Source organism: Macaca mulatta, chromosome 12, assembly GCF_049350105.2.
Source record: "Macaca mulatta isolate MMU2019108-1 chromosome 12, T2T-MMU8v2.0, whole genome shotgun sequence".
Classification (NCBI taxonomy): Eukaryota; Metazoa; Chordata; class Mammalia; order Primates; family Cercopithecidae; genus Macaca; species Macaca mulatta.
Window position 1 is genome coordinate 6,309,866 of NC_133417.1, and position 131,620 is coordinate 6,441,485.

At 49.7% G+C, this 131,620-nt stretch overlaps 5 protein-coding genes and 1 long non-coding RNA gene across 20 annotated transcripts; 3 read left to right on the plus strand and 3 right to left on the minus strand.

Annotated features, from left to right (window-relative positions):
* The first annotated feature begins 18,303 nt into the window (after window positions 1-18,303).
* On the plus strand, window positions 18,304-32,748 carry LOC100426235 (uncharacterized). 6 transcript variants are annotated; one of them, XM_077956695.1, is made up of 5 exons: window positions 18,429-18,526; window positions 24,561-24,691; window positions 28,755-28,819; window positions 29,265-29,668; window positions 30,859-32,748. In XM_077956695.1, the coding sequence occupies exons 2-5, from the start codon at window positions 24,619-24,621 to the stop codon at window positions 31,094-31,096; spliced, it is 780 nt and encodes a 259-aa protein (XP_077812821.1). In that variant the 5' UTR covers window positions 18,429-18,526; window positions 24,561-24,618; the 3' UTR covers window positions 31,097-32,748. The 6 variants fall into 6 exon arrangements, with proteins under 6 accessions (XP_077812822.1, XP_028686420.2, XP_077812821.1 ...); XM_077956696.1 differs by lacking the exon at window positions 24,561-24,691 and having other exon boundaries at window positions 18,304-18,526; XM_077956693.1 differs by lacking the exon at window positions 30,859-32,748 and having other exon boundaries at window positions 29,265-30,136.
* Window positions 32,624-39,615, minus strand: CCDC74B (coiled-coil domain containing 74B). The gene is given in 9 exon segments (XM_015109799.3): window positions 32,624-33,019; window positions 33,268-33,324; window positions 33,400-33,479; window positions 33,560-33,755; window positions 34,494-34,632; window positions 35,467-35,534; window positions 35,536-35,713; window positions 36,605-36,649; window positions 39,260-39,615. Coding segments are annotated over 9 exon segments (1,149 nt in total). The 5' UTR covers window positions 39,510-39,615; the 3' UTR covers window positions 32,624-32,883.
* Window positions 39,616-46,792: 7,177 nt separating this feature from the next.
* Window positions 46,793-77,603, minus strand: SMPD4 (sphingomyelin phosphodiesterase 4). Of its 8 annotated transcripts, none has more exons than XM_015109795.3 (20): window positions 77,530-77,603; window positions 72,857-72,940; window positions 71,149-71,235; window positions 69,774-69,916; window positions 69,542-69,617; window positions 69,053-69,161; window positions 68,894-68,946; window positions 68,628-68,779; window positions 63,530-63,662; window positions 60,022-60,093; window positions 56,840-56,926; window positions 52,922-53,067; window positions 52,259-52,349; window positions 51,701-51,801; window positions 50,772-50,935; window positions 49,962-50,167; window positions 49,368-49,601; window positions 48,985-49,116; window positions 48,709-48,837; window positions 46,793-48,551 (listed from the first exon to the last, which is right to left on the minus strand). In XM_015109795.3, the coding sequence occupies exons 2-20, from the start codon at window positions 72,893-72,895 to the stop codon at window positions 48,222-48,224; spliced, it is 2,484 nt and encodes an 827-aa protein (XP_014965281.1). In that variant the 5' UTR covers window positions 72,896-72,940; window positions 77,530-77,603; the 3' UTR covers window positions 46,793-48,221. The 8 variants fall into 8 exon arrangements, with proteins under 8 accessions (XP_014965281.1, XP_014965283.1, XP_014965282.1 ...); XM_015109797.3 differs by having other exon boundaries at window positions 77,296-77,603; XM_015109796.3 differs by lacking the exon at window positions 56,840-56,926.
* A 664-nt stretch (window positions 77,604-78,267) lies between these two features.
* Window positions 78,268-87,023, plus strand: MZT2B (mitotic spindle organizing protein 2B). Of its 3 annotated transcripts, XM_015109790.3 has the most exons (4): window positions 78,273-78,463; window positions 78,645-78,793; window positions 79,813-79,992; window positions 86,762-87,006. In XM_015109790.3, the coding sequence occupies exons 1-4, from the start codon at window positions 78,294-78,296 to the stop codon at window positions 86,917-86,919; spliced, it is 657 nt and encodes a 218-aa protein (XP_014965276.1). In that variant the 5' UTR covers window positions 78,273-78,293; the 3' UTR covers window positions 86,920-87,006. The 3 variants fall into 3 exon arrangements, with proteins under 3 accessions (NP_001180873.1, XP_014965276.1, XP_014965277.1); NM_001193944.2 differs by lacking the exon at window positions 79,813-79,992 and having other exon boundaries at window positions 78,268-78,463; window positions 86,762-87,023; XM_015109791.3 differs by lacking the exons at window positions 78,645-78,793; window positions 79,813-79,992.
* A 1,032-nt stretch (window positions 87,024-88,055) lies between these two features.
* TUBA3E (tubulin alpha 3e) lies at window positions 88,056-95,428 on the minus strand. The gene is made up of 5 exons (XM_001110230.5): window positions 95,110-95,428; window positions 92,601-92,823; window positions 91,531-91,679; window positions 90,231-90,911; window positions 88,056-88,438 (listed from the first exon to the last, which is right to left on the minus strand). The coding sequence occupies exons 1-5, from the start codon at window positions 95,365-95,367 to the stop codon at window positions 88,142-88,144; spliced, it is 1,608 nt and encodes a 535-aa protein (XP_001110230.3). The 5' UTR covers window positions 95,368-95,428; the 3' UTR covers window positions 88,056-88,141.
* A 1,514-nt stretch (window positions 95,429-96,942) lies between these two features.
* Window positions 96,943-101,718, plus strand: LOC114671282 (uncharacterized). The gene is made up of 2 exons (XR_003721176.2): window positions 96,943-98,921; window positions 101,134-101,718. It is a non-coding gene; the product is annotated as an uncharacterized LOC114671282 (long non-coding RNA).
* Window positions 101,719-131,620: the final 29,902 nt, after the last annotated feature.

The following is a 131,620-nucleotide window of genomic DNA, read 5'->3' on the forward strand; positions in this document are numbered from 1 at the left end:
AGATAAGGGCAGTGTAGATTTACTGACAGAGGAACTCTTACATACTACTAGTGAGAATGCAAATTCTTATACTCACTGGGAGAGACAGCTGGAGGTTTCTGAACCACCACCACAACTACCAGTTCCTCTAGCCATCCCAAGACTGGCTACACCCGCAAAGCCAAGGAAACCTACCTTAAGGAGGGCTCTCCCTCCCCGTGTTTCATGAAGTACTCTGGACAATAATCAAGGTGTAGAATCAACCCACTTGTCTTTCCACAGCTGAAAAAATGCAGGAATTGAAGGATTTATGCACAAGTATACTCTTCAGCCACCAAAATTCCGGACATCAGTTCACTACCAGCAAGATGGAGAAACCTGGAGAACATTAAATTTAAAAAATGAGAGAGGGACAGGAAGACAAACACAAATACTGCATAATCTCACGCACATGGAATCTAACAAAGTGAATCTCATAGAACAACAGTGTCAACAGTGGGTACCAGAGGCTGAGGGGAGAATTGGAAATGGCTACAAAGGGATGCTCAGATGACATGCAGGTAACTCTGGTGTTCTACGGCACAGCAGGGTGACTAGGCTTAACAATATGGAAGCGTAATATTCAATATTGCTGAAAAGGATTCAGAATGCTCTCTCCATCAAGAAATCCTCACTGTAGCATGAAACAGAGATGCTAGGTCCTGCAGTTTCATTGATTCATGTAAAAAGGTCCCTTGCACCCTTTACGTAAAAACACAGACCATGTGATATTTTTGTTTTCCAAACAGGATCACAACACACTACTAAAAATCCCGTAGGACAATGAAGTGTCACGCATTCCCAAAGCAGTTCCTACACATACAAAGTCTAGAGTAGAGTCACACTCTTCCATTTTAAATTACTTCCCAAAGCTTTAGTTACCCAAGCAATTCGTGATAGGCATTAAGAGAGAAACACAGGCCAATGAACACAAGGAGGATGCCCAGCAGCAAACTCAAAAGAAGGTCTCAGTTAATTTAGAAAGTTTATTTTGCCAAGATTGAGGACACACTCGTGACCCAGTCTCAGGGTCATGACAACATGTGCCCAAGGCGGTCAGGGCACAGCTTGGTTTTACACATTTTAGGAAGACATGAGACATCAATCAATACATGTAAGAAGTACATTGATTTGGTCTAGAAAGGTGTGACCACTTGAAGCAAACACAGGAAGACTGGAAGCAGGGAGGGAGCTTCCAGGTCACAGATCAGTGATACACAAATGATTACATTCTTTTGAGTTTCTGATGATTCTCCAAAGGAGCCAATCAGACACACATATATCTCAGTGAGCAGAGGGGTGACTTTGAAGAGAATGGGAGACAGGCTGGCCCTAAATAGTTTCCAGCCTGAGTTTTCCTTTGTGATTTTAGGGGCCCAAGATATTTTCCTTTCACAATTTCCCCCTTTTCTTGTTAAAAAAAATCTTTTGGAAAAGGTATTTTACAAGAAAATGAGTCTCTGGTCTCGGGTTTCATCTGATCTCTCATGGCTAGGAGGGTTTATTCCTAGAAAGCTCCCAAAAGCTCATTTTTAGCAGGTTGTGAAGTCTCACATCCTGTGAAGCTAAAATAGGCTGGAGGAAGGGAGAAAAAACAACAAACAAAAGAACAATCCTGGAAAAATAAACATAAGCCACATTACTGTGCAGTCCATACATCAGTAGGCAAGTATGAAAGTGGCTTATGTATGTAAACAAGTTGCTGTTATTTTCTTCTGAAGTTTAAGTTGTTTGGCTTCAGTTCTCAGGGTTTTAAGAAAGCACAGCTTAGTTTAGGACTAATTGAAAAAAAAAAAATTGAAAACACTATTTTAAAGACTTGTAGCCAAGAAAACTTAGAATTCGGTCCAAGCTGTAGAAAATAATAAAAGTTGAAAAAAAAAGTAGGCAAGACTAGAATCTAAAAACAGGTCTACTGTAGTTTTGAAACATAATTTTTTTCCCTCCAGTTTTCCATTTTTACTAAAGATAAATCATGTTAGAATTGATTTGCTTTATTATACTTGGCCTAATAATTTGCATACAGTGCAATAATAATTATTTTTTACCTGGGCTTTTAAATTGGCTTTGACAGAACTTTGCTCCATAGGAGGAATCTTAGATAAGACTTTTTTAAAGCCAAGCCCAACCACGCCATCAAATACCTATGATTTCAGTGAATTTCCTCTTCTCTTGAGGTTCCAAGATAAACCGGGGCTTCTGCACCTGTCACAGCAAGTGACATTATTTACCACAGATCAAAACCCTATACAGGGACTGTGCACACAAAATATGAGGCCAGCTTTTCGAAGGGCTTTATTGGCTTCGTAAGTCTGATTCCTTAAAGGAAAGCACACCATTTCAGTCCAACCCTTGATAAAATAACCAAATTCTCCAACTGTGTCTTACTGCAAAATAAAACAGATTTTTATTGTACTTATGCAAATAACTATATTGCCATAAATTTACAATACTCACGGTCTCCAAATTCTGGAGAAATTAGGTAGAGAACAACAAATACGCTCCAAATTTTGTGCACAGGAATATACAATAATTTATTGTTAAAACCTGTAAATAACTTTAAAAGTTTCTTAACTCTGAAAAACTAAAAGTATCAGCAATGTTTCAAGCGAAAAGTCAAAAAAATTACTTCAGTGTTCTATTGACTCAGTTATTTCAGTTAACTCCTGTTCTGTATGATAGTCATGAACATTTCAGCTCTCCATGAGAGTTTTGAAATTTTTTGCCTTATTCCAATATAACAATTTCCAAAATTATCAGAAAACCTGAACTTAAGTGCACCTATTAGAGTCCTATAGCTGATTATAAACCCACCTTACAAAGAGGGTTTAAAACAAGACAACTATCTGTGGATGAAAAAAAAGTTAAGGCAGCCATAGTTAAAAGACACAACTGACAAGTGAATTTGTTACCTCTGAGGCACACAATAATTTTAACATAACAATTATGATTATTACAAACAATGTACACTAAGTTATATCAGAATTACAGGAGTTTCCCATCATTTTGGAAACATACCAATAACATATTTATACAAATGGATCCGAAAGAAAGCCAAACACCATCTCATATTTGACAATGTTTCCTGTATAAATTTTATACCAGATAAGCCAAATTATGCTATTTTCAGACTTTAGAGAACCTAATGTCTTAAAGAATTATTCAGGATAGAAAAAGACATAATAGGCCGGGCGCGGTGGCTCAAGCCTGTAATCCCAGCACTTTGGGAGGCCGAGACGGGCGGATCACGAGGTCAGGAGATCAAGACCATCCTGGCTAACACAGTGAAACCCCGTCTCTACTAAAAATACAAAAACTTAGCCGGGCGAGGTGGCAGGCGCCTGTAGTCCCAGCTACTCGGGAGGCTGAGGCAGGAGAATGGCGTAAACCCGGGAGGCGGAGCTTGCAGTGAGCTGAGATCCGGCCACTGCACTCCAGCCTGGGTGACAGAGCGAGACTCCGTCTCAAAAAAAAAAAAAGAAAAAGACATAATATATCATTTGATTTTGGAAAGTCTGTCAAATATAAAATATTTAAAACACTTGATATTAAAAAATAGGATTACAGGTCATTGTAAAGTCATTTATTTAACCAAAGTGATAATTCAAGAATTTTTTAAAAAGTGAAAACCTTCATTTTTTGAGACAGGAGACTTAATTTTCTAAACAACAGGCCATAATAAAAACAGCATAAAGTCAATTACATTTGGTTTTAAAATTTTTGTAAACAATCTATAAAATGTAATCCTGATTATAAAATATAACTTCCATAAGCCTTTTATAACCTGTAATAAGGAGCTGGTTAATGCTTCAAGAAGACCTTGTTCATCTGACACAGGGGTCCGTGTACTGGTTTTGCATCAGTGTGCCTTTGACATTAGTAATTAATGTACAGAGAAACTGAACTTACCTTACCTTTCAAAATCGGCCCTTACAATCTTACGCTCCTACCTCTTTCACTGGTCTCTGGGTCTCGAGGAGTTGAATAGCTTTCATCATTTCTTGCCCTGTATTCTCAGGAAGGCAGCAGTTTATTTAAATCGGCATCTTCTATGGGTCCTGAAAATGAGGCTTTAATTGCTGTGAGTGTTTAAAATTTAGCAGGACTTAGTGTCATTTTTAGACCTAGGAGGTAAATGCCTGTAACTCAATGTTGCAAGGATTTTGAAAGCATATACAGGAAGATACACAGACGTAATAACCTAGATTTTTAAAAATCTCAGTTTTTCCTAAGCAAACCAAAACTTAATATGACAACTTTATTATATAAAAATTTTTGGGTTTTTTAAATACATAAATCCTTGTTGTGGCTTTACACTGACTGTTCATGACATGGTCAGACTTTCTAATGTGTTCTGAACATCCTTTCTTTTTAAACAACAAGTTATTTTATTTTAGGACTAAACTTACTATACAGGAATCTTTCTTATATAATAGTATCTCTCTTTAAGCTCTTTTTACTCAAAAACAATCTCTTGACAACTTTCTTTACATCTGTTTTTTATTCCCTGGTTCATTTTACCTTGTTTTATATATAATGTAAGGTTTGAATTAGACAAAACTTGTTGATCTTTTCTTTTTTCTTCTTCTTTTTAGAAAAGACACACTTCTTTTGGCAAGAATGTTTTCCTACAAGATATGTGTATTGGAAAATACCCAAATACTGAAATATCTATTATTTAATTTAACTTTATATTCTAAATCATGACCAGTTTGTCTACAAGTATTTATCCCATTATATTTACCTGTTTACCTAGATTTATGAAATCTGTGATAGTCGTGATTTAAAGTTATAAAACCACCAATGCAAAATTATAACAGACAGTGAAAAAAAGATTTTACCTAACTGGCTCCATCTTGCTCATAATCTCCAAGCTGTCCTTGTCCATTCCTGGCCATAGGCTGAACTAACACTGGGAGGAACCTGGTTTCTAATTGAGCTTTGAAACAAAGGCAGTAGCAGTCCTTTCCTTATTGTCTGTGGACTAGACAACCAAAAGCCACAGGACTAGAAGTGCTAGTCATCTTACTAAATTCAACATGCAGCTATTTTTATTAAACCCATATCAACATCTTATTAAAAATTACTGAAGTAAAGATCATTCTGTTTTGGGCTGGGTTTATAGTTTTGAAACCCCAATGCCAAATTTTGACACCTTATAGTATTTGGCAGGAATACGTTTGAAATTGGTTTATTACTAAACGTAAACAAAAATGTATGCTGCCAATTCTTAAGACATTTCTAATATTATTTTACCAATAATTTTAAAGCTAGCTTATTTATTAAAGATTTTACTTAAGTTACATAAAGTTGAAAAAGCATTGGACTAGTCTTTTTTAGTATCTAACTTAAGCGCTTTTATTTTTCTTTAAGCCAATTAGAGCTCTTTTATGTATTTTTAGTAGTGGAACATTCTGTACACAACACACAAATACATATAAAAATCTATTAGGCACATTGATGGAAGTACTGAAACCGCCTTTACAAAATTATAATTAAGGAAATTATGACAGTGAAAGAAATCAGAGATAACCAACTCTCTATCTTGCTTCTAACCCGTAAGCTGTCCTTGTTCACTCCTTGGTGTAAGCTGAACTAACTTTGGGAAGGAATTTAGTTTACAGTTTGACTCTGAAAGCAAATTGGTAACAGCTCTTTCCTGAAAAGAACCCCTTCTTGCCTGGGGAGCAGTCTGCCTTTGTGGGACTAACGTATTAGCTTCAAGATTAGCATTTACAGTTTAGGGGTCATGCAGTCTCCGGCTCCAAAAGTCTGAACCTCCCCAAATTGCTCCTGCGGGTAACATCACATCACTATTGTAAAACCTAAGATCAGGGCTTGATATGTGTTGCAGACCCTGCCTAGGCCCGTAATCTGGTCCAACCAGTTGTGCCATCACACCTATAAATGGAAGACAGCAAGAAAACCCAACTTCAACCCCCTATGATTCCATCTCCAACCTGACTCATCAGCACTCCCCATGTCCCAAGCCCCTACCCACCTAGTTATCTTTAAAAACTCTGATCCCCGAATGCTCAGGGAGACCGAGTTGCGTAAGTTTTGGTGTGCCACACAGCCAGCTCTGCGTGAATTACTCTTTCTCCACTGCAATTCCTCTTGATAAATCGGTTCTGTCTAGGCAGCAGGCAAGGTAAACCCATTGGGCTGTTACAGTACATTTTATAGATTTAAAGACTCCCCCCCCCCTTTTTTTTTCTGTCTTAGACTTTCAGATTCTTGATAACTTGTTTCACAACCCTAGGCAGTTGTCAACTAATAGCCTGAAATGTGAACATTAAAGGAAACAACTCAGGTGAAAATCAAATAGCCAAATTTACTTCATAAAGTACAGAAAGAAAAAGTCTAGTGGTGCTAGAGGGAGACACTAATATTTTTCTCTGAGTCAAATTAAACATAAACTTAAACTACATTCTTCCTTAAAAACCCAAGAGTGGTCTCTGTTGCAATAACTATTTCAGTCAAAAAAAAAATCAGGTGAAAACAAAATTCAGTCAACTGACAAGACAAAAATAAATACGTTTGCTCAACAACAAAAAAAAGACAAGGTCTTAGGAGAATGAAACAAACAGAAAAACCAAAAACATGAAGGCCTTTCAAATACACACTTGCACACACATCTGGATGTTACCCTTTTAATTAAGGTGACTTCTACACAATTGTGTTCCTTTAAACAAAACTCTTTTAATCTTATCACCATATTTCAGCTAGGACAAAATGCTGCTAAACTGCCAATGGTCACACAAATTATGGTACCTGAGCACTCTAAGGGTAAGCAGAAATTAACACCGGCTGGTTGTTAAATGTTAACTTTATTCTTTAAAAGGAATATGCAAGACAGAATCCAAAACCAGTTTCTTACTTAGTAATGGGTCACAGGCTGTAAACTGCTCTCTACCATCCTAGAAGCAGGAGAAAAAAAAAATTGCCTATTAGAAGAAGTGAGCTCCAACTCCACAAAGGAGAAAAAACACTTGCCTATTAGAAGAAGTGAGCTCCAACCCCACAAAGGAGGCACCTGTCTTCCAACATCATGGAGGTATGAAAACTTGTCTTCTTGATGGACGCAAGCAAAATTCCAAAAAAAAAAAAAGAAAAAAAAAAAAAAAAGGAGTTGTACAGCAAAATAAACTTTTTAGATCTTGACCAAATTTTGGGAGATGAGGAATTCTCTGGAGGGGGTGCTCTCAGACCTCAGCAAATTGTCCTATTGGTTTGGGTCATAAAGTGAGCTCACGCTGGTCCCAAAGCACTGACAGGAGACTTGCCAAAGGTCAGGAGAATCTCCACTCAGAATCCCCCCGTGGTTACCAAAAAGTGAACCCAGAAAATCTGAAACAGGTCTCAGTTAATTTTAGAAAGTTTATTTTGCCAAGGTTGAGGACACATTCGTGACAAAGCATCAGAAAGTCATGACAACATGTGCCCAACGTGGCCAGGGCAGTTTCATTTTATACATTTTAGAGAGACATGAGACATCAATCAATATACGTTAAGAAGTACATAGGTTCGTTCTGGAAAGGCTGAACAACTTTAAGCAAAGACAGGAAGACTGGAAGCAGGGAGGGAGCTTCAAGGTCACAGATCAGTGATACACAAATAATTACATTACTTAGAGTTTTTGGTTAGCTTCTCCAAAGGAGGCAATCAGATATGCGTCTATCTCAGTGAGCAGAGGAGTGACTTTGAATAGAATGGGAGGCAAGATGGCCCTAAGCAGTTTCCAGCCTGAGTCTTCCTTAGTGATTTTGAGGGACCAAGATATCTTCCTTTCACAACATAGAATAAGCACATGTTTGAAAAGAACCACAAAAGTCACCCTGGAAAGGGAGAGTCTGCCCAACACAGCGTTTGGGGAACTGGATATCCCTACGCAAGTAACAACATAGGGTCCTTATTGTGCAAAATTCACAGTAATTCATTCAACACGAATGAAAGACCTACACCCAGAACTTGAAAAAGTCACTCTCTAGGAAGAAAGCATATAGTGTGCAGATACCAGGGTGAACCTGGATCTGTGCTCATGGTTTACAAAAAGGAAAATAACAAAAAAAAAAAATAAAGACACAAAAGAATACAAACCACCAACAACCAAAACTCACTGGCAACAGATTGACATGCTAGTGAATTTCTTTAACTTCATCAGTCACCAGTGTTAAGGGAAAACCAGAACGCTGCACGCACCTGAAACTGCACCAGACCACGTGGCTTCTGGGCAAGAAAGAATGAAAAATACGAATAAAAAGAAAGAAACATACGAAGGATGATAAGAAGGGTTCGGAGAAAAACACTGTCGATGAGGCATTTCTTGGAAAAGGCGTAAGTAACATTACTAACTAGCCAAAACCACCGGAAAACAGAAATTAATTACCAAACCAAAACTGGACAGAGAGACTTTTCTGCAAAGAACATATAAAACTGAAAACAAGTCTGTTTGTGAACGCCTGGTTAACATCATTAATCATGGCAAAAATGAAAATCAGAACAAGACTCTGATACTGCTTGTGTCCCTCTCGGTGGAAGGAGTATTACAAAGCCCTTCACGTATCTCCAAAGAAGGGAAACCACAAATGCTGCTGTCAATTTCCAGAGAACAGAGAGCTCTCTTATCCACAGCTGTTAACAGGTAAATTAGTACTCACACTACAGAGCACTTGGAGGCTCCTCGGAAAACTAAAAATACAACGACCATTTCTCACTGAGCTGTGCTGCTACTAGAATCATACAAAACCAGTACACGGAAGACGTATCTGCCTTCCCACGCTGACTGTGGCACCAGTCACAATAGCCAAGATAAGGAATCAACCTACCTGTCCACCCACAGAGAATGGGATTCAGAAACTGCAGCATCTAGTCACAACCGGATCCTCTTCACCCAGACACGGGTACCACAATCAGGTCATCCGCACCAACATGGTGGAACCTGGAAGACATCGTGGTAAATGAAAACACCCTAGGCAGGGACAGACAAACCTCGCATCACCTGCCTCGTGAAGCATCTAGGAAACTTTATCTCACACAGACCTACAAAGCACCACAGGGCCTGCCAGGGTTGGAACAGAAGGCTGGGCATGGGTGGGCATAGGAAACAGGTACAAAGTGACACGTTGCATTAAGAGGAATGAAACTTGCTATTCTGTTCCTCAGCAGGATGATCAGGGAAAACTTTACCAGAGGGTAGTTTTCAAGACAGCCAGAAAGGAGCGTTCTCGCTCTCCTCACTCAAATATATGAAAACTCGACAAGGCAAAAAATGACACTAAATACCCTGATTTCATCCCTATATGATGCATGCGCGGCCCCAAATGTCCCACTCTGCCCTCTAGTTGTACATCTTTAGGACAGAGCTAATCTTGTTTCTTGAAAGCAACATAGAGAAACAATGCTAAAATTCCCATGGGACCACAAAATGCCCTGAAACTCCAAAGCTCAGACAGACAAAAGGCTCACTCTGCAATGAAGGGCACTGGGCTAGGTGCCTAGCCACATGCAGATGAGTAACACTGAAGCCCTAACTCTCGTCAGATGCAAAAACCAACCCAAGGTGAATAAAAGATTTCAGTAGAAGATCTCAAACTATGAAAGTCCCTACAAGGAAACCTTGGACATATCTTTCTCAATACAGGCTTTGGAAAGCATTTAGACAAAATGCAACAGCAAGAAAAACCAAAAGGACAAGTTGGGCCTAAGAAACTGTAACACTGCCAGATAGCAAAATAAATCACCAGCACAGTAAACACACAGCCTACAGGATGGGAGAAAATGTTCCCAAACTATGCTTCTCAGCAAGGTCTAATAGCCAGACTCTAACATGACCTTAAAAAAAATCAAGAGGCAGAAAAACAAATAAACCATTCAAGCAATGGGTAAAGAACATGAACAAACACCTCGACATCACTCATCATCAGAGAAATGTAACTCACACACACACGGAGATACCGTCTCACGTCGGTCAGAATGGCCACTTGTCCTAAGTTCAAACATTTACATGGTAGCAAAGCAGCAGAGGAAAGCAGACGCTGCTACTCTCGTGGTGGGAATAAAAACTAGTTCTCACGCTATGAGAAGTGGTTTAGAGGTTCCTCAAAGAACTTAGAACTACCATCCAAATGAGCAATTGCATAACTGGGTATCTACACATAAAGAATTAATCATAAATCCTTCTTTCAAAATGACACAGGCATGGGTATGTTCTTGGAAGTGCTATTCACATGGAAATATAAAATAACATCCATCTATGTTCCCCCTTAACAGTTGATTAGATGTTTTAAAAGTGCTGTACATAGATACTACAACATCCTACATAGTTTAAAAAAATTCATGTCCTTGACAGCAACAAGGATGGACCTGCAGGTCACTATGATAAGCAAACTAAGGAAAGAACAGAAAACCAAACACCACATGGTCTCACTTATGGGGAAAATACCTATAGACAATACAATGACTTTATGATCTCTTTTTTTCCTCTCTGATTGGACACAGAAATCCCTGCTGACAAAAGCAAATATAAACCTGAGAGACAAACATTTTAGAGCTTCTGCACTGGGAAGAAAACAATGAACCCAAAGAGAAAGCATCTTACCTTGGTGGAAAGAATGATTGGGTTAAAATTGTGGGAAATTGTAATTTTGGAAGGGGTTGTTATTTAACATATTCAAGCACTAAGGCTACCGAGTGGGGAAAAGAGTAATACACAAGCTAAAAACATGCAAACGACCTGCACAACCACTTCTGCAAATGACACGAAACTGATCCACAGGTGAAACTAAAGATTTTCCACATCACTAATCACTCCAAACATGTAAGTCAGAATCACACCCCGATATCAGTTACCATCAAATTCCACTGAGAATGAATATCACCAAAAACAGCAATAGCATTTTTGGAAGGTAGCAGCCAGTGCAGACTTACAGAAAGGAAAACTCTGATACGCTATTGATGCCAATGTGAATTAGTGAATACGCTGTGAAAAAGTTGGGGTATTCCTCACACTGCATATGCATCTAAAGCCAAGGAAACCAGTACCTTAAGAAGTTACCTGCCCTCCCATGTTTCATGACACTATTTACAATACAGAAGGTATGGAATCAACCTACCTTTCCATCCACAGATGAAGGGATGAAGAAACTGCAGTATATCTGCACAACGCAATACTGTTCATCCACAACAACGTAATTTTCATTTGGAGCCATACAGATGAACCTGGAAAATATGTTAAATAAAATAAGCCAGGCATAGAAAAACAAGCAGAGATTCATCTCAGTTATATGGAATCCAGAAAACTCTGCCTCCGATAAGTAGAAGGCACAGTAGTGGTTTTCTGAGGAGAGGGAAAGGAGGGAATGGGAGGATTGGTTATGGAAACAAAGTTGCAGTTAGTTGGGACAGATACATTCTTGTTCTCTATACCACAGCTCGCAGCTCGGTAATTGTGGTTAACAAAATACTGTATTTTTCAAAAAAGCTAGAATGGAGCAATTCCAATGTTCTCACAAAAGAAGAATACCTGTGTGAGAGAACAGATGTGGCAAGTACCCTGATTTGATCATTAGTAAAAATATACATGAATCAAAATATCCCAGAGGAACAACAGTCCCAGCATACTCTCTAATTATATACTTTATTATGCACAGAAATTTAAGAAATGTGAATACACAATGCTAATGGTCATATAGAACCACAAATGGCCCAGAATGTCTAAGGAATCCTGAGAAACAGAAACTAAGTTGGAGGACTCACAATCCCTGATATGCCGCTGTGCTCCAGCCTAAAGAGTATGAGACCATCTCAAAAACTTGTTAGAAAATCGGAGGGAATCATAGAAGTGATAACTACAGTGACTCTGTCACTTAGGCTGGAGTGCGGTGGCATGATCATGGCTCACTGCAGCCTTGACCTCCCCGGCACAAGTGATCCTCCCACCTCTGCCTCCTGAATAGCAGGAATTACAGGCACACACCACCACGCCTGGCTAATTTTTTTGTATTTTTTGTAGAAATGAAATTTTGCCACGTTGCCTAGGCTGGTCTCAAATTCTTTGGCTCCAGTGATCCCACCTTAGCCTTGCAAAGTGCTTGGATTATAGGCATGAACCTTCATGCCTGGCCACAAGAAAACATGCATGGCTATATCAAAGTGAGAAGTTTTTGCAAGGAAAAGGAAGCAATGAGCCCAAAGAGAAAGGCTGGGAGAACGTTTTGAGGAATCACATATTGGCTAACGGGGGTTGTTACAGAAAATATGCAACACATTAACAGTACTAAGTAGCAACAACAACAAAAAAAAAGTGATTCACCCAAAACAGAGCAGAGACCCTGAATAGACATTTCTGCAAAGAGGACATTAAACCACATGCAAGGTCCCTTCCCCCGGTCAGGTGGCCATGACTAGAGGGACAGAGTTAGGCAGGCACTGCAGGGAGTGGAGAAAAGTGACCCCTATGTCCCAACAGCAGGGACACAGATTTTAAAATTCAGCAGACCGGGCGCAGTAGTTAATGCCTGTAATCCCAGCATTTGGGCAAGTTGCTTTGAGCTCAGAAGTTTGAGACAAGCCTGGGCAACATGGCGAAACCCCGTCTCTACCAAAACTACAAAAAAAAAAAAAAAAATAGCTGGGCATGGGGCATAGGCCCAGATACTGGAGAGGCTGAGGCTGGAGAATCCCTTGAGCCCAGTAAATGGAGGTTGCAGTGAGCTGAGATCCACCACTGCACTCCAGCCTGGGCGACAAGGCAAGATCGTATCTCCAAAAAAATAAAAATAATTAAAATATCAGCAAACCCTGGAGTTTAACTTGGATCCTTTCCTTCCACCTGAGGCTTGAAAGCGAGGCAGCCAAACTGCGGCCTGGCCCCAACACGCCATCTGGGCCGGGCTCCCCCTTCCTCCCACAGCCAGAGCCTTCCTCTCTCTCCATCTACATGGGGAATCTCCCTCAAAAACAGCCCTAAAGCCTCCTACACATTCCAACCTCGAAAGCCCTCAGGGAATAAGTACTACTGTAAAATTAATGCTAAGGTATCAAGAGAGAAAAGAGGAGAATCTAGCAGAGATACACAGAACATTCCAGAAAACGAAAGCTTCTGCACTCACCATGAAAGAAAAACACCCTAAAGAAGCTGGGCCACGGAGAAGCCACACCGAACTGCTATCCTCAAGCAGTCAGCGACACGGACAGGAGGTGTTTCTTTCCCAGGATGTGCCCTCAAGTTATCCTGAAGCTGCCGCAGCACCCAGTGGCTCCTGATTATTATAAAATTCATATGGAATCAAAAAAGAGACCACATAGCCAAAGCAAGACTAAGCAGAAAGAACAAACCTGGAGGCATTGCATTACCTGGCTTCAATCTACTACAAGGCCATAGTCAGCAAAACAGCATGGTACTGGTCTAAAAATAAGCACATAGACCAATTGAACAGAATAGAGAACTCAGAAATCCAAATACTTACAGCCAACTGGTCTTTAACAAAGCAAACAAAAACAAAAGTGGGGAAAGGACACCCTATTCAACATATGGTGCTTGGATAATTGGCAAGCCACATGCCAAGAAATGAAACTGGGTCCCCATCTCGAACGTTATACGAAAGTCAACTTAAATCTGAGACCTGAAACCATAAAAATTCTAGAAGATAACATTGGAAAACCCTTCTACACATTGGCTTAGGCAGAGACTTCATGACCAAGAACCCAAAAGCAAGCGCAACAACAACAAAATGAAGATAAATAGGTAAGAAACCAACAAGTTTCGGCACAGCAAAAGAAACAATTAGCAGAGTATATAGACAACCCACAGAAAGGGAGAAAATGTTCACTATCTATACATCTGAGAAAGGACTAATATCCAGAATCTACAAGGTACTCAAATTAGCAGGAAAAAAACCAATCCCTTCAAGTAAGGAACTAAGGACTTGAATAGAAATTCTGAAAAGGAGATACAAAAAATGTCCAACCAACATGGAAAAGTGGTCATCATCACTAATGATCAGGGAAATGTAAATCAAAACCACAATGTCAGGCCGTGAGTGGTGGCTCACGCCTGAAATCCCAGCACTTTGGAACACTGAGACAGGTGGATCACGAGGTCAAGAGATCGAGACCACGCTGGCCAACATGGTGAAACCCCATCTGTACTAAAAATACAAAAATTAGCCGGGCATGGTGGCAGGCACCTTAGTCCCAGCTACTCGGGAGGCTGAGGCAGGAGAATCACTTGAACCTGGGAGGCGGAAGCTGCAGTAAGCCGAGGTTGCACCACTGCATTCCAGCCTGGCGACACAGCGGACTCCGTCTCAAAAAAAAAAAAAAAAAAAGGAAACCCACCATGCCATGCCACCTTACTCCTACGAGAATGGCCATAATCAAAACATCAAAAAATAAAAAATATTGATGGGCATTTGGTGAAAAGGGAACACTTTTATATTGCTAGTTGGAATGTAAACTAGTACAATCACCATGGTAAACAGTGTGGAGATTTCTTAAAGAACTAAAAGTAAAACTATCATTTAATTCAGCAATTCCATTACTGGGTATCTACCCAAAGGAGAAAAGAAAAGATGCTTGCACTCGCATGTTCGTAACAGCACAATTCACAATAGCAAAAGTATGTAACCAGCCCAAATGCCCATCAGGGAGTAGATTAAGAAATTGTGATATACATACATATACACATACATACATATGTATCTTACGGAATACTATTCAGCCATAGAAAGGGAAAATATAATGGCATTCACGGCAGCCTGGATGGGATCAGAGACTACCATTCTAAGTGAAGTAACGTTAAAAATGGAAAAGCAAACATCGTATGCTCTCGCTGGTAAATGGAAGCTAAGCTATGAGGATGCAAAGGCATTAGAATACTACAACGGACTTTGGGGACTTAGGAGAAAAAGTGGGAGGAGGGGAGGAATAAAAGACTACAAACTGTACACAGTGTATACAGTTGAATTTTTGCAAGAGTGAAAAATCAGACCTTGTCAACGACTTTCACCAGTAGGATGTAACTCCCTCATGCTTAGCATTCCAATAATGGAACACTAGGCATAAGGGGTTTAACACGATCATGAAAGCATAGCTATTCAAGTAACTAATTGTACAACTGATTTTTTTCCTCATCCCTAAAACACAGTAAGGGAGCAGTTACTTTAAAATACAACACAGTGACAATTTTGGCTTGTTTGTTAAGGCCATTGGGTTGGCATAAAGAAAACAAAAAGAGGCCGGGCGCGGTGGCTCAAGCCTGTAATCCCAGCACTTTGGGAGGCCGAGGCGGGTGGATCACGAGGTCAGGAGATCGAGACTATCCTGGCTAACACGGTGAAACCCCGTCTCTACTAAAAATACAAAAAACTAGCCGGGCGTGGTGGCGGGCGCCTGTAGTCTCAGCTACTCGGGAGGCTGAGGCGGGAGAATGGCACGAACCCGGGAGGCGGAGCTTGCAGTGAGCCGAGATCACGCCACTGCACTCCAGCCTGGGAGACACAGCGAGACTCCGTCTCAAAAAAAAAAAAAAAAAAAAAGAAAAAAAGAAAAACAATAGTAACATGAAATAGAAACAGCAGCAAGAGAAAATGAGGAACAAGATGAAAAGAAAAATATACAGACTAAAAAAAAGAAAAAAGAACAGGTGCAGCAATTAGAAGACATATGATACCTTTTATCTCCTCCCCAATTCATGACATCTGAAAAAGTTCAAGGCTCTCACAACAAAACACAAGGAAAAAAGGGCCGGGTGCGGTGGCTCACGCCTGTAATCCTAGCACTTTGGGAGACCACAGTGGACAGATCACGAGGTCAGGAGATCAAGACCACCCTGGCTAACACTGTGAAATCCGGTCCCTACTAAAAATACAAAAACAAAATTAGCCGGGCATGGTGGTGGACGCCTGTAGTCCCAACTACTCGGGAGGCTGAGGCAGGAGGATGGCATGAACCCAGGAGGCAGAGCTTGTGGTGAGCCAAGGTCTGCCACTGCACTCCAGCCTGGGCAACAGAGCAAGGCTCCGTCTCTAAACACACACACACACACACACACACACACACTCCCCTCCCTAAATTTTGTTAAGAATGAGACAATGCTGCCACTCACGTCTGGCTCACTCACCAGCAGGAGGAGGGCACCTTCCAGAGATTACAAGAGAAGGGGCAGAGAGAACTCCTTTCCCTAGATGTGCCTCCACCACTGCCACTGAGGCCCACAGTACAGCACATGTAGATTCCTCCTCACCTGAGGTTGGGCTGGGCCCCGTAGCGCTCCTACTCCCCCTTCCCAGCCCCCAGACATGCTGCCACCACCACCACTAGCACTGATGCCAACACAACTGCTGTTGCCCTCAATGCAGCACCCCGCCCTCAATGCAGCAGCCCACCCTACAAAGTTCCTACCACCTTGCCCCCGCAGGCACCTTCCTACCACTCCAGTCGAGCTGCAGTCTCCAGTCACCACCACCAATTGCATGAGACGAGCTGCAGAGTCACGCCATATGCAGGCTCTAGGTGTACCACACATGATTCCTCCTCCTCCTCCTCCAGTCTGGCTTGAAGCAGCTGGGCAGGCAAAACCAGAAAAGCCTAGAAAGGGACGCAGAGAGTGGTAGCGTTAGAGCCTCACCTTGTCACGCTGGCCAGAGTGGCAGGGACCAGTTTCAGCCAAGGCACTCACACCGACCCTCCAAAGCCCAGCCTCTGTTTCTGGCAAAAGCTGACCAGGAACTGGGGCCTAGAATGGGTGTGAGTCCCTTCGCTGAAACCACCGCCGGCCAGGTGCAGCCGGCCAGACACTGCTGGGCCCGCCAGGGCTGCACTCCTACGGCAGCAGGAGGAGGAGAAACTCAGACCCAGCCAGCCCTCCCCACCCAAGTGCTGGTTCCCGTTCCTGACACCTCCACCCACAATCCCCTGTGATGCCCACTAATCCCTACCCGTAGTCCCAGGCGGTCTACGGGTCCCACATAACATGGGGGTGCCGGCCGGAGAACCATGGTGGGTGTGGGGGCCCTGCCATGCTGAAGATTGCACAAGCAGGAGATTACGCTCTAGAGTCTGGAGTCTGAGAATGAAGAGAATCACCAGAATGGAAGGAGAGACCACAGCTGTGGCTACCACCTCCGCATCCCACCAATGCCAATAGCCTCCGAGAGCACCCCTAACCTGACCCCTGCCGCCTGCAGTGTAGCCCCCGGATAGCACACCCAACACACCCCGTACCAATTGCAGGCAGTGTAATCCCAATATCCCCCCAAACCACCCCCTCCACAGACAGTGTAGCACTCAATAGTGCCCACAACCTGACCCAACGACAGGTATTGCTGCACAAGATAGTGCCCCAAAATCACTCCCCCACACCCCGCCATGGGCAGTGATGCTCCTGATAGTGCACCGTAAGGACAGTGCAGCACCCGACAACACCCCTAAACCACCCCCCACTACCAGCATTTTACCTCCAGATAACCACCCAACCCACCCACTGCTCCGTGCAGTGCGGCAAAAAATAGCGCCCTTAACCCATCCCCCACCACCAGCAGTACACGTTAGCGCACACAACCTGCCTCCCCCCACCACCCCCACGATTGCAGGCAGTGTAGCCCCGATAGCCAGCCAACCCCCCTCTGCCAGCAATGCAACCCCGGAGAGTGCCCCCCATCCGGTCCCCAGCCACAAGCAGTGCAGCCTTGGGCAGTGAGCCCCAATAGGACACCCAACCCCTGCCCCCAGAGGCGGCCAGGGCAGCCCCGGAAAACTCACCTACCCCAGGACATTTCTACCACTCTGACCGAGCTGCAGTGTCTGATGTCACCACCAATCACAACGAGGCGAGCCGCGGGGGCGCAGGCTCCAGCCTCCAGCATGTGTCGATGCCTCTCCCGTCTACTCGTCCTCCTGCTGGGCAGGACAGGCTCCCGCTGCCAGTCGCCCTCCTACCGGTGGGTCGCCCTCACCAACCGCAACGGACCAGCGCCTGGCGTTCCAGGCGGAAACAGCTCGCAGCCGCTTTCCCTAGTTCCCCAACCCGGATACTGAGAGCCGACACCGAAGAGCCTGAACTGAGCCGATGCCGGCCTCAGCGTGCTTTATATACATGCAGTGCCTGGACTACATGTTCTGATTGGATGAGAGGAAAACCTCTAGGGCTACGCTGATTGGACTTTATCTTCATGCTGTGATTGGTTGTCTTAAGGCTCGCTCTCATCCAATCAGAGCATGATAATAAAGTGCAATCCGAGTAGGCCTGGAGGTTTTCTCTCATCCAATCAGAACACGCAGTTCAGGAATCCTCCTGTATATAAGCTCGGTGCATGAACGCTGCTGAAGGGAAGTCAGCGCCTTCCAGGTTCCCGTATTTTCCCGTAGAGCTGCTCGGTGCCTGCTTAGAGGACCCGGAATGGGTAATCACAGGCCTATGCTGGAGGCTGGACCCGCTGCCGCGCGGCTCGCCTCGCTGAGGTTGGTGGCGGCGGTGGCGACGGGAGACGGCAGCGCGGCTGGAGCGGTAAGACCAGGAAATAGTTTTGGGATAGATGGAGGGAGGTAAAGAGGGTGATTAGTGCTGAAGGGAAAAGAGGATAGCGAGCAGGAGAACGCGTTGCAAAAAGACAGTGGGGAAAAGGTGGTGGGAAAAAAAGTTTTTGGGTAGATGGAGGGGAAAACAGGGTGGGGAGCAGAGGGAGGGAAGGTTTTGCAGAAAGACGGTGGGGAAAAAGTTTATAGGTAGTCGGAGTTGGAAAAGAGGGTGGCAAGTGGGAGGAGGAAAGAGGGTGGTAGAGGGGGAAATGGGGGCGAGCGGTAGGGAGAGAAGGTTTTGTGAAAAGACAGTGGGGAGAAAAGTTTTTGGATAGATAGAGGGAGGGAAAGAGGGTAACAAGCGGGGGAAGGAAAAAGAGGGTAGCCAGCGGGAGGAAGACAAGGTTTTGCAAAATGATAGTGGGCAGCAAAGAAAGACGGTGGAGAAAGAAAAGACGGTGGGTAAAAAGTGTTTGGGTAGATGCGGGGGGAAAGAGGGTGACGAGGAGGAGGAAAGAGGGTGGCGAGAGGGAGCAGGGAAAGAGGGTTGGGAAAAAAATGGGAAAATAATTTGGGGTAGATGGAGGGCAGAAAAGAGAGTGGCAGGCAGGCTAGGGCAGAGAAGACGACGAGTGGGAAAGGGCGGAAGACTGTGAAAGACGGTGGGGAAAATTCTGGGGGGTAGATGGAGGGGGGAAAGAGGGAGGTGAGCGGAAGTGGGGAGACGGCTTTGCGAAAAGACTATGGGGAAATGTGTTCGGGTAAATGGGGAAGGGAAGGAGGGTGGCAAGGAGGAGCGGAGGAAAAGACGACGAGGAGAAGTTTTGGGTAGATGAAGGGGGGAAAAGACAATGGTGAGCAGCAGGATTGGGGAGAATGCTTTGGGAAAAGGTGGGGGAAAATGTTTTTGCTTAGATGAAGGAGCAAAAGAGGGTGATGACAGTGGGACGGGGAAAAAGAAGGTGGCCAGGGAGAAGGGGAAAAGACGGTGGGAAAAAACTGGGGAAAGTGTTTGGGAAGATGGATGGGGAAAAGGGTGGTGAGCGGGAGAGTAGAGAAGGCTTTACAAAATGGGGAAAAATGGTGGGGAAAATGTTTTGGGGTAGATGGAGGAAGAAAAAGGGTGGTGAGGGGGAGGGGGCAAAGACGGTCGAGAAAAGAAGGTGGGAAAATAGTGGTGGGGGACAAAGGTTTGGGGTAGATTTTTTAAATCAGATTATTTGTATTTTTGCTTTTGAGTAGTTTCAGTTAGTTATGTATTTTGTGTATTAACCCCTTGACTGATGCACAGTTTGCAAATACTTTTTCCGTTCTCTGAGGTGTTTCTTCATTCTACTGATTGCTTCCTCTGCTTTGCAGAAGCTTTTAAGTTTTACATAATTACGTCTTTGCTTTTGTTGCTTGTGCTTTTGAGAAGTTTAATATAATGACATCTTTGCTTTTGTTGCTTGTGCTTTTGATGTCTGTTTGAAAATTCCTTGTCCTCATCAATTTCATGAAGCATTTATTCTATGTTTTCTTCTCTAGTAGTTTCATAGTTTGAGGTCCTACATTTAAATCTTTATTTTGAGTAGATTTTTGTGTATGGTAAGATAACGGCCTAGATGTATTCTTGTATATGTGGGCGTTGGGTTATCCTAGCACAGTTTATTGAACAAATGTGTGCTCTTGATGCCTTTGTTAAAAATGAGTTGACCATAAATGCGTGAATTTATTTCTGATTTCTCTATTCTGTTTCACTTGTCTATGTCTGTCTGTCATTCCTTCGTTTCCCTGTTTCTCCCCCACCCCTTTTTTTGATAGTACCATGCTGTTTTGATAGTACCATGCTGTTTTGATAGTACCATGCTGTTTTGATGATAGTACCATGCTGTTTTGATAGTACCATGCTGTTTTGATGATAGTACCATGCTGTTTTGATAGTACCATGCTGTTTTGATGATAGTACCATGCTGTTTTGATAGTACCATGCTGTTTTGATAGTACCATGCTGTTTTGATGATAGTACCATGCTGTTTTGATAGTACCATGCTGTTTTGATGATAGTACCATGCTGTTTTGATAGTACCATGCTGTTTTGATGATAGTACCATGCTGTTTTGATAGTACCATGCTGTTTTGATGATAGTACCATGCTGTTTTGATAGTACCATGCTGTTTTGATGATAGTACCATGCTGTTTTGATGATAGTACCATGCTGTTTTGATGATAGTACCATGCTGTTTTGATAGTACCATGCTGTTTGTTTTGATAGTACCATGCTGTTTTGATAGTACCATGCTTACTATAGATTTGTAGTATGTTTTGAAGTTAGGTGTGATGCCTCCAGGTTTTCTTTTTATTCCAGATTCTTTTGTCTATCTGAGGTATTTTGCATTTCCATGTGAATTTTAGGATTTTTTTTTCTATTTCTATGAAGAATGTGTTTTGTAATTTAACACGCATTGCATTGATTCTGTAGATCACATTAGGTGATATAGATATTTTATGAATATTCTTCTAGTGCATGGGCACGGGATATCTTTCCATTTACTTGTGTCTGCTTTAATAGCTTTCATCTATGTTTTATAGTTTTCATTGTGGGATCTTTTGTTGTTGGTTAAGTTTATCCCTAAATATAATTTTTTTGGTAATGAAATAGCTTTCTTGATTTCTTTGTTAGGTATTTCACTATTGGTACATGGGTGTGCTACTCATTTTTATATGTTGATATTGTATCTTGCAACTTGACTAAATTATTTCTAGTAGGTGATTTTGTGGAATCTTTACGATTATATATATGTGTGTGTATATATATGTGCACATGATCATGTCACCTGCAAACAGAGACGGTTTGACTTCCTTTTTTCCAATTTGGATGCCTTTCGCTGCATTCTCCTGTCTAATTGCCCTACCTAGGACTTCCGGTACTGTGATGAATAAAAGTGGTGTAAAAGTAGCCACACTTGTTCCAGGCGTTAGAGGAAGAGCTTTTAACCTTTCCCCATGGATTACGATGTTAGCCGTGGGTTTGTCATATATGGCCTTTATTGCACCGAGATATGTTCCTTCTGTACTTACGTTGTTCGGGTTTTGTCATGAAGGAATGTTGATTTTTATTTTTTTCAGCATCTGCTGAAATGATTGTATGGTTTTAGCTCTTGATTCGCTGAATGTGATGTCGCACATTTAATTATATGTGTTTTATTGAATCATCCTTATATTCCTGGGATGAATCCCACTTGATCAGGGCAGATCATCTTTTTATTGTGTTGTCAAATGCAATTTTCAAGTATTTTGCTGAGGATTTTTTTGCATCTGTGTTCATCAGGGATATTTAAAATGCCTGTGGTTTTCTTTTTGTGTTATTTCCTGGTCCGGTTTTTGTACCAGGGTCATGCTGTCCTCATAGAACAAGTTTTGAAGACTTCCTTTCTCTTCAATTTTTTGGGGAATATTTTGAGTAAAATTGGTATTAGCTCTCTTTTAAAAATGCTTGGTAAAATTCAGCGGTAAAAACCATGATTGTGTTTTGTTTGACGGAAAACTTTTTATTGCTGCTTTAATTACATTACTCATTATTGGTCTGTTCAGGTTGTTTTTTGTTTGTTTGTTTGTTTGTTTGATATGGAGTCTTGCTCTGTCGCCCAGGCTGGAGGGCAGTGGCATGGTCTCAGCTCACTGCAAGCTCCGCCTCCTGGGTTCACACCATTCTCCTGCCTCAGTCTCCCAATTAGCTGCGACTACAGGTGCCCGCCACCACGCCCGGCTAATTTTTTGTATTTTTAGTAGAGACGGGGTTTCACCGTGTTAGCCAGGATGGTCTCAATCTCCTGACCTTGTGATTCACCCGCCTCAGCCTCCCAAAGTGCTGGGATTACAGGCATGAGCCACCGTGCCCAGCCTCAGGTTTTTTATTTATCATTCTATCTTGGGAATTTGTTATGTGTCCAGAAATTTATTCACTTCTCCTAGATTTTTCAACTTGTTTTTACATAGGTGTTTTTAGTCATCTCTTAGAATCCTTCATGTTTCTGTGTTATCAATTGTAATGTCTCCTTTTTCATCTATGATTTTGTTTTGTTTTTCTTTTCCTTAGACTAGTTAAAGCTTGTCAATTTTGATTTTTTTCTGAAAGATCCAGCTCTTTGTTCCATTGACTTTTTGTATTTTTTGTTTCTATTTTTAAAATTTCTTCTCTAATCTTTATGATATTCTTTCTACTAATTTTAGCATTTTATTTTTCTCGTTTTTCTCATTACTTGAGGTGTACTGTCAGGTTGGCTATTTGAGATCTTTCTACTTTTCTGATGTAGGCGTTTATAGCTATGCCCTTTTCCTCTTACAACTGCTTTTGCTGCATCCCACAGGATTTGTTATGTTGTGTTTCTATTCTTTTTTCAATACATTTTTTATTTATTGGTTGTTCATGAGCATGTGTTTTAATTTCCATATATTTGTAGAGTTTTTCCTCCTGCTACTGATTTCTAGTACTATTCCACTGTGGTCAGGAAAGATACTTGATATGATTTCAGTTTTTAAAAATGTGTTGTGACTTGTTTTTTGGCCTAACGCATAGTCTATCCTGGAGAATAATCCATATACTATTCAGTGGAATGTGCATTGTGCAGTTGCGGAGTGGAAAGCTGTGTAAATGTTAGGTCCATTTGGTATAGAGTACAGTTTAACTGATGACGTTTTGTTGTCTAGATGATCTGTCCATTGAGGATAGTGGGGTGTTGATTATAGTGGAGTGCTGAGGTATTCTATTACTGTATTGCCATCCATCTGTCCTTTAAGGTCTGTTAATATTTGCTTCTGTATTTAGTTGCTTGAGTGCGGGTTGCATATGCACTTACAATTGTTAGGCTGCTGTTTACTTCTTTTTCATTTTATAATTATCTCATTTTTTTCTTTTTTTGACGCAAGTATATATAATCTAAGTACAGCTACTTCTGCTTTTTTGGTTTCCACTGGTATGGGATATCTTATCATCTCTTCACTTTCAGTCTGTGTATGCCTGTAGGTGAACTGAGTTTCCTGTAGGCAGTATGTAATTGGGTCTTGTCTTTTAATCCATTCAGCCACTCTGTCTTAATTGGAGAATTTAATTCATTTATATTCAAAGTTATTACTAACAGGTAAAAACATACTACTGCCATTTTTTACTGGTTTTCTGGTTGTTTTGCTGCTCTCTCTTTTTTCTTTTGTTCTTTCTCCCTTCCTCTTTTCTCTCAGATCTCTCTTGCTCTCTTTCTTTCTTTTCTTTCCTCCTTCCCTTCCTTCCTGTCTTTGTTTGTAGTGAGGTAATTTTTTCTGGTAGTGTGTTTTAATTCCTTACTTTAAATTTTAGGGTGTCTGTTATTGATTTTTGTTTTCTGATTACCATGAGGCTAAACAACGTGATTATAACAAGTTGCTTTAAACTGAAGAAAACTTAGCTTTGATTTGTCCCAGCTACCCAGGAGGCTCAGGCGGGAGGATTGCTTGACCCTTGGAGGCCGAGGTTACAGTGGGTTGAGCTCGCGCGACTGCACTCTCCAGCCTGGGTGACAGAGTGAGACCTTGTCTCACAAAACAGATAAATAAATAAACAAACAATAGCTTATAATGAATTCTGATTGTAAATTTTGAGCGGATGATTGATAAGGTATAAAGAAGACAGTGAAAATCATTCATAATCTCATTACCCAAATATAACTACTCCTAATGTTTTGGTACATATGCTTCCTAATTCATAACCCTCCCTCCCTCTCTCTCTCCCTCTCTCTCTCTCTCTCTCTCTCTCTCTCTCACACACACACACATACACACAAAATAGATACATTTTACACACAGATACAATTTTATTGTAACATTTTAAGAAAAATGGCTTTGTAATTTTTTGTTTAAAAATATGGTGAATATCTTTTGTGAATAATACTCATATAAAATATTATACATCTTAGTTTTAAGATTGTGGTTCCTGCTCTTTGGGGTGGCAGGTACACTTCTTGCTAAAACAAATCATCTCGGTGTCTTTGATTTTCCTTCTGTCCCTTAGGCTATTGCTTTTAGAAGTAGGGCCTGGATCTCCCTTCTGTTTGCTTGGGGGTAAACACATGGTATCATGGGGTTATGAACACATGTTGCCTGTGCCAGATAGCAACACTGCCTCCAGTCTTGAAAATAAAGGTAATGTAAGAGTTTTTGCCCTCTGATTAATACTAAGATGTAAATAAAGTGGGTTTAGATCATTGTAGCAAATGATTTAGATATAACTCTGTGTGTTCCTTTTAATTAAGAGCTCAAGATTTCTATAGAGTATGTGTATTGTGGGCTTTATCAGTAAAAATATAAAAGCTGATACTGGGTGAGGTAAGAAAATGAATAGGTTTTACTATCACCAGGAAAAAGGTATCATCCATACACTCTTGCCAAGGAGACATGAATTACTTAAATTGACTTCTGGATATTTGAGTTTGAGAATGATAATGTTAAGTTGAATTTTTTTTGGCTGCTAATAGAATGTGAGGTTTTACTGCTTGATAATATTTCTTTTAGTAATTGATTGTGTGTGTTAATGAACCTTCCTGTCAAAAGCAAAAAACTAAAGAGGTTCAAGGGAGCATGAATTATTAACATCTCCTTTAAACAAATAGGCTAGATTTTTTAAAAATTTTCTTTTTGAGACAGAGTATTACTCTGCTGCCCAGGCTGGAGTGCAGTGGCAACATCTCTGCTAACTGCAACCTCTGCCTCCCAGTTTCAAGTGATTCTCCTGCCTCAGCCTCTTGAGTAGCTGGGATTACAGGTGCCTGCCACCACACCCAGCTGATTATTGTATTTTTAGTGGAGATGGGGTTTCACCATGTTTGCCAGGCTGGACTCAAACTCCTGACCTCAGGTGATCTGCCCTCCTCGGCTTCCCAAAGTGCTGGGATTACAGGCATGAGCCACCGCGCCTGCCCATCACCTTCTTACTTGGAGTCTTGTGTGAAACACGCCACGGAATTCACATTTACTTACAGCTGGGGGAAGCTGCCCACCTTGTGTGATAAGGTTGGAGCCTGTCTGCCACACCTCCCTGTGTGTCTCCACGTGTCCTCAGGCCTGCTGGGGGGCTCCCTTGCCCTGGTGTCTCATGCAGAGGAAGGACGTGGTGTGTGTGGACAGCCAGCCTGGCGGTGGTGCGTAGTGACTGCCCAGCCAGTGGAAGCTGCTGCTCTTGCCTCTTCGGACTGTCCCTCCCCTGTCTAGGACGTCACTTCATCTAAACACTGCAGGTTGAGCCCAGTAGGAAAATGAGAACTGCTCTTTTTCTTTCTTTTTTTTTTTTTTTTTTTTTTTTTTTGAGACGGAGTCTTGCTCTGTAGCCCGGGCTGGAGTGCAGTGGCCGGATCTCAGCTCACTGCAAGCTCCGCCTCCCGGGTTTACGCCATTCTCCTGCCTCAGCCTCCTGAGTAGCTGGGACTACAGGCGCCCGCCACCTCGCCCGGCTAGTTTTTTTTTGTATTTTTAGTAGAGACGAGGTTTCACCGTGTTAGCCAGGATGGTCTCGATCTCCTGACCTCGTGATCCGCCCGTCTCGGCCTCCCAAAGTGCTGGGATTACAGGCTTGAGCCACCGCGCCCGGCCTGCTCTTTTTCTTTCTTTCTTTTTCTTTTTTTTTTTTTTTTTTAAATACAGAGTCTCACTCTGTTGCCTAGGCTGGAGTACAGTGGTATGATCTCGGCTCACTGCAATCTCCACCTCCAGGGCTCAAGAGATTCTCCTGCCATAGCCTCCCAAGTAGCTGGGACTACAGGCACGTGCCACTATGCCCAGCTAATTTTTCTTTTGTATTTTTAGTAGAGACAGGCCAACCTAGTCTTTAACTCTTCTTTTTTTTTTTTCTTTTTTTTTCTTCTGAGATGGAGTCTCACTCTGTCTCCCAGGCTGGAGTGCAGTGAGTGGCGTAATCTCGGCTCACTACAAGCTCCGCCTCCCGGGTTCACACCATTCTCCTGCGTCAGCCTCCCGAGTAGCTGGAACTACAGGCGCCCACCACCACGCCCGGCTAATTTTTTGTATTTTTAGTAGAGATGGGGTTTCACCGTGTTAGCCAGGATGGTCTTGATCTCCTGACCTTGTGATCTGCCCACCTCGGCCTCCCAAAGTGCTGAGATTTCAAGTGTGAGCCACCGCACTCAGCCTAGTCTTTAACCCTTGACCTCAACTGATCCATCTGCCTTGGCCTCCCAAAGTGCTGGGGTTACAAGAATGAGCCCCTGTGCCCGGCCGAACTTCCCTTTTCTTTCCTTTTCTTGGTATTTTGAAAGTGAACAGCCATGGAACAGCTTTTTCTTTTTCTTATTTTTTTTTTTTTGGTAGAGACAAGGTCTCCCTAGGTGGCCCAGGCTGGTCTCAAACTCCTGGACTCAGCAGCCGGTGTTTTCAGCTGGTGCGGATCCAGCTGGTATGCTCGTTAGGCTTCTAACTGAAGGAAGTGTCCACTGTAATCTCGCTGGCATCCCATCACCTTCCAGAAGCAGGGCGTCCGCCAGCTGTGTGTGCTCTTGGCCCCTGCTGAGCCTGTGCGCGGGGTGCTCGTCTTGCCTGTTTCCCAACCCCTTGTTTTGGGTGAGATCCCGCCCAGCTGGCACGGGAGGGAGGATGGGGAGTGGCCACCACTGTGGTTTGTTGCACAGTGAGTTCGGTGGCTGTCCTGCCTGGGCCGGGCACCCATATTTCTCCCGCTTGGCTGCAGCTCCAGCCCTTCTCCGTCCCCTGTAGCTTCCTGCCCAGTCCCACACCGCACAGAACTCCAGTGTCCCCTCCCCTAGACTTTTACACACACCTGGTAAGTCGGGCCCGGGACCCACAGCTCCATAATGTGAACTGTACACGGCCTGGCGGGTCGAGGTGCTAAGGTTGCCCCTCACCTTTACGAGACCTCAGCTTATACCGGGTGTGCAAGCTCTGGGGCCCTCAGAGCCCAAGCTCCCCGCCTGAGGGTCTAGGGCTGTGGCCTCACCTGCCCATAGTCCTGCAGTGACCTCTGTCATGAGTCCAGCCGGCTCGAGCCGGGCGAGGAGCAGCAGTACCTGGACACGCTGAAGCAGCTGTCCAAGCGCATCAGTCCCCGCACCGCGTGGTCAACAAGATCGACAAGAACGAAGGTGGGCTGCGGCCGGGGTGGGGGCCAGCGCCCTGGGGATGCCACTGGGCTCGTGTCTGAGTGTCCCCTCTGCTGTCCCAGACAGAAAAAAGGACCTGAGCAAGATGAAGAGCCATCTAGACATTGTGACAGGCCTCTCCAAGCTGTGAACTTTGCCCACAGCCCACGGACGGTCCCCAAGGGCAGGGGTGGCCCAGCTGTGGACGGGCACTTGGTAGTGATGTGGGTTTAGCAAAGGCACCAGGCAGCTCTTTGGGACCTGGACAGAGGCCTCCAAGGCTCCACTCGTGTGCTGGCCTTTGAGTCCAGGCTTCATCTTGGCCAGTGCCCAGCCTTTGCCCTACTCCTGACCACTGCTGTGGCCCTCACGCTGGCCATCACAGCCAGGCCTCATCCAGCCAGTAGCTGGGGGCCCAGCTTGCGGTGGCCTGACCATCAGCTGGCTGTGATGGGCCTGAACCTGACCTGGAGTTCTGCCCCTGACTTCCCAGTGACTGTGGGCAGGCAGCTGCATCTCAGTTACCCCATTTGCAGCCCATGTGTGCTGTCATGAAAATGAAACAAGACGGTGCTGGTGAGAAGCAGGTGGAAGGCAGGGTCACTGGCCACAGGCTGCTGTGAGCTCAGGCAGCACCTCAGAACTGCATGGGCATTGGCCTGTACCTCCCTCTCATCTAAACTCAGGCTGTCCCCGCACCCCCATCTAGAAGCATCTCTCTGTTCTGCTTGTCTGGATAGAGTGCCAGTCCTTATTGGGCAGTCCTCCGGGCCTTCCTGAGTTGATCCTTAGGGTTATAGGACTGGGTGGTACACGGATTGGCCTAGATGCGACTGAGGCCTTCCCAGCCTGGTCAGGGGCCTGGCCACTGTCCCTTCTCTTGACTCACTGCCAACAGGGATGGGCAGCTCCTGAGGGTGAGGGCCGCCTGCCTAGACTCTGGGTCTGGGAACAGCTGGTCAGCTGAAGGGAGCTCCTGCAGAGGTTTCTGAGGGCGGAGGTCCAGTGACGGTGGTTGGGATCCCAGATCCCAGCCTGAGACCAGCCATGTCTCCCAACCCTCCAGCACGGAGCTCAGCCTGAGTTCCCTCTCTCTGCAGGTCCCCTGAAGACCTTGCCAAAGTGTGACATCACCCTGGAGAAACTCAAGAATGACATGGCAGTGGTGAGTGGGATGCTGGGGACCCCTAGGGGAACTGGGGCTCCCCCAAGAGCTCCTGGGAGCACCACAGCAGGGTCCTTCCAGGTCAGGGCGGCTGGGTGGGGACTGGGCCTGACCTGAGACCCTGCCCACCAGGCCTCTTCCGGGCCAGGTTTGCTGTGCTGGGTGGGCACATGGGAGAAGTCACCCTCTGTCTACAGCCCCCATGGGTGCCTCTGCCACCCGGCCCAGAGGAGTCAGGGGCTGTGGGGGTGGGGATTACACCCAGGATCGGCCAGCATTGTCTGCACAAGGGTGGAGGCTGAGAGAGAGGCGTTGGGAATCAGGCTGTGAGTGAGGACGGGCCTGGGGTGGGAAGGCCCCCCAAATGAAGAACCCTCGGGTCCTGGGCTGCTGACCGTGCCCATCTTGCCTCCAACCCACTGCCCCGGTGCCGCTGACCAAACAGCAGCACCTGTGCCAGCAGCTCCTGGATGCCATCCTGGCCAACATCTGCTCACCTGTCTTCAGCCATTCCCTGCGCATTTGCTTCAGCCATGACTGTCAGCCACGGCCCACTCATCACGTACATCCAGCTGGGCTGGGCTTTGTGGAGGGCAGCTGGCCAGCCCTGGGCCATATGTACCCAGTGTGGTCACCATGCTGCCTTCTCAAGGCCCCGGTGGTATGCACCCAGAAGCATAGGCTTGAGGATGACCAGCGGCAGAGCACCCCCAGCGTGCTGCAAGGCGAGGTGGCCAGGCTGGACCCCAAGTGCATGATAAACCTGGACCCTTCTCACTGCAGCTACAATGGCACCGTCCACTCGATCTGCAAGTTGGGCGAGTGTCCAGGAGCGTCAGGCTGGCGCTGGTTAGCAAACCTTGACCGCAGCCCCAGGCCTCTGCCGTTTGAGCCGGAGGGCACAGTGCCCGGACCCCGCCCTGTGTTCACGCTCTGCAGGCTGTCTGCCCTGTCTTCACATACACCGAGCTCAGGACAGACTCGCCATGTCTCTGCCCCCGCCGCCAGAGCCCACGCACCCTCGTCTCCCCAACACAGATGTGGCGCTGCTTGCCTGTGGCCCTGGGGAGGTGGTGGGCAGGACCTGTGGGTACCCATCCATGCAGGGCACTCCGGGCTTCAGGTTTGGAAATCCGAGAGTCAGAGAGACCTCCAGGCTTTGCCACAAGCCTCACCAGAACCTCCTCGGGTGTGAAGAGTCCTGTTCGGGAGCAGAGTTGTAAGGCAGGGCAGGCCGGGCCTTGTCCAGTCACAGGTACAGCCTTGTGTGTTGCAAACGACAAGGACCTCCCAAGTGTGCCACCACGTGCCCACCGACTGCCGTGCCCAGAGTCCGCGATGGATGGACCGACAGTGGCTGTACAGTGGGCAGACCCAGAGGAGCTGTGTGGGGGCTCAGGGCAGGCAGGGGTTGTTCGGAAAACCAGGCTCCCAGTGCAGTAGGGACAGCCTCTGTGCACTCCAGCCCCTCCCAGCTCAGGCCCTTCCATCCCCTTTCTGGCTCACCCTGTGCTGACAGGAGCGGGTTGTCCACCAGTGAGAGAGGGTCTCTGCTCTCCCCTGTGTCCTTTTGCCCCTTCATCTTGTGTCAGGTCAGCTGTCCAGGGTGGCTGTGTTCAGTGGCCGAGGGGTGAGAAAGCTGCGGCTTAAGGACAGACCCTGCTCTTCCAGAGCCCACTAGGGAGCTCAGCGCAGCTGACGTGTCCTACCAGTAGCTTGGGCACACAGGGCCCCATCTAGGTGACATGGCACCAGAGAGCCACGTTGACAGGGATCAGTCTCCCTGAGCCCAGAGCTGGCACACAGCAGAGCCAGGGCTAGGTCCCCAAGACTGTCAGAGGCAAAGCCCTGGGCTCCAAATTCCATTCAGATTCAGTTCTTCACTGATGATGAGGCTCTGGGAGGAGAGCCCTACAGCCAGGCAGGCAGCGTGCAGGGCTCCTTCTGGTGTTTCAGCCAATCCTGGTGTGCAGGGCGGGTGTGCAGGGCCTGGGTGCGGTGCCGACTGCCTCAGGCTCACGCCCACTGTTCTGTTGCAGGCACCAAGCCCTTCCTCAGGTCGGTGCACCACTGCGTGACCTCCAGGCTGCCACAGCTCCCGGACAAGCACTCGGTTACCACCTTGCTCAACACCTGTGCCCGGAGCATCCACCAGGCCTGCCTCCCGGCTGCCTAGCCAGGACTGCAGGGATGGCCCGCGACCTCATCGGGGCCAAGGACACACGCCTCCTGTCAGACACTTCTAGGTGTTGGCTTCCATGGAGAGCCTGGAGTTAGGTTAACTTTCCTCCTTTTCTCTTCTGCCTTGGGGATCTGCCAAGTGAAATCCCACACTTGCACAGACTGAGACGGGCGCAGTGGAGCAGGCTGCCTGCAGGGCAATGGCCGTCTTCTTGGAGAAGGTGTTCCATGTGACTTCCTCCACAAAGCCGGACACGGTCCCCAGCCACCGTCCTCGGGCTGCTCTCACCGCGGCCTGTCCAGGGTCCGGGTCTGTCTCAGCAGCATCAGGGTGCACTCAGGGTGTTAGAGCGTCTTGTGTGTGCTCGACACACCCCTGCTCCTTTCTATAGGAGAACACAGAGGACATAGGAAACTCTTCAAACGCACATGGGATTCTCTGCTCACAGTTTGGGGTTCAGGCTGCGCTGCTTTGGGCAAGTGGGGCACCCCCTGGAGAAGCCCCTGAGTCCAGGGCACAGGCTGCCTATCGGAGGGAGGGCTGGCCGATGGCTGCTGCCGGCTCCCTGCCACCCCCTGGGCTTCGGCCCTTGTGGCATTCCTGCTCAGCACTGTGGGGCCCCCAAGGAGCAGGGGCATCAGGGATCGTGCTGCCAGCACCCCTGTGCCACTTGTGTAAGGGCCGTGTCCATTGTGATGGATGAAGAGCGAGGCCCTCAGGACCCGCGTCCTCAGAACACCACATGCTGCACCACCCAGAGAGAGCCTGGCAGTGGGCGGGGCCCCCATGCAGTGAGTGCCTCCCTGTGTTGCCCGCTCACCTGGGCACCGGCCAGCAGCCCTTTGGTGATGAGGTCCTCCCTTTTTATGCGAACTACCCCATCATCTGTGATTGTTATAATCTTGTGACTCCTGTGTTTGTCAGGAGTTGTCACTGTGTCCCCCCTCCGTGAACCTGGGCCTGCTGTCCTGTCAGGATGCTGTCAGCCTTGGGGCCGGCACTGTTCACTCTGGCCCCGGGCCTCAGCTCTCCTTTTCTAACACACCATCCCATTCCTTGGCCTGGTTCATCCCCAGCTTCCTGGCAAAGTTTCTGCTCCCTGAAGCAGGGAGAGGTTGAGATTAATGCCAAGGAAGTGGGGCCATGGGCTTGGGAAGACTGTGGCTGGGTGAGGGTGGGCGCTAAGCTGGCCACCCCACCCCCGACTGGACATGTGCTGTGCTGTGGTGGAAGGGGTGGTGCGGGCATGTCCACACCGTTCTGGAGATGGCCCTCCAAGGAGGAGGCCCGCCTGGCTGGACCTCTTTGCGGTGCTGTCAGGGCAGGAGAGGACAGCCTCTCGCCCCCAGGAGCATGTAGTCTAGGCAGGAGACCAGAGTGATCATGTGTTTGGAACGCAGCTCCAGCCCAGCCAGGGGACCAGAAAAGCCCTCCTGCCTCCAGGGAGGATGTGCACGGCTCTGCCAATGCGCCTCTCCCAGGGCCACTGACAGGTCCTGGATGAGCAAGACTGGGCTGCCCAGGCAGGTCTCTGCAGACAGCAGGGGCTGGGCTAGGAGCCAGGGGCGGGGAATGGGAAGGGACACGACGCCTGATAGCCAGTGAGGAACCAGGCATACAACTTGGAAGTAAAGAAGCTTTATTTTCAGGTTCAACAGGTAAAGCGATACCTACTTCATCATGTGCTTTTTATGTAAATGCTAAATAGCAAAATAACAGAAAATAAATGGTTAGTTTAGAGATCAAGTACTTTATCTATTTCAAGTGTCATCTATCTTGGAATTCAGCCAGGCCTAAAGGTAGTGAAGTGTCAGGAAATGCTATAGAGAACCAGTCTCCAGCTGCAGGTTGGTGGGCCTGGCACTGACCAGATGTGGGAGGCTCAAAGCACTGAGCGGTGCAGGCGCCGTTTCTGCATTGCTTGCAGCCTCTTCTGCCTCTCGGCAAAGTTGTTCTTCGGGGTCTGCTTCAGGGCAGGCAGGACGGCACGCTGCGCCACAGGCGGGCTCAGAAGCAGGCTGGGGGCGGGTAGAGGGACTGTCACTGTGGGCATCCCTGGGAGTGGAGTGGTGTTGGAGTGGGGCCTGCGTGGCCCTCACCGGGACCTAGAGAGGCCTCCGCGTGCTCTGCTTCTGCACCGCGACCGTCCCTTCCCCACTCCCTCCCTTCCCCACTCCCTCCCTTCCCCATTTCTTCCCTTCCCCACTCCCTCCCTGGGGCCCAGGCTGCAGGGCTGCCCCACTGTCCCCATGCCCATGGGACTCACCATTTCTTCGAGAGGCCCTTAGTGGAGACCTTAGGAAAATGCATGGCTTCCTGGTCCCTGGGTGAAGGAAGAGTCAGCAGTGAGCTGTGGACAGGTGCCCAGGGATGGGGCAGGGGTGCACCAGGCACTCACCTGGGAGAGCTAGACCCAGCCTCCTCTGGGGCTGCCTGGGGCCTCTGGCTCCTTTCCAGGAGGGACCTGAGGTGCTGCAGCTGAAAGGCAGGGGCAGGGGTGTGGTGGGGCCTGTGGCGGCGCCAGACTGCGCAGGGCCAACCCTACCACCCAGCCTCACCTCCTGGGTCTGCAGGAGGTTGGTGTTCCACAGCTCGCGGATGAGCACTTCGCACTGCTTCAGCGTGGTGGGTTTTCGCAGGTGAAGGGGCAGGCTCATTGGGGGGTGTGCCCCCACCCCCATCATCTGCCTGCCCTGGTGCTGGCTGCTCCCCATACAGGCCGCGCCTGCGTTAGAGGCCTCTGCTTTCTCCTTTCTGAAACAGTCATTGCAGCAGCCAGAGGTGACCTGCCCAGGTGTGTCTAACCACTCCCCCAGCATACCTCCCCCGGCAGCGTCCAGGCCCATGTGGGGGAGGGCCTGGTTCCCTTCTCCCACTCGGCAGGGTGCTCTGGGCACCAGGTGGGGGTCTCTGGGACTGCGGCCTGTCCCTTTCTCCCCTCTGAAGGTGCCCTAAGGGTCAGATGGGCTTCAATGGGTAACCAGCTAGCTGCCAGGCTGCTCTTGGTCGTGACCCCACACCCAGTGGGGCCTCTTGCTCCAGGCCTGGTCTCGGGATGTGCAGAGATGCAGGAGCCTGTCCTGCTGGTTGCGCTGCTGCAAGTGTGCACTCTAGCATCCCAGGGCGGTCCCAGAAACTCAGGGATCGTCAGAACCTGGTCCTGCTCTGTCCTGCTGGCCTAGTGCCCTCCAAAGGCAGGCTGTGGCCAAGGGGCAGCAGGAGCGCAACTCACTGTTCTTGGTGAGAACATTACTTTTCTCTGAGAAAGTGGTTTGGCGGCTGCTACTGGCCCCCTTGTGGGCTCAGGTCAGCACAGGACCGCCGGGGGAGGGAGGAAGACAGCGCCCACCGATGGGTAGAGCGTGGCTGTCATCCGCTGTCATGAGTCCTGGGGACAGGCCCCTGGAGCTAGGGGCAGAGCAGCTGGCTGACTGCAGGGCGTGAGCCTCGTAAATATAGTCATGGGGCCCTTCGGGTGCAGGCAAGCCTTACCTGGCCTGCCCTTGCACCCCAGGAACCTTGTCTAGCTTGCTGTTGTGAAGTAGGGGCTCCTCTTCCAGGTCTGCCTTCTGGGGGGCATCAGCTTTCGAATCTTGCTTGTTGAAGGAGCCGGGCTGGGGCCTGGCCTTGCCTTGAGAGTTGGCTGCAAGTCAGACCCTACAAGGCCGGTCACTGCAGGCACCAACAGTCACTGCCCAAGTTTTCCAGGATCAGCTGTGTGTACCCAAGAAGCCCCTGCCCCTGCCTCAGTTTCCTCCTCTGTAAAGGGAGCCTGCCTTGGACGGTGCTGGGGGGAATCAATGAGCTTCTGAGGGTGAAGCCCATGGGTGGTGCCTGTGAACACTAGAACAAGATAGTGGAGGCTGGCCCCATTTTGGGTAAAATGAAACCGCACGAGAGGCTTGGGCCCAGCCTGCGTGGGTTTCCTCGGCAAGGACAAGGCCCATCTAGCGCCTGGGCCCATCCCAGGAACGGCGCGGCTTAGGGCTGGGCTGAGGAAAACGTCTGGCCTCCAGCGGAGGCACAGTGGGGAAAAGAGGCTCTCTGCTCCCGGCTCACTTTGCAGAAGGTGCCATGAACCCAGGGCTCTGTGGGCAGTGCCGTCCTTCCTGTGTCCTGCCTTCTTGTGGCAGGAATACGGCCAAGCAGGGCTCCTGCTGGGCAGCCAGGGTACATCCTCCCTGGAAGGCCACCCGGGGAAGCCCCTCCTGCCTGCCTGCTGCCTCGCCTGGGGCGCCTGCCGTGAGGCCTTACTGCCCTGTGTCTGGCCCCGGTCCTGCCCAACCCCCCTTAATCCCCTCCTGGTGGCTTCAACTTGCAGGGCTCTTTTCCGCTGCCCCTTCACCCCCAAATCCTTGAGCTTGGCCCAGCAGAGGGGGCCTGGGCAGCACCCCTAGTGGCCACCCAGGCTGGGGTCCCTGTGGGACACTCAGCCCTGTGAGCACGTGGACGCCAGCCTGCTCACCTGAGTTAGAGATGGACTTGACAGATGGGAAGCTGGACGTGGAGAGGCTGTCTGCAGGAGAGCGCAGCGTCGGTGCTGCCGCCTGCAAGACGCCCGTGCTTGCCTCCTGGCCTGTGTGTCCGTGAGGGGCCCTCCTTCAGCCTGGCAGGGCTGTGTCCTCCCGGCTCTACCCACACTCCGCGGACGCAGACCCAGCACGCACCCAAGGGAGCAGAGGCCCCGGAAAGGTGGTTTCCTGAGGGGCCGTCTGGAAAGCAGGAGGGCTTGGGACACATGGAACAGCAGGTCCCGAGGGAGAGCATGGCCTCTTGCTGTGTCCCCTTCCTGTGTCCCGTCAGGGCCCCCAGCACCACAGGGCTGGGGCTGCTGGCTGGGCCGCACTTTGCCCAGAACAGCTCACTGGAGTTGCTACAGCGGCTAGGGAAAGGCCCTCCCTCGACCCCATTCTCCGTGTCTGCCTGGGAAGGGGGAGCCCTAGGCACTGCCCCAGCTGTGATGTTCCCAGGCTGGTTCCATATACCAGTCAGATGTCCTGGTGTCATCCCCGGTCCCAAAAATAACCAGGAGTGAGCTCGAGACCACAACCCAGAATCCTGGGCTGGGTGGGCCCACTGTCGGGATGGGAAGTGCCTTGGACAAGTGGCAAGGAAACAGGACTCTGCTTCCTCCCTTTGTCCCCATGGTTGCTGCCCAGGCGGCAGGAAGGGATCCCTGGATGGAGTGTGTCCAGAGCCCCTCCCACAGGATGTCAGGACTCAGAGCCACAGGGCTGGAAATCCTGGGCCTGGCCACAGCAGCAATCTGAGCTAAAGACCTAGCAGGGCAAGGGCTGTCTCAGGGGTCCCTCCCATTTCAGCTCTGCTTGGAGGGAGGGAGGGTCTGGGGTGCACCCTGTGCCCACTCCCCACTGCGATGATCTCAGGCCCTGGGCTTACTGAGAGCAGCACGAGCTGTGCTTGGCTGCATAACATCGTCCAGCCACGGCTAGAGGTAGCGGCATCTGTCCAGGTGCCCCAAAACCTGTCCCCACTGGGTTGGCATACAGGGGCAAGTGCAGCCAGGTGGGCAAGGACAGTCTGCAGGCGCTTCCCTGGGTGGCAGGAGCATCCCCTCAGGCACTGAAGGGCCCAGTTCTCACCTTTCTTCTGTGATGTCTGATTCATTATGAGCTTGTAATGAAGATCTGGAAGCAAGCACAGGCTCTGCTCAGCGCTTGTGAAACCACAGCCGTTCTGAGAACAGCCTGGCCTCGCCGCTGCCGCGCCTGCAGACACTGGCTGGCTGGGCCCTGCCCCCTGGGTCCCACTCTCCACCACACCTTTGCCGTGGGCATCAGGCCAGGAATGCCCCTGCCTGTTCCCGGCAGAGTCCACCCGGCATACCCGCCTCATCCATCTGAGATGACTGGAGGGCATCAACATGGCAGGCAGGGCCTGGGCTTTAGGGGTACAGAAGTGAATTCCAGAACCCCTGGCCCTGGCGGGGTCATGATCCTGTGGGCATCAGGGACTGGGGGGGAAGCTCAAGAAGTCATGAGGAAGAGGGGTCCTCAGGCTCAAGAAGACATGGGGAAGGGTCCTGACAAAACAGACGGCTGGTGATGGGACACTCGGCACTCAGGTGAGGCAGCACTAGGGAGTGGAGCGGGAGAGGCAGCTGCAGGCACTACTGCCCTTGCTGGAGCCCTCCTGAAGCAGAAGCGAGGAGCGAAGCCACATCCTGGCAGACCCTCGTTCTGCTGGGGGAGTGGGGGGGGGTGGACGGGGGGGTGGTCCGTGGGGGTGAGGAGCTGCTAAGGGTGCAGCGGACAGTGTAGGCACAGGTGAAGCGGTGGGGGGCATGCCTGCTCCTGATCTGATGTGTTTAGCTGGAGGAAATTCACTGAGCTGCGCACTCACACTTGGGCACGTTTCCCAAGTTTTTGTTTGTTTTTGTTTTGTGTTTTGTTTTTTTGAGACAGAGTCTCGCTCTGTCGCCCAGGCTGGAGTGCAGTGGCGTGATCTCAGCTCACTGCAAGCTCCACCTCCCGGGTTCAGCCATTCTCCTGCCTCAGCCTCCCGAGTAGCTGGGACTACAGGCGCCGCCACCTCGCCCGGCTAATTTTTTGTATTTTTTTAGTAGAGACAGGGTTTCACCGTGTTTGCCAGGATGGTCTCGATCTCCTGACCTCGTGATCCAACCGCCTCGGCCTCCCAAAGTGCTGGGATTACAAGCCTGAGCCACCGCGCCCAGCCCCCTCTATAAAGTTTTTAACAGGTGGGTCTGACCCTGCCTGGAGAGAAGAGGACTGGCCGGGTCAGCAGCTGAAATGATGCTGCCCTAGGAGACAGGCGGACAGGGTCGGCATTGCCCAGGGCCACGCGGGTCTCCCTCTGGGAGAAGGGGACAGCTCGGCATGGCAGGACCCAGGGCGGACTTGCTGTCCTGTGATCCCCCAAGCCCGGGCATGTGCTGGGGTCTGTCCTGTGTCTCCCCGAGCCCGGGCGTGTGCTGGAGTCTGTCGTGTGTTCCCCCTGAGCCTGGGCGTGTGCTGGAGTCTGTCCTGTGTCCCCCCGAGACCGGGCATGTGCTAGAGTCTGTCCTGTGTCTCCCCAAGCCCGGGCGTGTGCTGGAGTCTGTCCTGTGTCCCCCCGAGCCCGGGCATGTGCTGGAGTCTGTCCTGTGTCCCCCCGAGCCCGGGCGTGTGCTGGAGTCTGTCCTGTGTCCCCCCGAGCCCGGGCATGTGCTGGAGTCTGTCCTGTGTCCCCCCGAGCCCGGGCGTGTGCTGGAGTCTGTCCTGTGTCCCCCCGAGCCCGGGCATGTGCTGGAGTCTGTCCTGTGTCCCCCCGAGCCCGGGCGTGTGCTGGAGTCTGTCCTGTGTCCCCGAGCCTGGGCGTGTGCTGGAGTCTGTCGTGTGTTCCCCCTGAGCCCGGGCGTGTGCTGGGGTCTGTCCTGTGTCCCCGAGCCCGGGCGTGTGCTGGAGTTCATGGCTGTGTACCCCCGAGCCCGGGCGTGTGCTGGAGTCTGTCCTGTGTCTCCCCGAGCCCGGGCATGTGCTGGAGTCTGTCCTGTGATCCCCCCGAGCCCGGGCGTGTGCTGGAGTCTGTCCTGTGATCCCCCCGAGCCCGGGCGTGTGCTGGGGTCTGTCCTGTGATCCCCCCGAGCCCGGGCGTGTGCTGGAGTCTGTCCTGTGATCCCCCCGAGCCCGGGCGTGTGCTGGGGTCTGTCCTGTGTCCCCCCGAGCCCGGGCGTGTGCTGGGGTCTGTCCTGTGATCCCCCCGAGCCCGGGCGTGTGCTGGGGTCTGTCCTGTGTCCCCGAGCCCGGGCGTGTGCTGGAGTCTGTCGTGTGTTCCCCCTGAGCCCGGGCGTGTGCTGGAGTCTGTCGTGTGTTCCCCCTGAGCCCGGGCGTGTGCTGGAGTCTGTCGTGTGTTCCCCCTGAGCCCGGGCGTGTGCTGGAGTCTGTCGTGTGTTCCCCCTGAGCCCGGGCGTGTGCTGGAGTCTGTCGTGTGTTCCCCCTGAGCCCGGGCGTGTGCTGGAGTCTGTCGTGTGTTCCCCCTGAGCCCGGGCGTGTGCTGGAGTCTGTCCTGTGTCCCCGAGCCCGGGCGTGTGCTGGAGTCTGTCCTGTGTCCCCCTGAGCCCGGACCTGTGCTGGAGTTCATGGCTGTGTCCCTGAGCCCGGACCTGTGCAGGAGTCTGTCCTGTGTCCCCCTGAGCCCGGGCGTGTGCTGGAGTTCATGGCTGTTCTGCGCTGCGGAAGCGGCGGCGTTAGGGGTGCTGGGGAGGAAGCGCTGGCCTGGGGTCCCTCCCGGCTCACCCTTGTTCTCCCGCTTCAGGTGCTCGATCTCCTCGTGGAGCTTGGCCAGCATCTCCGAGTGCTGCTGCTGCAGGAACTGCAGGCTCTTCTCCAGGTCCAGGTTCCGTTTCTGCGGGTCGCTGGGCCGGAGCTGCGGGCTCTGCGGCCCCCCGGGCTGGACGCCCACGGAGGGGCGCTGGCGCCGGCGCCGGGAGCCCGGGGTGGGCGAGCTGGGGGGGCGCGTCCCCGCCACCACCCCCGCAACGCTCATCTCGCCATCGCCGGGACCTTCCCGCGGCCGCTGCACCCGGCTCGGCCAGGCAGCCCCGCTGGGCGCCCGTCACCGTGGAAACCGCGCGGCGGCAGGCGAGGCGGTTGGCGTGGGCGGGGCCTTGGCTGCTCCTCCCGGCTGAGGAGCGACTTCCGCGGCGTCCGGGGCCCGGCGGGGGCGCGCCCGTGACCCCCGACCTTGGGGAGGCCGAGGCGGACGGATCACTTGAGGTCGGGAGTTCGTGACCAGCCTGACCAACATGGCGAAACCCCGACTCTACTAAACATACAAAATTTAGCCGGGGTGGAGGCGGCGCCAGCAATCCCAGCTGCTCGGGAGGCTGGGGCAAGAGAATCGCGTGCACCGGGAGGCAGAGGCTGCAGTGAGCGGAGATCGGCGCGCAGCCCTCCAACGTGGAAGCAGAGCGAGACTCTGTCTAAAAATAATTAAGCAAATAATAATAATAAAAGGCACCCAGGCATCCTTTCCAGCCTGGATGGAGAGTGAGACCCCGTCTCTGTAAAAATTAAAAGAAAAAAAAAACCGGGCATGGTGGCTGGCCCCTGTAGTCTCAACTACTCGGGAGGCTGAGGCGGGAGGATCGCTGGAACCCCGGAGGTGGAGGCTGCAGTGAGCTATGATGGCACCACTGAACTCCAGCCTAGGCGACAGAGTGAGATGCTGCCTAAAAATAAGAGGCCGGGCACGGTGACTCACGCCTGTAATCCCCGCTACTCGGGAGGCTGAGGCAGGAGAATCACTTGAACCCAGGAGGGGCAGGTTGCAGTGAGCCAAGATTGCTCCATTGCACTCCGGCCTGGGCGGCAGGGTGAGACTCTGTCTCAAAATAAATTAATTAATTAAAAAATAATAAAAATAAAAAGAAATACGCCTTTTTTTTTTTTTTTTTACAAGGCCTGCCCTCAAAAAAAAAAAAAAAAAAAAAAAAAAACACAGCCAGGCCAATCGTGATTTTACCAGATACCAACAAACCTGGAGGAAGAGAACATAACCTCACCCCAGCCTGCTCTGGCTCCCCTTTCCCACATCTTACTGCCACATCCACAGGGCTCCTGTATAATAACAGAGGATACAAGCGAAAGAACTGCTCATCTCAGAGCTTATTTGAGAAATCTCTAGGAAACCCTAAAGACAACAGGGAGACAAAAACTAAGACACCAGAGATTTAAGCCTCAGACACCTACAGTTAACAAACAACACACATGGCACAACCCCTAAACCAGACCAACATAAAACTTCACACAGAAAGTCCATTTACCTCTTCCTGGTTCAGCACCACCAGCCGTCAACAAAAACTTGTAAGGCATAATAAAAAACAAAAAACACAGTTTGAAGACACAGCAAACATCAGAGCCAGACTTAAATATGGCAGAGATGTTGGAATTATCAGACCAAGAAATGGAATACAACTATTATTAATATGCTAAGGGCTCTAATGGAAAAAAGTGGACAACATGAGATTACATACTGATAATGGGAACAGTAGAGGTAGACACTCTAAGAAATAATCTAAAGAAAATGTGAAGGCCAAGCATAGTGGCTCATGTCTGTATCCCAGCACTTTGGGAGGCCGAGTTGGGCAGATCATTTGAGGTCAGGAGGTCAAGACCAGCCTGGCCAACATGGTGAAACTCCATCTCTACTAAAAAATACACAAATTAGCTAGTGTAGTGGCATGCACCTGTAATTCCAGCTACTTGGGAGGCTGAGGCGGGAGGATCACTTGAACCCAGGAGGTGGAGGTTGCAGTGAGCCGAGATCATGCCACTGCCCTCAAGCTTGCGCAACAGAGTAAGACTCCATCTCAAAAAAAGAAAATAAAAGAAAGAAAATGCATAAAGTTGGCTGGGCACAATGGCTCACACCTCTAATCCCAACACTTTGGGAGGCCAAGGTGGGCAACTCACTTGAGGTCAGGAGTTCAAGACCAGCCTGGGCAACATGGTGAAAACCCATCTCTACTAAAAATACAAAAATTACTGGGAGGCCGAGGCGGGCGCATCACAAGGTCAGGAGATCGACATCATTCTGGCTAACATGGTGAAACCCATTCTCTACTAAAAACACAAAAAATTAGCCGGGCGTGGTGGTGGGCACCTGTAGTCCCAGTTACTTGGGAAACTGAGGCAGGAGAATGGCGTGAACCCGGGAGGCAGAGCTTGCAGTGAGCCGAGATCGTGCCACTGCACTCCAGCCTGGGCGACAGAGTGAGACTCCCGTTTAAAAAAAAAAAAAAATTAGCCAGGCATGGTGGTATATGTCTGTAATCCCAGCTACTCAGGAGGCCGAAGCCAAATAATTACTTGAACCCAGGAGGTGAAGCAAGCTGAGATCCTGCCACTACACTCCATCCCAAGCAACAGAGTGAGACACTGTCTCAATAAACAAAAAGAAAATGTAAGAAGTCAAAAACACAACAGAAATGAAGTCAGGTGCATGGCTCATGCCTGTAATCCCAGCACTTTAAGAGGCCAAAGCAGAAGGATCTCTTGAGCCTGAGAGTTGGAGACCAGCCTGGGCAATATAGCCAGACCCTGTCTCCACAAAAAACTAAAAAATTTGCCTGCATGGTGGTGCATGCCTGCAGTCCCACCTACTCAGAAGGCTGAGACTGCAGTGAGCCATGATTGCACCACTGCACTCCAGCTTGGGCAACAGAGAGACCCTGTCTCAAAAAAAGAAGGAAAATGATATAGGAAATTTGGATCTAAAGAAAGGGAAATGCATTAGAGAAGAAATAAATGAAGATAAAACATAATCTTGTTCTTATTTTTAACAGATGACAGGGTGTTCAAAATAATTATAGCAACATGTATTCAGTAATTATGGCTTATTGATAGTGGAATGAATGGCAGCAGTATTATTGCTGGGAGTGAGGATCTCCTGAGTGGAGAGAAAGTCATCCAGGCAGGAGTGCAGTGGCACGATTATAGCTCACTTGCAGCCTGGAACTCCTGGACTCAAGCCATCCTCCTGCCTCAGCTTCCCTAGTAACTGGGATTAAAGGCACACACCACCATGCCTGGCTAATTTTTTTTTTGTCTTGCTATGTTGCCCAGATTGGTCTCAAACTCCTGGGCTGAGGCAGTCTTCCTGCCTCAGCCTCCCAAAGTGTTGAAATTACAGGTATGAGCCACTGTGCCTGGTGTATGGTTGCTTTTGAATGTCTTAGTCCTAAACATCTGGTTCCCAAGGAGAAAAGAAAAATGAAGGCAGGAGGAGGTGCTGATCCATAAAAACCTCCTGGAAGGTGTGTCCCCAGGAAGGGGGTGAGGGTTGAGGAGGGAGGTTGCAAACATAGCCGTGGAGATTGCAGCAGTGGCTGCCTGCCTCTTTGTCTGCATTTTCTTTTTTTCTTTTTTTTTTTTTTTTTTTGAGACAGAGTCTCGCTCTGTCGCCCAAGCTGGAGTGCAGTGGCCAGATCTCAGCTCACTGCAAGCTCCGCCTCCTGGGTTCACACCATTCTCCTGCCTCAGCCTCCCGAGTAGCTGGGACTACAGGCGCCTGCCACAACGCCTGGCTAATTTTTTGTATTTTTAGTAGAGACGGGGTTTCACCGTGTTAGCCAGGATGGTCTCGATCTCCTGACCTCGTGATCCGCCCGTCTCGGCCTCCCAAAGTGCTGGGATTACAGGCTTGAGCCACCGCGCCCGGCCTTTGTCTGCATTTTCACAATCAAAAGCAACCATCATCAATCAGAGCACAGATCTCCAGGATTTGGAGGATGGGACTCTTATTGCCCGCTCTGGTTCCTGCAAGCTACAGGGAAGCTGCTCCAGAAATGCACGCATGGCTGCTTGCACCACCAAGTTAAATGCTAATTTCTTCTGAAAACACCCTTCCAGACCTGCCAGGAAATACTGTGTAACCAGATATGTGTGCATCCAGTGGCCCAGACAAGTTGACATACAGAATTAACCATCACAAGTCCACCCCTTGTCAACCTGGCACCCATACACATCTCCTTAAACCCTACTTACGCTCCAAATAAACACAGTAACCAAGTGTTATTGTGTTAGCAGTGGAAGGTGTCCGAGTTAATGGTGTTAGCAGTGGAAGGTGTCCAAGTTGCTGGCAGTGAATCCGATGGGTCTTCAGCAACGACAGTTCTTGGCTCCTCAGAAGAAGGAATTCGACTGAGGGGCATAAGGCAGAAAAAGAGACCGAAGCAAGTTTCAGAGCAGGAGTGGAAGTGTATTTTAAAAGTCTTTAAAACAGCAAAGAAAGGAAAGTACGCTTGGAAGAGACCTAAGTGGGCACATGAAGGTCAAGTGTTTAACCTTGATCCTAGGACCTTCTAGACTGGCCCCTTTCCCATGATCCTTCCCTTAGGGTGGGCTGTCCGTATGTATAGTGCCCTCCTTAACCCTGGGAGGTGGGTGCTCGCAGTGTGTTTAGGAAACTGTATGCATGCCATCTGAGGGTTTTGGGTAGGGTGCCCCCAGAAGGTCATACTCCACCACTTTGTCTCCTAATGCGCATGCCTGGGAAGTTGCTTCTCCCTCGAATCTGCATTCAATTAACCCTTTAGTGAAATAGGTGTGGCCCATCAGGAAGTGGCCTCTCCCTGGCACCAGCTGCCAATTATCACTTTTATTTTATTTTTTTATTTTTTTTATTTTTTGAGACGGAGTCTTGCTCTGTCGCCGGGCTGGAGTGCTGTGGCTGGACCTCAGCTCACTGCAAGCTCCGCCTCCCGGGTTCCCGCCATTCTCCTGCCTCAGCCTCCCGAGTAGCTGGGACTACAGGCGCCGCCACCTCGCCCGGCTAGCTTTTTGTATTTTTAGTAGAGACGGGGTTTCACCGTGTTAGCCAGGATGGTCTCGATCTCCTGACCTCGTGATCCGCCCGTCTCGGCCTCCCAAAGTGCTGGGATTACAGGCTTGAGCCACCGCGCCCGGCCCACTTTTATTTTTTATTTATTTTTTAGAAGGAGTCTCTGCCACCCAGGCTGGAGTACAGTGGTGTAATCTTGGCTCACTGCAACCTCTGCACCCCAGGTTCAAGCGATTCTCCTGCCTCAGCCTCCCAAGTAACTGAGATTAGAGGTATGCGCCACACTAGCTAATTTTTGTATTTTTAGTAGAGATGGGATTTCACCATGTTGGCCAGGCTGGTCTCGAACTCTTGACGTCAAGTGATCCTCCTGCCTCAGCCTCCTAAAGTGCTGGGATTACAGGCGTGAGCCACTGCACCTGGCCAAAAGTAGGAATTCTTGACTGGGAAATAATTTGGTATGTTTTGGCACCTTGTGACTTGAGAAAATTATGTTAGGAATTCTGGTTTGGGGAGTCAAGGGAAGCTAGCTTAGTTTTTACAGTGAAGGCTACATGAGAGTCCTCTCTCCAGTGTGGTGGCTCGCACCTGTAACCCCAGCACTTCAGGATGCAGAGGCGGTCCATCATTTGAGCCCAGGAGTTCAAGACCAGCCTGGCAACACAGTGAGACCCCGCCTCTACAAAAAAATTTAAAAATTAGCAGGGTGTGGTGGCGCATGCCTGTAGTCCTGGCTACTTAGGATGCTGAGGCAGGACTGCGTAAGCCCAGGAGTTACAGGCTGCAGTGAGCCGTGACGGTGCGGTGCACTCCAGCCTGGGCAATATAGCAAGACTTTGTCTCCAAAAGTTCTCGGCCGTGCGCGGTGGCTCACGCCTGCAATCCCAGCACTTTGGGAGGCCGAGGCGGGTGGATCACGAGGTCAGGAGATTGAGACCATCCTGGCTAACACAGTGAAGCCCCATCTCTACTAAAAATACAAAAAACTAGCCGGGCAAGGTGGCGGGCGCCTGTAGTCCCAGCTACTCGGGAGGCTGAGGCAGGAGAATGGCGTGAACCCGGGAGGCGGAGCTTGCAGTGAGCTGAGATCTGGCCACTGCACTCCAGCCTGGGTGACAGAGTGAGATACTCAGTTAAAAAAAAAAAAAAAAGAAGAGTTCTCCCTCATTTATATTGGAAATGTCAGGGTTATTGGTGAGAGCTGGCCTTTAGGGGATCTAACTTGCTCTTGGATGTCCAAGGGGAAAGGTATAGATTTCTCCTGACTGCACAGGGCCTCTGCGTGTGAGTTGCTTGCACAATCAGAATCTGACTTACCTCAGATCACAGGGGCGCTGGCATATCCTAGAGGTATAATGTGTTGGTCGTGCAAGGGAGTGGGCCATGAATGGGCTCCAGGGAACAGCACTGCCTCGGGGCAAGGAGGACAATGCGGATGTGCAGGGGGCAGGGGTGATGTCAGGACAGCCTGAAGCTGTGCCGCCAGAGGCTCCAGGCCACTTGGTCAGAGAAGCATCTGGATTTGGCCTGTTAGCAGAGGAGTGTGGCCCAATGGCAAAAAGTCCTAGAAGCTGAGGCGGCGGCGGCAGTGGCAGTTAGGGCAGACCACTCTGGAGGCATCCAGGGGTGGAGACGAGAATGTGCAGGCGCTCCTGCCTCCAGCCTGGCGTCCCTCCTCCTTGTGCCCCAGACAGAACTGCTTCCCAAGTTGCTCCAACTACAGGCCTTCCCTGGAAGTCCCCAAGTGCCTCCTGGCCGGGCCCCCCCAACTGCATTTTGCTTCTGCTCTCGTCCCACCAGTCCCATTTTCTCTAGAGTGAAAGCTCTCGGCAAAATTTAAATCCCAATTTATTGGCGAGGTCCCTACCCCATACCTGGAAGTGGCTGGAACCTAGTTGCCTGCTGCCGTCCTCGCTCCCCAGGCAGGAGCCACTGAGCACCAGCTGGCTTTGTGGCCATCACTGTCCAGGTCCCAGCCACCAAGACCCTGCCCCCTCTCAGCTTTGCTGTTCTTGGTTCTCAATACGTTTTTGTCTGCACCCCCACTCCTGGCCAGACAGTTCAGCCCCCAGCAACTCCCGCAATCCTCGGAGCTTCTGGAAGCCATAGACATGGCAGCACACGTTCCTGGAGGTCAGCTTTTGAGAACAGGGTCTCACTCCGTCACCCAGGCTGGAGGATAGTGGCGTGATGAAGGCTCACTGCAGCCTTCACCTCCTGGGTCCTGACGATCCTCCAAACTCGGTGTCCCGAGTAGCTGGGACCACACATGAGCCACCATGCCTAACTTTTTGAATCTTTTGTAAAGACGGGGCAAAGTCACTGTGCCTCTGAGAGAGGAAAGAACAGGAAGCCAGAGGCCCAGGCCTGTGGACACTGCAGGGAGGGGCCGACAGGGTGCCCAGCAGTTGTGTCTGCAGCCCCCGTGTGCTCAGGGACTCTGCACAGGTGAAGCTCCTGGAGACTGAGCCCAGGTGCCAGAAGACTCAGAAGCAAGGACAGGTTTATTCAGATCCATGGTCGAGTTACAAGCTTGATTTTTGGTCACAGGCCCTAAAATGCCATTATTCTCAGTTTACATCAAAATACAAAGCCCAACATTTACAATTTGAAAAACATTAAAGCAAACCCCCAAACTGCCACACCAAAAACAAAGGCTTGGTTTGGAAATCGCCACTGAGATGCTGTTGTCCCTGGCGTGTCATCTGTGGGGTAAAGGAAGGTGAAGAGCCCGTGCTGGTTTCTGTCAGAGAATCTGCAGTTGTCGTCATTTTGAATACTTAAGTACCACCAAACGGCTGCCATGTCTTTGAGCACTTGATGCTAGTGAAGTGACAATGCTTCTGACCATCTTTGGCTGCAGTGCAGAAACTGGCAGAATCCGACCCCATGGACCCAGCAGTATCTGCAACACCTGAGGACCAGCACCCATCTGTGACAAGGCACAGGGGTCCATGATGTTGGCCACTGCTCTGGGCGATGTGCTCGACGGCTTGGGGTCTGTGGTGAAGCACCTGGGCTCTGGGAGGGTCTTAGGCTCCTGAAACATGGAATTCTACGGCCCAGTCTTGGAACAGCTGGGAGAACATGAAGAATGCCCCTCACAGTGAAGAATCAGAGGAGAGCCACTCTCAATAGTTTTCTCACGACTCTAGAAACTTTGATTCTTCCCTGAAGTGGAGGCTGAGCCACCGTCCTGGTCCCATACAGGGAGAGGAGGTGCCACAACCCGCTCTGCCCACCTCAAGGCCAGCCAGTCGGGAGGCCAGGCCAGGCGGCTGTTGGCAGGCTGGCTCCCAAGCTTAGCGGCAGAGCACCCAAATGGGCGCTGGAAAAAGGCCCCAAGAGCTGGCTGGGCGGAGTCCTTGGCGGAGGGAGGGAGGGGCCGGCGCCGAGCTCTGCGCTGTCACAGAACGTGGTTGTTGAGGCCTGGTAGCCACTCCTTTGCTGGGCCCCGCCTGCCTTCCCTTCTTTTTTTTTTTTGAGACGGAGTCTGGCTCTGTGGCCCAGGCTGGAGTGCTGTGGCCCGATCTCAGCTCACTGCAAGCTCCGCCTCCCGGGTTCCCGCCATTCTCCTGCCTCAGCCTCCCGAGTAGCTGGGACTACAGGCACCCGCCACCTCGCCCGGCTAGTTTTTTGTGGCTAGTTTTTTGTATTTTTTAGTAGAGACGGGGTTTCACCGTGTTAGCCAGGATGGTCTTGATCTCCTGACCTCGTGATCCGCCCGTCTCGGCCTCCCCTGCCTTCCCTTCTTGGTTGCGTTTCCTCCAGATGCCTCTGCGGCTGCAGGAACCCTGCTCCAGAAGCCCGAGGATGACCGTGGTCCCTTCTGGAGGGGCTTCCCAGGTCCTCTCAGGCCCAAGGTGGGGCTGTGTGGCAAATCCCCCCAGCCTGCTCTGAAGGCAGCTGACACCCTCAGGGCTGGTGCAGCTTCCCCCGCTCGGTCAGCAGGGTCATGGCAGAGGCGTAGAGGACATAGCCCAGGGTGAGCAGCAGCGTGCATGGGAGGGGCCCGACGCAGAACAGAGAGGCCACCAAGAAGGCCAGCAGCAGCGAGACCAGCGTCCGGTAACTGCCCAGGAAGCGCAGGCTGAGCCTGGGGCCACGGGTGTAGCCAGCCACCTGCCTCCGCACCACGGGGCTCAGCAGGTGCCTGCTAGCCAGCCCAGGTTCTGTGAGGTGGTAGCGACAGAAGCTGCCGAGGAAGTCATCCCGGGAACACAGAGCCGCCATCTGTCCTGCAAACTGAAGCACAGACAGAGGCATGGGGTGTGGGGTGGTGGCACCACAGGCCTCAGGACAGCAGTGCCCCACCCCCACCAGCCAGCCCGGGACTGCACCCGGGGCAGGAGCATCCAGAACCCTCTCTGAAGAGGCCAGGCCGGTCCTCCTGCCCACTCACTCTGCGGTTGATGGCAGACGACAGCCTGAAGAGCGTGCGGACCAAGCTGGCGATCTCATAGCTGCGGATGGGCTGCAGCTCTGGGTCCCCCTGGTACTCAATTTCAAACCTTCGCAGCCCATTGATGATCTAGAAAGCCAGGCCATAGCGACGGGTCAGAAAACATAGCCCCACATACAACTCAGAGGAGCCTGATGGCCTCTGCTCACGAGGGAGGAGGGAGCTAGGGATGAGGCAGGGCCCAGTCCATGCTCCTCTGAGACACGGGCCTCTCACCTGGTACCGCCCCAGGGGCGTGAGGATGAGTCCGTCCTCACCCACAATGCAGTCGGGAAGCTGCTTTTTTCCATTCTCATCCTGGGTGGTGCCCAAGGCGAGCGTGAACTGCCTGAGCTGTGCTTCGCTGAGCTGCCAGAGAGAAGTGCCTCTGCCCTCAGCGTCAAGATGAAGGGAGGGGACCAGTCTTCACCCCACCAGCCTACAACAGTGCCAACAAGGGGACCCAGATATGATGCTCGAGGTGTGGGCCTGCCTCCCACAACACTGGGTCCGTATGTGTGGGGCCTGGGACTGGTACGTGGCTGAGCACAGGCTACGTGAAGTGGATCTTTCGGGGAAGGGGACCCTGATGGCCGTGGGGCAGGTCCCACAGGTCGTACCCGGAATATCTGGCGCAGGTACTCCAGGGCCTTCTCCAGATATTCATCTGTCTTCCGGACGCTGTCTTGCCCCATCTCGTCTAGATCGTTGGCTGGGTAGGAGCCGTTGGTGTCCATGGAGCTGAAGCCCAGCCATGAGAGGAAGGAGTGGCCAGCCGGGCTCTCCGCACACTGGTCTGAGATGGACTTGGCTGTGTGTTTGGCCTGTGTGATGAGCTGAGCAAGGCGTAAGACCTGCAAGGGAGGTGCGGGCAGGTCACCAGGTCACCAGCAGGACAGGCCTGTGCTGCCACCCAGACAGGCTGGCCGGGACCCCAAGAGCAATGCACAGCCAGACTGCTGAGCGTCGGGAGGAGCAGCTCCCGCCAGAGGACTTTTAAAGACTAAAGGATGATCATCTAAATTTGAAATTTCCCAACAAACACTGCCTTCGTTATCAGGAAAAACTGAGACTTTACTAAAACGGGGGAAGGAGATGTGGCGACAAATCTACACCCAGCCTCCCTCCTTCCTGCCGGATCACAGCCCTTCCCCGGCTCTGCTCAGCCCCATGGCTCCAGGGGCCCTGAGGACAGGCACCGCCGGCCCACTCACCAGGGTGCGGGCTTCGGGCCCAAACATCGGGGTGTACTTGCAGTCCTGGCCCTCCAGGCTGTAGACGTGGTTCTTCACCTTGAAGGAGGCATCAGTGACTGCTGGTGGCCAGGGTGACAGGAAGCTCCCAGTGAATGTGGGGGCCGTGAAGAGTCGGTGCTGGCGGTGGGAGATGACCAGCTCTGGCTCCAGGAATAGCTGCTCACCTAGAAGGCAGGAGACGGTCGAACCTGGCACCCACTTCCCGGAGGCAGTGTACCTGACTTAGAATTCTGGGGTGCCTCCGAGGTGTCTGGGGAGCCGTGACCCAGGGGTGTCCTCTGAGGCCCTGCCTGGCAGCATCTCCCACTCAGTAGGTGGCTGAGGAGGGCAGGTGGGGAAGCTGGTGGCTCACAGAGCCCCCAGCAGTGTCTGCAGGAGGGAAACAACAGCAGGAGGAACAGAAACCAATGCCCAACCCAGCCAGGATGAATGCACGGCAGAGTCCAGGCTCACCTCCTCAAGTGGCCACCACGAGTCGCCGGGGAGAAACGGCGGGGCCATGGGGCTGCAGCTTGGACCGTGCAGTCCCCCTCTGTGGGCACACCTGCCATCCTCCCCGCGAGTGCGTGGTGGCTGCAGGGCAGGCAGGATCCAGCCGGTTTCAGACTTCACCATACAGATGTGTCCCAGGAGTCTCCACAGCACCCTTTGCTAGGGCCCACTCTGGGCATGTGGGTCCCTCTCAAAGACCGGTCGCCTCCAGCTAAGGGCCTGGCCCTGGTCTGGCTTGGTCGACGTTTACCCGGCTGGCCCAGGCTGATGACTTACCTTTCTGAATCATCTCAGCCAGGTTGGGCTGGGCAAAGACTTTGGCCACTCGGAACACCATGAGCGCGTGCTTGGGGCTGACCAGGTCTGTGCGGAGTGCGCGGTTCAGGAAGCCCACAAACAACTTGGTGTACATCAGTAGGTTCTCCTGGACAAAGGGCGCCCTGGGGACCGAGGTGGCAGGTCAGGGCCAGTCTTCCAACTGGAGGCGGGGGCTGTGCTGATCTATGTCCTTAATGCCCTTGCTCACCCTTGGGCTTTCAGACTCTCCCTGGCCAAGGTGACAAGCTGTCACAGATGACAACTCGGGGGGCATGGGCAGGCAGGGAGGGCAGGACAGAGGCAGGTAAGACCCAGGCCCTCTGAGGACACGACATCCTTAGCAAGGCTGAGGCCCCTTTCCAAGTGAACGGAGGCCACCATGGCAGAGGCCGGCCCAAAGCCTGAGGGGGCTGAGGGAGGATCCCCCAGAGGGTCCAAAGGGGAAGGCCTTGGGTGAGGGGAGGGGTCAGTGGCCATGCGAGGTGCCACAGAAGCCTGGGGGTCTGCTGTAAGAATCAAGCAGGGGATGGGGGAAGGCGGCCTCCCTCATTCCCTGCTTGATCACCACTGCTCTGCTCTGTGCTGATGAGAGTCAAGGGATAGTTTGGGGATGGCTGAACACTCGTCTGGAACAGAAGGGAGAGGGGACAGGGCAGGATGGGTCACCCACCGCTTCCATGAGAAACCAATTCTAGGGCCTGGCAAAGTTGAGTCTAGGAAGGGCTGGTCTGTGCTCCAGTCGGCAGGGGCTGGAAGAGGACCGTAGGCGGCCACGGGGGCCAGGGCCAGGCTGACCCCAGCACAGGCCTCTGGCCTGGCCTCCACCCACCGGAGCCATATCCACCTGGGGGAGCCAGTGCATGTCTGTGAGAGGGGCTGAGGCTCACCATTTCTCCGACACACACCGGGGCTGGGAGTCGCTGCCCGGAGCCTGCTTGTCAGGTGCATACCGCCATGGCTGCAGGTAGCTCAGCCACATCTCTAGGACCTGTGGGGGAGGTGTGTGCTGAGGGCTCAGTAGCTGGGGGCCGAATCCTCTGGTGGCCTGGAGCCCAGGTCCCGGGCGGCAGCTGGGTGGGACTGGCTCTTCCCACGTCGCCCAGAGGGCGCAGGAGAGACGTACACAGCCCTGTGGGCTTTGGCTCTCTTGCTGGCCCTCCGGAAGCCAGGGTCGTAGGTGGGCTTTTCCCAGCACAGGGGGCACAGTGCTCCCTGGTCAGGTAAGGGTAGGAACCTGCCCTGCACCAGACAGGTGGGACAGGGCAGGGCTTTCCTGAGGGTTGGATTTGGAAACAAACAGAAAGAACAATGCGGCCCTCCAAGACCCCCTCCTTGCCAAGGCCTCTGTGAAAACACTTGCTCTCCTCCTTCAACTGCCCCAGAGGACCTCCCACCTCAGGGCACACAGAGGACACAGGCACATGTGTGACGGGGCCAACACTCACAGCTCTGAACGATGCGTCCAGGGGCCAGTGGCCAAAGCAATGCTGCAGGAAGAGGTAGAGTTTCTGCTGGACGAACCTCGGGACAGCGGCCCTGCAGGGGATTGGGAGGGTCACCTGCTGCTTGCCCAGTAAGGAGGCCCTGCTCACAGGTGAGCCCGCGGCTCCCATCAGTGAGGGTCGGCTCTGCCGGGGGAGAGCACTGGGTACCTCCAGGAGGTTCAGCCCCATTCTTCAGAGGAAGAAACCAAGGTTCAGAGAGTTTAGGGAACGTCCCAAGGACACACAGCACACAGGCGGCCAAGTCAGTGCCGCTCCTGCACACACCTCAGTCCCATACAAACAGCCCACTCTGCTGGCCCTGATGGGCCTGGCAGTCAGGGCTGCCCCAGCTCTTCTCCTGACAGGGTTGAAGAAGATTAGATGTAAGAGATGGAAGCACAATGGGGCCTCTCTGGCCAGTCTGGAGAGAGAGGCTCTGGGAGCCAACTAGGTGGGGAGAGAGGGCACCTGCCTAGGCCTGGAGAGACCTCACGTGCTCTGTGAGCGGAAAGGGACTCCCCTCACCCTGCCCTCCATGCCCTGGGGACAGGCTGCTGTGGGCGACACCTTAGGAGGGGAAAGCGGGGGAGACAGCAGTGGTGGGAAGCCGCAAGGGACATCTACCGTTTGAACTCCTCCAGGGGACTGGTGGCGTGGGAGTGGGCGGACGGCGAAGCCTGCTCTGGCTTCAGGCTGTTGGCAAAAGCGTGCAAGTGCTTCAGCAGCAGGCGCACCACCAACACATGCTCCTCAGTAGGCGTGAACGACTCCTAGGTGGAGAACGAGGGTGAGGGCCTGGGAAGGAGCGCGGAACCCACAGCACTAGGCCTCCAGGTCTGACCACATCCCGCCCTGAGCCGGCTGCTCTGCTTCCCCACAGGAGGCACGAGCCAGGCCGGGAGTGGGGCCACTCCCTGGGGCACCACTGTGCCTGGCACCCAGCAGACGTGCCTTACACTGCTTGGTCTGAACGCTGACCAGCTTGTGGTAGGGAAGTGCTTGGCCCAGCGCCCACAAAGCCCACCCTGGGGAGGCCTCACTAAGACAGACACATCTGCAGAGGGCCCCTCAGCCCTGCTTCTGCACCGCTGCAAGCCCGCAGTGGGTGGCACAGGCTGTGCCCTTGGGCACTGGTGCCTGTCTTGATCCTCAGGGCAGGAGAGAGCCAGCATCACCCCAAGCTCTGGATCCAGGGTCTCCCAACAGCCTCCCAAGTGTGTGCAGAAAGCACGTGGAACCCAGCTGTGGTGCCTCAGACCTGTAATTCCAGCACTTTGGGAGGCAGAGGCAGAAAGATCACTAAGAAGTTAGAGATTAGCCTAGACGACACAGGGAGACCAGGTCTCTACGAAAAATTTTAAAAAGTTAGCTGGGTGTGGTGGTGCACACCTATAGTCCTAATGACTCAGGAGGCTAGGGTGGGAGGATCACTTGAGCCCAGGGGTTTGAGGCTGCAGTGAGCTAGGATCGTGCCACTACACTCCAGCCTGGGTGACAGAGTAAGACCTTGTTCAAAAATAAGAACCCCATGGGTTCGCTTTCCTCCCCAAATCCTTCCACCTGCTCATCCTGGACACAGCCAGATGAGAACTCGGCCCAGCAGAAGCCCCGGGCGTCACTTCCTCTGTTGCCCAGGGACCTGTGGTCAGGAAAACCCTAAGACAAAAGCACAGTCAGGGATATTAGGCCAGACTTTTTTTTTCCTGAGACAAGGTCTCCCTCTGTCGCCCAGGCTGGAGCACAGCGGCACTATCTCGGCTCACTGAAACCTCCGCATCCAGGTTCAAGTGATTCTCCTGACTCAGCCTCCCGAGTAGCTGGGACTACAAGTGTGTGCCACCATGCCCAGCTAATTTTTACTTTTAGTAGAGACGGGATTTCACCATGTTGGCCAGACCTCAGGTCTCCCAAAGTGCTGGGATTACAGGCATGAGCCACTGTGCCCAGCCTAGGCCAAACTTTGATTTGTAACATACAAGCAGGATCCTGGAGATCTAGCTGGAGAGGAAATCTTTTTGGTGGCCATGTGCTTCCTCCGGTTGCTTAGCATTGGGAGGGCAGGTGGGAGCATCAAGAGTTGACGAGGGCAAGGGAGTTAGGGTGCCGAGGGCAGGGCCCTGAGTCCGAGTGGACATGCTCGCTTGTCCCCCAGCCCTTTGGGCCTTCATACATCTGTGCTGGTGCAGGGCCCAGCCTCCGGGTATATCCTGGGATGCTGCAGACCCTGCACGGGCCACTGCCCATATCGCTGCCCACTCAAGTCTCCCCGTCAGAAAACTGTCCCCACAGGTCCAGGTGACACGCCCCAGAGATCAGTGGCTGAGTCTGAAGATGGAGCTACAGGGTGGGAGGCATTTTCTGCTTTTTTTGAGACAGGGTCTCACTGTGTCACCCATGCTGGAGTGGAGTGTTGTGATCTCGGCTCACTGCAGCCTCTGCCTCCAGGACTCAAGGGATCCTCCCGCCTCAGCCTCCTGGGTAGCTGGGAACACAGGCACACACCACCACACCAGGCTAATTTTTGTGTTTCTTTGTAGAGACAGGGGTCTCGCCATGTTGCCCAGGCTGGTCTCAAACTCCTGAGTTCAAGCAATCAGCCTGCCTCAACCTCCCAAAGTGCTGGGATTACAAGTGTGAGCCATCGCGGCTGGCGATTTTCCTCTACTATCTGTATCGTTAAGTCTTTGGGCAATGAATTTGCATTGTTTTGGAAGAAAGGGCCAGGTGTAGTGACTCACGCCTGTAATCCCAACACTCTGGGAGGCCAAGGCAGGCAGATTACTTGAGGTCGGGAGTTTGAGACCAGCCTGGCCAACATGGTAGAACTATGTCTCTACTAAAAATACAAAAATTAGCCGGGTGGGTGGCACATGCCTGTAATCCCAGCTACTCAAGAGGCTGAGACAGGATAATTATTTGAATCTGGGAGGTGGAGATTGCAGTGAGTCAAGACCATGCCACTGCACTCCAGCCTGGGCAACAGAGCGAGACACCATCTCAAAAAGAAAAAAAAGACAAGACGGAAGGAGAAAAGTATGAGACATGATACCTGTACCTATACTGACAACTAGAAGAGCACCAGTGGGGTGGGACGTTAGACCAGGGTCTCTCTCCTCCTCCAATCTCAGCCCAGGGCCTCCCTCCAACCCTGGCCTAGGATCCTGAGCCCTAACATCCTCCCTGCGGCTCAGGGGAGGGGACGACCTCCACATGAGAACTGGAAAACTGCCTTCCACTGCTGGTGCACTTGCCCCACCTCACCCGGTCCTTCCGAAGGGTCGGAGGGCCCACTGTCCGCCCCTAACCCCCGGCAGTCACCTGGAACCCTCTCAGGCTATTTTCCCACAGGTGTGCTGAGCCAAACTCTTCCCGCAGCTCGGCACCCCTCCTGGGCCATGTTCCCACATGGAGTCCCTGGCCACAGTCACACCTGCTTGCTCCTTAGGGATGTGTTCCCCAAAGACCCACATTTCCCACTGGGCTGAGACTCACAGCACCTCAGCTCACCCCACCTAGGTCTTACTGGTCACCCCTCCCACCATGGGGTTTACCAGATGCTTTCTGGACACTGTCCTCCCTCCCTGGCCCAAGCCCTCTCAGGTCCCTCCGCTCCTCTGGAGTGGCTCCTGCGGTATGAGGTGCCCCCGTGTGCTGTGGCCACCAGCCAGCCCAACGGTGCTCGGGGGCCAACACGTTTTCTCATCTTGTGCTCTAATTCCTGTTCAGTCATGCGTGCTCCTTCCCAGGTGAGCGGGAGAGATCACTGGCTGTGAGCAAAGACTGTCTCCTCTGGCTCTCACTGATTCCTCTGTCATCCCTGAAGTCCCCTACAAGTCTGAACTCTGCTTCACTGACCTCAAATCCATCCACACACTTGTCATTTCTGCCTAGGCAGCTACAACCTCTATGAGGTCACCACCCACTTTAATCCGCCTCTAGAGGTGTGTATGAGTGGCCAGGGCTCCCCAGGTGACGGCCGGGTCCTGGCTGGACTGTCAAGGACGGACAGCTTCTGTGGGCTATAGGGTCAAGCCCTAGGTCCTTCCCACCCCCGCCTCACATGCAGGCTCTGGGTCGCAGCACCTCCAGGCTGGGTGACAGTTCTAAACAAGGCAGAACCCACACCACCCGTAAGTCCCAGGCCTCTGTGTCTGCAGCTCCTTCCTGAGCACCAGACCCTACAGAGTGCAGTGAACCAGGCCACTGCTGAGGCCTGAGGACTCCAGTGTTTCAAACCAGGGCCAAGCATGGGGCCTCCAACACCGGAGAGCTTGTGACACCTCCACTGGCTGGGAGCCTGGACAGCCAGGGCCACACGCCTTGTTCTGCCACACAGCCACCAGCCCCACCCCCAACCAAGCTAGACTACAAAGCCAGGGGCCAGGCCAGACTGGAGGCTGACCCCTGCCTCCCCCAGACACAGGGGCTTCGCTCTGCTTGGAACTAGCCTCTGAGTCACCAGCGGCCGGCCCCGGCGGCCCCTGGCTTTGCCAGGCATGGACATGCACTCTGGGCAGGGGAAGGGAACGAATGAGCCAGTACTTGGTAGGCGTGGAGGGCCTGGAGGCTGGGTTGGGCGGGGCTGTAGAGGGCGCTGGAGACACTGAGTCGGTAGTGCAGAACCTCCAGCTGAGACAAGGAACAGAGAGATGCCGGAAGAGGCAGAAGAGCAGAGGACAAGAGGAGGGGGTGGGGAAGGGGAGAGAGAGGACCAGACACGGGAGGGGGAAGCGGAGAGAGAAAGAAAGCAATGAGAACAAGCCCAGGAGTGAGGAGAAAAAAACAAAAACAAAAGCACGGTCAGTGACAATCCAAACAATTGCAGTCCCAGCAGCCGCGGGCCAGCGCAACACCCCCCTCCGAAGCCAGGCCAGGGTTGTGGCCACACTCTCCTCAGCTCTGGAGGCCCGGGCAGATGGACCCTCCAGGTCACCTGGTGGCCCCTCAATACTGCTGGGGCCTAAAGGCCTCTCTAGCTCATCGGAAGGGCCCAACTCATCCCTTCAGGATGGGACCCATTCTCCCCAGTGACTCTGAGGTCACTCTGTGTGGCACGTGCACACCAGAGCCCTCCAAGAGCCCAGGGCCCTCGCTGGGACATGCTGCCCGTCACTGAGACCTCAAGATCCCGAGGCTCAGAAAAACCAGCGGAGCATGTTCCAGGAGGAGGACTCTGCCCAGAAAAGACACGTGGAATTGACTGGGTTGTCTCAAGAAATTTACCAAATTGGTATAAGACATGATCAATTCCTATGTGTCTAAAACTCAATCAGTGTCCCCTCCATGTGGCTCTCTGAGAACTGAGGGCGAAGACAGTTCCCCAAGAGTAGTACAGAGACGAGGAGCACAGGCTCAGGCCACCAGGCCCTGCCCTCCTCCCCGACAGTACGGAGGTCAGCTAAGGGGGTGTGCACATCAGCTCTGACTCCTGGAGGCAGCCTCTCCTACCGCACCAGAAACTTCCACCCTCCAGACACAGTGGGTTCCCAAGGGTGGGAGCCCCCGAGGATCTGGCCACAGCCACACACACCCAGAGGCAGCAGGAACCTGAGGCTGAGCTGGTTCCTAGCCAGGACCCTCCAACCTACTGCGCCGCAGCACCACGGCCTGCCGAAGCACCCCTTCAGCCCAGTGCAGCCAGAGCCAGCCTGGTGCACATCCTGCCTCGCCAGCAGCATGCCTCCTGCCCAAGCAGCGCACCCACGGGGCCCCACAAAGGAGAGATCAGAACACTCGCCAGTCGCCATGACACGCAGAGCAGGGAGCGAAGGAGCAGGGCAGGGAGGTGTTGCCCTCCACAGCCTTCCCCTGTGCCAGACCTGGGGCTCAGGGAGGAATCAGACACACAGTTCCCCAGTGTGGCTCTGCCCTTGCTTGCAGGAACACAGTGGCCTGCAGCGCCATGGCCATCCTTACTGCCCACAGGGCCACTGGGGAGCAAGCACGCATCCTGGACTCAACCAGGGTGAGGAGGATGACCCCAGGAGCCTCACTTCCTGCATCTGAAAATAAGGGCTAGTGGGGACAGGCAGGGATTTCTGCACAGCAGTACGTGTAGCACAGGCCTGCGCAAGCGGCAAGAAGCCTTGGGGGACACAGACCTCCATAGCTGCCTTTCTCTGGCTCCCACCCACCAAGTTTTCTTGCGTTTTGTGTTTTGTCTGAACTGGAAGAGGGGAAGAGTGGAGCATCCCTGGGGACTTGGTCCGGCCACTGCAAGGTATTCTGAGCAGGGCCCACCCACCCCAAGGTCTGGCCCAGAGGAAGCGAAAGTGGGGAAGAAGGGAACTGCACCTCCTGCCCTCCACACGGACAGCCCCCTGCCCTTCCTCTGGCCCGTGAGGACACAGAATCCTCACAGGTGACAGCCCAGAAGAGTCTTTCTGGCTGACTCTTGAAAGTAGGTGTGCTTCCACTCCCTCAGAAGGCAGAAGGAGCAACCGGAACACAATACAGTGTGGTGGCCCCTGCCCCTGCCAGGCCACGCCATGCCACATGCACTAGTGCTAAGTGAGGGACCCAGAGCCCCACGGGAGGAGCAGGCCTGGGGAATAACCAGGCCCCCAGGCACCAGCCAGGGACATGCAGCAAGTCTGCTCTGGAAGCAGGAAGGGGACTGCAGGCTCTTTGTGACTCAGGAGGCCCAAGATGGGGTCCTCAGCTTTTCCCCATTCTCCACCCATGTGATTCTGAGGGTGAGGATTTGGGGGACCCTATGCTCTGCGAGAGCCTTCACATGGCAAAGCATGGGGCCCTGGAACTGGCTGTAGAGACTGTGGCAGAAGCAGACCCACAGCTCTTTGCCAGAACCCAAGGAAAAGTGACAGGATGCTCCTCTGAAGTTTAACTCCACCAGCCACATTCTGGAGGAAGCCCTCAGTTTAAATCTGTCAGCGACAAAGCCAGTTTCCCAAGCATACTGATGCACAGACGCCATGGGCACCAGACCACGTGGCTGATGCCACCTCGGGCAAGGGCCCGGATAGGCATGAGTCAAGCGGCTCCATGGGGGTGACTGACTGGAGACCTAAGGTTCACCTAGCTGCTTTCTCACTCTGACCAGTCCGGCGGGGGAGGGGGGTGCTAGCTCCAGGAACAGCAACAGCAACAGCAAGAGTGACCCAGGGCCTCCGCCACCTCCAGGCATCTGCAAGCCGCGTGTTGCCCCGAGAGAGAGCGGGGAGAGGAGAAAGGGAGGGAGAGGAGGCAAGCCAGGCTGCATGCACGGGGGCACCAGGTGCCACCCACCACGAGAAGGGCTGCTTGCTCATGCTCTGGAGGAGGTGGGGGAGTACAGGGAGCAGGCAAAGGAGGCTCCAAGCCACCCCTTCATGGGAAAGCACAAAGCCACTGCTGATAGTCGAGGAGACAGACGAGAACGTGGCTCCCAGAGCATCGAAGCTCCCCTGCCCTCAGAGCAAGAGCACCACAACCTCATCTGTTCCCGCTGCCAGGGAGGGGGCTCAGGAAGCTGCACAGGGTGGGCCCCGGAGAGGCCAGACCTCCAGTCCTCAAGTGTCTACACATCGGGGTGTGACACCCCCTGCCCGCCACCAGGAACTAGAGAACGACGCCCACTTCTTATTCGGCTTCTGAGTGACAAGCGGGTGGTGGGTTTCTGCTTCCCACCGTTCAGTCTGTGAAAACTCACTCAGAGGCAGGATAAGCAGCAGGTTGAGCAGGGTCAGAAGCAGGAGGCGGGAAGAAAAACTGTGGAAACATACCTTGGCGTGAGGGGACTGCATTTTTTGATACATCTCCAAGGAATAGTGATGAAGCCACATTTCAACAAAAACCTGCAAAAAAGCATTAGCTAGTCAACCATTCTCAACAATGGTGCCAGACTGTTCAGTGGGGAAAGGACAGTGCCTCCAACAAGCAGAGCTGGGAACACAGAATATCCACATGCAGAACAGTGAAGCTGGGCCCTTCCTTCACACCATCGCCAAAATATAACTCAAAGTGGGTAAGCGACCTGAGGACAAGAACTAAAACCATAAACTCTCAGAAGAAAACATGGGAGAAAACTTCAAAACACTAGATTTGGCAATGGTTAATTAGATATGACGCCCAAAGCACAGGCAACAAAAGGAAAAAAATAGACAGACTTCATCAAAATCAGCACTCTTGAGCATGAAAAGATACTATTGATAGAGTAAAAAGGCAATCAACAGGCACGGTGACTCAGCCCTGTCATCCCAGCACTTTGGGAGGCTGAGGTGGGTGGATTACCTGAGGCCAGGAGTTCAAGACCAGCCTGGCCAACATAGTGAAAATCTGTCTCTACAAAAAATACAAAAATCAGCTGGGTGTGTTGGGGCATCACACCTATAGTCCCAGCAACTTGGGAGTCTGAGGTGGGAGGACTGCTTGAGCCCAGTCTGAGGTGGGAGGATTGCTTGAGCCCAGGAGTTTGAGGCTGCAGTGAGCCAAGATTGCACCACTGCATTCTAGCCTGGCAACAAAGTTAGAACCTGTTAAAAACAAAACAAAAAGGGCTGGGCACAGTGGCTCACGCCTGTAATCCCAACACTTTGGGAGGCCAAGGCAGGTGGATCACCTGAGGTCAGGAGTTCGAGACCAGCCTGACCCAACATGGAGAAACCTCGTCTCTACTAAAAATACAAAACTAGCCGGGTGTGGTGGTGCATGCCTGTAATTCTAGCTCAACTCCTTGGGAGGCTGAGGCAGGAGAATCACTTGAACGTGGGAGGCAGAGGTTGCGGTAAGCCAAAATCGCGGCATTGCACTCCAGCCTGGGCAACAAGAGCAAAACTTGGTCTCTAAAAAAAAAAAGAAGCAACTCAAGTATCCATTGAGAGATAAATAAATAAACACAATGTGGTACATCCACACAATGGAACACTATTCAGTCTTAAAAAGCAAGGAAATTCTGATATATGCTATAACATGGATTAATCTTTAGTCCATTATGCTAAGTGAAGCATGCTAGTCACACACAAATAAGTATTATATGCTACAAATACTCTGGGTATGAGATCTAAGAGTCAAATCCACAGAAACAGAAAGCAGAATAGTGGTTGCCAGGTGCTGGGTGGGGAATTGTTTAATGGTTTGATTTGTTTTTCACTAAAAGAGATAGGGTCTCACTATGTTGGCCAGGCTGGTCTTGAACTCCTGGCCTTGAGCAATCCTTCCCTGCTTGGCCTCCCAAAGTGCTAAGATTAGAGGTGTGAGGCCCCTGCGCCCGGGCTGGTTCAGTTTCAGTTTTGCAAGAAGAAAAGCATTCTGGAGATCGGATGCACAATAACATGAATATATTTAACACTACTGACTGTACACTTGAAAATGGTTAAGACAATAAATTTTATGTTATGTATATCTTATAATTAAAATTATTTTCTTAATTAAAAAAACAAAAAGGGCTGGGCATGGTGGCTCACGCCTGTAATCCCAACACTTTGGGAGGCTGAGGTAAATGGATCACTTGTGGTCAGGAGTTCAAGACATGGTGAAACCCCATCTCTAGTAAAAATGCAAAAATTAGCTGAGCGTGGCAGCGGGCACCTGGAATCCTAGCTATTTGGGAGGCTGAGGCAGGAGAATCACTTGAACCTGAGAGGTGGAGGTTGCACTGAGCCAAGATTGTGCCACCACACTCCAGCCTGGACAACAGAGTGAGACTCCATCTCAAAAAAAAAAAAAAACAAAAAAAAAAAACAAAAAAAACCCACAAAGCTTTGGTCCAGAAAACAGCAGTACCTTCCAGTTCTGCCCTATAAGCCCTGTGTCACCATCTCCTGCCCTCTTCATGGCCAGCACAGCCCACAGTCCACACAGCCAAGAGTCAGCTGGGCATCACAGTCCCCTCTGTGAACAGGGGCAACGGCTCTTACCATTCCACCCTGCGAGGATGCTGTGAAATGGTGTGGAGGCTTCAAAAAGCACAGCACTCCAAATACTAGGAGTTATATAGAAGGTGGAAGATGGAATCCTATCTTATCTACAGGCCAGGCTGTCAACAGCAAGGCTGTGGCTACCAAGTCAGCCCCGGGATCCAGCGTCACAAGCAGCACCTGCTGAAGCTCTCTGATGTGTGCCTAGAAGACACAGCCAGGACCTGGGAGCTGGCCAGCACTCAGTGAGCAAGCCAGCCCATACCATCCTGACAGGCTGGAGCCCCTCTGGGCAGACAAGGAAATCTGTCACCTACTACTTGGATCCCCTGAATCAATGGAAGGTCTGTGAAGGCTGCACAGACCCCTCACCATTCAGTGTCATAAAAATGCTACTGGGGCAGGGCTTAATATCCACATAATGGTAATCACAGGAAACATCTCCAACAACACGGGAGGCGGAAACCAAAAGACTCTGCGACAATCATATCACCGCAGGCAAAACAAAACACTTCCATGAACAGGGGGTTCTGGGATGAAAAACACCATCAATGACATGTAAGTTAGAAGGGTGGGTAGATCTATTTTCATGTTTTCTAAATCGTCATAGCAGCAAAATACCAACAATTTAAAATCAGCCCCAGGCTGAGGGGCCATCTCTGGGACTCTGTCCCACACAGTGGAAGGTGGCTAAACAGTTTCTTTTTTCTCTTTTTTTTTTTTTTTTTTGAGATGGAGTCTAGTTCGGTCACCCAGGGTGGAGTGCAGTGGCCAGATCTCAGCTCACTGCAAGCTCTGCCTCCTGGGTTTACGCCATTCTCCTGCCTCAGCCTCCCGAGTAGCTGGGACTGCAGGCATGTGCCACCATGGCTGGCCAATTTTTGTATTTTTGTTGTTGTTGTTGTTGTTTTTTTGTTTTTTTTTTTTGTTTTTTGAGACGGAGTCTCGCTCTGTCGCCCAGGCTGGAGTGCAGTGGCGCGATCTCGGCTCACTGCAAGCTCCGCCTCCTGGGTTTACGCCATTCTCCTGCCTCAGCCTCCTGAGTAGCTGGGACTACAGGCGCCCGCCACCGCGCCCGGCTAATTTTTTGTATTTTTAGTAGAGACGGGGTTTCACCGTGGTCTCGATCTCCTGACCTTGTGATCCGCCCGCCTCGGCCTCCCAAAGTGCTGGGATTACAGGCGTGAGCCACCGCGCCCGGCCCAATTTTTGTATTTTTAGTAGAGACGTGGTTTCACCATGTTGACCAGGTTGTCTCAAACTCCTGACTTCAGGTGAACTGCCCACCTCGGCCTCCCAAAGTGCTGGGGATTATAGGCGTGAGCCACTGCGCCTGGCTGGCTGAACAGTTTCTTTTGACCAGCTCGACTCTCACCTGGAGCAGAGTTTCTGACCTCCAGATCTCGTGGGAGGCGGGGTCTGCATTCACAGACGTCTGATGAGAGATGTGTCGCTTCAGGAGGCTAGTGTGGTGGAGGCCATAGGAAGCAAAGGGCATGGCTGGTGTCCTGAGGGAGACACAGAAATAGGCCCGAGTTACAGGCTCCTGCTGGCCTAGCCAGGGGCAATCTGGATCTCAAAATCAAGGAGAGCAGGGACAGATTACAAGTTGCTCAATAGCACAATGCCCCTCCCCCAGCCCCGATCACACTGATATACCTGAATAAATCAATAGCACAGAGAGAAGTCCTCCTTACCACAGTGACCACTGACCCACTAATCAATGAAGGAGGGATGAAATTAGAGAACCACCATTTGGTAACTGCCCTATTAATAGCTAATTTGGTCAACCTCAACAGCGAGGTTGGGCATGGGGGCTCACACCGGTAATCCCAGCACCTTGGGAGACCAAGGCAGGAGGATTTCTTGAGGCCAGGCATTTGAGATCAGCCTGGGTAACAAAGTGAGAATCCATCTCCACAAAAACATTGAAACATAAAACAGCAGGGCCTGGTGGCAGGTGCCGGTAGTCCTAGCTACTTAGAAGGCTGAGGAGGAAGAATGGCCTGGGCCCACAAGTTGAGGCTATAGTGACAAATGATCATGCCAACTTCACGCCAGCCTGGGGTGACAGAGCAAGACCATGTTTCTAAAAAATTAAGAAATTTCCAGCCTGGGCAACATGGCAAAACCCTGTCTCCACAAAAAAACACAAAAATTAGCCAGGAGTGGTATGCCTGCCTGTAGTCCCAGACACTTGGGGGGTTGAGATGGGAGGATCACTTGAGCCCAGGAGGTTGAGGCTGCTGTGAGCAGAGATCGTACCACTGCCCTCCAGCCTGGGGTAAGAGAATAAGACCTTGTTTGCAAATAAAATCAATTTGAAAAAAGGGGAGAATCAAAAGTGGATGTTAATACTAGTGATAATTACATAGTCTCCATACATCTTTCTGGTAAATCCTCGTTATCAAATTTTTTTTTTTTGAGACAGGATCTTATCCTGTTGCCCAGGCTGGAGTGCAATGATGCAATCACAGCTCACTGCAACCTCAACCTCCTAGACTTAGGCCTCCCAAGTAGCTGGGACCAACACCACCATGCCTGGCTGGAGTGCAATGGCACGATCTCAGCTTACTGCAGCCTCCACCTCCTGGATTCAAGCGATTCTCCTGCCTCAGCCTCCCGAGTAGCCGGGACTGCAGGCATGTGCCACCATGGCTGGCCAATTTTTATATTTTTAGTAGAGATGTGGTTTCACCATATTGGCCAAGCTGGTCTCAAACTCCCGACCTCAGGTGATCTGCCCACCTCGGCCTCCCAAAGTGCTGCGGATTACAGGCGTGAGCCACTGTGTCCGGCTGGCTAAAACACTTTTGTGCTATGTTGCCCAGGCTCTCACTACTGATGTTTTTTTGTTTGTTTTTGAGATATGATCTCACTCTGTAGCCCAAGCTGGAGTATACGGGCATGATCTTGGCTCAATGCCACCTCCGCCTCCTGGGTACAAGCAATCCTCCCACCCCAGTCTCTCAAGTAGCTGAGATTATAAGCGCACGCCACCGCGCCTGGCTCATTTTTAAATTTTTGGTAGAAATGGGATTTTGCTACATTGCCTGGGCTGATTTCACACTCCTGAGCTCCAGTGATCCGCCCACCTCAGCCTCTCAAAGTGCGGGATTACAGGTATGAGCCACGGTGCTCAGCCTCATTCCTCTTTAATCTGGGCACAAAGTAATTATTTTACAGTGGAAAAACCTGACCGACACCTTTTTCACCCGCTGATAAAGGGCACTTGGCAAGGACCAGGTGTCCCACTACGGTGCTCCTGCCAACAAAGCCTGTGCTAGGCCTAGTCACCAGCAAATACCAGACAGCATAAGGGGTGGCTGCGTGCTCTGGAGGGGTCAAGGTCAGGAAAGACAGAAAGGCAAGGGACCATTCCTGACTGAAGGGGACTAGAAATATCACTGCATACAGTGGGTGAGCCTGTGAGGCATCACTGCACACAATGTGTGGCCTGGTGGCAATACTAACTTTCTGGTGTGGTTATAGGCACTGTGACTATATAGGATAATGCATTCGCTTCTAGCAAATACACTGAAATATTAAGAGGTCAAGCGGTGTCATATCCTTTAGCTTACTCATATTGGCTTAGAGAGAAAAACACATACAATAGAGGTCGAAAACAACAGATGCAGCACAGTGTTAACAATTTGGAAATCTGGGTGAAGGGTCTATGAAAGTTTCTTTTTTTTTTTTTCCGAGACAGGATCTTGTTCTGTTACCCCAGGCTAGAGTGCAGTGGCACACTCACAGCTCACAGCTTACTGCTCCTGGGCACAAGTGATCCTCCCACCTCAGGCTCCTGAGGTAGCCACCTGAGTAGCTAGGACCACAGCTGCACATCACCACACTTGGCTAATTTTATTTTTTGTAGAAATGAGGTCTCCCGACGTTGCCCACGCTGGTCTCGAATTCCTGGTCCCAAGCGATCCTCCCACGTTGGCCTCCCAAAGTGTTGGGATTACAGGCGTGAGCCACCGTGCTCGGCCTGCAAGTTATTTTTATCATGCATGGAAACTTTTCTGTAAGTCTGAAGTTATTCCAAAATAAAAACTTAGGTGTGGTGGCTTGCACCTGTAATTCCAGCTACTTGGGAAGCTGAGGCAGGAAGACCGCTAAAGCCAGGAGTTCAAGACCAGCCTGGGCAACACAGTGAGGCATCCTCATATCTCTGCAAGAAAAAAAATTTTTTTTAATTAGCTGGCTGTGGTGACGCGTGCTTGTAGTCACTGAGGTGACAGGCTGGCTTGAGTGATGATTGCGCCACCAAGTGATGACTGTGACACTGTACTCCAGCCTGTGTGACAGAGTAAGACCGTCTTTAAAAATACATAATGGCTAGGCCAGGAGTGGTGGCTCACACCTGTAATCCCAGCACTTTAGGGGGTAAAAGCAGGCAGATCACTTGTGGTCAGGAGTTCAAGACCAGCCAGGTCAATATGGTGAAACCCTGTCTCTACTAAAGATATAAAAATTAGCTGGGCGTGGTGACAGGCACCTGTAGTCCCAGCTACTCGGGAGGCTGAGCCAGGAGAATCACTAGAAGCAGAGACAGCACCACGGCACTCCAGCCTGGGCAACTAGAGCAAGACCCTGTCAAAAACAAAAACAAAAAAAACCCCACAATGGACCAGTGTGGTGGTTCATGCCTGTAATCCCTGAACTTTGGAAGGCTGAGGCAGGAAGATGGCTTGAGCCCAGGAGTTCTAGAGCAGCCTGGGCAACATAGCAAGACCCATCTTACAAAAATATAAAATAAAAGCTGGGTGTGGGGGTGCATGCTTACAGTACCAGCTACTTGGCAGGTTGAAGTGGGAGGATCACTTGAGCTCAGGAGGTCAACATTGCAGTGAGCTGTGATCACAACACTGCACTCCAGCTTGGACAACCAAGCCAGACACTGTCTCAAAAAAAATTAAATTAAATTAAATTAAATTTTAAAAAAGGCTGGGCACAGTAGCTCACACCTGTAATCCCAGCACTTTGTCTGAGGCCGAGGCAGACGGATTGCCTGAGGTCAGGAGTTTGAGGTCAGCCTGGCCAACAGGTGAAACTGTTTCCACAAAAAAATACAAAAAATAACAGGGCATGCTGACCTGTGCTTGTAATCCCAGCTACTCGTGAGGCTGAGGCGGGAGAATCGCTTGAACCCAGGAGGCGGAGGTTGCAGTGAGCCGAGATTGTGCCACTGCACCACTCCAACATGGACAACAGAGTGAGACTCCGTCTCCAAAGAAAAAAAACTCAAACCATACATATACTTTTTTTTTCTTTTTTGTGCAGTGGTGCGACCTCAGCTCACCATAACCTCCGTCTCCTGGGTTCAAGTGATTCTCCCGCCTCCGCCTCCCGAGTAGCTGGGATTACAGGCACCTGCCACCATGCCCAGCTAATTTTTGTACTTTTAGTAGAGACGAGGTTACACCGTATTGGCCAGGGAGGTCTCGAATTCCTGATCTTAGGCGATCCCTCCGCCTCGGCCTCCCAAAGTGCTGGGATTACAGGTGTGAGCCACCGCTCCCAGCCTACATATATAATTTCTAAAAGAAAAAATTAAATTAAAAAACCCAAAAAGTTAAAACAAGGCATGAAAAAGCGCTTGGCAGCTGGACTGTGCATCTGAGAGGGTGTGAATCTGCCTCGCCTCCAAGTCCTCCACAGGATCAGCAACATTTCAGGGTCACTGATCACTGCCGCCAACCGGGCAGCGTCTCCTCCCTGCCACTCTCTTTCTCCCCTCTACCCTCTGGGGAATCTGTCCACATGTGTGAATTGCAGGTAAAGGCCTGGCCTGCCTTGCATATGCCAGCAGATCTGGGGTGGGCCAGCATCTGCAGGAAGGGGCCTGCATGCAGCTTCCCAGGGAAGGCGACGGGCCAGTGAGATTAAGGAGGGTCAGAGGTGCATAGGCAGCTGCTTCAGGGGCAAGAGGGTCTCCTGGGGAGTCGGCCAAGAGGCCCTGCGTTAGGGCCCACTGAGGACCCAAGACAGCCAGGCATGAGAGCCCCTGGTTTACACTCCCTACCTGTGCAGGCGGGCATCAGGCTCAGCGTGTTTGGACTGGCACAACAGGCTCTTTGGCCCAGGGCCTCCCCTTCAACCTGCTCCTGGGGCCCGTAGAGATTTCCATGTTTTTTGCTCATAGGACAACCTTTCCACCCTGCTCCCCGGTTCAGACACTGCCTGTGGGGAGGGCTGCTCCACGCACAACACAACACATTCCCATGAAGGCCAGGGAGGCCTCCAGGGACCTGATAGCTTCAGTGATGGCCAAAGACACTGAAAACTAAGGACAGACTGCCCTCCACACACGCCCCCATCTGTGCTAAGACAGCTAGGGGTGGGGAATGAGGCATAAGAAAAATCGGGGAACCCTGGACAAAGGGTGACAACATAGTCCCCGTGGGCGATGCAACTGACCAGGCCACTCCGTTATGGAAGAGCCAGGTCTTAACAAAGGGCAGCCTTACCTGGGAGGTGGTGAGGGGCTGGTCCCGCCTGGGCTGGAGGAGAGTGGCGGGGGCACACTGCCTTCAGTGGGCAGGAACCACGACAGGTACCTGTCCACCAGGATGAAATAGGCACAGTCTGAAGTACGGACGTGGAGGGACACAGGGAGTGGCTGGAAAACCAAGCTAGTTGTTAGCATGGGCTCCGGATGCTGCCTGGCCAACAAGTGCAGGGAAGCCCTGGGCCATGGTCCCACCTCTCCCAGCTAAAGGCATCCCTTCCCTACCTTTTGAGTGATGAGGCTCAGGGCAAAGAAGAATATGTAATACTCGAACGGATCTGAGGGCAGCGTCAGGGGCAAACAAGCAGGGTTGATGAGCAACCCCCACAGTGTCAAGTGCTGGGCCACCCACAGCCTCCCTACCTCAGGGCCACCAAAGGATACTCAGGGCCAGGTTCAGGCCAAGGCCCCCAGTAGGGGTGAACTGGACCTTGTTGTGGTACAGGGGACTGTCAGGGAGGATGCACTCCTGGATGGACGCCTTCACAGGACCCTGCAGAGAGAGGCAGTGAGGCTTGTGGGCAGGTGCTGGTGCGCAGTGCCCGATACGCAGTGCCCCACATGCACAGCAGCACTTTGGGAAGGCCACTGGGGAAGAGACCCACACACAGAACCCATCTGTGGGGACAGTGCCCTGCCTCTCAGCAGTGCCTGAACAAGAGTCTTTGCTTAGAACTTCTCCTACCATCTCATAAAAAGCTACAGACAGCAAGGGTAGCAGCCATGCAATACCCATTTCCTTTGCCTCTCATACCCCAGGAACAAGCCACTCCTCAATTTGCCCTCAGAGGACTGGAGGAGATTGCCCATCACCACAGGGCTGTGCAAGGCCCACTGCCCCGAGCACCGCTCTCGCCACTGTGGTTTACTTACGGGCAGGTAGGAGACAGGAAAGTCAAACTTATAGTCTTCAGCTTGAAGCTTATAAACCAACTTCATCATCGGGCCACTGAACATGAAATTGAACAAACACACAAAAAAGCAAATGAGCTGCAAATTATCCTGCTTTGATTGCTTCTCAATTGTAAAAAATTCAGAGAGTGGTTTAAAGGTGGAATCACCATGAGGAATCACCCAGCCTCTCTCCAGTGACGAATCTACCTACCCAGGGTCAAGAAATTCCATCACGATGCTGTACTCCACAGGATTCACACGCCCTTGTAAGCAGCGGAGGTTCCAGCCAATGAGGACACCATCTAGGCTGCCAAAAATGCTCTCTACCAGCCATGGGAAGATGGTGTGCAGCTCCTGAAACAATGTGTGGTGAGGCTGCGGGCAGGACCAGCACCCACTCCTGCCACAGCTCTAGTCCTGCACTACCTGCTGCCTAGCTCCCCCTGAGGAGGCCACTCCCTGGCTGAGACCTATGGGATCAGTCCTGCACCCAAAGGAATCCTGGTGCCAACAACAAGAGCAGCTTTGGGTTCTTCCAGTGGGGTACGTGGCATACCAAGCAGCGCCGCTTTAGACTTGGGCCAGTTAAGTAAGTCAGCCTCCCATCAAAACACATTTTGTGTGTGTGATACAAGACTAAATTAAGAAAAAAGCAAAAAATGAACAGAAACAATGAAGAAAATTAAAAATAAAATAAAATAAATAAATAAAATACATATGTTTTGAGACAAGGTCTCACTCTGTTGCTCTGGCTTGAGTGCAGTGATGCAATCATGGCTCACTGCAGCCTTGACTTCCTGGGCTCCAGCAATCCTCCCACCTCAGTGTCCTGAGTAGGCACACACCACCACACTCAGCTAATTTTTAAATTTCTTGTAGAGATAGGTTCTCAGTATGTTCCTAGACTGGTTTTGAGCTCCTGGGCTTAAGTGATCCTCCCACCTCAGCCTACCAAAGTGTTGAGATTACAGGCATGAGTCACCACCCCAAAAGATTCTTTAGAAAGTGTTGGAAACTTCTGACTTGAAGGACGCTCTATCAGAAAGGAAAGCAACATCCTTCCCAGAGTGAAGCCCCTAAAACCAAACTGACCACCTATTGCCATTTGGTACGAACTCCTTGCCTAGGCCGGCTTCCTGGGCTTGACAATTCCAGGTGTGATTTAAATACCTATTTTTGCATTTACATCAGGGTTTCTCAACCTTGGTGCTATTGACATTTTGGGCTAGATACTTCTTTGCCGCAGGGAGCTGTCCTGTGCTTTGCAGGATGTTTCCAGCAACCCTGGCCTCTACTTCCTAGATGCCAGTAGCACACACTCCCCATCTACCTCCAGATGTGACAACCAAAATTTCTCTGACATTGCCAAGTGTCCCCTGAGGGACAGAGCACCTGTGGCTGAGAACCCCTGATCTATAAGTTCACATGTTTAAATGCGTCTATAACATAATGGTCATGATAAGGGCCAGCACTCTGTGCCAGGCAGTGCTTGGGGTTGGGGCAGGGAGGGAAATTAGGAATTATAATAAAGTTCTTCAAGGAATGTATAAGACATGCTCCAAAGAGAGACATTAGCAGAGCTGTACCTTTGCTGGAAAATCCTCAATGACTTTAACCAAGTCTTGGCATTGCTGTGCAAAGGGCTTATTTATAGAGTCAGCTTTCAGGCTAGCCTAGGAGATAGAACAAAGCAAAAAAATCACGAGGACATTCACTCTGCAGCTTTTCGTGATACTCTAGCTTGAGTCAAATAGAAATCCAAGCAATAGGTTGAGTCAGACACATAATCACTGGCCTGCTTCCCCAGCCTCTCATGTGCATCAGTGGCCCAAAGAGTCCTACTAGGAGAGGCCACAGTTCGATGCTCTCTGGACCCGGAACTGTCGGGCTTGTTTCCCAGTGCCCCTCAGAGGGCTGCACATGGTCAGAACAGGACTGCCTTCTGCCAATCCTTAAGCAGGGCTGGCCCCAGAGCCAGCCCCAGAGCCAGAAGAGGATCTTGATTGTGTAAGGGGACTGACTTCTGCCAATTCTTAAGCAGGGCTGGCCCCAGAGCCAGCCCCAGAGCCAGAAGAGGATCTTGATTGTGTAAGGGCACCCCTTACAAACCAGAGTACCACTGAGTTTGTACACATCAACTGGAAATTTCCAACCTGATGGACCACCATGACGACACCATTGTGATCACCAATAAGAACGCCCAGTAACATTAGGGATATGGCAGAAGCTCTCTTAAATGAGCTGTTCTTTATTCAGTAGACAGTAAATCCACTAAACTAATTATCTTAAAACACAGGGCAGACAAAAATTATAGATGGCTTCAGCCAAGTAGACACTAATCATGAAGGCAATGGAGAGACCAGAAAAGACTCAGGACAAGGACTAATGAAATCTACCTAGTCATGGGATGTGAGGAAAGCACCCTGACTACAAGGAGAAAAAGGGCATCTGTGCAAATAGATTAAGATCAGGAGAAACGGCTAGAATTTCAACCTAGAGAGCTCTGCCAAAGGACATCTAAGGCCTTGTCTACCTCCAAACGAGGGTGGATTTCACAGCACTTGAGAGAGACCTGAGCCATGGGCCAGACCTGCTGACTCTAGTGGGGTGCACTGAGGAAGAACGTCCTTCCACATAAATGTTTACAAAAACACCTCCGAAGAACTAAAATTAGGAACTTTCATCGCCAATACTTGCCTCATACCTAACTTCTCACTTCTCAGTATCATTTTTTTTTCTGTTCTTTTTCAGTCTACCATGTTGCCCACGCTGGTCTCAAACTCTTGGGCTCAAGTAATCTTCCTGCATCAGTCTCCTCAGTAGCTGGAACTCCAGGCATGAGCTACTGTAACCAGTTCTCAGCATCATGTTTAATACTTAAAGTGCAACCTAGCAGCCCCTAGCACAACAGTGTCTCCATTTTTCACTGGTGACTGTTATGACTGATTATTAGAATGCTTCGTATCTATTTAAGAATTTACAGGTCATGAACATTCTGATATGCATCCTTCTCACTTGCTCTTCCTCCTCCTCATACCCTTGGGAAGTAGAGAAAATAGAATTTGAATGAACTTGTCTTGTATGAGAAAACCCAGAGCACAGAGGGTGCGTAACCCCAAGGTCCTGTAGTAATAAGGAGGCACAGTCAAGCTTAAGGAGTCTGGCATTGTTTCCATCACATGCCCCTAAAAAACAACCACTACAGAGTTCTTCAAGTCAGTGGGAAGAACACTCAAGTCCCACAGCTACAGAACTATGGCCACACTGACACTCATGCAAGCAGTTGATACTTACCAGTAGAAAGCTGGGCTGCTGGAGGTGAGGGAACGCCATAGCAGCCTCCAGTGGAGAGTTGAAAACGGGCTTCTTAGCAAGCCACTGGGGAAAAACAAGGACAAAAATCTCAACATCTGCAACACAGCAGAATCTTTTTATATTAGTTTTTGAGAGACAGGGTCTCATTCTGTTGCCCAGGCTAGAATGCGGCAGCACAATCATAGCTGACTGCAACCTCAAACTCGCGGGTTCAAGCAATCCTCCCACCTCAGGCTTCTGAGTACAGGCACATGCCACTATGCCTGGCTAATTTTCTTCTTTTCTCTTTTTAGAGACAGGGTCTCACTATGTTGCCCAGGCTAGTTTGTCAGGCTATGATGCCCAGGATCCTGGCCTCCACTGATCCTCCTGCTTTGGCCTCCTAAGTGTTGGGGTTACAGGTGTGAGTCACTGCACCTGGCCCTAATAAAATATTACATAGTTTCACAATGCCCAGGAGAATATCTGTGTAACGCAACACACATTACATTACCAATTCTCATGTCTTATTTACTGATTAGAGACAGGGTCTTGCTTGGTCGCTCAGGCTGCAGTACAGTGGTGTGATCATAGCTCATTGCAACCTCAAATTCCTGAGCTCAAGTAATCCTCCTGCGTCAGCTTCCCGACTAGCAGGGACTGCAGGCAAACATCACCAAGCCCAGCTAATTTTTGTACTTTTTGTAAAGATGGGGGTTTCATCATGTTGCTCAGACTGCTCTTGAACTCCCAGACTCAAGTGATCTATCCACCTCAGCCTCCCAAAGCGCTGGGATTACAGGTGTGAGCCACCACGCCCGGCCAGCAATTCCCATCTTTTATGGAAACGCTGTTCTCAGCTGGGTGCAGTGGCTCCTGCCTGTAATCCTAGTACTTTGGGAGGCTGAGGCGGGAGGATCACCTGAGGTCAGGAGTTCAAGACCAGCCTGCCCAGCATGGTGAAACCCTGTCTCTACGAAAATACAAAAATTAGCCAGGCATGATGGCAGGTGCCTATAATCCCAGCTATTCAGGAGGCTGAGACCAGAGAATCACTTGAACCCGAGAGAAGGTGGTTGCAGTGAGCTGAGATCACACCACTGCACTCCAGCCTGGGAGGCTGAGCAAGACTCCGTCTCAAAAAAAAAAAAAAAAAGAAAGAAACACTGTTCTGCAGCCCACGGTGGCCAGCTTCAGAGCCAAGTTGTGGTGCTGAATTCTTGGTAATGCTCGTACAGCATTTGTCATATACCAGGACTCACTCTAAGTGCTCTCTCTATATCTCCTCATTTAATCCTCAGTGGTAAGCAAAATTCTAAAGATAGCAGCCCAAGATTCCTGACCCGTTTGTTCAATCAAATACTCATCTAGGTGCTGCTGTGACGGCATTTTGCACATACAATTAGAGTCTTAAGTTAGTGGACCTGAAGTTACAGAGTAGTCCCCAGCTGACAGCCAGCAAGGAAACAAAGACCCTAGTTCTACAACTCCAAAGAACTGGATTCTACCAGCAACCCAAATAAACCTGGAAGCAGCTTCTTCCCTAGAGTTTCCAGGTAAGAGCAAAGCTGCCAACACCTTGATTTTAGTCTTGTAATGCACAGCTGAGCCTGCCTGGACTTCTGCATACATAACTATGAGATAATAACGGGTGCTGGTTTAAGCTGCTAAGTTCGTCATACAAGAACAGAAAAACCACCCTCACAACAACCCTATGGGTACAGATGTACTATGACTGCAGGTCAGTACAGATGATGAAGGAGAGGCAGATATGGGATAACTCACTCACCCCCACCCAGCTACTAAGTGGCAGAACGAAGATTCCAATACAAAGACCGCCTCACAAAACTCTGAGACAGGGGCAAATCCCCTCCATATTACCTGTGCGCTATGCAATGAATGGAGGCTAAGAGCAAGCTCTGCCAAGGGAGCCTTTGAATAAACCATCAGAAAACTAGGATCAAAGGCTGGGCACCGTGGCTCATGCCTGTAATCCCAGCACTTTGGGAGGCCACGGTGGGCACATTACTTGAGGCCAGGAGCTCAAGACAAGTCTGGCCAACATGGCAAAACCCCATCTCTACTAAAAATACAAAAATTAGCCAGGTGTGGTGGTGGGCACCTGTAGTCCCAGCAACTCGGGAGGCTGAGGCATGAGAAATGCTTGAGACCAGGAGGCGGAGGTTGCAGTGAGCCAAGATCGCATCACTGCACCCTAGCCGGGGTGACAGAGGGAAACTCTGTCTCAAAAAATGAAAAAAAAAAGAAAGAAAACTAAGACCAGCTTTCCAAATTCCCACCTCTCAGCCCACTGAGGTCAGAAATGAAAAATGCTCAGATCTAGACTTCACAGACAGGAAGTCTGCCAAGTCTCACTGGTGGGCTAGTTACAGTTTTCCTGGCCCAGCTCTGCCCACTGCACAAGTAAAGGCACTGGGGTGGCACCTGGCAGTCTGTGGAGGAAGAAAGGCTGGGTGTAAAGAGGCCATGTAGGCAGTTGCAGAGTGAGAGGAGACAGGAATCCCTGCCTTTGTGCCACTTGGCAATAGGAATATCTCCCAAGATTTTTCAATTTTTTTTTTTTTTTTTTGAGACAGAGTCTCACTCTGTCGCCCAGGCTGTAGTCCAGTGGCCTGATCTCAGCTCACTGCAAGCTCCGCCTCCCGGGTTCTCCCCATTCTCCTGCTTCAGCCTCCTGAGTAGTTAGGACTGCAGGTCCCCGCCACTACACCCAGCTAATTTTTTTGTATTTTTAGTAGAGACTGGGTTTCACCGTGTTAGCCAGGATGGTCTCAATCTCCTGACCTCATGACCTGCCCGCCTCGGTCTCCCAAAGTGGTGGGATTACAGGCGTCAGCCACTGCGCCAGCCTTTATTTTATTTTATTTTATTTTTTTGACAGTCTCACTCCATCATCTCACTGCAACCTCCACCTCCAAAGTTCAAAAGGTTCTAGTGCTTCAGCCTCCCGAGTAGCTGGGATTACAGGAGCCTGCCACCAAGGTTGGCTAATTTTTCTATTTTTAGTAGAGGCGGGTTTCCCTATGGTGGCCAGGTTGATCTCAAATTCCTGACCTCAAGTGATCCACTGCCTCAGCCTCCCAAAGTGCAGGCTTTTTCAATTCTTTTTTGAGATGGAGTCTCGCTCCGTGGCCAAGCTGGAGTCCCCTGGCGTGATCTCGGCTCACTGCAACCTCCAACTCCCTGGTTCAAGCAATTCTCCTGTCTCAGCCTCGAGAGTAGTTGGGATTACAGGCACATGCCATCACACCCAGTTAATTTTTGTATTTTTAGTCAAGACGGGGTTTCACTATGTTGGCCAGACTGGTCTCGAACTCCTGACCTCGTGATCCACCCGCCTTGGCCTCCCAAAGTGCTGGGATTACAGACGTGAGCCACCGTGCCCCGCCGCTTTTTTTCTTTTCTTTTTTTTGTTTTTTTGACACGGAGTCTCCCTCTGCGCTCTGTCACCCAGGCTGGAGTGCAGTGGCACGATCTCAGCTCACTGCAACCTCCGCCTCTCGGGTTCAAGCAATTCTCTGCCTCAGCCACCCAAGTAGCTGGGATTACAGGCGCCCACTACCACGCCCGGCTAATTTTGTATTTTTTAGTAGAGACGAGGTTTCACCATCTTGGCCAGGCTGGTCTTGAACTTCTGACCTCGTGATCCACCCGCGTCGGTCTCCCAAAGTGCTGGGATTACAGGTGTGAGCCACCGAGCCCGGCCTCAATTCTTAACCTAGCTATCAACTGCAGTGTTAAAGAAAAACGCCTCGGCCCTAAGGCACTTGATCAAGAAAACACTGCACTACTGCAAAATGATCAAAGCAGCTGTGGACTGTTGGATAAGCGCGGAGCTCTAGCGGATGATGAAGTGGAGAGCATCTCTGCTCAGAAGAAGCTTTCATGGGCAGCGACTGAAAGAATGAGGCCCAGAAGAATTTCTAGGAAATTTCCAAGAGAGGATATTCCAACCCGGGAATTCCCAAGAAGTGTCTCCCACACCCCTGTTCTCTGACCCTGCCATAGCCACCCTCCCCCGTCACAGGTCTCTGCCTGCCATGCATCTAGCGTCCGCTTCATCGCGCCTCTCCAACACCTATTTTCTCCAGGAGCTGCTTCGGACCCCGTCTTTTTTGTTTTGTTTTCCTGAGAACGACAACCCTTGGGCAATGCCAATCATTCCAAGCAAATTCTGTCAGGCCAAGATCTCCCTCAGCAGCACGCGCCCACCTGTTCCCAACTCTCCCGCCAACTGGGCTTCGGGACCCTCCGAAACTAAGGCTGGGAGAAGTCGAGCACACATGGGAAGGGTCGAGCTGGGACCCACACCTGGCTGTTCCTCCCACACCACCTGTTAAACCCAAGGCTCAACTTCAACACAAAGCTCTCCTTCCCTCAATTCCTTCAAGGAAAGTTAACTTTCAACGAACACCTACCGGACTAGGACAGAGTGCAGGAGCCGCGAGGGAAGGTGACACAAAGGCATGGCCCGGGGGGTGGCAGGAAGACTCAGCCGGGGCTCTCCACTCCCCAGCCTGCCCGGCCTGGGCAAAGCCGCCAGGCCGGCCAGAGTCCTGGGGCTCGCGGAGGAACGGACATGGCCTCCGCAGCGGCTCGGGGAAGGCCCCAGGGCGCCGGACTGTCTCACGCGCGCGTTCCGCCCCACTCACCTGTGGGACCCATAGCGTCGCCCGCCTCAGAGGTAGAAGCCGCCATTCCGCCACGGCGCCGAAACTTCGTCATCAAGCTGCGCGCAGAGCCACGCCCCGCGGCCGGGCGGGAAAAGTGTCTCTACCTCTCTGGGCCGTTCTCACACGGCGCGTGCGCAAAGCGAAGGCCTGCCGGGCGAGGACGGGAAGTGGCGAGGCAGGAGTGCGGGGGGAGGGGGTGGTCCGCAGCTGAATGCGCCTGCGTTGTGGTGGCCTCCGGCGCCTCGAGGTAGGGCTCACGCAATTTCTCCCCCGCAAGGAATGCGCGTGCGCGTAAACAGGTCGTTGATTAGTGCCCCCCCCCCCCGAAGAGCGACTCCTAGCGGTGCACCGGCGCGGACCAGAAAATTGCACACTTTATTGTAAGAGGCATTTACTGAGCGCCCAATATATGCCTAGCACTGGGCCGGGTGCTGCCACCTAAGCGAGCACGATCAATGCAGTCTATCAGGGAGGCCCTGACCGCCAAGCAGCGGGCCCCTGCAGTCCACCATGCCACCCCCGGCCCCTAGCGCGCCGCTCAGCACACTTGGAGCGCCCAGTAACTGTTAGATTCCAATGACGCCGCGGAGGCGGCCCCGTCCCCGGCCCGCCCTCCCGCCCGCCGCTCCCGCCGCTCCCGCCGGGGTCGCCTGGGAGGCAGGACGCTGGCGCTGCAGGGAGAGCGCGGTGGGCGGAGCCGCTAGGGGGCGCGGCGGGGGCGCACCTTTTCTCGGGCCGCGCGGATGGCGGCGCCGGGCGCAGGGCCTGGGCCGGGGTCCGGGGCGCCCGCGGGGTTGGAGGCGGCCCGGCAGAAGCTGGTGCTGCGGCGGAAGAAGGTGCTGAGCACCGAGGAGATGGAGCTGTACGAGCTGGCGCAGGCGGCGGGCGGCGCCATTGACCCCGACGTGTTCAAGTGAGCGGGGCGGGAGGGGGCCGCATCCTCGCCAGACACCCCGACCTCTGCTCTCCGGGTCCCCCGGTCCCACTGGTCGGGAGGAGCCCCCCGCGCCCCTGTCCCCGTCCTTGTCGGGTCTTCAGGGAGGTGGCCGCGCCAGGCGGAGAGGGCTCACCGGCCCCGCGTCTGTCCCCGCCAGGATCCTGGTGGACCTGCTGAAGCTGAACGTGGCCCCCCTCGCCGTCTTCCAGATGCTCAAGTCCATGTGTGCCGGGCAGAGGCTAGCGAGCGAGCCCCAGGACCCTGCGGCCGTGTCTCTGCCCACGTCGACAGTGCCCGAGACCCGAGGTCAGACCTGGGCCCGCTGTCCCTGCCCCAGTGGCGGGGGTGGCGGGCGGGGAGGGGGCAGGCGCGGCACAGCGGCGGCGTGGCCCTGAGTGGCCAGGCCTGTCTGTCGGTCTCGGCCCAGCACCTGCAGGGCCCATCCGTGGGCTCTGCTCCCGGGCTTCGCTACCAGCCTTAGGAGGCACGTCCAGGTCAGGTGGACGCAGAGTGCGTGCCCCAGGGTGGTCCAGGCTGGGTAGGGCTCCTCTGCTTAGCTCCTCCCCACCTCTTCACTCAGGCCTTCATCTTACAAAGTCCAGAATCAAGAAGGTTTGGGGCTGGGCGCCGTGGCTCACACCCATAATCCCAGCACTTTGGGACGCCACAGCGGGAGGATCGTTTGAGGCCATGAGTTTGAGACCAGTCTGGGTGACAGGGTGAGATCCTGTCTCTAAATATGTTTTTCAAAAGACAGTGTCGATCCCTGTCCTGTGGTGTACAGCATCCGGGGAAGTGCCCAGGGAGCGGGGCAGGCAGAGGTCTTCCTGCCTGCACCCCACCTAGGCCCCGTTCCTGCGCAGGGGCTTGGCCAGCCCTGGCCAGCTTCCCTCTGATGATTGCAGGAAGGGAGTCAGAGGCAGAACTCCCAGGATGCAGAGGCCTGCGGGGTCTGAAGGGCCTCCTCCCTCTCCAGTGTGGTGACTGGGCTGAGCAGATGCTGGGGCTGAGAGTGTCATGGTGGAGCCTCCGTCCCTGCTCATCCTCCCCGCATGTTGCTTCTGCTCCTGATGGCTCTCTCTGAAATGCAGCACAGCGTCCCAGGCCAATGGAAGAAGGCCCAGAGCTGGCTCTCTGCCTGGAAGCGCCAGGATACCCGCGCAGGCATCCTGAGAAGGCGTGGGGAGCAGGCTGCCTTCATGGGGGGAGCGCCAGGGCCTGGGCACCCACGCCCCCTGACCCAAGAGGGCCCGGGCACCTGTGTGCTGGCCTTTTCACTGACCCTCGCTCTGTCTGCTCTCTTTGTGTCTCTCTCTGACCTCCAGAGGCCTCCTTTCTCTCTGCCAGGAACAGTAGCCCCCCAGCAAGTTCCTCCTTTTTCTCCAGCCCGCAGCCTTCGGCCTCTCCCGTTCTGCTCCACAGCCTGGCTGCTGCACACTCGCCTCTCTCTCCAGGCCCCCCGGGTTCCCTCCGCTTCTCTTGCTGCCTGTTCTCTCCTTTTGCAGGTTGCGTTTATTGGCTTATCTCTGGGGGTTGGTGCTCTCCCTTGTTTCCATTTAAACTGCCTGGCCCCAGGAGGCCCAAGCAGCTTTGAGCTGCAAGGGCAGGACCATGCAGGCCACCGCTGCCCTGCCACTTAGCAACAGGGCAGGATTTCTGACTCGGTTTGTTAGAGACATGGTATGACAGTCTCTAGACCCCACAGTCGGGCTGGCATCCGGGGACAGGACCAACACCCCCACACTCCAGAGGCAAACTGTGGTGAGTGTAAAGAGCCCTGCTCCAGGGGAGGACAGCTGGCCAGGGTGCGGTGTGCTGTGCTGGAGAGCACAGCCACGACTACTGTGCTTGTCACCTCGGCCTCTTAGAAGTTGCCCCCTACCCGGACAGGAAGTCTGGAGGCTGAAACAGAGAGTCCCACCTTCCCCGAGTCTCCTGGGATGCCATCTCACACGGATGCCATGTGCTGGTCCCATGGCCACACTCCAGCACTCAGCCCCTTTGCCCGCCTCACTCCTGAGTTGGGGCCACTTTCCAGGTGTCACCAGGTGTGATCAGGGGCCCAGAGCCAGGGGCCTGTGAGAGCCCAGGGGTCTTTGGTCACACCTCCTGCATGTGCCTCCCGACAGCGCCCACCTCACTGCCACCCAGAGCTCAGGCCCAAGGGAGGGTGGAGGGGGCTGAGGGACAGGCCTGGAGTAGGGGTGTAGGGACTGCAGGCTGAGATGAGCAATTGAGGGGCAGGTTTCCAGCAGAAGGGAAACTGGGAACAGAGTCCTTGTCACTCCAGGGGATGTTGCTGCTCACTCAGGGGCCCTGGGTGCCAGGCCCAGCTCTCAGGGCAGAGGGCGTGGCGGGGAAGTGAGATGGTCACGCTCAGTTCAGTGAGAGGCAGTGAAGAAAACTGCCAGCAAGACCAGCGTAGTGGCTTACACCTGTAATCCCAGCACTTTGGGAAGTCAAGGCAGGTAGATCCCTTAAGCTCAGGAGTTCAGGACCAGCCTGGGCAACATAACAATACCCCATCTCTACAAAAAATACAAAAACTAGCCAGGCAGGGTCGGGCGCAGTGGCTCACACTTGTAATCCCAGCACTTTGGGAGGCCGAGGTGGGCGGATCATGAGGTCAGGAGATTGAGACCATCATGGCTAACACGGTGAAACCCCGTCTCTACTAAAAATACAAAAAAAAAAAAAATTAGCTGGGCATGGTAGCGGGCGCCTGTAGTCCCAGCTACTCAGGAGACTGAGGCAGGAGAATGGTGTGAACCCGAGAGGCAGAGCTTGCAGTGAGCCATTATCACACCACCGCACTCCAGCCTGGGCGACAGAGCAAGACTCCTCAAAAAAAAAAAAAAAAAAAAACTAGCCAGGCAGGCATGGTGGTGGTGCCCGTCTATAGTCCCAGCTACTTGGGAGGCTGACATGGGAGGATCGCCTGAGCCTGAGGGAGATGTTGCAGTGAGCTAAGAGCTTGTAACTGGACTCCAGCCTGGGCAACAGAGCAAGACCCTGTCTCAAAAAAAAAAAACAAAAAAAGAAAAGAAAAACCGCTAGCAATGGAGATGGGAGGAGGCTTCAGAGCCCAGAGAGCAGCAAGGGTTACACGGGGCGGAGCAGGAGGAAGCGGGGGTCAGCAGAGCTCCACAGGTGTGAGCTGTGGCAGTGGGAGGGGGTGGGTGAGGCAGAGTGCTGTGCAGATGCTGCTAGGCCCAGGGTGGGAGGAGGGAGGTTGGGGGCACAGTCAAGATGTACGTGGGGGTTGTGGCACTGGAAATGCAGGCATAGAGGGGCCGGGAGGATTGGGGGTGCCATGCGAGCAAGTGGGGGCTCCGAGAGAATTTACCCAAGGACAGGAGTGGCCTGGAGTGCTGGGCCCCTCGGGGTCTTTTGTTCCTCGAGGGCTCTATCCTGGAAGCATAGCCCAGGTCCGGTCCTATAGGCTGGGGGCAGAAAGCCAGGACATGAGGGCACGGAGGCCCCTGTGGGGATAGAGTGGAGCCTGAGGAGGGGGTGGAAGGGAATGGGGCCACACCAGGAGTGCTGAGTGAGAGGCAGAGGCCACAGATGGAATGCTGAAGCTCTCTGAGGCCCACATGTTACAGCATCTGACCAGCTCCGGCTGCCCTGGTAACGGCAGAATCAGGTGGAGGACATAAGGGGGTTGTCAGAGTGATCCGGCTGGGGGGCATGGAGGCCACGGATTTCCCACAGGACTCGGGTGTGGAGTTCTGCAGGCTGTGGGCCAGGCCCACGCGAGCTTGCCTCTGAGCTGCAGCAGGCACCTTGGGTCCTCTGGATGCCTGTTCCCTAGCCATCCAGACCGCCTGGGGGAACCACCACCACCAGATTCACTCACACCCACAGGGCAGGGGAAACAGAAAACCCCAGAAGCACGGAAGGGTGATGCTTGTCTTGGTAAGAGTCTGGGTGATACTTGTCTTGGTAAGAGTCTGGAGTCACTGAGGGAAAAATAAATTCAGTCAAGCATTCTATTGAAGTTTAGGGAAACTATACATTTTAAAAGTCGTCCAGAGCATGCACGTAAGATGACACTTTGGAGTGTGGAAGCCGTGAGTCTCACCTGAGCTGTGCTGCCTGATACAGGAACCTCAAGCCACACATGGCTGGTGTGGTCATTGCACTGCGTGTGTTATGCACAGCAGATGCCAAAGGACTGGTGCAAAAGGGAATGCAAAAAGCCCACCACACCTTGGGAGGCCGAGGCTGCTGGATCTCTTGAGCTCAGCAGTTCAGGACCAGCCAGGACAACACGGGGAGACCCAATCTCTACAAAAAATACAAAAATTAGCAGGGCATGGTGGCACACATCTGTAGTTCCAGCTGCTTGGGAGGCTGAGGCTGGAGGATAGCTTGAGCCTGGGAGGTTGAGGTTGCAGTGAGCTGTGACTGCACCACCGCACTCCAGCCTGGGTGAGAGAGTGAGACCCTGTCTCAAAAATAAACCAAAAACCCCAGGTGAATGAGGCTGGGCATTGGTTCACACCTGTAATCCCAACACTTTGGGAGGCTGAGGCAGGAGCATCACTTGAAGCTCGGAGTTTGAAACCAGCCTGAGCAATGGCAAGACCCCACCCATCTCTACAAACAAGAAAAAGAACAAAGGTGAATGCAACATCTTATGAATAACTTATGCACTGATTACATATTGAAATAATACGTTGGATATTTTAGATTGATTACAGTATTTGAGCTAATTCTGCATTTTCTTTACTACTTATTTATTTTTGAGACAGAGTCTCTGTCACCTAGGCTGGAGTGCAGTGGCATACTCATAGCTCACCGCAGCCTCAACCTCCTGGGTTCAGGCAATCCTCCCACCTCCTCTTGAGTAGCTGGGACTACAGGTGCACACTGCCACACCTGGCTAATTTTTTGATTTTTTTGTAGAGATGGAGGTCTCACTGTGTTGGCCCAGCTGGTCTCTAGCTCCTGGCCTCAAAGTACCCATCTTGGCCTCCCAAAGTACTGGAATTACAGGCGTGAGCCACTGACCCCTGCTGAGCCAGGCTGGTTTTTTTTTTTTTTTTTTTTGAGACGGAGTCTCGCTCTGTCGCCCGGGCTGGAGTGCAGTGGCCGGATCTCAGCTCACTGCAAGCTCCGCCTCCGGGGTTTACGCCATTCTCCTGCCTCAGCCTCCCGAGTAGCTGGGACTACAGGCGTCCGCCATCTCGCCCGGCTAGTTTTTTGTATTTTTTAGTAGAGACAGGGTTTCACTGTGTTCGCCAGGATGGTCTCGATCTCCTGACCTCGTGATCCACCCATCTCGGCCTCCCAAAGTGCTGGGATTACAGGCTTGAGCCACCGCGCCCGGCCTCCAGGCTGGTTTTAACATTCAATGGTCATTGACTATCTTTGGGCTTAGGAGGGCCCTCCAGGGACCAGGCCTAGGGGCATCAGTCACCCCGCCCTCACACCCCAACCACAGGCACACTTGGTTCAATGCCACTGTCTAGCCCGTGTGACTTAGCGGCGCCTCCCGAGGGAGCAGGGCTAAGCCAAGCTGGTTTTCCCACTGCACGGCACTGCAGGCCACTCTATTCTGGGCCTTCTCATCCTTCATAAACTGAGGAGGCCTGAACAGGGCTCCCCACTAACCCCGAGAGCACGCAATTCCTGAAGATTTCCAGGATTTTCTTAATATCAATTATGGCTTAAAGTTATGTTGGTTTCATACTTACAGGGTTTGTCAACCCTGTCAGATTTAAAGATAAGTATTATTAGCCAGGTGTGGCCCCATGCTTGTCGTCCCAGCTACTTCACATGAGTTTGGGGCAGCGATGAACTGTGATTGCATCACTGCACTCTAGCCCGGGTGACAGAGCAAGACTCAGTCTCTAAACCCCTCTCCGCCACCACTTAAAAAAACAAAAAAAAAAAACAAAAAAACATCATTTGCTCCTTTCTGCTTCCCCCTCATCCTTGTTTCCAGAACGGACCGGGTCATTACTGAGGGGAGGAGAGGAAACTCAGATGGCGGCAAACTGAAGGGAAGGCGGCTCTGAGTCAGGCCCAGGTCTGCAGCCTGCTATGCCGCTGGCTGTGGGGAGCTAGGCATTAGTAACCTCGAGAGCACATGGGCGCCTAAGCACCCAGGTTAGGCCGCGGCTACAGAAGATCTGCCTCTGTCTGGCCTGGCCTGCGGAGGGACTGTGGCCTCAGGAGGATGCTGGCCCAGTGGGAGCTGCTGCAGGGTGGCGGGTCCTGTCTGCTCATGGAAGACAGAATCCTCACCCCTTGACCAGTCAGTGGAGACTAGAATAATGGCAGTTTGTACCACAAGAGACGCGTGGTGGCTGTTCTCTGCTTTGTGCCGTTTTCACGAGTCACTGCTGGGCTGAGGTGGCCAAACGTCACCCACCACGTGTTCTTGACTGCACTCCTCCTTGACTCAGGGCAACCCCGACTCCATCTTTGTTGAGTCAAGTGTGCCAAGCTGTTCCAAGCATGACACTGCTATAACCCTCACCACCACCAGGCAAGAATGAGCAAAGATCTCATTCTCTGAGGAAGAACTGCCCAGAAACTCATAAGGAGGGCTGTCCTATCCCTGCAGGGCATGGGGAGAATTTTGTGGTATTAGCATCGGAAGGGAGCTAGAGGTACCTCTGGAAGAGCCAGGGTCCTCGGCATCTCAGACACAGGAGTCTGCTTGTTCAAGGTGACAGATGGTGAAACAGAAATGACCTAATGGATCCCTAAACACCCAGTTACATCTTTTCTCCAGGAATGCAGTTTCCCATTGCAGGTTATTTGACTACACTTGCTAAGAGGCCAGGGAAGGACCAGGATTGAGGCTGGGCGTTCTGTTGGCTGACCCTTGTCTGGAGTCACCCTAAAGTGGTGGCAGGGCAGTTCCTGCAAGGGACTGCCCCAAACCTTTCCAGGATGAGCCAGTTGGGATTCCAAAGGAAGAAACAATGCCAGAGTGGTCAGTCCAAAGCATTTGTTAGGGAACTTACATAGAGAGGGGGCTGCAGTGTGCCCTCATGAGGGGCAGCCAGGAAAGAGGTTGTGCCTGGGTACACCGCACTGAGGGGGTGGGGTGTGGAGTTTCTATGACAGTGCAAGGAATTTGGCTGGGGTGGGACCGGTTTCCACATGCTTAGCAACATATCAGATCTTTCAGTGTTCCAGGTAACAACCTAAACCTGTGTCAGTGTCTGAGAAGATGCAAGCCCCAGCCAGGGTTCCAGCCTGCAGGGGGAACATGTAGCTGACTAGGTCAGAGTGGTCAAGGCACTCCCTCAGTCAGGACAAAGGAAACGCTGGGGGGACGAAATGGGGGACCCAACACTGAGGCAGGGGACACATGCCCTGTTTAGAGCCCATGGGGCAGACCCTGCCAAGCCAGAGCAGGGGAAAGCCCTGGCCAAGGCACTCTGCACGGCGAGCCTGCCACCTGGGTACATTTGTACCTTGCAGGGTCCTCTCAGTCAGTCTTGCTGATGCTGTCAACACCCTGAGCCCAGGGAAATCCATCCCATTAAAATAAAGCTCTGGCCCAAGTGTAGTTGCAGATCTTTCTTGGCTATCTTAAAGTGTAAAGTAAGCAAATTACAAATCAAAGAATCTCTGAACCAGTGGTCTTCATCCGAGAAAGACACTGGTGGTCAGAAAGTCTCAAGCATTCAGACTGTGGCAGGAACCCTGTCATGGAATCTGGCAGCTAAACCCGAAAGCAAGAGGGTTGACCACTGTTTGCGGAACACTCGGGTAGGTAGGAAACAATGAAAGAGCTTCCAAAATCAAAATCAGAAACCCAATTCCAGGACCTGGTGACTGCAGTACTTCCTGCCCGTCACCATCTGGGGCAGCTCAGATGTACAGTCCAGCATGAATGCACCTTGAGGATGAGGCAGCGCATCCATGCTGCTGCTGCCGCTGATGGCACCGTCAGGGCAGACTAGGTTTGCTGTCCAGGCCAGGTGTGCACCAGCCGCACCTACCTTTCCCTAAATGGACCCGTGGCATGTGTCCTTTCAAAATGTTCCCTTGGCAGTGTGCTCCTTGCATGGCTTTGCTCCTGGGACACATCCTAAAGGTTCCCCTGCACACTGCCAAGGGCTTCTGGGGCATGACCTGTCTTTAGTGGTTCTGAGTCTCAGGACTGGGGCTAATGCAGAGCCTCTCGCTGAAGCAGCCTTGATGGAAATATGTAGACACAAATGTTGCCCAAGGAGCACGAGTACCACAGGTGCTGCAGTTACGGGGCTCACCCATTCCTAATCATTGTGCTTTGTGTCTCCTCAGGGAGAAACAAAGGCAGCACTGCCCTCGGGGGAGCGTTGGCCCTGGCGGAACGCAGCAGCCGCGAAGGATCCAGCCAGAGGATGCCACGCCAGCCCAGCGCTACCAGACTGCCCAAGGGAGGCGGGCCTGGGAAGAGCCCTACGCGGGGCAGCACCTAGGATGGGGCAGAGACTTGTCACATCTTTGTTCCCAGCAAAGGCTACGTGTTATCTCCTTCAGTTGATAATAAACCTTTCTGAGATGCAGAGGGTCCAGGTCAGACGTTCTCTACCTTTTTTTTTTTTTTTTTTTTTTTAATATTAAGGCACAGACTTAGAATGAGTTTTCTGTGCCAGTCTTAATTGTGCCACAGCAAACTAACGTGATCCCTTCACCATGGGTCAACTTCCTGAACCTAATTTGAGTTCTAAGAAAAGGTATCTGGACTGCCAGGTCTTTTATAAACAGATGTCAACAAGCTTCACTTGAAGTGAAATGTGGGAGGTTTTTGTTTGTTTGTTTGTTTGTTTTCAAGAGTCTCTGTTGCCCAGGCTGGAGTGCAGTGGTGTGATCTCAGCTCACTGCAAGCTCCGCCTCCCGGGTTCACGCCTTTCTCCTGCCTCAGCCTCCTGAGTAACTGGGACTACAGGTGCCCGCCACCACGCCCGGCTAATTTTGTTGTATTTTTAGTAGAGACGGGGTTTCACCGTGTTAGCCAGGATGGTCTCGATCTCCCACCTCATGGGAGGTTTTCTACCAAGACAGCTGACAGTGCTGAGGGACAGGGTGGTTGTGTGTGTGCAGAGAGGGCGAATGCTGCCCTCCAGGTTAAGGAGGAGCACTGGGGTCAGCATGGATGTGTTGTGACCTTCTGTGGGTCATGAATGCTGTGCAGAACTTGGTTAATACCCTTTCCCCCTCTAAAATGTCCTGACCTTACACATTTGACCCACAGCTTTAGAGACTTCACGGACGAGCCCCATCCACAGACCTCCAACACTTCACTTCTAGTGTCTTCCTTTTAAGCCAGCATGACCCATCAATAAAGAAGCCCGAAAACTCGCAAATTCAATTGAAAACCCTGACTCTGCTTTCCTAGAATTTAGGAAATCTATACTTTGAACGCTTGGCTTTGAAGAAACACTGTTTTCCCCTGGTCAGTTTACTTCCGTGGCAGCTGCTTAAGTATGTACAGTCCTGCTGCACCCAACCCCACGCCAGCAGGGCAGGCTGGCGCCCCTCTGCTGTCCATGCAGTCTCTGGGGTCCCACCAGCTCCTGTAAGGCAGAACTAAGCTGCATGACACACAGAGGTCTTGGTTTTGTACAGAACCTTTAATTGCAAACAACTTGAAAGCAGCCATCCTGGGGGTGGCAGGGGAGAACTCACCACACCCTCCCCTCAGTATTCTTCGCCTTCTTCAGCCTCAGCTTCCACGGAATCCACGCCCACCTCTTCATAATCCTTCTCCAAAGCTGCTAGGTCCTCTCGGGCCTCAGAGAACTCTCCCTCTTCCATGCCTTCGCCCACGTACCAGTGCACAAAGGCCCGCTTGGCATACATGAGATCGAACTTATGGTCCAGGCGGGCCCAGGCCTCCGCGATGGCCGTGGTGTTGCTCAGCATGCACACGGCCCGCTGCACCTTGGCCAGGTCTCCCCCGGGGACCACTGTGGGGGGCTGGTAGTTAATGCCCACCTGCCGGAGAAGGGAAAGAAAGCAGTCTGTGAAGCTTATATCAAACCTAGAAATGGTAGCTACTTTTCCTCAAACAGAAGACACCCTGTGGGTGACAAGGAGGATACTCAGTTCACCTCACAAACATCACTAAGCCCTTCTCTGCACCAGGCAGGGTGATAGTCCGAGATGGAGAACAGAGACAGGAACCTTGGAGGTAGCCACCCTGGTGGGATCCTAGGCTACCTGAAGGGCTGTGTCCTAGTACCTGTGACATGTGATAGGTGCCCAGGTGAAGACAGTCTTCCCTCTGAAAATGTATGCTGCTTGTCTTCTTTGTAGATTACAATTAAATTCTGTAGCTAAACTTCTTCCACCCGGATAGATTCAGAGTACACAACTCTTCCCCATGCTATCACAAGGAACATCATACCCACTTCTGACCCACAAAACAAGCCACTGTGGATATGCAAAGGTGGCTGATCATGGGTCAAGAGTCATATGAATGCTGCTACCGCAGCATCAGGAAGTGGTCGAAGTGGTCCATGTGCCTGCCTAAGTAGGGGGTGGCATTCCAAGGTGGTAACCAAAGGGGAAGCATTCCAAGTTTCAGAACTCAGGATTAACATGACCTGAGGTCCTGGCAGCAGTGCATAGGGTCAACTAGAGCAGGGATCAGCACACTTGTTCTATAAATGACAACATCAGGCCAGGTGTGGTGGCTCAAGCCTGTGACCCCAGCACTTTGGGAGACTGAGGCGGGCAGATCACGTGAGGCCAGGGGTTTGAGACCAGCCTGGCCAACATGGCGAAACCCCATCTCTACTAAAAATACAAATATTAGCTGGGTGCAGTGGCTCATGCCTGTAATCCAGCACTTGGGAGGCTAAGGCAGGTGGATCACCTGAGGCCAGGAGTTCGAAACCAGCCTGGCCAACATGGCAAAATCCCATCTCTACCAAAAATACAAAAATTAGCAGGTGCCTGTAATCCCAGCTACTTGGGAGGTGGAGGCAGAGAAGTTCTTGAACCTGGGAGGTGGAGGATGCAGTGAGCCAAGATCGTGCCACTGCATTCCAACCTGGGTGACAAAGCAAGACTGCCTCAAAAAAAAAAAAAAAAAAAAAAAAAATTTCCCGGGCATGGTGGTGCATGTCTGTGGTCCCAGCTACTCAGGAGGCTGAGGTGAGAGAATCACTTGAGCTTGAGGGCAGAGGTTGTAGTGAGCCAGGATCACACTACTGTACTCCAGCCTGGGGTACAAAGCAAGACCCTATCTCAAAAAATAAATAAAAAAACAAATCTCACCACAGATATACAGTGTGATGACTCAGAAAGAGAGTTCAAAAGACATCACTGGGCTGGGCGCAGTGGCTCACAACTTTAATCCCAGCACTTTGGGAGGCTGAGGTGGGCAGATCGCCTGAGGTCAGGAGTTCAAGACCAACCTGGCCGACATGGTGAAACCCCGTCTCTACTAAAAATACAAAAATTAGCCGGGTGTGGTGGTGGGTACCTGTAATCCCAGCTACTTGGGAGGGTGAGGCCGGAGAATTGCTTGAAACCAGGAGGCAGAGGTTGCAGTGAGCTGAGATCATACCACTGCACTCCAGCCTGGTCAACAGAGCAAGACAGTCTCCAAAAAAAAAAAAAAATTCAGTGGATCAATTATCAACTCTGGTTCACTACTTTATGCCCACATGCCTAGCCCATGGAACAGGGAGAGTCTCCCCAAAGGATGCGGGCCTTCAGGGACAGTGTTATTTTGTGCGTCTGCTGCTTGCTGAAAGGCCTACACATCACCCAGTCATACCTTAAATCCAGTCGGGCACCAATCCACAAACTGGATAGTGCGCTTGGTCTTGATGGTGGCGATGGCCGCGTTGACGTCTTTGGGGACCACGTCCCCCCTGTACAACATGCAGCAGGCCATGTACTTGCCATGGCGAGGGTCACACTTGACCATCTGATTGGCTGGCTCGAAGCAGGCATTGGTGATCTCGGCCACGGACAGCTGCTCGTGGTAGGCCTTCTCGGCTGAGATGACCGGGGCGTAGGTGGCCAGGGGGAAGTGGATGCGGGGGTATGGCACTAGGTTGGTCTGGAATTCCGTCAAGTCCACATTCAGGGCCCCATCGAATCGCAGGGAGGCTGTGATGGAGGACACAATCTGCCCAATCAGGCGATTGAGGTTGGTGTACGTGGGACGCTCGATGTCCAGGTTGCGCCGACATATGTCATAGATGGCTTCATTGTCAACCATGAAGGCGCAGTCAGAATGTTCCAGGGTCGTGTGGGTGGTCAGGATGGAGTTGTAGGGCTCCACCACGGCCGTGGAGACCTGGGGGGCTGGGTAAATGGCAAACTCTAGCTTGGACTTCTTGCCGTAATCCACTGAGAGCCGCTCCATGAGCAGAGATGCAAACCCAGAGCCAGTGCCGCCCCCGAAACTGTGGAAGATGAGGAAGCCCTGCAGTCCCGTGCACAGATCCGCCTGAGAGAAACCAGACAACATGAGTCAATGGCCGTGGAAGCCACACCACCAACCTCCAACAAGCCAAGGCCACTTCTCTTTGCCTCTGAAGACTTGATATGGATTCAAATCATCCATAATAAACACGTAGTACACTTTGAAGCAAAGAAAAGCAGACAAAGATCTACAGACAAATCACCATTGCAGACTCAGTAGGACTCAAGATGCTGGTCTAGGTTTTTGTTTGTTTGCTTGTTTGTGATGGAATCTTGCTCTGTTGCTCAGGCTGGAGTGCAGTGGTGCAATCTCAGCTCACTGCAACCTCTGCCTCCCGGGTTCAAGCAATTCTCCTGCCTCAGCCTCTCAAGTAGCTGGGAGTACGGATGTGCACCACCACACCCAGCTAATTTTTGTATTTTTAGTAGACATAGAGTTTCACCATGTAGGCCAGGCTGGTCTCAAACTCCCGACCTCAGGTGATACACCCACTTCAGCCTCCCAAAGTGCTGGGATTACACGTGTGAGTCACCGTGCCCGGCCAACATGCTGATCTAAATTTTGATAAAATGACCTCCCTTTCACCTTCCAAGAACTACCCTCCCATGCAAGCCAATGGCCACATGAAACCTTCTCTTCTTACCAGTTTGCGGATCCGGTCCAGGACTAGGTCAACAATCTCCTTGCCGATGGTGTAATGGCCTCTAGCGTAATTATTGGCTGCATCTTCTTTCCCAGTAATCAGCTGCTCTGGGTGGAAGAGCTGCCTGTAGGTCCCTGTGCGCACTTCATCTACAAAAGAGACAGTGTGTGCTGTGAATCTTTAAGGCCTGTACTCACCAAGATGGACACATTCCAGGACTGTTCACTTCTACAGAGTACATGCTGGTCAAAGTACATGACCTACAAGTCATAGGTCAACAGTGGCAGCATCTGGTAGACAATATCTCTGTGTGATAACCAAACTGCATATGCAATTTATGACTTTACGAAGTTACACTCAGCTTGTGGTATACATGTCAGCACGACCAGTTCCGAGTGAAAGGAAATAAGCTCTTACACTCCTACGCAGGTACACAATTCTTTCCTACGTGTAGCTACATCAAAGGCTATAAGTTAAAAACTCATACAACCTGGGAAGTCACCAGATCAGTGTGACTTATGCAGGGCAGTCCCATCAGGGCACCCTGGATGACCTGGGTCTCACAGGCTTTCAGGTGATGCTGTCATTTCCTAGGGGGCCACTGAAAGGTGCTGCCTCTTGGCAGCTGTCTTTGGAAACTACCTCAGGCTGCTATTCTGAAGGAAGCAAATGACTGTTCTGTACTTACCTTCTATGCCTAAGATGCAGGTCAAGACTCTCGTGCACCAGCATAAAAGAGTGCAGAGCATTCAGGAGGGAACCAAGGCTACTGCACCCTGCAGGCAGGGCCATCTGAGCAGGGCTGAGGCAGCCACAAGGGAATCCCTCCACAGCCCATCTTACTGCTGGCAAAGCAGCTTTTCCCTGTAGGTCAGGTTTTCCTAGATTAGGAGCCAAGTCTCACAGACACTTTCATCACGAGCCTTTCAGTTTCTCTCCTAACAACGCCACGGGCATATGCCTGTCCATCCCATCCTTTCGGCAGGAGGAGTCAAAGGAACCCACGCGGGACTTTAACACTGCTCTCCCACCCTCTCAGGAAAGCTGCCATCCAGTGCCCAGGCACCTACCGACCACAGTGGGCTCCAGGTCCACAAACACTGCTCTGGGCACATGCTTGCCAGCCCCAGTCTCACTGAAGAACGTGTTGAAGGAGTCATCCCCGCCACCAATGGTTTTATCACTTGGCATCTGACCATCGGGCTGAATTCCATGTTCAAGGCAGTACAGTTCCCAGCAGGCATTGCCGATCTGGACACCTGCCTGCCCCACGTGGATAGAGATACACTCGCGCTGTGAACCGGAACATAAATGTGAACCCATTCATTTCAAGGCAACTTGAAGCTATATGGCATGCAAATATTTTAATTTAATATTTATATAGTGCTTCAGTATCTGGTGCTTTCACAGTTGGTATTTCCTAGGAGGGTTAGGGGACTGATCCCTTCAGCCCTGTGAAAACTAACTTGCTGTAAACCATACCAGCTACTAAGTTCTACAGGTAGCCCTAGAACCTGTTTTCCACTACACAAAAATTAGGTTATTTTAAAACTTGGAAGCCATGTAATGTCAATAATTACCCCACATTATAGCCAGTCACAGTAATTCTCTGAAGAATATATAGCAGTTTTTGATTATGTCCTGATCAAAGGATAAGGTAGTTGGGTTGGGTAAGGAAATACAGAGTAGGTCTCAGGTCCCCATGGTCCAAGCGCAGGTGCTCAGTGTGTGTCCTCTCTCTGCCCCCCAGATCTACCCTCCATCATTCACCATCTGCTCTGTGCTCTCGGAGGCTGACCCTTGAGAACAGCATCAGAGGCCTTCCTTGCCCTCTGGATTCTTGCTGGTTTAGTCAATGGCAGGCAGCAGTGGGATACCGGGGGCTGGAGGAGAGCAACGCCAGGGTACTCCCTCCTTGGCCCCTTCCTGCTCAACTGCTGTGGGTGACCTGAATCCCTCTTAAGGCCACACTTTTGGCAGGTTGCCCTCTCAATTTCTTGTAACCACTCCCTCTCTCCACCCCTTGAAGCCTACAGGTGTAATGGCTCCCAGACATCATCAGTGCTGGGACACTGCACTGTCCTTTGGTGGTTTCTTTAAACCCTGCCAAGCTGGATGTGGTGGCTCATTCCTGTAATCCCAGCACTTTAGAAGGCTGAGGCGAGAGGATCGCTTGGGACCAGCTTGAGACCAGCCTGGATAACACAGTGAGACCCTGTCCCTGTGAAAAATTTACAAATTGGCCGGGCGCGGTGGCTCAAGCCTGTAATCCCAGCACTTTGGGAGGCCAAGACGGGCGGATCACGAGGTCAGGAGATCGAGACCATCATGGCGAACACGGTGAAACCCCGTCTCTACTAAAAAATACAAAAAAACTAGCCGGGCGAGGTGGCGGGCGCCTGTAGTCCCAGCTACTCGGGAGGCTGAGGCAGGAGAATGGCGTGAACCCAGGAGGCGGAGCTTGCAGTGAGCTGAGATCGCGCCACTGCACTCCAGCCTGGGCGACAGAGCCAGACTCCATCTCAAAAAAAAAAAAAAAAAAAAGAAAAATTTACAAATTAGCCAGGTGTGGTGGCACACACCTGTAGTACCAGTTACTCGGGAGGCTGAGGCAGGAGAACTGCTGGAACCCAGGGGTTCAAGGCTGCAGGGAGCCGTGATCCCGCAACTGTGCTCCAGCCTGGGCAACAGAGCATCTGTTGAGTGCTGTCAAAAAAAAAAAAAAGAAAAGAAAAGAAAAAAAAGGATAACTGACAAACCACAGGTATTCAGACTTGGGACTTGGGAATCTATTATGTTAATGGGTTGCTTTTTTTGTTTTTTTGAGGCAGGGTCTCTGTGGCCCAGGCTGGAGTGCAATAGCACCAGCAGGACTCACTGCAGTCTCAAACTTCCAGGTTCGGCTGATCCTCCCACCTCAGCCTCCCGAGTGGCTGGAACCACAGCCCCACATCACCACGCCCGGGGAATGTTTGTATTTTTTTGTAGAGCCCGGGTTTCGCCATGTTGGGTCAGGCTGGTCTCGAACTCCAGACGTCAGGTGATCCACCCGCCTCCACCTCCCCAAGGGCTGGGATTCCAGGCGTGAGCCACCGCGCCTGGCCTAACGCGTTGCCTCTGGGCGAACGAGGCAACGTTTCAGCTGCGTCTGAGCCTTAATTCCTAATCGGACCCACGTCCACGCCCCAGCCCCGTCAGCGAAGACGCCTGGGGCTCCTCGGTCGTTGCCGGCAGCACAGACTCGTGCACTCCCACGTGGAGACTGGAAAGCGGGCGCAGCGCCCTCCGTCTTCAGCAGGCGACGCCACTATTTGCTTTCTGGGGACGGGACACCGTCCATGGTCCCCGTCCACCGACTGAAGACCGGCAGCTTCATTTAAAACAAAAGCCGCCGTCCCTGCCCTGGGACCTGCAGATCCGGGAGACGATTCCGTGTCCTCCCGTCCCGCACTAGACCCCGCGTCCTTCTCCGGCTTCCTCTCAGCTCAGCGCCCAGGCCCGCAACAAGGTCCCTCCGTCCGCCCGAGGCCAGCTTCGTCTGCCTGGGCGTCTGCGGGGCGGGAAGGACCCGGGTCTTACCATGGCGAACTCCGCCGCTTCAGCCCGACGCTGCTTCCAGACCTCAACCGGCTGCCGCAGCTGCTGAGAGCCAACTGCAACCGTCTGCCCGCGCGCGCTGCACGGGATTGGCCCGCCGCTGCCAGGCTGCCATTGGCCTGGAGTTCCTGGGAGGCGGGCCGAAGGCCGGGTCCCAGTTCTGATTGGCCATTGCTCAACACGTGAAGTGGGGACGCTCTCTGATTGGATGCAGGATTGGCGGGAAGGCAGCGGGATCATGAAAGGCTTGGCGGGTGCTGAGGCATCTCCGGGATGTCTTCTGACCGGGATTGGAACAGCTACTGCACGGCTTTTGTGGGTCACAGAACATTGCCTTGCTCCCAGTGTGCCGCCGCCCCCTCCCTGAATGCCCCGAGCCTGCTCCTCTCCAAGCCTTTTTCAGATCTTTGCAAACAAGGCCGCTTCTGAGAGGCCTTCCCGCCATCTACCCAAGTCACAGCAGCGCTGCAATCACCCTGCTCTTCGCGTTCCCACCCAGCACCCGGGAAGTGGCAGGATTCAATCCCTTTTGTGACCCAAAAGGAGAAAACGGGCTGGGCGCGATGGCTCAACCCTGCAATCCCAGCACTTCGGGAGGCCGAGGCAGGTGGAGCACCCGAGGTCAGCAGTTCCCCGAGACCAGCCTGGCCAACATGGTGAAAACCCGTCTCTACTAAAAATACCAAAATTACCCGGGCTGGTGGTCGGCACCTGTAATCCCAGCTACATGGGAGGCTGAGGTAGGAGAATTGCTTGAACCTGGGAAGCAGATGTTGCAGTGAGCCGAGATTAGGCCACTGCACACTCCAGCCCGGGCAACACAGCCAGAGTCCGTCAAAAAAAAAAAAAAAAAAAAGGAAGAAAGGAGGCAAAATTAGCCTAAGTGGAGAGGTTGGGCCAGGCACAGCGGCTCATGCCTGTAATTCCAGTGCTTTGGGAGGCCACGACAGGAGGATTGCTTCAGGTCAGGAGTTCGAGACCAGCCTGGGCAACGTGGTGAGACCCACCTTGTCCGTTTCTACAAAAAATAAAATAAAATTAGCAAGGCATGGTGGCACGCGCCTGTAATCCCAGCTACTCAGGAGGCTGAGGCAGGAGAATTCCTTGAACCTGGGAGGCAGAGGTTGCAGTGAGCTAAGATCACACCACTGCACTCAAGCCTGGGTGACGGAGCAAAACGCCATCTTGAAAAAAAGAGTTTATTTGTGCCAAGTTTGAGAAGTGCAACCCTGGAGATGCAAGTTGTCTTAATATACACCTCTAATTAGCCGCAGTTACAAGTGGGTTTTTAAAGGAAAAGAAGAGACAGTTCCTAACTTACCAAGAATTTTGAAATTAGAGAGGAAGTCTTGCTGTGTTGCCTAGGCTGGTCTTGAACTCCTGACCTGAAGGGATCCTCCCACCTTGGCTGGCCTGGCCTGAGGAATTTATATTAAAATAACATAAGCTATTTATTGGGCCGGGCGTGGTGGCTCACACCTGTAATCCCAGCACTTTGGGAGGCCGAGGCAGGAGGATCACTTGAAGTCAGGAGTTCAAGACCAGCCTGGCCAACATGATGAAACCCTGTCTCTACCAAAAATACAAAAATGAGCCAGTCATGGTGGTGAGCGCCTATAGTCCCAGCTACTTGAGAGGCTGAAGTAGGATAATCACTTGAACCCAGGAGGTGGAGTTTGCAGTGAGCCAAGATCACACCATTGCAGTCCAGCCTGGGCAACAGAGTGAGACTCCATCTCAAAAAAAAAAAAAAAAAAGCTGTTTATTGTCTCTATATTGTCTACATTGTCACAAATTCCAGGAACAGGAAGATAATGGGTTAAGCTAGTCAGAAACAAAATGCCTTTAAACAGTCACCTGAGACATGGGTATGAGGGGTGTGACTGAAGTCCATATCCTGTCTTTTTGGGCCTGATAAATTCTGCACACCTCACATAACTCAAAGTGCTATGAATGCTTTTTCTTTTCTCATCAATTTAGTGGGAAGGAGTGGGTTTATGGCCAACAGGAAAGGGGAAGTCACACCCCTGTTCCAGGAAGAGCAGAGTGGGGACCGAATACCCATTTTGGAGGAGTTTGGAACAATCACCTGATACTTCCTTTTTATTTATTTGTTTTTCTGACACTGGTTCTCACTATGTTGACCAGGCTGGACTCAAATTCCTGGATTGAAGTGATCCCCAAGCCTCAGCCTTCCTTGTAGGCTGGGACTACAGGCGTGTGATTCTTCGCGGTTTGATTCTTCCATTCCTAAAGATCATTTAAGAGTGTGCATTCAGTTCTGGGAAAAGCACCAGTAGAGACGTGCTGGCTTACCCCCAGCTCATCACTAGGATGCCGCATCCCATCGTGGCACCTCCCTAGAGGGTGGCCAAGCAGGCCCTTAACTTTCCCTCCTGAGACGAGAGCAGAGCAGAGACAGGGAGCTCCACCAGTGGGATGGGACTCGTGAGGTCCAGGAGTTGAGACTTTTCTGTGGCCTTTGGGGACCTCCGGACAGTGCGATCAGGTCTGCCCTTAGAAGGATGCTTTGGCAGAAGGCGGAGGGGCAGGGACCGAATTCTGCGGACAGCCAGGAAAGTCGGAGGAGTCCACCGGCCCCCACCTCTTCTCCCCGGGAGGGCGAATCCTTCTGCCTTAGTCAGCCCCAGGCACCCTAAAAAAAATACCATTGACTGAGTGGCTTAAACAACAGGGTTTCATTTTCTCACAGTTCTGGAGGCTAAAAGCCCCAGAGGCCTCTTCCTGGTTTGCACACAGCCACCTTCTCACCACGTCCTCCCGTAGGATGGTAGCACCCAAGCTCTCTGGTCTCTTGTAAGGACACGAATCCTATTGGATCAGGACCTGCCCTTATGACCTCACTTAACCTTCACCATCTCCTTACAGGCCTTGTCCCCAAATACAGTCACATTGGGGATTAGCGCTTCAGCATCTAATATTGGCAGCGGGGGACACCATTCAGTCCATAGCCCTCCCTTTCCTCGGGGCTCCAACCACATCATGCGCAGAACTCAGCTGCAGCCCGCATCACAAGGTGCTCTTCAGTCCAGCCATGTGTCCTTCAGTAGCTGGGATACGTTCTCGACAATGCATCATCAAGTAATTTCACTGATGTGAACATCTTAGAGTATACTTAGACCAACGAAGGGGGTGCAGCCTACTGCACACCTAGGCCACATGGTATAGCATTTGCCCGTTGGCTACAGATCTGTGCAGCAAGGATTTGTGTATCTAAACACAGAAAAGCTACGGGAAAAATACGGTATTATAATTTTATGGGACCACTGTTATATATATACTCTCTGTTGTTGACCGAAATATCACTATATGCTACATGACTGCAATATTTATTTTTCTGATTATAAAAGCAACACAAATTCCCAGTAGAGGGTGTAGAAAATTAGCAACAAACTATTTACTGTAAATGACGAAAGAAAAATTGAGCCTTGGACATGCCCATTGTACTGTAAGTTATGATTCCATAACTACTTGTAGTAAACAGTGTTTCTGGCCCCTAAGTATTGCTGCCTTGTGTATTTTATTTAGTATACAGCACTAAAAAAAAGAGTTTTGTGAATTATTAAATCATTTCAGTAAGTCAGCTAACAACGTTTACAGACAGTCACTACACAGAAAGGAACACAAATTATTTCCTCTTTTGCTCAGATTCAAACAGCCTTGAGTGACAACTTAAGGACAAGGCGGCGCCTCAACAAGATCTCACACAGCGGCTACGGGGGCCAGAGAAGCAGCGCCGCACGGTGCAGCAGGAGGAGGAGGACCAGCACAAGGTAGGCAGCTTGGTTCTGGGTGAGAAAGGCTTCAGAGGCTTTGCAGAGTTTTGTAAGGTTGAGTTCATACAAATGTTTGAAGACCTCCTTGGCATCCCCGCTCATGGACTGTCCCTGCTGCCTGCAGGACACCAGGGCCAAGCCTGGTTCTAGGGCCCCTGCTGTGCCCAGTTGCTACACAGCCCATGTCAGCTGGCGGGGCTTGGCTCCCTGCCCTGGGTGCCTTTCAGAGTGCTGCCTGCAGCAGGCACCCACTTCACAGTCATCATCTGCCGTCTCCAGTTCAGCCCCGCAGAGTAAGCAGCAGCTCCCCCAGCCCGCCCATTCTGAATGAGGAACGATGTCCAGAGGGTACTGTGTTATCTGCAGTGACACGCTGCGCCTGACGCCAGTGACCTCGCCCTTTTCTCTACACCATGCCCCCTGCTCTTAGAAGGGGCATCTTAGCAATGACAGGGAACTGCAAAAGAGGACATATGTTAAAATGTGGCTGATTTCCCCATAACTCCTTTACAAATTTGGTTTTTAGTAAGATATGTGAACTTTATATTCAAATGCTATTAAGTATATAATAACACAATTAGGTTCTTTTTTCTTTTCTTTTTCTTTCTTTCTTTCTTTCTTTTTTTTTTTTTTTGAGACAGAGTCTCTCTCTGTCACCAGGCTGCAGTCCTGCAATCTCAGCTCACTGCATGGGCTCTATTTCTAAAATACATTCATTTATACACTGAAGTCCTTGGACATGTAGTTTGTGATCTGTCCTCTAAAATGTGCCAGATTTTAAGCCCAAACTGCTTTTTAAGATCATCCGTGGTATCATCCCCCTGCATGACTTGTCTGGGAGTGCAGTGCGGGCTGTGCGGCGTCTCGTTGCTTGACACAGTCACAGTGACTCTGAGCCGGACCAAGAGAGGCCTGGGGAGCCCTTTCCTCCCCATATGGTAAGGAAGGAGACCACTACTACTCCTGCTTCCCTCCTCCCCCCACCTTGCCTAGTTCACAAGACAGGAGTAAAGAGAAAGAAACAAAAGTAAGATAAATAGCCAGACAACCTTGGCACCACCACCCAGTCCTAGGAGTTAAACAAAGTAATAATAATAACATCAACCCCTGGCCTAAACTATTTGTGTTATCTGTAAATTCCAGACACTGTATGAGAAAAGCATTGTAAAACTTTCTGTTCTGTTAGCTGATGCATGTAGCCCCCAGTCACGTTTCCCACGCTTGCTCGATTTATCACGACCCTTTCACGTGGACCCCTTAGAGTTGTAAGCCTTTAAAAAGGCCAAGTATTTCTTTCTCAGGGAGCTTGGCTCTTAAGAAGCAAGTCTGCCGACGCTCCCGGCCAAATAAAAAACCTCTTCCTTCTTTAATCCGGTGTCTGAGGAGTTTTGTCTGTGGCTCGTCCTGCTACAGTGGGAGCCACCCTGCCAGCTTGCTCCAGGTCTTGTCACCTCCAGTCTTAGTCCGACAGGTGTGACAGTGACTACACAGCCAGATTCTTGGCCCGATCGGCTGCAGGGAGGTCAGAGTCATCAGGGCAGCAAGTGGTGAGGTTGGGTTGTCAGTGCAGCTGAACTCATGGTAAGTCCTACTTGTGGCCCTCCACCCAGGGAGACTTTGATTTAAATGTCTTTCTTCTTAAATTTCTTTTCTGTCTTTTTTAGTTTTTTAAGAGATGAGGCCTCACTATTTTGCCCAGGCGCTGGTCTTGAACTCCTGGGCTCACGTGATCCTCCCACCTCAGCTTCCCAAAGTGGTGGGATGACCGGCATGAGCCACAGTGCCTGGTCTGACTTAAATCTTCAGCACTTTGCCTACATGTTTTCTTCTGCTTCTGCTAATGTTTAAGTAACTAGATTGAATGCCCAGATGTTTTATTCACCTTTGCAGCTGTGTAGATGACATCAGGCAGAGGTTGACGTTACAGAGCCAGCTGTCCTGCTGGAAGCTACTCCATGCAGTGCAGGGTCCTTCTTGGTGTGGGGTTGGTGCTCAGCACCCGAGCCCAGGTGGTCTTCCCATTGCCTGCTTGGCTGGGGTGAGGCGAGCACAGGGCTTTTCCCAAGCAGGGGATTTTTCCCGTCTGTGACTTTCATCTGTAACCAGCATTGGCTGTCACTTGTAACTCTTCAATATAGTGTAAGACTAAACGTCCAGCCTTCCAGGCCTTTGTTAAGCAAACATAAAACATCTATACGTTTTTTTTCAGGAATTGGTTGAAGCTTCAGAGAGATTGAAATCCTAGGCCCAAGAACTGAAAGATGCCCATCAGCAGCAGAGGCTGGCCCCGCAGGACTTCCGGGAGCTCAGTGAGCTCATTGCAGAGCTCTGCTCCCAGAAACAGAAGGTGTGGGAAAGGAGGAGGAGATGGAAGTAGCCACGCAGCAAGTTGACGTGATGTGGCAGGAGATCTGAAGATCCAAGAAGCTGGAAAGCTCCTCTTTCTGTCCCAGCACTTTGGGAGGTCGAGGCCGGCGGATGGCCTGAGGTCAGGAGTTTCAGACCAGCCTGGGCAATATGGTGAAACCCCGTCTCTATTAAAAATGCAAAAATTAACCAGGCATGGTGGTGGGCACCTGTAATCCTAGCTATTGGGAGGCTGAGGGAGGAGAATTGCTTGAACCTGGGAGGCGGAGGTTGCAATGTTGCAATGAGCCAAGATTACGCCACTGCACTCCAGCCTGGGCAACAAGAGCAAAACTCTGTCTCAAAAAAAAAAAAAAGGAGGAAACTGTTTAGATATTTCAGCGATGGTACTGATTGGACTTTTGTATGACCTTAATAAAACATCTTTGAGAACTTGGGCTGCATTATGTAAATTACTTTAAAATGGATCTTAAGTTGTATGTGAACCCAAGTAAGTTGATCTGCCAAGCATGTATTTTGTGCTCATCCCTCAATATCTATTTGTGAAATTATTAAAAGAGGTTCCTATTCCTAAGTTTTAAAAATTCCTTTTTAAGTAAGTAGAGGGGATTTATGCTAAGCTGTGATATGGCCCGGCTTAATTGAATAAGAGAACCTGCAGTCCATAAAGGGCCAATGGCAGTAGTAAGGCAAATCATAGTCTAGGACACTTCAAGCACTTGCTTTGGACCAGTGCTACTGAAGCGTCTTGGTCTAAGCACTCCTTTACACTCTTACAAATCACTGGCAATCCCAAAGAGCGTCTACTTATGTAGATTACAGCTCTCAATATGCACCATGGCAGAAATCAAAACTGAGAATTCTTTCAATACAATAAAAACCCATTACGTGTTAACATAACATTTGTAAAGAAAAGTAACTATTTCTTTAAAAATCTAGTGAGAAGAATGGCATTTTTACATTATTTATTTATTTATTTTAAGATGGAGTCTCGCTCTGTCACTTAGGCTGGAGTGCAGTCGTGCAATCTCGGCTCACTGCAGCCTTTACCTCCCAGGTTCAAGCAATTCTTGTGCCTCAGCCTTTTGAGTAGCTGGGAATACAGACATGCACCACCATGCCCGGCTAATTTTTGTATTTTTAGTAGAGACAGGGTTTCACCATGTTGGCCAGGCTGGTCTCAAACTCCCGACCTCAGGTGAGCTGCCCTCCTCAGCCTCCCAAAGTGCTGGGATTACAGGCGTGAGCCACTGCACCCAGCCACATTTTTACATTTTTTAGTGTTTCTTTAATATCTGGCTTAATAGAACACGCTTGGGTTCTCATGTCTGTTTCTGCATTCCATCTGTTTTGATACACTGTTCTGGATGAAGTACATGAAGAACTCCTGGTTCCCACAGATAACTAATTAATTATTAAAAGAGGTTCCTGGGTGCTAAGTTTTAAAAATTCCCTTTTCAGTAAGTAGAGGGTATTCATTCTCTGACAATGTCTCGGGATCCCAGGGTTCTCAGCCCACACTTCGAGAACTGCTGCCCTGGGTATTCTGAATGTTCTGCTGTTGGTGAGTGACATGTTTTAAGCAATGCTTACTTTAAAATTTGATTAAAGGCCAGGGGCAGTGGCTCACATCTCTAATCCCAGCACTTTGGGAGGCCAAGGTGGGCAGATCGCTTGAGCTCAGGAGTTCAAGACCTGTCTGGGCAACGTAGTGAAACCCCATCTCTACCTGAAATACAAAAAAGTAGCTGAGTGTGGTGGCGTGCACATCTAGTATGAGCTACTCGGGAGGCTGAGTGGGAGGATCGCTTGAGCCTGGAAGGTGGAGGTTGCAGTGAGCCGAGATTGTGCCGCTGCACTCCAGCCTGGGCGACAGAGTGAGAATCTGTCTCAAAAAAATTCTGTTAAAATTTACTTGGCCGGGCGCGGTGGCTCAAGCCTGTAATCCCAGCACTTTGGGAGGCTGAGACGGGCGGATCACGAGGTCAGGAGATCGAGACCATCCTGGCTAACATGGTGAAACCCCGTCTCTACTAAAAAATACAAAAAACTAGCCGGGCGAGGTGGCGGGCGCCTGTAGTCCCAGCTACTCGAGAGGCTGAGGCAGGAGAATGGCATGAACCTGGGAGGCGGAGCTTGCAGTGAGCTGAGATCTGGCCACTGCACTCCAGCCCGGGCGACAGAGCGAGACTCCGTCTCAAAAAAAAAAAAAAAAATTTACTTAGTGAATCCCACAAATGAGAAGGCCTGGAAGCACATGCTCAAGTTCAGGCCTCTTTGCTGTTTAGCCACAAGATATCTGTTTGTTTTCTTCTTAGTTTATTTTGCAACCCAAATATATTTGAAGTTGTAGCCAGTTACAACTCAAATTAATGAAACCCCTAACTAAGGATTACCATTCCACATACGGATAAGGTGATACATTGCCTGGGATTTGCTCTCAAATGGTTTGTGCGTAGGCAGAGATGAAGCAAGCTCAGCTCAAGTTGCTCGCTGTCAGCCAAATACGGTGGCTTGCCTGTAATCCCAGCACTTTGGGAGGCTGAGGTGGGCGGATCACCTGAGGTGAGGAGTTTGAGATCAGCCTGGCCAACATGGTGAAACCCCATCTCTACTAAAAAATATACAAAAACTAGCCGGGTGAGGTGGTATGTGCCTGTAATCCCAGCTAAACTGGAGGTTGAGGCATGAGAATCGCTTGAACCCAGGAGGTGGAGGTTGCAGTGAGCTGAGATCACACCACTGCACTCCAGCCTGGGTGACAGAGCAAGACTCTTGTCTGAAAAAAGAAAAAAAAAAGGTCTTCTCCTCACTGTCAAAGCTGGGTGCCAGGCACAGGAGGAGGTTCATTACTCTCTCTTCTTCTGTGTGCGTTTGAAATTGTCCATTTAAAACATGAATCAGTGTTCTACAGAAATCAGAAGTACTTGTTTTCACAAATCAGTATTCTTTCTTAAATTAGAATTTAAACTTGTTTTATTACTAACCAACTGCTTCGGCTGAGCCCTGCACTGTGCTTACTTTCTGTTAATGACAAGTGCATCTTCGTTTTGTAGCTGGAAGCTCAGCTCAAGGACGCTGTTCCTGAAGCCTGAGAGGACTGCAGACTTCATGAGCACATCGCAGACTTCAAGCAAACAGAAAGTGAGCCTGAAGCCCTCGAGGTGGTGCTGGGTTAGTCTTTACTCTTAACCCTGAGACAGAAAGCTCCTCCTTGCTGATCCCAGCACGTGGACATTGCCTTGTATAATGTGCTGGTCCTGGCTAAGCATTACCCAAAGCAGTTCCAGACAAGACAGGGATGTGGAGAGGTGGGGAGGGACCCTGCCTTCGTGACTGTTTTCATTTGACCATGTATCTCAAATAAGGGCTGCTCCCTTTAGCCTAGTCCCCAGAACGAGCACCTCTCAACTTTCAATGAGACTGATCAGGCAGAGCTGCCTAGATGAGGAGCTACTGGTAATGTGCAAAGCCAAGCCACAAGTATGTGGTTTTGGTTAAGTCACTGGGATTTGGAGGGATTGTGACTGCACTGAAGCTGCCTAATGTGATAACCAACACTACATTACCCACAGATGCATGTACAGCTTATTCCTTTTCCTTATAGAAGGCATAGAAACCTGACATGCCATTGATCAATTAATTCTAACAAACCCAAACTGCAAAAAGAGGAGCAGAATATCAACAATTTCAAGAGGGATCAAAGACTTATTTATTAAACATTCTTAGTACTCTTCCCATTTATATGTAGGAACATGGCAGCTCCCCTCCCACTTACATTTCATCTAGCATATAATGAAATTACAGATTTTGCAGTTGGAATGGCAGCTTTTGCAGCCCCGCTTTCTCCATTCTAGAGAGAAATCCTCTTCTGTTCTTGGAGAATCACAGTGGATACGGCAAATCAGAACTGTCTGCCCTCACTTAGCAAACAAAAGGATTCTCTAATGCAGTATAACTTCACTCACACCTGTGTCAAATTTACCAAAACACATGCTAGGTTCACAACTCAAACAACCATCCTTCAGCTTTCTTCTAGTTCCCAGTTTCTGAGTGAAGGTGACAACTGAGCCAGACTGTAAGGAATGAGCAGGATTTGGGCTGGTGAAACAGGAGGAGGATATTTAAGGCAGATGGTGCAGTTTTTTATTTTTTATTTTTTTGAGACGGAGTCTCGCTCTGTCGCCCAGGCTGGAGTGCAGTGGCCCGATCTCAGCTCACTGCAAGCTCCGCCTCCCGGGTTCACGCCATTCTCCTGCCTCAGCCTCCCGTGTAGCTGGGACTACAGGCGCCCACCACCTCGCCCAGCTAATTTTTTGTATTTTTAGTAGAGACAGGGTTTCACCGGATTAGCCAGGATGGTCTCGATCTCCTGAACTCGTGATCCACCCATCTCGGCCTCCCAAAGTGCTGGGATTACAGGCATGAGCCACCGTGCCCAGCCTGATGGTGCAGTTTAAACAAAGGCACAAAGTATGCTGGAATATAAAGAGCTGAGGGCGGTTGTGGCAGAGGGTGGAGGAGTGGCTACAGATAGGATTGACAACAAGCTGGAGGGCCGTCCTCAGAGCCAGTGTCCTTGATTCTACCCTAGAGCAAAAGTCAAGAAACAATAGGTAAACACTTCTAAGTTTTATGGACCATAAATGTATATATTCCTCCCTGATTTAAAAATGGCTTCGCTTTAATAAATACATTATTTTGCATAGCAGTTAACAACACGGGCACTTTCAGCAGACAGGTCGATTCTACACTATAGCTCTGCCATGGATGTGCCCTGTTCAACCTGGGTACAGTGATTAACCTGCCTGACAGAGCCTCAGTTGCCTCTTCTGAATAATGGTGATAATAGTGATCATCATTCTTGTAAACGAGGACCATTGGCTATGAAGATGCAGGTGAATTCTTGGCAAAATATTCGAGTCAGAAGTAAAAGCTCCAGAAATAGCACTTTCTGAAATTGTTGTTACCACAATTGTTCAGAAATGAAAGCTTAGTCATATGCCCCCCCGGAGGTCTGACCACCTGCACCCCTTAGTTGTGCTGACATTCTAAAGACTGCTTCTTATCTGTTCTGAAAGGTGCCTAAGACAAAGCCAATTCACTGATTGATGTGGACTAGATGGAAAGCCACAGTTACGCCTCTCAGTGCCTGTCTCAGCTGAAACAGGGCTAAGCTCACACCGTTCAAAGCCAGCTGAAGGCCTGATTTTCACTGGTGACCATACCAGATATGACCATGGAGCAGGGAAGAAAGCGAATGTGCCTGGCGACTCCTCTTCTGGAAGCTCTCTGGGACATCAGTCCTCTTGGCCACTATCAAGGTTTGGGGGCAGCTTAGACTGAAAACCGTGGTGACCCATTAGCAGGCAACTTTCCTTCAAGAACACATTATTTTTCTTTCCTTTATTGAATTACTGGCTTCATTATTTTGGGGTTTATTTGGGAGAGGAAATTTCTATCTTCCTTGAATTAAAACCTGTGGTTAGACATGGTTCTTTTGTACGTTTGCCATTTGGTAAGGTTTTGAAGAAGGGAAAGGATGATGGAAATGAAAATGATGAGGATAAAATTACCAGTTGGTTTAATTCTCCGTAAATATTTTCTAGTTCTAGTTTCAGATGAAAGTATTTAATCAATGGGTCTTTAAAACCATATGATCGTACTGTGAGAACTTTGAGAGAATGTTATCATAGAAATGAGGAATGTCACCACTAAGAATCATTTTTCCCTTTTCCCACTAAAATTAAAACATAGGAGCACAGGGCTTGAATGGACAGTAAACGTTGGCATTTGTTTTGCACTATCTCCCCAAAATCTAAACAGGAAAGCTACTTCTCTTATTAATCAAATAATCTTAATAAAATATATTGACCTAGTTTATGATATGGAGTGTCAATCTGAGTGTCCCAGCTGCTCTTCATTGCTGGTGGGTTGAGTGTTCCCCTTAAATAACACATTTCTGTTGGGTGATGCTAATGATTCTAGATAATGTTTCTTAATAAAATTATTACAACAATCAGTTCTCTTTCTCGCTCTCTCTCTTTCTCTCTCTCCTCTGCCTGTCTCCTCCATTTTCCTCTCTCTGTCTCTTCTTCCTTTTTCCTTCTGTCTTCTTTCTCAAATTTTTTGTTTGCCTACCATTCATTCATTTAATCTATATTTACTAGCACTTAAAGAAGCTTCGAGGCTGGGCATGGTGGCTCACACCTGTAATCCCAGCACTTTGGGAGGCCAAGGCAGGTGGATCACCTGAGGTCAGGAGTTCGAGGCCAGCCTGGCCAACATGGTGAAACCCAGTCTCTATTAAAAACACAAAAATTAGCTGGGCCTGGTGGTGGGTGCCTGTAATCCCGGCTATTTGGGAGGCTGAAGCAGGAGAATCTTTTGGACCTGGAAAGCGGAGGTTGCAGTGAGCCAAGATTGGGCCATTGTACTCCAGCCTGGGCAACAAGAGTGAAACTCTGTCTCAAAATATATATAATAATGACAATAATAATAACAATAATAAAAAGCTTCAAGAACAGAGAAGGGAAGCCTTGGAAAGAATCATGATTCAGAAAGACACAGCAGCCCCTCATCAATCATAAAGGTCAGATTTCTCAAAACACTCAAGGGGAAAAAATCTAAATGCTTAAAGCTACAAATCACACGGGTGTTTTGAACTAACAGGCAGGCCTATTAAACTCTGCCTATTTTTATTACTTACAATAACCAAAATAAAATGTCCACTGCTTTTCCTATTTCCAAACTCCAAGTTCATGATGCCCTCTGACTAAACTCTGTGTCCCACTGAGCTTCCAGAGGCACAGAGTGGCCTGAACGTCGGTGTGGAGGGTGAGAAAAAAGACTATTTCAATCACTGGTTAACTTGGTTTCACTTATTAGGCTAATGAATTTATATACATCTCTGCCTAATTCTTAGTGTACAGGATGACACTGATGACAAATGGGGAATTTTCCTATTTATCACTAAGGCTTCAGATATGAGATGCTCAGCTGAGTCCGTTTGCCAGGTGCTCCTTCTCACGGGCCCTGGAGGGAGGTGTGGGGTGACCTGTAAATATACTTCTGCCGAGGATACAGTGAATGCCCAGACTGGAGTATATTTCTAAAAAATAAAAAAATGGCAGGGCCAGGCACAGTGGCTCACGCCTGTAATCTCAGCACTTTAGGAGGCCAAGGCGGGCAGATCACAATATCAGGAGTTCAAGACCAGCCTGACCAACATGGTGAAACCCCCTCTCTACTAAAAATACAAAAATTAGCTGGGCGTAGTGGCACGCACCTGTAATCCCAGCTACTCAGGAGGCTAAGGCGGGAGAATCACACAAACCCAGGAGGCAGAGGTTGCAGTGAGCCGATATCTTGCCACTGCACTCCAGCCTGGGTGACAGAGCGAGACTCTGTCTCAAAAAAAAAAAAAAAAAAAAAAAGCAAAATACCTTCAGAGTTAGGTAAAAGAAAGATCTGTGTTTACATCTGTTTGGGTGAATGACTACCCTAGTAACAATAAATACTTTTATGTTTATGTTCTACTAAAAAATCATACTAGAAGTCAGCTCTCATGGAAACAACTGACTTAATTAGCAAAATATGTTAACAAACCACTTGAGAATAGCAGCTGAGTCACTGAGAGCATCGGTTAGAAAAGAACAGGACATAAAAGAAAGAGCTCAACTGCTCTCAATTAGAAAAACACAGGAATATGGGAACCAGAGAAAATATAAAAGAAAGAAGAGACTTTTTGAAAGAGATACCCAAGCCACGTGCAGACAATTTCCATGAGAACCTTAAGAAATGGATATGTCCAATGTTATGGTGCATTCTGTGCTGCCTGTAACTCCTTCTACCTGCCTAAAACTGCGGCAAAGACCCTGAGTAATTTGTTTCTTTGTAAAAATAATGGAAAGGGGTTGGATCTATGTTCAGTCAGTGCCAAGGTGTGAATAATAAGGAGTAACAGCAAGCATGGAGCAGAGAATGATTCAGCAGTGTTTGGAAGTCACGGCTGGAGGTGATGACGAGAACGTTAACCTCTCCAGGAATTCACAATGCATGGGTAATGGAGACAAAATTCTGGGAACTACGGAAAAAAAAATCCAGAAGTACAGATACATTTATTGGAATTACCCAACACAGAAACTCACTGTTGGGGACTGATTAGTGTATGATAATGTAGGTTTGTACAAAACCTTTTGGAGTCCCCTAGGATAGAATGACTTATTGAGTTGAATAGAAAGGAATTCACCTTACATACCAGAATTTGGTCAAATGACCGCTTGCCCAATATAGTCCATTAATGATGACTAGAGCAGATAGTTCTTGCTAGACAAACTTTCCTTCAAATTCCTCAATATAACACTCCTGCTAGAGGATAAGAACAACCTGCTTAGGAGATCCATTGCTGGAAGTGCCCAAAGGCCGTTCTGTAACTGGATTCTCCTCTCCATGTCCTCTCTGAACTCTCCCCTGCCCTAGAGGACTTCAGCGTTGGAGCATCTGAGTGCCAGCCAGGTACACAAGTATGAGGATTTTGCTTTAAGGTAGGGTCATAAAGCATTCAAGGACCTGAAGTAAGTTCAGGAAGACCAACGGGTGGCCCAGGAGGCAAATCCTTCATTAGTTGAGTTAAAGCCAGTAAAAAATCAGTTCATATGTCCAGGAGTGTGAGCGGAGCCAAATCAGGATGAGAAACCTGGACTAGAAAGAAAAAAGAACTGTAATAAAATGGGAGGAATTCAGAGGCTGGGACAGAGGAGATTGTCTTGGCTAAGCTGATGGGTCCCAGGCTTATACATACTTGCTGTCAGCCACTTGGTTTGGGTTTCTGGCTGTGTTGGTTCAACTTAAACGTGCAGGTTCAGGACAAGCTGGTGCAAAGAAAAAGCACAGAGGACTCAATGGCAGCTGAGTCCTCATGGGAGTGACAGAACCCAGAATGACTCAAAGGTTCGGGCTAATTCACCAAATCGATGACCAAGGCTTTGCGGTACAGTTGGAAGAACATCAAATTCAAAAGAAACTAAAAATGACTGATGCCCAACTTGTCCAACAAATGACTAGTTTTTATTTGTTTAGTTCAGGAGACCTGTTTCATGGTTCTGAGCCCATTTACATTAAAATGTAAAAAATACTTACCTTGGGCCAGGCATGGTGGCTCACTCCTGTAATCCTAGCACTATGGGAGGCCGAGGTGGGTGGACTGCCTGAGCTCAGGAGTTCGAGACCAGCCTGGGCAACTGGGTGAAACCCTGTCTCTACCAAAATACAAAAATTGGCTGGGTGCAGTGGCAGGCACCTGTAGTCCCAGCTACTCGGGAGGCTGAGACAGGAGAATGGCTGAATCCGGGAGGCAGAGGTTGCAGTGAGCGAGATCGCGCCATTGCACTCCAGCATGGACGACAGAGCGAGACTGTCTCAAAACAAAACAAAACAAAAAAATCTACCTTGCCAGGCTGTCTGTGAGGATCAAATAAACTACACCTGTGAAAGTAAATCACGCAGTGTTTAGCAAATACTTGCTGGCATCTTTTTCTTCCCTTTCTCCCTTTCTTTTTCTAGTTCTCCTCTTTATCTTCCACAGTAGACACCTTAGAAGCATCCCTAGCTGAGAATCAGACCCACCAAGCCATTCACTGCAGTCTGATTTTCTGACATTGTCACAGTGACCTTCAAGGGCCTTAATTTGTTGGTTTCCTTCCACACCGCCGCAGCTGGGGGGATGCTCTATGCCCACATGGATGTAAGCAGAGGGCAACTGGAGCCCTGGGTCAGGGTGCCTCAGGGAAGATGAGTGGAAACCTCAGCAAATTCAAAGCATGTGCTTCATATATCAGGAGAGCACACAAGGGCAGACTATTGGTCAACTGTTTCCAGGGGTGAATAGGGAAGGCCTTGCTGACGGCACCCCACCAGTCACCGTTCGTGCCTCTTCAGAGGTGACTCATTCCCCTCTCCCCTGTGGCAAATTTGTCTTAATAGCTAAAATGGTATCAGTGTGGAAACATCCTCTAAAAAGCAGTTACCTATAGAATTACGAAATAGGGCTTAAGCAGACCATATAAATATTCATGTGACCAAAATTGTGCATTATTTATTTTGTAAGCAGATGAGAAAAGGGTGATAGCTGAAACCGTGCCACAGGTAAGATCACTCAGAGAAAGGGATCAAGGTGAGATCACTCAGTGGAAAGCAGTGTTCCAGGAGCAGGCGGAGATGAGCTGGGCGTGGTGGCGGGCGCCTATAATCCCAGCTACTCCGGAGGCTGATGGGAATGAGGTGAGATGAGGCTGAAGGGCAATTTGGACATTGTGAGAAATTGAGGAACTTATCTTAGGAGAAATGGGACACCATTGAAAGGCACCTCCCTCGTCCTCAACCTGTGTGTCAATCTACACTCCTAGCTTGCTAACCCTCCAACATCTTGACATTCTTAGACTTGATTCTTTAGAGATACTACTTTATTCTGGCTGTATTCCCATTACTCTGGCTCTGTTTTCTTCAATCTCATTTTTCTCTGTCTGCTCCTGTTTTTTTTTTTTTTTCCTAAGATAAGAGTTTTGCTCTTGTTGCCCAGGCTGGAGTGCAGTGACATGATCTCAACTCACTGCAACCTCCGCCCCCCGGGTTCAAGCGATTCTCCTGTCTCAGCCTCCTGAGTAGCTGGGATTACAGGGGTCCACCACCATGACTGGCTAATTTTTGTATTTTTAGTACAGATGGGGGTTTCACCTTGTTGGTCAGGCTGGTTTCTAACTCCTGACCTCAGGTGACCCGCCTGCCTTGGCCTCCCAAAGTGCTGGGATTACAGGCATGAGCCACCACGTCTGGCCAAGCCAAATTCTTTAATTTTATAGAATCATGCTTCATTCTCTCCTAGTACTCTTCACAATTTATAATTATGCGCACATATGTGTTTTTGGTGAGCATATCTCATCCACTGGATTGTAAACTTTATTAGAGTGAGACTTGAGACATTCTTAGCACAGCAGGATTTTAACTAAACAGCAATGGAATAAAGTTTCCCACTGGAATAAAGTTTGACATAGAAACAGACTTCCTGTACTGGCTTCCCATTAGTACATGCCTAAACAACCCCATCAGAATTGCTTTGGTGTTTCTCCATGATTTGGCACTCAAGACATACCATGGCCCATCTCAAGTCTACAAGCTTGTGGGTTAGGTTGGTATAGGACGAGCTATTAAGAAGATTTTACAGTCAATAGTTCATAGTCTTTGGACGGGCCACAGACACCTTTACAAATCCAATGAAAGCTAGATTCTGTTACGGGTTGAATTATCTCCCCCCAAAACAGATGTTGGAGTTCTAACCCCAGTGCCTATGAAAGTGACCTTACTTGGAAATAGAATCTTTGCAGACGATTACATTAAAATAAGGTCATTTGAGTGGGCCCTAATTCACTATAACTGATACCCTTATATACGGAGGAAATTTGGACGCAGAGATGAGTATGTATGGAGAAGACACAAGGAGATCACCATCTATAAGCAAAGGTTGCTTGGAGCTACTGGAAGCTAGGAGAGAAGCATCAAACAGGTTCTCCCTCACAGCCCTCAGAAGAAACCAGTCCTGTTCACACCATGATTTCAGACTTCTAGCTTTGAGAACTGTGTGGCAATAAATTTATGTTGTTTAAGCCACTCAGTTTGTGGTAGTTCGTTAAAGCAACCCCAGGAAATGAACAGAGACATTTTCTCTAGAAATAAAATTTCTTGAAAACATACCCAACTTTGCATGCAATTTCCAGGTGTTCACAGATCCACCGAGGTTCAGATTCATCATTTTATAACATCAAAGATGCTATAAAATTTCCAAACTAAAATCCCCCAAGATAAAGGAAAAGGAAAGAAGCAAATTGGCATCAGCTACTAATTGCTACATTTGGCCCTTGCCTAAGCACCTGGCGTATATTACTCCACTGAATCCTCATAACCACTCTATGAAATACATGGAAATAGAGACCCAGGGAGACCGAATGTCATGCAGAAATTCACACATCTAGAGGCTGTGCTGAGAATAGGACCTGAGTTTTCTTTTATCCTGAAATCAGTGCTTTTTCCATTCTTGCCCTACCTCTGAGTGACCCGTGAGAGCCAAAGCACATGATATGTGGCTTCCTGGGCTGTGAGGTACAGCGAGACCAGGGTCCCATGCGTGTCAGTGGTTTAAAAGGAATTTCAGATTCAGAGAAAAATCATAAGAATTGTACAAAGAATCATTGGATGCAGTTCCTCAGATGTTAACACTTTACCACATTTGGTTTATTCATTCTCCTCCTTTTCTCTTTCTAGATAAATACAAATATATATATATAATGATTTTTTGTGAACATTTTGTAAGTTGTGAACCTGATGCCTCTTTACTTTTAATACTTCACTGTGTGCTTCCTAAAAATAATTATCTTACGTTATTATGGTATGATTCACAAATCAGGAAGTTCAAGTCTGTCTAATACTAATATCTGATCTACAGACCTTATTCAGATTGTGCCAGCTGTCTCCCTAATATCCTTTGTAGCAAAAAAAATCAAAGATGGGGATTCACAATCCATGATGTTCTGTGTTCAGTTGTCCTGTTTCTTTAGTCTCTTAATCTGAGATAGTTCTTCAGTCTTTTTGGTTTTCATGGTGTTTATGCTTATTTTTGTTTTTTCTGTTTTGTTTTTTGTTGAGACAGAGCCTCATTGCTGAGCGTGAAAGTACATTGCTTATCTGATATGTGTATATACATGGATGTTATAAATACTTTGCAAGTATGTTATGTTTTGTCGATTTTTTTCCTTATATATGGGGTGTTTTAATTTTTATTTTGCTAAACCAACCTTCAAAATGTTTGCTTGTGAGGTCTTTAGGAAGGTTTTTGTCATGAAAATATATCTGTATGACAGGCATAGTGGCTCATGCCTGTAATCCCAGCACTTTGGGAGGCTGAGGTGGGTGCATGACCTAAAGTCAGGAGTTCAAAATCAGCCTGACCAACATGGTGAAACCCCGTTTCTACTAAAAATACAAAAATTAGCTGGGCATGGTGACGCATGCCTGTAATCCCAGCTACTTGGGAGGCTGAGGCAAGAGGATTGTTTGAACCCGGGAGGCGGAGATTACAGTGAGCCAAGATCGTGCCACTGCACTCTAGCCTGGGTGACAGAGCGAGACTCTGTCTCAAAAAAAAAAAAAAAAGTATCTGTATAAATAGGCATTTGTGTTTTCTTCTGATAGTTTTCTCATTTTGTATGTTTAAAATTTTTAATATGTATTCCACCAGGAGCCTATTTTTGTGACATAAAAATCCAGCTAGTTTTCTCCAAACAGCAGACATTCCACTTACGAATAATCCATCTTTTTCTACTAATACGAAATGTCGCCATTATCGAGTTCTAAATTCTTTCGTATATATGGGTGTTTCTGGATTTTCTACTCCATTCCATTCATTTACGTCTTTCAGCTGTTCGTAAATGATTTATAGAAATTAATAGCACATCTTGATATGTAGGAGGGCAAGTCGTTTTTCATTGCATTACAAAAAAATTTTAATGTCATAACAGTAAAAGACAGCATGTGTAATTTTTAAATGTTAAAACTTTGGTATTTTTATTTAGTTTAGGCAAAATTGATAAATACAGAAAGAGACCGCATCTTGAGAAAATTCTTCCTATTCAAGAACACGAACCATCGTCCCACTTTCCTTCTAATTTTCCTCAGTAAAGTATGTATTTACATAGGGGTACATGGATAGAAAATGGATATTGGATTATATCTAAATAATTATTAGCCCGGAAGTTCATACATTATGGGAACTATTTCTCTCATTTTACACTTTCTATAATGTGAATGACATGTTTTAAGGTGTGTACCTTAAAAATACTATATAGACTTAATTTTGTGAGTTAAATCACTTTAAAGTTGTCTCTAAAGTGCTCTATAGGGAAATTATGAGTGCACTGGAAACCAGCTAAAGTGTTGTTTTCATCTTGCTGCTCATAAAGAGTCCCAGGCCCTGATTCCTCCAAAACTTCCACATCCCAGGTGTTGTGGGGCCTGTGGGAGGCAAGAAAGTTGGGCCTTTGTCAGATGCATAGTTTGCAAATATTTTCTCCCATTCTGTGGGTTATCATTTACTCTGTTGGCAGTTTCTTTTGCTGTGCAGAAGCTCTTTAGTTTAACGAGGTCTTATTTGGAAATTTTTGTTTTTGTTGCAATTGCCTTTGGTATCTTCATCATAAAATCTTTGCCAGGACGTACTTCTAGAATGGTATTTCTTAGATTTTCTTCTAAGATTTTTACAGTTTTAGGTTTTATATATGTTTTTAATTCATTTTAAATTGATTTTTGTATATGGTGTAAGGAAGAGGTCCAGTTTCAATCCTCTGCATATGGCTAGCTGGTTATCCCAGTACCATTTATTGAATATGGAATGCTTTCCCCATTATTTGTTTTTGTCAGCTTTGTTGAAGAGAAGATGGTTGTAGATGTACAGCTTTATTTCTGTACTCTCTATTCTGTTCCATTGCTCTATGTGTCTGTTCTTACACCAGTACCATGCTGTTTTGGTTACTGTAACCCTGTAGTATAGTTTGAAGTTGAGTATTGTGATGCTTCCAGCTTTGTTCTTTTTGCTTAGGATTCTCTTGGCTATTTGGGCTCTTTTTTGGTTCCACAAGAATTTTAAATTAGTTTTTTCTAGTTCTGTGAAGAATGTCTTTGGAAGTTTGATAGGCATAGGATTGAATCTGTAAACTGCTTTGGGCAGCATGGCCAGTTTTAATGATACTGATTCTTGCTATCCATGAGCATGGAATGTTTTTCCATTTGTTTGTGTCATCTCTGATTTCTATGTGCAGTGTTTTGTAATTCTCAGTGTGTAATGATCTTTTACCTTCCTGGTTAGCTGTATTCCTACATATTTTACTTTGTGTATGTGTGGCTATTATGAATGTGATTGTGTTCTACATTTGGCACTCAGCTTGAACACTGTTGGTGTATAGAAATGCTTATTATTTTTGTACATTGATTTTTTTTCTTATACTTTTAAGTTGTAGGGTACATGTGCATAACGTGCAGGTTTGTTACATATGTATACTTGTGCCATGTTGCTGTGCTGCACCCATCAACTCGTCATTTACATTAGGTATATCTCCTAATGCTATCCCTCCCCCCACCCCCTCCCCACAAGAGGACCCGGTGTATGATGTTCCCCTTCCTGCATCCAAGTGATCTCATTGTTCAATTCCCACCTATGAGTGAGAACATGCAGTATTTGGTTTCCTGTTCTTGCGATAGTTTGCTGAGAATGATGGTTTCCAGCTGCATCTACGTCCCTACAAAGGACACGAACTCATCCTTTTTTATGACTGCATAGTATTCCATGGTGTGTATGTGCCACATTTTCTTAATCCAGTCTGTCACTGATGGACATTTGGGTTGATTCCAAGCCTTTGCGATTGTGAATAGTGCTGCAGTAAACATACGTGTGCATGTGTCTTTATAGCAGCATAACTTATAATCCTTTGGGTATATACCCAGTAATGGGATGGCTGGGTCAAATGGTATTTCTAGTTCTAGATCCTTGAGGAATCGCCACACTGTTTTCCACAATGGTTGAACTAGTTTACAGTCCCACCAACAGTGTAAAAGTGTTCCTATTTCTCCACATCCTCTTCAGCACCTGTTGTTTCCTGATTTTTTAATGATTGCCTTTCTAACTGGTGTGAGATGGTATCTCATTGTGGTTTTGATTTCTCTGATGTGCATTTCTCTGATGGCAAGTGATGATGAGCATTGATTTTCTATCCAAAAACCCTGCTGAAATTGTTTGTCATACCTAGGAGGTTTTGGGGAAATACTATGGAGTTTTCTAGGTATAAAATCATATCATCTGCAAACAGACATAAATTTGACTTCCTCTCTTCTTATTTGGATGCGTTTTGTTCCTTTTTCTTGCCTGATTGCTCTAGCTAGGACTTCCAGTAGTATATTGAATAGGAGTGGTGAGAGTGGGCATCCTTGTCTTGCTCCAGTTCTCAAAGGGAATGCTTCCAGCTTTTGCCTGTTCAGCATGATGTTGACTGTGGGTTTGTTATAGATTGCTGTTATTATTTTGAGGTATGTTCCTTTAATGCCAGTTTGTTGAGAGTTTTCAACATGAAGGGACACTGAATTTTATCAAAATCTTTTTCTACCTGTATTGCGATGATCATGTGGTTTTTATTTTTTGTTCTGTTTAGGTGGATGAATCACATGTATTGATTTGCATATATTGAACCAAACATGTAGTCCAGGAATAAAGCCTACTTTACCGTGGTGAATGAGCTTTCTGATGTGTTGCTGGATTCAGTTTGCTAGTATTTTGTTGAGGATGTTTGCATCTATGTTTATCAAGGATATTGGCCTGAACTTTTTTATTGTGTCTCTGACAGGTTTGGGCATCAAGATGACACTGGCCTCATAGAGTGAGTTAGGGAGGAGCCCCTTCTCCTCGATTTTTGGAATAGTTTCAGTAGGAATGGTACCAGCTCTTCCTTATATGTTTGGTAGAATTCAATTGTGAATCAGTCTGGTCCTGGGCTTTTGGTAGGCTTTTTGTTATTGATCCCATTTAAGAATTCATTATTAGCATGTTTAGGGTTTGAGTTGCTTCCTGGTACAGTCTTGGGGAGTTGTACATTTCTAGGAATTTACCCGTTCATTCTAGGTTTTCTACTTTGTGTGCGAAGAGGTATTCACAATAGTCTCTGATGGATTTCTGTGTTTCTTTAGGGTTGGTGGTAATGTCTCCATTGTCATTTCTTACTGTGTTTATTTGGATATTCTCTCATTTTTCTTAATTAGTTTAGCTAGTGGTCTTACTCATTGTTTCAAATAAGCAACTCCTTTTAATTACATTGACTTTTTGTATAGTTTAATTGATCTTTTCACATCTCAATTTCATACAGTTCAGCTCTGATTTTCATTTTTTCTTGTCTTCTGCTAGATTTGGGGTTGGTTTTCTTTTGTTTTTCTAGTTCCTTCAAGGTGTGATGTTAAGTGGTTAATTTGAGATCTAACACTTGACGGGAGCATTTAGTACTATAAACTTTCCTCTTAACACTGGTTTAATTGTGTCTCCAAACTGTATGCTGTCTTCAAGAGACCCATCTCACATGCAGTGACCATAGGCTCAAAGTAAAGGGATGGAGAAAAATATACCAAGCCAATGGAAAACAAAAAAGCAGGAGTTGCTAATCTAATTTCAGACTAAAGAGACTTAGACCCAACAACAATAAAAAAAGACAAAGAAGTATACTACATAATGGTAAATTGTTAATTCAATTCCACAAGACGTACCTACCCTAAATATGTGTGTACCTGACACAGGGGAAGCCAGATTTATAAAACAGGTTCCTAGAGGCGTATGAGGAGACTTAGATAACCATACAATAATAGTGGGAGACTTCAACACCACTCTGACAGTATTAGACACATCACTGAGGTAGAAAACTAACAAAGATATTTGGGAACTGGACTTGACACCTGACCAAATGGACCTAACAGACATCTGCAGAACACCCAAAAGCAACAGAATATATTATTTTCATCTGCACATGGCACATACTCTAAAAATGACCACACAATTGGCCATAAAACAATTCTTAGCAAATTCAAAAAAAACCAAAGTCATGCCAACCACGCTCTCAGATCACAGTACAATAAAAATAGAAATCAATATCAAGAAGATCTTTCAAAATCACACGATTTCATGAAAATTAAACCTGTCCCTGAATGACTTCTGAGTAAACAATGAAATAAAGGCACAAATCAAGAAATTTATTGAAACTAATGAAACAAAGGTGCAACATACTAGGACCTCTGGTACACGGCAAAGCAGTATTAAGAGGAAAGTTTACAGTGCTAAATGCACACATCAAAAACTTAGAATGTATAACCTGATTCACAAATTTATTATAACCATTCAGTCACTTCATATTTTTGGCTAAGGTTGATTGTTTTTTTGATAACTGTGAGGTTTTTTCAAAATAATGTAAAGATTCCTTTTTTTCCTTCTTGTAAATCCTTTTAACTGCCAGTTTCTCAAATTTCCTCTCTAATTTGTCTCTCTTCTTCTACCATTTTATCCCACTCCTGCCTCTTTCATCAACTGGTTTGTGATTTCTAAGAGAGTTACACAGAAGTAACAAGCATCTCTGGTTTAAGAACAACAGGTTGTCAACATGCTCCAGGACAATAGTAGCAAAATGTGAGATTAGAGTCTAAATCATTTCTGCAGGAAGCATAAAAGATAAGCACATTTAGGTAAAATTGTTCACTTATACATAATTGTTCAGTAATAAAGGGCAACTACAGAGATGTTCTCACTATATATCCATCTCCCTCAGAGTCCATACAGTCCATGGTTTTTTGCATTATAACCATTTTTATTTAAATATAGACCCTACTCAGTAGACACCCATCCACTCAAAGATAAAACCATCTCCTTTTAATTTGCTCATTTGGTAGATTCACTGGACAATATATATCTAAGGAGAGATAATATTGGAATATATATGTATATATTACACACATATATACATATATAGAGAGAACATAAGATCTGAAAAATATTAAAGATTAATTTTTTCATTTCTTTATAACATGAAATACTCCATTTCATTATTTTTAACTCCAAAAAAGTCTGCATCTGATTGCTAATGGCGTATCAATTCAACTTAAAAATTCCATTTAGGTGTTCAGTAAACAAAACCCAGAAATACTACTTTCTTCCTAAAGGAAAGCAAGAACATAGTCATCCACTTTAATGACATGGTCTCTATCACATAATCTATGGAACTTGTGGGTTTTTTTTTTTTTTTTTTTTTTTTTTTGAGACGGAGTCTCGCTCTGTCACCCAGGCTGGAGTGCAGTGGCCGGATCTCAGCTCACTGCAAGCTCCGCCTCCCGGGTTTACGCCATTCTCCGGCCTCAGCCTCCCGAGTAGCTGGGACTACAGGCGCCCGCCACCTTGCCCGGCTAGTTTTTTGTATTTCTTAATAGAGACGGGGTTTCACCGTGTTAGCCAGGATGGTCTCGATCTCCTGACCTCGTGATCCGCCCGTCTCGGCCTCCCAAAGTGCTGGGATTACAGGCTTGAGCCACCGCGCCCGGCCCAGAACTTGTGGGTTTTAACTGCAAATTTGGTGTGAAAAAAAATTGACATGGATGTGATTAATAACTAGAAGTCTTTAAATAAGATGAGTTTAACTGCTGCTGCTTCTGCTTCACTTACCATAAGTCCATCAACATCCTCTTCTAGTCTTACAGTTGAGTCTGAAGGCTTTCAGCATTAAGAAATACGCATATAGACCCAAGCATGGTAGCTCACACCTGTAATCGTAGCACTTTGGGAGGCTGAGGTGGGCGGATCATGAGGTCAGGAGTTCAAGACCAGCCTGACCAACATGGTGAAACCCCGTCTCTACTAAAAATACTAAATTAGCTGGGTGTGGTGGTGCACACCTGTAATCCCAGCTACTCAGGAGGCTGAGGCAGGAGAATCGCTTGAACATGGAAGCGGAGGTTGCAGTGAGTCGTGATCGCACCACTGCACTTGTCTGGGTGACAGAGCAAGACTCCATCTCATAAAAAAAAAAGAAAAAAGAAAGAAATACATATATAAAAGACTCGTTTAACTCTGTGTCCCATAAGGTTGAATTCCAAGTCACTTTCATTAGTAATAAATGTATGCAATATATATGATTCGAACCTAAATAACAGAAACTGGTTGAGCAAGGATAAAATGCATCTCTATAAAATCAATCCAGAATACCTTAGAATTTCACATGCTAGAGATCTTAAATTAAGTGTCTACTCATTTGACAGATCCTTCTATGTGACAGGTACTGTTATCCTGGGTCACAATCTTGCCTTATATTTTTTCTCTTCTTAAAAAGAAATCAGACTTTGCCCTACAGGAAGGCATTCCACCAGTCTTTTTGAGATGGAGTCTCACTCTGTCCCCCGGGCTGGAGTGCAGAGTGCAATGGCACCAACACAGCTCGCTGCAACCTCCTCCTCCCATGTTCAAGCGATTCTCCTTTCTCAGCCTCCCAAGTAGCTGGGATTACAGGTGCACGCCCCCCTGCCCAGGAGAAGCCCTTTTAGTGGAGACAGGGCTTCAGCATGTTGGCCAGGCTGGTCTTGAACCCCCGACCTCAAGTGATCGTCCGCCTCGGCATCCCAGAGTGCTGGGGTTACACGTGTAAGCCACCACGCCTGGCCCATCAGTCTTTTTACTACAATACTCCCCAGGATATTTTCACAGGTGAAAAAAGCACTTAATACTCCTATTCTCTGCAGCATTTTTTAACCCTCCTCAGAGAGTCTGATCCATCTGTTCTGATGCTCTGCCTGACGCTGACAGAATGAGGAAATTTCATCGATTGAATGCCTATTAAAATGTATTAGGTACCTACCTATAATGCACTCCATTTAGCTTTAGAGATGCAAAGGTGTTCAAAAGAAACTTCCTGGAACTCGGTAGGGGGGAAGGCAGAAATAGACACGATAAATTATAGAACCGTTTATTACAAAAGTACAAATCAAACACTGTGAAGAAACAGAGAAAGCAGCTGGACATACATCCCGAACAGAAAAAAGCTAGAGGGACAGTCTTTCGCTTGCACTAAGGTGCAACAGCATACAGAGGAGAGAAATACAGAGAGACGCTAAACAAAAACAAGGCTCTAACCTTGTGGTTAGAGGAGGAAGAGCAAAGAATGAGGGTCTCACAAGGTCATTCCTGAGTTTTAACATAATCATATAGGAAAGCTTTCAACAGAATGCAAGGGGAATCAGAAGGCAACATCATCTCCCACTATCACCTATCAATTATATATGTCCCTGTTCTTCGCCCAGGCTAAAAACATGATTCTCAAGGAATATAAAAAACCCAATGCTGCTTCAATTGACAAAGCACTGAAACAGAATGTCCCTCTCCATGTAATGATAAAAATGCCCCAAAGTCGGCCAGGCAAGGTGGCTCACGCCTATAATCCCAGCACTTTGGGAAGCCGAAGCAGGCGGATCACGAGGTCAGGAGATCGAGAGCATCCTGGCTAACACGGTGAAATCCCGTCGCTACTAAAAATACAAAAAATTAGCCAGGCGTGGTGGCGGCGCCTGTAGTCCCAGCTACTCGGGAGGCTGAGGCAGGAGAATGGCGTGAACCCGGGAGGCGGAGTTTGCAGTGAGCCCAGATCGCGCCACTGCACTCCAGCCTGGGCGACAGAGCGAGACTCCGTCTCTCAAAAAAAACAGAGCCCCAAAGTCAAGAGTTAATCAGCTAGGGCCTGTTGCAGTCTGGCCAAATGCAATAAAGGTAAGAGGCAGGCACAGTTCTTTACTTCTTCCCTAATTCCATTCACCCTCCCTCAGCTACCAAATTATGGTTTCTGATCCTGCAAGAGACAAATCTGCAAAGGGTGGTTGAGTTCTTATCTGACTGATACACTTGTAAGATAATTGCCAGCAATCTTTATATGGCACTGAAAGGTGATAGCCTGCTAGCAGCCCCTGCTCGTTCTGGGCGCCTCCTCAGTCTCCGTGTGCGTTCTGGCCGTGCTTTAGGAGCCCTTCGCTGCTGCTGCGCTGTGGGGGCCCCTCTCTGGGCTTGGCGAGGCCGGGGACCCGCTCCCTCTGCTAGCGGGGAGGTGAGGAGGGAGAGGCGCGGGTGGGAGCCGGGGCTGCCCGGGGCGCTCCCGAGCTGGTGCCGGTTCCCGGTGGGCGTGGGCTCGCGGGCCGCACTAGGTGACTGGCCTAGGTGCGGCACAGTCCCACTGCCAGTGCCCTTGAGAGATGAAGCCAGCTGGGCTTCTGGGTCTGGTGGAGACTTGGAGAACTTTCCAGTCTAGCTAAAGGTTTGTAAAGGCACCAATCAGCACAATAGCTAAGACATTGCTCTTTCCTGGCTAGCTAAACGTGGGGTGGGCATTTTTCTGTCTAGCTAAAGGATTGTAAACACACCAATCAGCATTCTGTGTCTAGTTAGAGGTTTATAAACGCACCAATCAGCATTCTGTGTCTAGTTAGAGGTTTGTAAACCCACCAATCAGCGCTTTGTGTCTACCAAAGGTGGGGTGGGGACTTGGAGAATTTTTGTGTCTAGCTGAAGGATTGTAAAGGCACCAATCAACACTCTGTCAAAACAGACCAATCAGCTCTCTGTAAAACAGACCAATCGGCTCTCTGTAACATGGACCAATCAGCTCTCTGTAACATGGACCAATCAGCTCTCTGTAAAATGAACCAATTAGCAGGGTGTGGGTGGGGCCAGATAAGGGAATAAAAGCAGCCCACCAGCGCTAGGAGCCGCAACCTATTCTGTCAGCTTCTGTGGTCAGGAATTTTTGTTCTTTATCATTGCGGTAAATCTTGCTGTTGCTAGCTCTTTGGGTCAGGGCCGCCTTTATGAGCTGTAACACTAACCGTGAACGTCTGCAGCTTCACTCCTGAGGCCGGTGAGACCACGAACCCATTGGAAAGAAGAAACTCCAGACACATCAGAACATCTGAACGCACAAACCCGGGACACACGATCTTTGAGAACTGTAATACTCACTGCAAAGGTACAGGGCTTCATTCTTGAAGTTAGCGAGACCAAGAACCCACCAATTCCAGACACAGCGTTTATTTTAAAACCAACTCCCTGCCGGGCGCGGTGGCTCAAGCCTGTGATCCCAGCACTTTGGGAGGCTGAGATGGGTGGATCACGAGGTCAGGAGATCGAGACCATCCTGGCTAACACGGTGAAACCCCGTCTTTACTAAAAAATACAAAAAACTAGGTGGGCGTGGTGGCGGGCGCCTGTAGTCCCAGCTACTCGGGAGGCTGAGGCAGGAGAATGGCATGAACCTGGGAGGCAGAGCTTGCAGTGAGCTGAGATCCGGCCACTGCACTCCAGCCTGGGCGACAGAGCGAGACTCCGTCTCTTTAAAAAAAAAAAAAAAAAAAAACTCCCTCAGGAGTGCTTCTCTGCCCATAGCTGTCCTCACCTGTAATTGCTTTAACCTGAATGAAAGCACTCCTTCCTGGCCTTTATTTTCTCATAGCTCCTAAGGAATCCAGAGATTCACTTTGAATTATAGTCTTCTGAGGCCTCTTCACACTTTTAACAGGCCCTTTCACATGGGATCTAAAATGGATCCTGCCTCCCCACAGTGGCTCACTGTGTTGTGCCCTTGACCAACATCTGGGCCTCTGTAAACACTCAAGCGTTCTTTGCCAAAACAAGTTCGGAGAGTGCAGGCCAGGCTGAACACAATAACAATTCTCCCTTTCTCAGACAAAGCAGCTCACCAGCCTTTCTCTCAGGCTTGATTTCCTGCATGAGTCAAGCACCTGCTTCCAGAAATGCAGAACATTCACATTAAGCTCTCAGAAGTAGAATTTAAGAAGTAAGTGTCCTCCCACCCTCCCTGTTTGGCAAGTTAGTAATTTTCTTCAATGAAATGCATTCTCACATTCATAACAGATTAGCCACCCATTATATTGTCATGCTGATGGAAGATGTAAATGGTTCAGAAAAAATCGCTTTTATATATAATTTAATTTTCTGTTGTGAAAGGGGAGGAAAGATTATATTCCTGACGAAAATAAGGATTCATGCATAACAGTGGGGACAGAAAGATATATAGACAGAAATAAAATACTTGTTTCGAAGGTACCAACTCTCCAAATCTTCATGTCCACTGCGCAGTATTATTTTTTCAATCCAAAGATCAAGTCTGTATTCTAACATATTTTATTAAAACATGACATATTAAAATTAAGAAATATGCTCATAACTAAATGGATGTGGTTTTCAAAGTGACTGTAGAATTTTGTATTCTAACAAGCAATGTATGAGGGTTATAGTTTCTCCACATCTTTTACATTACTTCTTATGGTCGGCCTCTTTATTGTCCATTTTAAAATGTTATAACCATTTAAATTCTGATTGTAACTGAATTACAACTCTGTACTCTTAAACATTGTCTATGCAGTTAATCTGAAGCATAACTACTGCATCTTAATTGTTTCCACTGATGTACATAAAAGTATGATTTACCAACAACCAAATATTTTAGTATAAAAGATAAATGGTACTATCAAGAGATAATGGATATCCTTCAACAATTTTAGCTTACAAATTAAAAATGCTTCCCAAGAGCTAAGGGAACAATTTTTATTCGCATCTGGTAGAGTCACCAACCATAGAATCATTACTTTCAACTTTATGACTAACATTTCTCAAATAAGCTGTTCTAAATCCTGGTTGTTCTTTTTTTAAATATGCGTGCTACAAGGTTGCTAATTTGCAATAGGTGTCATCATGGCAATAGACTGACAAAGTATCTCACACCCTTAATTCAAGAATGGATGGGAAAGCACTGCTGAAAAACTAATGCTTCCATTCTTCGATGAAACTAGCAATGCATCCCTATCAAGAAGAGGGTTATCACATCACTTCCAGTTTCTTTCTTCCCCTCAAGAACAACGTGAATCTCTTTGGCATCCAAAGTCTCAGAGGCCAATAAAGCCTCTGCTAGATTCTTACGCTCTTTTGCATGAGTGTTCAATGTACGTTTTGCTCATTCATATGAGTCCTGAAATAGAAAAGCAGATACATAAAAAGCAGAAAATGTGGGCTGGGCGCGGTGACTCATGCTTGTAATCCTGGTATTTTGGGAGGCTAAGGCAGGCGGATCGCTTGACCCTCAGGAGTAGGAGACCAGCCTGGGCAACATGGCGAAACCCCACCTCTACAAAAAATACGAAAACAAATTAGCCAGGCATAGTATCACACTCCTGTAGTCCCAGCTACTCAGGAGGCTACGGCAGGAGGATCACTCAAACCTGGAAGGCAGAGGTTGCAGTAAGCTGAGATTGTGCCACTGCACTCCAGTCCAAGTGACAGAGGGCAGACCTTGTCTCAAAAAAGAAAGGGAGGGAGGGAGGAAGGGAGGGAGGGAGGAAGGGAGGGAGGGAAGGAAAAGAAAGAAAAGAAAGAAGGGAGGGGAAAGAAAGAGAAAGAAATGTAGGGAAAACAAAAAACTCAATGGGGAAAGCAATAAAAAATTTTTCCTTAAAAATGTGAAATCTGTGTATTTAAATTTGTAAAAGCTTGGTTCTGTAATGTAAATAATTTGTGCATCATAACATAAATAGTAAGGAAAAGAGAATATGCATTCTGGAAAGGCAGAGACCTCCTCTTCTGAAAGTCTCTAAACCTTTCCATTATACAAACTTCCACATCCTTAACTAGTCTAAAGCATTCCTTTGACCTCCTCAAATTAAAACCTGGCGCTCTCCTGCCAAGACTACCTTTCCTAAGTACTCTCAAGTGTTATTTCTTCACTTGAGGGTGAGCAGTCAGCTCTTGGTGCCCGTCACTATTTCCGGACCATTACTAACCCGTTCGCTTGTAGAAAGCAATCTTCCTGTGAAGAGACCAAACCATTCAACCAAAGTTCTATCCAATCCCCTTTGTTGTGCCATCTAAAAAATACCCTAATTACATTCTTCATTCACTAGGGACTCTGGCACTTAGCTCAGTAATTCCTCTTCATTCCAAGACCTCCCTGAAGGGGTAAGTAACTTCAGCATCCAGATGGAGCACATAACCAGCCTCTGCACTGAGCTACAGACCCACGTAACCATTTCTACCTTGAAAGCTTTAACCAAGATGGCTAAAATTCAACATATGTAAAACGAAACTCATGAAGCTGGGTACAGGGGCACACACCTGTGGTCCCAGCTACTCAGGAGGCTGAGGTGGGAGGATGGGATCCTTTCAGCCTAGGAATTCAAGTCCAGGGTGGAAAGCATAGCAAGACTATCTCCAAAAAAACAAAAAAACTACCCACTTCCAGCCCAGTTTAGTCTCCAGCTTCTGCAGTGAAAGGCACAAACAGTTGCATGAGACAGAAATCTGGAAAACAGCTTTCATTGCTCGTTGACTCCTCACATCCAAACATTGCAAAGACACACTAATTCTACTACATCAGTCTCTCTTGAACTCACCCACATTTCTTCATTTCTACTTTCACCAACCTAACCTAACCGTCACTGCTCTGGGAGGCCAGCATTCAGGGCTTCCCATTCCTGAATCAACCGCATGACCTCCTTGTTGGGGGTCTCCGGCAGGGCAGGAAGAAGGGTTCCCTCCCCTTTCATTTATTTTTTATTTTATTTTGTTTTTGTGTTTGTTTTTGAGACGGAGTCTCGCTCTGTCGCCCAGGCTGGAGTGCAGTGGTGCGATCTCCGCTCACTGCAAGCTCCCCCTCCCGGGTTCACACCATTCTCCTGCCTCAGCCTCCCTAGTAGCTGGGACTACAGGCGCCGCCACCACACCCAGTTATTTTTTTGAATTTTTGGTAGAGATGGGGTTTCACCATGTTGGCCGGGATGGTCTCGATCTCCGGACCTCATGATCCGCCTGCTTGGCCTCCCAAAGTGCTGGGATTACAGGCCTGAGCCGCCGGGCCGGCCTTCATTTTTTAGGGAGCATTGTGCCAGCGGCCTCCATGGGTGTGAGCCCTTGTCCTGCACGGGGTTGGAGGGACACACGGCGACAGCATCAAGGCAGGCAACACCATAGCAGTCCACAAATACTATCAAGGACTCCAGGGATGCCCTGGATCCGGGAAGAGGCTGCAGGCGCCCCAACCCCGCGAGCGACCAGGCCCCGGGCTGTGCTGGCAGCGCGGCCTCCCGCTGTACTGTGCGGTGGAATGGGCCGTAGAGAGTCATCGTGTTGCCAGCCATGTGTCCGCTCCCCTGATGAGCCACTCAGCCCGCTCCATGGCACCTGGAGGAGAGCCACACCCCTCACTGCCTGCTCGCCTCTGTGGAGTCTTTTGACAACCAGAAGTAGCCAATTTGAGCTGCCCGGAGCGCTTGATACCTTGGTTTAGGAGAAACTCGGGATGACTCAAAGTTTCACAATTTGGGAATGAGATTCCCCAGACACCCTGTAGACAGCAAAAAATAGCTGCGTCCCGGACTGGTGCTGCCACGGGGTGGGGCCAGTCTGTAAGCAAGGGCGGCCTAGTGGCTGTCACTGTAGCCCACCAAGCCCCTCTGCTTGCTGGGCCCGCTGCTTCCGTAGGTTTTATTATTATTTAGGTAACATTATTCAGATTAGGAAATGACTGATACTGAAAAGATAGGATATGACGGACCCTGAAACATTTTACTCAGTTCCCGAGCGAGCACGTGTTATGGGGTGGGGAGGGAGTGATGAGGGCAGGTGTGCGGAACTCAGACTGAGAGTGTCCAGTGGTTGCGGGTATGAACTTAACTGGGTGCCCAAGAAGGGAAACTGGCCTCTAGCCAGGGCCTCAAAAGTGGGTCAAGGCAGCATTTTTAAAACTTTGTTATAGGAATCCACTGGTTTTGCAGTTTGTTCCTCCAAGTGCTCTGTCTTGAGTTGAACAGTGTTTCCCCATCAAAAAGAAAAAAAAAATCGTGTCTACCCACAACCTCAGAATATGATTTTATTTGGGAATAGAATCTTGCAGATGTAATTAAGATGATTTGTACTGGATTACAGTAGGTTCTTGTTTCTGTTTTTGTTGTTGTTGTTTCACTCTTGTTGCCCAGGCTGGAGTGCAATGGCGCTATCTCGGCTCACAGCAACCTCCGCCTCCCGGGTTCAAGTGATTCTCCCGCCTCAGTCTCCCGAGTAGCTGGGATTACAGGCATGCACCACCATGCCCAGCTAATTTTGTGTTTTCAGTAGAGACGGGGTTTCTCCATATTGGTCAGGCTGGTCTCCAACTCTCGACCTCAGGTGATCCGCCTGCCTCGGCCTCCCAAATTGCTGAGATTACAGGCGTGAGCCACTGCACCCAGCTTAGAGTAGGTTCTATATCTAGTGACCGCTGTTCTTGCAGGAGGAGGAGAGGACACATGGATACATATGGAGAAGAAGGCCACGTGAAGGATGGGGCCAGAGATCAGAGCGCTGTAGCTGCAACTCAAGGAACGCCAAGGACTTTCAGAACCACCAGAAGCTAGGACAAGCAGAGAAGGGTTCTTCCCTAGAGCTTTCAGAGGACACAGGGGTCTGCCAGCACCTGGACTCCAGACTTCTGACTTTCAGAGCTGTGAGAGGATACATTACGAAGTTTGTGTTAAATTACTGTGGCAGCCTAGAAAACTAATACAGACATTGGTGCCAGGAAGTAGGATGTTTCTGTAACTAAGACTTAAAATGTGGAAGGAGCTTTGGAATCAGGAAGAGGCTGGAAGAAGTGTGAGGCAGTGATAGAAAAGCCTAGAATCCACTGAGGAAACAGTTGGTTGAGATGTGAACAGTAATTCCAATGAAAGCTCAGAAGGAAGTGAGAAGACCTATAGAGAAGCTTCTATTCTCTTAGCGGGCGTCCCCAACCCCCAGGCCAAGGACTGGTGCAGGTCCCTGGCCTCTTAGGAACTAGGCCACATAGCAGGAGGTGAGCGGCCAGCGATCCAGCATTGCCGCCTGAGCTCCGCCTCCTGTCAAACCAGCAAGGCATTAGATTCTCATAGGAGCACGAACCCTGTTGGGAAGTGTGCATGCCAGGGATTGAAGCTGTGCAGTCCTTATGAGAATCTAACTAATGCCTGATGCTCTAAGGTGGAACAGTTTCATCCTGAAATCAGCCTGTCTTCCCCCCAACCCCCCAGCCCCTGTCCCTGGTGCCAAAACAGTTGGGGACTGATGCTCTTAGAGAATACATATATTGTCATGAACAGAATGTTGGTAGAAACATAATGTTGAAGGTGCTTCTGGTGACGTCTTAGAAAGAAATGAGGAATATGTTCTTTGACTTTTGAGTAAAAGAGGTCTTTGTTATCAAGTGGTAGAGAACTTGACTAAATTGTGTTCTGTTGTTATATGGAAAGTAGACATGATAAATAATAAGCTTGGATATTAAAAGCTTGGATATTTAGTTGAGGAGATTTCTAAGGGCAGTGTCGAAGGTACACCTGCTTGTTGCTAATAGGAACTGTGAGAGGAAAAAGGTATATTGAGTAAAGAACAGTCAAGCAGAAATGAGCTGGCACTTAATGATTTAGGGGCTCCCAGGATGTCCAGATTACAAAGACTACAAAAATTAGGAAACTCACCGTTAGAAAGTGTACTCTGGGCCGGGCGCGGTGGCTCAAGCCTGTAATCCCAGCACTTTGGGAGGCCAAGACGGGCGGATCATGAGTTCAGGAGATTGAGACCATCCTGGCTAACACGGTGAAACCCCGTCTCTACTAAAAAATACAAAAAACTAGCCGGGCGGGGTGACGGGCGCCTGTAGTCCCAGCTACTCGGGAGGCTGAGGCAGGAGAATGGCATAAACCCGGGAGGCGGAGCTTGCAGTGAGCTGAGATCCGGCCACAGCACTCCAGCCTGGGCGACAGAGCAAGACTCCGTCTCAAAAAAAAAAAAAAAAAAAAAAAAAAAAGAACCAAGGGTGTGGCTGGATAACATTTTGCTAAAGAGATTGGACATGTGACTCACGGAACCACTCCACCATCTCAGCAGAAGCCAGAAATAGAGATGGGGTTACCAAGGAAAGATCTGTGGAAGGCCCATTTGTCTGTTGGCTGAAACCCCATGAATTATGCAGGAGACAAAGGTTTTGAGACTCTGATAGCAGTAGAAACATGGCAGCATTGACTCTAAGGGACCGAGATGGAATGGAATAAAGGAAGGCCATGGGGCTTCCAAAATTCCACAGGCAGGCAACTGACTGATGGAGGCATTCTGCTGCAGAAATGTTCTATCTCCCATCTTGTAATTTTCTGTTGAAAGCCAAACATGCATGAGATGAGAGGAACTGAGGTAAATAGGCTTTTACTGTGAAGTTTTATATTTATCTGACTAAGGAGCAAGGCTGTGTTTCTTGTGTGCTGTAGTTGTAAATGTCAGAGGCTAAAATTTCCTCTAGTGTCCTTGTTTTTGCATCCCCTGTTGCCTTTGGATTTCCCTGGAGTCTTACATGAATTCTGGGCCTTGCAGTTCTTTCAGCTGTAATCCCCTGTTAACATATCGGAGCCCTAAGTGATGTGGCAGTGAGATGTGGGGACAGTGGGGAGTGGTCTATAGACCCATCATCAAGGCCCAGTCTTGTTGTGAACCAGTGGTCCCTAGGCTGTGCCCCTCACAAGTGCTTCTCAGCTTTGTTTATTTGAGATTGGAAGACTAGAGAGAACTGGAGGTGGATGTTTTCCTTCCCTTGGGTTGGGTGGGCTCTGGTAGTTGCTCTGACCTTAAGCCTTTGTTAAGGAGAACAGGACATTCTGTGTGCATTTCA

Coding starts and splice junctions, on each gene's coding strand:
- SMPD4 (XM_015109795.3), bottom strand. CDS start 72,895: ATGGCGTTCCCTCACCTCCAGCAGCCCAGCTTTCTACTG. Junction 68,947..69,052: donor TGGCCTGAACCTGGCCCTGA/GTATCCTTTGGT, acceptor CGCTGCCCTCAG/ATCCGTTCGAGTATTACATA. Junction 60,094..63,529: donor GGTCAGAAACTCTGCTCCAG/GTGAGAGTCGAG, acceptor GCTTTTTTGCAG/GTTTTTGTTGAAATGTGGCT.
- MZT2B (XM_015109790.3), top strand. CDS start 78,294: ATGGCGGCGCCGGGCGCAGGGCCTGGGCCGGGGTCCGGGGCGCCCGCG. Junction 78,464..78,644: donor ATTGACCCCGACGTGTTCAA/GTGAGCGGGGCG, acceptor TGTCCCCGCCAG/GATCCTGGTGGACCTGCTGA. Junction 78,794..79,812: donor GACAGTGCCCGAGACCCGAG/GTCAGACCTGGG, acceptor TCTGACCTCCAG/AGGCCTCCTTTCTCTCTGCC.
- LOC100426235 (XM_077956693.1), top strand. CDS start 24,619: ATGGTATCATGGGGTTATGAACACATGTTGCCTGTGCCAGATAGCAAC. Junction 24,692..28,754: donor CTCCAGTCTTGAAAATAAAG/GTAATGTAAGAG, acceptor CTCTCTCTGCAG/GTCCCCTGAAGACCTTGCCA. Junction 28,820..29,264: donor TCAAGAATGACATGGCAGTG/GTGAGTGGGATG, acceptor CTGACCAAACAG/CAGCACCTGTGCCAGCAGCT.
- TUBA3E (XM_001110230.5), bottom strand. CDS start 95,367: ATGATCCCGCTGCCTTCCCGCCAATCCTGCATCCAATCAGAGAGCGTC. Junction 91,680..92,600: donor CCTGGAGCCCACTGTGGTCG/GTAGGTGCCTGG, acceptor TCTCTTTTGTAG/ATGAAGTGCGCACAGGGACC. Junction 88,439..90,230: donor GGTGCCCGACTGGATTTAAG/GTATGACTGGGT, acceptor CTTCTCCGGCAG/GTGGGCATTAACTACCAGCC.